Source organism: Notechis scutatus, chromosome 1 (assembly GCF_049901735.1).
Source record: "Notechis scutatus isolate UNSWTSFEM ecotype Mainland chromosome 1, rNotScu1.2, whole genome shotgun sequence".
Lineage (NCBI taxonomy): Eukaryota > Metazoa > Chordata > Lepidosauria > Squamata > Elapidae > Notechis > Notechis scutatus.
Genome location: NC_142009.1, coordinates 247,277,383 through 247,421,561, shown reverse-complemented (window position 1 = coordinate 247,421,561; position 144,179 = coordinate 247,277,383). Strand labels below are relative to the sequence as shown.

Sequence of the window (144,179 nt, the reverse complement as noted above, 5' to 3'; positions counted from 1 at the left end):
TCCACATTCTCAAATCACCTCTAGAAGGTTAGATGAATAGATTCCTTGCAGAGATACATAAGCTCTTCCTTATCAGCATCTGGGAATCTTATTTCTGATAAATATATATTACGCCTTAGATTTAAATATGGAGGCTTTTCCTCCCACATTTTCAAATGCCTGGCCATATGCTTGCTTGTTTCTCTGGCTTCAAGGTCTGCCATCAGTCTTTCCTACCTTACAAACTTTCTCTGCCATTAAAAAAAACCAAAATCAAATTCCAGCCTCACCAGTTCTCATCCTTTCACTCAGTCTAAGCTTAAAATGGTTGCATGAAATCACTGCATGCCTTTTGATCCCATTTATTACAATGTAATCCAGGTCAAGTATATCACCAGTAGCTAACAAGCAATTTCCCTATTGCAATCAATGCTGAGGACACTAACCAGAGTCATGCATTCAGCAGCATTCCTGGACTGACCTCTTACTCATCAGCTCTCAGTCATGGCCTCTGTGAAACTCACTTTCCCAGTGAATCTTTAATTCCTTCATTCCCAATAGGACAAAACATAGCAGCTGCCCAGAATCTTTAACCCAGCCTGCACTAGCATGAGACACAACTTCCAGAAACTCTAACAATCAGGGTCCTCACATTTGTAGGTTACACCCCAGATTTCTGTCAATTTTCTCTGTGATCTATTCAAAATAATATTGAAAAGAATATTCAGTATTCTCAACACAAGCTGAAGGAGTAAGAATAAAGTTTGATCTATATACATACAGTCTATTAGGATTTTGCAAATTCATTAAAAGCCACTCATTAACGGTTCAGGGGTGGGGAGAAAATGATTTCCACAAAAATTACATACAATTTCTTTCCCTTCAAAGTACGGAGAGGGAGGGAAGGAGGGAGGGAGGGAGGGAGAAAGAGAGAGAATTATCTCTCTCTGTGTGTGTTTATGGTTTTAATTGCTGCAATATTTTTGCCACCCAGAATCAATTGGCTTAAGATGGACAGCTATAGTAATTGAGCAAATAAATAAAAAAAGATCATTTTTTGTGCTTCTTGGAATGAGGCATGTGATTGCATGCTGAAAGACTTAGGAAGATGTCAGTAATTAGCTTCAGCTTTTCTTCCGTGGCGTACAGTTGGACTGACGTTGGGCTCATATTTTATTTTATTTATTTATTTATTTTTGTCAATTGCTTACCAGATAATAGGTATAAGTAAAAACATAGTTATGAATACATGGATATATATAAGAAAAGAAAAGAAAAGAAAAGAAAAGAAAAGAAAAGAAACAATAGGACAGGGACGGTAGTCACGATTGGTGCGCATATGCACGCCCCCTACAGACCTCTTAGGAAAGGGGTGAGGTCAATAGTAGACAGTTTAAGGTTAAGGTTTTTGGGGTTTGGGGAAGAAACCACAGAGTCAGGTAGAGTATTCCAGATATTAACCACCCTGTTGCTGAAGTCGTATTTCCTGCAATCAAGTTTGGTGCGGTTTACCTTGAGTTTGTATCTATTGTTTGCTCTTATGTTGTTATGGTTGAAGCTGAAGTATTCATTGACAGGTAGGACATTGCAATGTATGATTTTATATACTATACTTAGATCGGACCAAAGGCTCTAGGTTTTCTAGGTCTAGAATTTCGAGTCTGGTGGGATAAGGTATTCTGCAACGAGTAGAGGAGTGGAGAACTCTTCTTGTGAAATATTTCTGGACTTTCTCAACTGTGTTAATATCAGATACGTAATGTGGGTTCCAGACTGATGACCTGTATTCGAGTATTGGTCTTGCAAATATTCTGTATGCTCTTATTATTAGTGTAATATCACCAGAGAAAAAGCTACGTAAGATTAGGTTAACAACTCTTAATGCCTTTTTGGCTATGTTGTTACAGTAGGCTCTAGCCCCCCCCCCCCCCCCCCCCCCCCCCCCCCCCCCCCCCCCCCCCCCCCCCCCCCCCCCCCCCCCCCCCCCCCCCCCCCCCCCCCCCCCCCCCCCCCACTTAGATCATTAGAGATGAGTACTCCAAGATCCTTGAAAGAGTTTGGATCATCAACAAGGTCTTGACTATTCAGCTTGTATTTTATTTTCTGATTTTTTTGGCCAATATGTAGGACAGAACATTTATTTATTGAGATTTGAATTTGCTATTTGTTTGACCATTCTGATACATAGTCAAGGTCTTTTTGAAGGGTAGCAGTATTGTCTGTGGTGTTGAATAGCTTTACATCACCAGCGAAGAGAATTCAGTTGCTCTTGATATGATCACAGAGGTCATTTATGTAGAGTATAAAAAGAGTTGGTCTTAGAACACTGCCTTGGGGGACACCACTGTTGACAGGTACAGAATTTGATAGGACGCTCCCAATTTTGACCATTTGTTGTCTGTTTGACAGGAATGCTTCTATCCAGTTATGCAGGTGTCCAGAGATACCATAACATGTTAGTTTTAGGAGTAGTTTGTCGTATACCACTGAATGAAAAGCTTTACAGAAGTCTATGTAGATTGCATCTATTGCTTTGCCCTGATCGAATTGTGTAGTCCATATGTTTTTGCAGTGTAAGAGTTGCAGATTACATGGTAGTTTTTTCCTGAAACCAAATTGTTTATTAGAGAGTAGGTCGTTTGTTTCTAAGTGGAGGATGATGGATTGGTTAATAATTGATTCCATGACTTTAAAGGTAATGCAGCATAAAGAGATTGGTCTGTAATTTTCAACTAGGCTGGGGTCTCCCTTTTTGAAGATGGGATGACCGTGGCTTGTGACCATAGTTTTGGCAAGGAGCTGGTCCTGAAAGATTTTTCAAAGATTATGCTTCGAGGTTTGGCTATGGCAGTGGATAGCTTTTTTAAGAAGTAGGCACATATTCCGTCCACTCCAATAGATAGAGATGGTTTTAGATTGCGTAGTGCTTTTTCAACATTGTCTTCTGTAAAATCGATATGTATTAGATCACTGTAGTTGTCTGTGGTTCGACTAGGAAATACTGGGCATGATCTATTGCTGTTTACAAATACTGTGCCAAAGAATGTGTTAAAGAGGTTGGCTTTAATGGTGTCATCATTGCAGTCTTTACCATTAGGTCCTTTCAGAGGTGGGATGGACCTTGAGTCTTTTAGTTTGTTGTTTACAAAATTGTACAAAGCACGGGTGGAATTGGTGCATAGAAGGTTTTCTTCTTGTTTAATGTGATAATTGGCGCATTCAGTTTTTATCTGGTGGCATAAATTTTTGTATCGGCTTTTGAAGTTGGCAACGTGACCAGATTTGTTTTTCCACCAAAGTGATTTCTTTTTGGATTGAAGCTTCCTTATTGTTATGGGTAATTTGTTTTTTCTGGTTTGGGGAGTTGTTAATGGTATATATAGTTTGATGACTCTTTTGACTTCAAGTAAAAATATGTTGTAATGGTCTTCTACAGTATTGCATCCAGTGAATAGAAATTGCCAATCAAGGGATGAGAGATCATTGTTTATAAGATCATAGTTGCCTTTTTTGAAGTTATAATTAGGGATTCCGTCATTGTGATGATTCTTGTGCGGACGTATGTTGATACAAAAGTCAATCATGTTGTGGTCACTGTTGGAAAAGGGTTCTTTAATTTGTATTCTGTAAATTGAATTCAAACTATTGCAGAAGATGAGATTGAGGCAGTTGTTAAGTCTAGTGTTGTTGGTTACTAGTAGTTCTAGTCCCAGATTTGTTACTGCATTGTAGAAGGTTGCATGTGTGGATTCAGTTGTACATTCGTTAAGGGTCCAGTTAATATGAGGTAGATTGAAGTCACTAAGAAAGATAAAAGCGTGTGGGCAGGATGCTGCCCATGTTAGTAGTGTATTTAGCTTGTTTGCATGTTCAATGTCATAATCAGGGGCTCTGTAACATAGTAAGAACTGAAATGTGGTATTTAAGGACAGTTCACAGACAATGGTCTCAGGACCATCCTGGGTAACTTGGATGTTTTTTAGATGTAGGGACTTTTTATAGAAGATAGCAACACCACCTTCTCTACGGATTTCACGATCTGATCGGTAAACATGATAGTCTATTACTGTGGTAATGGAGTCAGGGAGATGCGTTGAGCCATGTTTCACAGACAAATGTAATGTTGAATTTAGCCGTATTTAGTAAGAGGAGAAATTCAGGTATTTTATTTACAAGGCTTCTTGCATTGAGTAGCTCGCATTTAAGGCCAGTCGTGGTTGGAATAGAGGTAGTTAGGGGCGTGCGTGCCAAGTTTTGAGTGATGTTGGATTGGATGGGGTGGAGTTGGATATATGCATTCAGAGGCAAAATTTCCCTCAGATTGAGCTCAAATCTGCACAAGAAGTTGGTTGCTTTGGGATCTAACCATGTTTGGATGGAGATATATATATATGTATTTATGTGTGTATGTATGTGTATGTATGTATATGTATATGTATGTGTATGTGTATGTGTATGTGTGTGTGTGTGTGTATGTATGTATATATATATATATATATATATATATGTGTGTGTGTGTGTGTGTGTGTGTGTGTGTGTGTATGTATGTATGTATGTATGTATATATATGGATCTTTGGTTATTCGGGTTTTCTCCCGCGTAAGATTGGAAGTATCTAGGCAACGTTTCGATGAAGTCTCATTCATCATCTTCAGGCTTCTGCACAAACAGAAAAATATCCACCATCCTAAGAAACCCTAAAGACAAAATCGAGTTAGAAAACCAAGGAGTATACGAAATCCCTTGCACCGCCTGCCCCACCACATACATTGGACAAACTAACAGAAGAATAAGTGCACGCGTTGAAGAACATAAGAACTCAATCAAAAAAGAAGAACCGACCTCTTCCCTGGTCCAACACCTCAAAGCCACAGGACATGAGATTGACGTTAAAAATACCAGAACTATCGCCAAAACCGAACACTTCAACAACAGAATAATCAGAGAAGCCATAGAGATAGAAAAACGCCCACACAGCATGAATAAAAGAGATGACACCTCCTGCTTACCAGCCATTTGGAAACCCGCCCTCATGAACAGACGAGTACCTAACATGATGAATGACACCAGACCCACACCCACGAGGGCCACACAAGAGGCCACCACCACACTTCCACGTAAAAATCAGACTCACACCCACACAGAAGATGAGACACGACCACAGACCAGAAGCCGCACTGCAGCTGCATCACTACCCACTTCAAACCCCTCTGAGCCATACATGAAGCGAACTGACCCCCACCATGAAGATGCAGCACGACCACGAACTTGAAGCCAAACAGCAAGATCACAGCTCACCAGCTCAAATCCCCCAGTAACTAAGACCAACCTGAGCACAACCAAGCCCCCACCTGAACAGAACACACCTCCAGCCAATCAGAACATGGCCAACCCCCAACCAATCAGAACACAACCAAACCCCCAACCAATGAGAACACACCCCCACCCAATCAGAACACAGCCAAGCCCCCACCCAATCAAGTCACACCCCCGCTAGCAGTTAAAAGGAAGAAGCAGCTGCAAGCTCACATCACTCTGAGAAGCACAGAGCTGAAGACAGAAGCCTGAAGATGATGAATGAGACTTCATCGAAACGTTGCCTAGATACTTCCAATCTTACGCGGGAGAAAACCCGAATAACCAAAGATCCACATACAAATACCCACGAGAACCTCAGAAAACATATATATATATATATCTCCAAACATGGTTAGATTTTTCAGGAATGGCGAGGTGGGATACTTACCATGTTCTTTGCTGTAACTCAGTAGAATGTCATTGTCCCAACTCCACTCCCATTCTAATTCCTCATGCTTTAAAAGCAGGCTGAACTATAGGCATTACATTTCTAATCTAAACTAATCAAGGAGAGAAGCAACTTAGAACTAAGGAGAAATTTCCTAACAGTTAGAACAATTATTCAGTGGAACAACTTGCCTCCAGAAGTTGTGAATTCTCCAACACTGGAAGTTTTTAAGAAGAGATTGGATGACCATTTGTCTGAAGTGGTGTAGGGTTTCCTGCCTAGGCAGGGGGTTGGACTAGAAGACCTTCAACGTCTCTTCCAACTCTGTTATTCTGTTCTGTTCTATTCCTACTATATTTGTAGAATGAAAATGTTTGCCTTCTGGAATTTGGCCATTTTTATATAAACTTTATTAAATTTCTACACATCAAATAAAAATGTAATACATAAATATAAACCTACAAATACAAAATTAAACATCTAATTTAAAAAACATATAGTCCTTTCCTTCACTTTTCTTATAGAACCATTAACCTTATCTTATACCAGGTTTGTCAAACTTGTGGCTCACAGGACTGATATGTCACAAGCTGGCCACGCCCATGCTTGGATTAGCAAAGGGGAAAAAAGTCCCGATACGTCACATGACACCAAAGTGTCATTATACAGTTGCAATCACTATTTAAATTTTCTGTTATCTCTCCTTATCTATAGAATCCTTTATCATCAAACCTTTCTCCTCTACTTTAACATCAAGGTTTTTCCCCTCTATGTTTGTAATGAAGATTCCAGTCTTTAATAAATCCTCTGCAGATTCCCTCATTAGACATGTTATGGTTTTTTTATTTCTGCCAAGATCATAAATTTAAATATCCAATCTTCAATATATTTTTTCCATTTCTGCATATATAGTAATCTTTCCACAGTGATTACAACGATAATACACCACGTACATATACAACAATAATACACCATGGTTTTTATTCAGTTTATTCCCCTAAACACTAATGAGTTCAGTTCTGATTTCATCTGAAAAGGAATTCCTTTTATTTTCACCCAACACTTCACAAGCCCACCACATATGATAATAGGTTCCAATCTTTTTTGCACATTTAAGTGTCAAAGGCCATCTACATATCATCTAATTTTTTTAAAAAAATCTCTTAAATTATCGCACAGGATAAGTTTAACATTTCCAGTTCACATTTTCCCCAAATACCCAAGCCAATCCCATTGTCAAAATTTAGCATTCATCTAATATGAATAACTTGCTCAGGTTCTGTTTCACATTTTAACAGCAATTTATAAATTCCTGCAATTACATGTTTGTCATCTTTGCATAATTCTATTTCAAATTCATTCTTACTTACTTCTTTACTTCCTTGTTGTACAACCTTTTTAAATCGTGCTTTTATTTGTATATAGGCAAACCAAGTCAAATTTATACCTTCTGTATTTCACTGCACTCCCATCTTAAGTGTAAGTTTGCAACCTATAAATATCAGCAAATACTTATAATGTAACCTTTTTTACTTGGCTTGCTGCTGTTTCTCCGGTGAAAACTTGAATTGAAGTGTATCCTGACAATCTCGGGGGCAACCTTGTCTTAAAGGGCATCTCTGACATAGTGATTTCAACATTTACTTCAACCTTATCATATTGGAGACATGTAGACCATATCTGAGGTTGTGCACTTTCAAATTTAAAAATTAGGCACTGCCAACTTTCCTCTTTAGCATCCATTTTAACTTGTTTTTTTTTTTTGCCCTGAATTTACTGAGATATTTTTGCTATGGTATCAAGGGTACATCATTTTTCAAGAATTTGGCCTATTTCTCAACGTCGGAGACAAATGTTTCTTTGTACCCAGCAGGAGAGCTAGAGACAGAAAGTTCTTGATGGAGTAGCTGTAGAGGAATCATTGTGCTGCTTTTTAAGGTCAAGACAAGAAAACATCTAGAGCAGGCATATGCAACCTGCAGCCCACGGGCCACATGAACAGTTAGTAATGTTGTCCCATAAGATTGTAAACTTTTAACATTATTTTGTGATTTGTATACATTAACAGTACTATATATTTTATATGCAGCCCTAGACAATTCCTGTTCAGTAAGTGAGGGTCAGGTAAGCCAAAAGGTTGGAAAGGTTATGACCTATAGCAGGGGTTTCCAAACATGGCAACTTTAAGACTTGTGGACTTTGACTTCCAGAATTACTGAGCCAGCCATGCTAGCTGGGAAATTCTGGGAGTTGGAGCCAACAAGTCTTAAAGTTGCCAAGGTTGGTTACCCCCGATCTAGAGGATGGCAGCTTAAACTCTTTTCAAACCCTTGACCAGCAGTAACCATAGAAGCCATATGAATATTCTTCCGGATAATGAAGTACTGTAATATATGACCATTTTCATTCTAGGAATTCATCAGGGTATTGCATCTGTGTGTATCTTTTAGTCTTTTTTCTTTGTGTTATTTTTGAATGCTTTGTATCTACATATATGCTGGGGGATTTGAGTGGGGGAAAAAAAACATAGCCTGTCAATTCGCTGCCTAAAGTGCCTCTCCTACAGGGAACTACTGCAGAATCTTTTTTCCCCAGATAATTTTCCCCCTGAGCTCTTTGCTGAATTCTTCCATTTTACTTGTTCTTCCTTTTATCAACTTTTCCAGCCAATTGAATTGATTCCTGTTCTTTTCAGTTTTAAAAGAGGTATACTGCTAGCAGACAGAGTTTGAAGCCCATCTTTAAATAATTTATTTTTCCTATTTTGCTGGGCTGGAAAGAAGGTAAAGAAGGAAGGTGATACTGACAAGCCCTTTACAACATTTTTGTTCTTAAAATTAGTAGGAAAATTGTGCATTCACTGACAAAACAGGAGTGCCAACCACATGAAAACATTTATTTACGTTCAAGTGAACTCAATGAAAAGCTCCCTTTGAACTTTGACTAGATGAGGACAGTATCTTGGATGTTGAACACTTCATATAAACAATTGGAGAGCCTGCATGATGTCTAACTAATTAAGGGCATTTTTTGCTACCTTGTGTACACTGGCTACCTTATGTAAACTTGGACACTGCTTTAGATAGCTTTAAAGTCAGTTTAAACAAATTCATGGCAGATAAAGCATATTTTCCCAAGGTCAGGCAGCAGTAGCATAAACAGCTGTGCGAGGTCAGGGAAAGAAGCAATTGCTTTAAGGTGTAGCCAACATGTTCTATGCACGCCTGCACATGCTCCAAATCCACACATACCCTTTGAAGTGATTCTATGCATACTTGCTAAAGAGCTACAGGGGTAATAACCAATATTTTTGCTATTGTGCTTCCCATAGGCATCAAGTCAAATATTCTACCTAATAGGCACTGGATTTTTACCTAAACTCTTCATGTGTTGTTTTAAAAGATTACTAGAGTTCCATATAGATTCAGCATAATGCTGTGCTTCTGCAATTTTCATTTGATGGAAAAATAATTAAGTTACACAGTACATAAACACTTACACATTTGGGGGAAAACTTCATAGGTTGGGTGTGAGGTTATATCCTTTATCTTAGTTACAAGGTGATGGCCTGTCTGCGTGTCACTATGTGTTGAAGGAATAGAGAATGGCCTTAAAGGACAGGAAGAAGAGCTGCTAGCAGGGCAACCATCAAACAAACACAGCTTGAGTCAGTGGTGGGATTCAAACATTTTTACTACCGGTTCTGAGGGCGTGGCTTGGTGGGCCTGGTGTGGCTTGGTGGGCGTGGCTTGGTGGACATGGCAGGGAAAGGATACTGCAAAATCTCTATTCTCTCCCCACTCCATTAACCTGCTTTCCAGCTCCGTTCTCCTGTGCAGGGCAACAAAAGAAGACCCAGCCAATCAGCTGGGACTCAGGAGGAAGAGAATAGATGGGGGCGGGACCAGTCAGAGGTGATATTTGCCGATTCTCCAAACTACTCAAAATTTCCGTTACTGGTTCTCCAGAACTGGTCAAAACCTGCTGAATACCACCTCTGGTTGAAGTCCATTCTAACAAACTAGTTTGAAAAACATAGGCTGCTCCCTAATTCTCACTAAGATAAAATGAAGGAGGGGTGGAAGAACACATTCAGACTAGCAAGTAACTCCTGTTATTGTAGCTGTTATAATTTTATTTATTTGTATCCCATCTTTATTATTTTTACAAAGAACTCAAGATGGCGAACATATACTAATATAAATTTCTCCTCCTAATTTTCCTACAACGCCAATCCTGTGAGGTGGGTTGGGCTGAGGGAGAGTGACTGGCCTAAAGTCACCCTGCTGGATTTCATGACTAATGTGGAGCTTGAACTCATGATCTCCCGCTTTCTAAATATAATAGAAGCGGTCCTAAGCTTTATGGCATTGGTTTCTTAGTCTGGTCTGCCTTATAGAACTGACACTGTGCATGCATCTCTCTAGCCATTTGCGGCCTCCCAGGCTTCTCCCACTTCAATTAAATTCCAGGAACTCCCTTCGTGGACTTTGGGATAAACAGGGAGGCTTCAAAATAGCAGAGATGTATGAAAAGCAGCAGCAGCAGCAGCAGCAGACCCTGCTACCTGAAAGCATGAAAGCAACAACTCCAAACCACCCCAAAGTTAATTTAAAGCACTCTGGGAATGACCTAGAAAATCAAAAGTCACTTTCAAAGCAGGAACCAGATGAGAAATTTCAAAACTGATGAGTTCATAATGCTATTTGGTACATGACAGTAGCTAAGACTTAACGCCAGTACATTCCCGCCCCCCAAGACATACTCTGTGTGTGCTTTTTAAGGCCATTTCATCACTAGTGATTAATAGCACTTTATGGCACCACATAGCTATCTTTGTGAGGTATCAGCTGAACAAGGGTTTGGTTGATGTTGTAAGACTCTTTAAATCACTACTGTAAATCTGTGCTCTAGGATGGGATAAAAGCAGAGTTTCAAGATCAGGACTCAGTGATGAAATTCTCTCACTCCACAAAAGCCCTTCATTAATCTTTTCTGAGCATATCCTTAAAGGCAAGAGTAACAGAACGCAGGCTACAGACAAGACATACACATTCACTGAAAACTGTAAGGTTACCAGATCTGAGCTGTGAAAATTCAGGAGATCTTTCCAAGGCAGCAAAGTTATACAGACTCTGAGTTGCTGCTAACTAGTGGCCACCTGGACATTTGTAGCTTAGGATATCTGTAATCCTAAAGGCTTATTTCTATGAGATATTAAATCTGGAAATTCTGGAAGCATCTTTTAAGACCAATTTTATTATAAGGAATATTTCATACCCTGTAGCCTTGTATTAAAAATGGTTAGCCTTAAAATGTGCTTCTAGATTCTTTTGATTTCCGGCTACATGGATTAATATGGCTCTCCTCCTACAATACAAATACGGAAGGAAATTTAAAAAGTACAAATTGTGCAGTCCTTTATAGTCTGAGCTTGGTTGTTTGCTTACAGATGTTCCATTACCCAAGTAGAAAACATCATTTGTGCTGGTAAGTGTGGGTTTTGCTTTTTCAGGATTGTTGTAACTTCAAATAGTCACTAAATGCAAGGTTGTAAGTTGATTCTGCCTTAGGTTGTGGGAGAACCATAAGCCATGGTTTAGCATGTGTGAATCCGTTGACTGTGGTTATTCAATCAACAATGACCTACAAAACAATGGTTTAGTATGATCTGTAAGACTACCACAAAATCTCCTCACTGATTGCAATGAAAAATAAAATAAAATGATCTGACCTTACCACCTTCAATTATTGCCTGACTATAATTAGTTGGAGGGGTTCAGAAGTCACATTAAATCATGATATGCCACGATAATCTATCTATCATCTGTCTTCCTTCATAACCTTCAGTAATAAAATGAATTAAATCACTGATTCCTGCTGTATCGAAACCAGGAAATCATGATTGCATCCCTGCATCATAGCCTATGTTTTATTTAATCATTATAATTTGATGAATTATAATGCCCAGAGTTTCTGGGAGTCAGGAAGCGTACAAATGTAATAAATAAATTAATTTGATGAATAAAGGTTAATTAACAGAAATCACATCACAATAAACCATACTTAGCAGAAATTGCATCACACACTAGCCATAAACACAGGTATTCAATTCATAGATTGCATTCATACAACACAACGAAGCACAAAAAGAAATTTGTTTTGGTGGTATGAATCCAAACTGTGCCGTGCAAACTGTAAGCGTAAATTATAATTGGATCCTGCTTTGCAAGCTCTGCACTTCAAACCATAGTTTCCCAATCCCCTTATAAGGGTAAATTTCAGTTTGCCACATACTAGGAAGTAATTAATTTGCAATGAAACCATGAGCACTGGATTCATTTCCATAATTTCAAAAACAATTACCTTTACAGTTGTGATTACACTACATTAAGCTTTTGACTCAGAAAGCCAAAGGAAACAAGCAAGATATAATTTACATAGAAAAACCCTCGGCTTAGTACAAGGGTGAGCCTGATCATCATTTGGCTCGTCTCACACAGGTAAATGGCCAAAAGATACATGCCTGCCAATGACACTGTCTGTAGGTGATTGTACACGATTTCAGAAGTTACAGGCAGTTCAGCATAAGGCAGGGCAATAGATTCCTGGCCTACTACATGCACATGAGTGGATAGTTCTCTCATTGTTGCAAAAAATGAAAGGAAGAGGGTGGATGCCCCATCCAGTGAAGTGCAGGTAGCCCTTTACTTACAGCAATTCATTTCGTGCCCATTCAAAGTTACAACAGCACAGAGAAAAGGGACATGATCATTTTTCACATTTATGATTGTTGCAGCATCCCCATGGTCAGGTGATCAAAATTCATTCGCTTGGCAATTTGACTCATGTTTATGATGGTTGCAGTTTCCTGGGGTCATGTGATCCCCTTTTGCTACCTTTTGACAAGCAAAGTCAATGGGGGAGCCAGATTCATTTAACAACTGGTTGCTAACTTAACAACTGCAGTGATTCACTTAACCAACGTGGTTTTTGTTTTGTTTCTTTTGGCAAGCATTTCGGTAACATTCTCTTTTCCATTGCAGAAAGGCTATTAGTGCAAGAAAAGTCGCAAAATTTAAAAAACTCGATGAAAATACATATAATTCTCACTAAAGACACGAGTAAACAGCATTACATAAATGTTGGACTCAGTTGTGGTTCTAAGTTGAGGACTTTAAACCCTTACTTTTGTTATACTCACAGCAAAAATGCAAAAGTTTTGACAGTTCTTTTCTTATTTCCTTTTTTAAAAATTTTATCTTCATTCTAAATATTAGTTCTTGTTAGTTATTTTTCATTTTAACATTTTAATATAGTTTTATGTTTATTTTTTATTTAATTTGATTTGTCAATCACTTACAAGATAATAGGTATAAGAATAAACATAGTTATGAATACATGAAATGAATACATATAAGAAAAAGAAAAGAAACAATAGGACAGAGACGGTAGGCACATTGGTGTGCTTATGCACGCCCCCTATTTTAAAAAGTAATATTATCTTTCTGAAATTTAATAAAAGAGAGCCCAATAATTCAGATTGGGGTTTGTTTTTTTTTAAAAAAAACAAAAACCTTAGTTTTACAAAGTGCCTTGGGTTGGGTTTCACTATAAAAACAAAAAGTGGGAACATGGGTGTTTAAAAATATAACTAAACACAAACACAACGTGGAATAGAAAGATTTGAATAAGTGTTTGCACTAATTATACTGTAAGTAGTCATGAATGTCTTTTTTGTGAGCTTAGAAGTAGATAGAATGCCCCCCCCCCCAAACCTTTGAAATTACTTTGTTTCAGCTGTAAGGACTCATACTCTCTTAGTATGGCATATTGGCACAAAGGACCAACAAAAATTCAGGAACATATACATCACTTTCTGACTTAAAGAAGCTCAAGATTCAAACCCAGCAATAGGGGATTCGCTCCTTTTCAGCTTTGTACAAAAAAGTGTTTGTGCATTTTTGTCCTTAAATGGAAAAAAAAATATTGTAAAAATATTTGAAATATTTGAAATCAATTCTCAGATGAGTAAGGACCAAATTATGAACACATTCTGAGCCAGGCAGGGTATAAGTGGTTGTAGTAGTTATTCCAGATAAAGAAAGAATCAAGCTAGTTTCCAATAATATTATACTTAGCAGGGGTGACTACCATTAATCTTTTCCTTCCATTATGAGTAATAACAAGGTCTATTCTATTAAAAGGCACACAGAGCATCATAACAGACTAGTTGCTATTAAAAAGAAAGCATCACAAACTGAACCTCCTGCTTCCATAGTAGCATTTCTTATGAGAATTAAAGTAGTATTTACAAAGCACTAGCTAAAAACAACAGGACATTTACTTTGATTTTGCTGTAGCTATCACATGGATTCTATTCTGAAATATTATGCTGTATAAAATCAGGATATTTACTAAAATGATGCAGAAGACCAGAAAGACAAAGGCAACATGGCATGCCAAGGAAAGGGCAGGCAGAGGTGGTATTCAGCAGGTTCTGACCAGTTCTGGAGAACTGGTAGCGGAAATTTTGAGTAGTTTGGACTGGAGATTTTATAGTATCCTTCCCCCGCCATGCCCACTAAGCCAACCAATAGTAAAAAAAATTGAATCCCACCACTGAGGGCAGGGAATAATGGGCAGATATATATCTGCTATATCTACTATTTCCTGCCCTATTTAGTAAATATCCTGATATGGTTTGCAACACCCCTCCCCCAAAAATGTTTGGGTTAATGGGAAACAGGATTGGCAATGGGATTCCATGAATGCAAGAAACACAAAGAAGAATGGATGGATCATCACTCTTATCACAGTTGGCTCAATCTTCAGTTCTTACCAGTCTCAGTCATGTCCACTTTTGGTTTTATACCAACATCATTCTAGGTGTCTTTTCAGCTGCTTCATTTCTCTCTACTTCTCAATAAATCAATGAACTGGCTAGAGAGATGCAGCACTGAAGTAGTTGTATCAATTGCAGTGGCTACCTCCCCATTCCGTAGAGAAACCAGGCACAAGACAGAAGTTCCTGCTAGATTGTTGGGGGGAAACCCCAAATTCCTTCTGGAAACTATTCAGATCCATTAGGCATCTGAGGTAGATTCTTTGCAGAGCTTTCAGGGTAACCTTGATCCACAGATTGACAAAGAATATCACCTTTTATTTACACCAAGTTATAGTGTATGCCCAGCCGCATGTGTTGAGGTCGTATTTCCATAAGATAAGCCCATTGTCATCATGGAGGCCATGAATTCATAAGCTACACCAGAATCCTCCTTTAAGGTATGGAGGTTGAAATCCCCCAGCACCAACGGTCTTGAGAACTTCACCAACCCTGAGATAATGACCATTGTTGGGAAGATGGATAGAGGGTAAGTTATGAACATGGTCCAATGCCATGCAAAGCCACTCATACCCCATCACCTCTGGAGCAGTGCTCCTCACCACGGTTGGTATGTTTTTTTTTACAATCCTAATCCCTCTTCCTAGTCATAGTCCACTATGCAGCAGTACTTCATCCAAAACACAGTCATTCAAAAACAAACCGCATAATCCTCCTGCATGTTTAGCTGGGTGACAATCATTCCCAATCATGCTAATGCTATACACTAATTCCTAGACCTATTGCATCTCATAACTGCTCTCTTGTTTGGCCAGTTCTTATGATCTCCAGCCCCTACTTCCATTCCTAGGGGTTCTACATTACTAGGCACACTTCCTCCAGCCTCTGGATTCTTTCACAAGGTGCGTGGGGGAACCATTTACCATCTCTTCCCCCAACATTTACATAGAGCAATCATATTAAAAGAAAGTCCCAAATTCTTCTTTCCAGAAGTCCAATAAACTCCCTTATGCCTTCAAAATTCCCTGGCTGACTGAACTTATCCAGCCTGAACTTATCCAGCCTGGAGCAGGAACAACAGGCCACTAAGGATCTATTCAACCCTCCAAGTCCACCTTTGTCCGTAGTGTGGTCGCTCTTACTGATATCTGTTGCAACTGGATGCTTGAAGGTCTAGACGATTTTCTGCTATCTTTTCCGTGATCACCAGTTTTTCATCTGCCCATTCCTCAATAGTAGCAGTGGTGAAATATCTGGCAAATTCATGTAACAGCTGAACATCTTACTTATCACATTAAGACTTTCAAACATGAGAAGTTTCCTCTGGTGTGATCACAACCAATAAAATAGAATGGAATGGAATGGAATGGAACGGAACGGAACGGAACGGAACAGAACAGAACAGAACAGAACAGAACAGAACAGAAATAGAATAGAATAGAATAGAATAGAATAGAATAGAATAGAATAGAATAGAATAGAATAGAATAGAATAGGTTTATTGGCCAAGTGTGTTTGGACACACAAGGAATTTGTCTTGGTGCAAATGCTCTCAGTGTACATAAAAGAAAAGATACATTCATCAAGAGTCAAGAACCATAAGGTACAACACTTAATAATAGTCATAAGGTACAATAAGCAATCAAATCATACTAGGAAACAGTCAATATAAATCGTAAGGATACAAGCGACAAAGTTACAGTCCTACTATCACAAGTGGGAGGGGATGGGTGATAAGGAGTGATGAGAAGATTAATAGTAATAGTAATGCAGACTTTATAAATAGTTGAACAGTGTTGAGGGAATTATTTGTTTAGCAGAGTGATGGCTTTCGGGGGGAAAATGTTCTTGTGTCTAGTTGTTCTGGTGTGCAGTCAGCGGGATCTCCCCCTTTCGACCCGCCCCCCTGCCCGGTTCCGGCGCCCGGCGCCCCCCGGTTCGCCCGCCAGGGGCGCCGCCTCTTTTTTAAAAAATCACCCCTTCGTGACATCATTTTGAGGCGCCGGTGGCTTGGTATGGCTCACCCGAAGCTCCTGACCGCGCCGCCATCTTTGCAAATGCTTTTCCAAAGAGGCGGGGCCCACACCAGCCCCGGTAGCGCCCGTCCCCCTGCTCTACACCATCATTTTGAGGGAAGGAGTTGAAACAGTTTATGTCCAGGATGTGAGGGGTCTGTAGATGTTTTCACAGCCCTCTTTTTGACTCCTTCAGTATACAGGTCCTTGATTGGAGGCAGGTTGATAGTAATTGTTTTTTTCTGCAGTCCTAATTACTCTCTGAAATCTGTGTCTGTCCTGTTGGGCTGCAGAACCAAACCAGACAGTTATAGAGGTGCAGATGACAGACTCAATAATTCCTCTGTAGAACTGTATCAGCAGCTTCTTGGGCAGTTTGAGCAAACAGTGCTGGATTTGACCAAGTCTTTTCCCTTTACCCTCCACTCTTTGTCCAATACTTTTGTCTTCATAAATTCAGGTACCATGGTTTTACTTATACTTTCACATATCCACTTCCCTTTCTCTCTTCCCTGATTAAGCACACTTGGACCCTCTCACTTCCATTAATACTTCTCTTGCCATTTTCCTGTCTTTTAAAAACAAAGCAGACAGATGCTAAACCCCAAAGCCAAGCCTGCTTTAATATTCCAATATCCCAGCAGCTAAATCACTAACCATAACCATTACGCCCCTCACTCAAAGAAATCTCACAAGAAATATCCTGAGATAGGGATATAGACAAATCCAGGGTAATAGTGATAATACACACAAAAAAGCCCAGAAATAAGATGATAATTACCTTCTTAACAGTGATAATTACAAAATGGGTGACATATTTTTTAACTGGTGAACTGATGAAAATATATCTCTATTCAATTAATGGGAAATAGCACAGAGCCTCTCTATGCATTCTTGCTGAGCTGTTTTTTGAATTAAGCTGGCCTTTGTCGTTTTCCTATGCTTAGATTTAACATCTTGCAAATAAGCATGTGGGCGTCATTTGGAATGCTTGTAATTTAGGCCAAGTTGTCTCCAGTAGCGCACAAGGCATTAATCCTAGCACTGGGTTGCACTGCACCAGATAGCAAGCAGAGACTCGGCTACTGGGTATTCCTCAGTACATCTGTCCCCCATCTTTCTTTGTAGAGGAGAATGGTTAGGTGAAGCATGAACCTGGCAGAACTGCTGGCCCTGATATCTCTGGAATACCTCTTAGAGAATTATGAATTTAGAGCTTCAATTAGAATGGACATGGTTCTCCAGAATGGTTCACTGACTCTGGTTCTTCACAGGGAAGATTCAGAGGGGGGCAACAGGGCAACCCAGTGACAGCATTCCACTCAACTTCAATTTCTCGATAGGCCCATCTCAAGATGTTCCTTGTGTCTATGCTGATTTATATTGTGACAGGAGCCAGATAATCAGCTTCATTGCTATTCAGAATAGAAAAGCAAGATACTTTGGAAGCTCTTGTAAGAAGCAAGGCTTCTTGCTCTGTAAAAATATAGTCCTGTGGAAATATTTGCTGACCCATTAGGTCTGATGAGAATTTAAAACCAATTAGATATAAATAGGTTGAATCTCCATGCAACTTCTCTGAAATGTTAAGCACAAAACGTACTCACAGCTAGTCTAGTTTTCTTTATTTTTAAAAAGCTAGTTTTGACTGTGGGTTACATATTTAAGTATGTGATCCTACTTAATATGTACACATATTTTATACAATGACATACAAGTGTTGTGGTAGCAAGTAATAGAGTTATTCTACGAACTGTAACATAATACCTAATAGTGTTATATTCAAAATAAAGGGAGAAATTGCTGTATTTCTTTATGCCAAAGCAACACTTTAAAATTAGTTACGTTATTTAAATTGTGCACTTAAAATTTCTAACAATATAAATTTAACATCCATCTACTATCTTTTCTGGTGAATATAAACTGTAGTTATAATCCTACATCCCACAAATTCTCTCAGCATCCAAGAAAGACACAACACTACTGTTGCATAAGAACTTTAAGCTCTTTTTATAGGTTGGAGCACTGTGTAGCTTGTAAAACTTAGATTGTGAAATGCAAACTATTTCACAGCACCATGTGCCTGCTATCAGAAAATTGCTTCAACAGCAAATGCACCGCTTATAAACATGCTTTGCTTTTCGCTCTCTAGATTAATTTCACTGTGTGACCCAAGCAAATTCTGTAGCTTTTTAGAGTGGAGTTGATAGATTGTATGGGTACATGTGGCCTCATTCATCCCAAGTGCAAACTCTGCATGATATGGCAACAGACGGATACATAATAGGGTTTTCCCCCCAAAGCAAATATGTAAAATAAGTTTGAATTCTGCGTAAGAGAGACAATATGGTTTATTTATAAGGTATGTAACAGCAGCTGCAGATTCAGTGACAAGAAAATTACCGTGTACTCTTTTGATTGACAATTTATGGAGCACTTAACTTTAAATTTATTTTCTACATATTTTTCATGTGAAATTTTGCATGGTACCTTGTACAGTATTGGATTTTTTTCATGTTTTTTCTCCCTATTTTAGTTAATACTAAAGTTGAAGATTCATAGTTGAAAAGAAATAGGGTAGAAAGTTTTAAAAACTAGCTAAGTAAACTTGTTCTTGTCCTAGTCTTATCAGTTGAAAGATGAGTGATCTTTACATTCTTTGCTGAAAGTTTATAGCAATGAGACTTTGCCCCAGTTGCCTAACACATCAAGCAAGCTGGTCAATGAGAATGCTCATAACACAACTAGACACCCCTATTATGATATGAGCTTTATCACCTGTTGCTCAAATTACAATGGTTCATTTAGTGACAATTCAGAGTTACAATAGCACTGAAAAATGAGACCTCTGACCATTTTTCATAGTTACAACCTTTGCAGCATCCCCATAATCATGTGATCAACTTTCAGATATTTGGCAACAGGTTCATATTTATGACCTCTGCCATGTCTCAGAGTTCAGGGTCATGTGATAACTTTTTGGGACCTTCTGACAAGCAAAGTCAATGGGGAAGCCAGATTCACTTAACAACCATGTTACTAACTTAACAACTACAGTGATTCACTTAACAAGTGTGGCAAGAAAGGTTGTAAAATGTGGTAAAATTCACTTAACAAATGTCTCACTTAGCAACATAAGTTTTGGGCTCAATTGTGATCATAAGTACAACCTGTACTTTTCTTGGAGACAACAAAATAGAAGTCATTCTCAGATTTTATCAACAAGACTTCTGAGATTTTTGCATTTAGGCTCATGTAAGTCCCATCCTGTAATATTGTTTCCATGTGGCTCTACAATGTGTGAACCAAATGCTTGTGCTTTTGTGCATATATATGAGCATAAGAGAGAGAGGACAACTTGGCATATTTTTATCTAATCTATTTTGAGTTGCTTGATACTCAGAAGCTGTGCTATTTTCAGTGATCTGAACCATCAGCTTCTCTTGCCTGATGTGTTGGGTTAAAGCTCGACTCATGTTTTTAACAAACTTGAGTGTAAATAACACTTAAACAGAACAGCAATGGATTTGATCTAAATGATAAATGGCTGATATGTGGCACTTCTACAAATGTAGTGAAGATAAAACTCAAAGCTTGATTCAAAATAAAGCCTATCTTAAAAACTAGCAAACAGCTTGTTATGAACAGGATGACGCTGCTGCTACCTAGCTATGGTTAAAGAAAAGGCAGATTTAAAGATTGTTCATTAAATACAATGATTTCTAACAAAAACATCACAGAGTGAATAAACCGAATTGTAATGGGAAATAAACTTAGCAAAAAGACTGCAAACTAGAATGAGAATGAATTTGAAGAATCACTTAGGCTGGATGTACACATTGTTGTTGTTGTTGTTAGTCGCTAAGTCATGTCTGACCCATTATGACCCCAAGAAAAACATTCCGGCAGGCCTTTCTGTCCTCTACCATCCCCCGGAGTCCATTTAAGTTCATGCTGACTGCTTCAGTGACTCCATCCATCCACCTCATTCTCTGTCATCCCCTTCTTTTTTTGCCCTCAATCGTTCCCACCATTAGGCTCTTCTCCAGCGAGTTCTTCCTTCTCATTAGGTGGCCAAAGTATTTGAGTTTCATCTTCAGGATCTGGCCTTCTAAAGAGCAGTCAGGGTTGATCTACTCTAGGACTGACCGGTTTGATCTCCTTGCAGTCCAAGGGATTCTCAGGAGTCTTCTCCAGCACCATAGTTCAAAGGCCTCAATTCTTTATGGTCCAACCTTCACAGTCCTACATTGCAACTGGGAAAACCATAGCCTTGACTATGTTCACTTTTGTTGGCAGGGTGATGTCTTTGCTTTTTAGTATGCTGTCTAGATTTGCAGCATACTGCAAATTAAGACCAATCTGTTTACACTAAAAACAGCTAGATTCTCATACTGCAGGACTGAGCAAAGCACATTTTCCTTTCGTATCACATATGAACCAAATGATGTCAAGCTCAGATGACAAGTCAGTTGGTCAGTTGCTGCTGCAAGCAACAGGTAGCCCCAAAGGTGCTTTTTCAGGAGACTTTCTAGTTTTTCTTTGAAGCTTCTTATCCAAAAAGATTCTTCAGCTCTGAAGAAGCTGAAGAAGCTTCTTGTATGAGAAGCAAAATGTCTTTAAAGAAAAACCAGAAACTCCAGTTGCTCTTGAAAAAGCACCTTTGGGACAAACATGACCTGGATGACTGAGAATCTCCATAGACATTAACCAACATTTTTCTGATTGATCCAAAAAAGTGGACCCTGCACCTCTGGGGGAAAAAACCCTAGTGCCCATCAAAGCTGTTCAAATAGTTCTACTTAAGTGAAACTGTTAACAAAAAACAATAAATAGCAAAGCATCAAATAATCAACTTCTAAAGCATTTATGACAAGACAGCTGCTGGTAAAATTTTTCCTGTGAGTGGAAGACAGACTTCAGTTATTCAACCTTTTTCCCCTCCCTCCCTCCCCCACTTTCTCTCTCAAAAAATAAGTGAAAATGAAATACTTTGGAGATAATTTCTGAATCTCTTGGAAGTATTCAAGAGAGTTTTGGAAGGGACCAGATTCAATTCTACTTTCAAGAGAATCCCACTTCATTTTGAAAAACACAAATTACCTTTAAAGTGAGAGATTCAACTGCATCCCTGCCCATCCCTACCTAAGAAGAAAGTTGGGCAAGAAAGAGGTGTAGGAAAATTCTCATCCCTCATTTTTAAAAAGATGTACTGCCAAATGATGGAAATAGTATACAACACCATTGTTGTTCTTTGCTAGTAATTACATGTTTTTTTATTCATGCTAATGTCAAGCAATAATGTGAGGTCAAATTAGGATAAGATTATACAACAGCACGGAAAAGGAACTTCATCAAGTAAACGTTCCTCATTTCCACCGAATGAGAGTAAAACATATGCAATCAACACACACATTATTGATGAAACATGTTTTGGCAGCTCCACCTTCTGCGTTAGCTTTGTTTTTGAAGAACTATCTATCATCACTGATACTACTACTCAGAGGTTCTTGGTGTGAATAATCTTGGGGTTAAGGCACTCATACTTTCCATTCCATCTTTGAATGTTTTATTTTTTATTTATTTATTTGATTTGCCAATTGTTTACAAGATAATAAGTATAAGTGTATACATAGTTGTGAATACATGAAATGGGTACATATAAGAAAAATAAAAGAAGAATAAGAGAAACAATAGGACAGGGACGGTAGGCACGTTGGTGCGCTTATGCACGCCCCCTACAGACCTCTTAGGAAAGGGGTGAGGTCAATAGTAGACAGTCTAAGGTTAAAGTTTTTGGGGTTTGGGGAAGAAACTACAGAGTCGGGTAGAGTATTCCAGACATTGACCACTCTATTGCTGAAGTCGTATTTCCTGCAATCAAGTTTGGTGCGGTTAACTTTGAGTTTGTATCTATTGTGTGCTCTTGTGTTGTTATGGTTGAAGCTGAAGTATTCATTGACAGGTAGGACATTGCAATGTATGATTTTATATACTATGCTTAAATCAGACCGAAGACGCGTAATTCAAGGTTTTCTAGTTCTAGAATTTCAAGTCTGGTGGCATAAGGTATTCTACAACGAGGTAGAGGAGTGGAGAACTCTTCTTGTGAAATATTTCTGGACTTTCTCAATTGTGCTAATATCAGATACGTAATGTGGGTTCCAGACTGATGAACTGTATTTGAGTATTGGTCTAGCAAATGTTTTGTATGCTCTGGTTAGTAGTGTGATATTACCAGAGAAAAAGCTACGTAGGATTAGGTTAACAACTCTTAATGCCTTTTTGGCTATGTAGTTGCAGTGGGCTCTAGCACTTAGATCATTAGAGGTGAGTATTCCAAGGTCCTTTACAGAGCTTGGGTCATCAACAAGATCTTGACTATTCAGCTTGTATGTAGATAGATCTGAGACCAAGTCACAAGAATCTTAAGATGCCCCAGTAGGAAAGCAACATAGGGACAGAGGCATCATGTCTTTCTCCCCTTTCTGTTAACATCTATACCTACTGGGATATCCCAGACTTTTAACTTGGTAGGAATGTCCCAAAGGTTAAAGAAAAAAAATGGAAGATTGATCTTTGTTTATTTTTTATCACCCTGCAACTTTCCATTTTAAATATCAGCTAAATTCAGGTAACCCACCTCATTGCCCATTGACTAATCTTCAATCATAATAAACTTAAATTTAAAATATTTATCACTTTCCTGGCAAGCATTCTAAAAAGCTCAGTTAGACATTCTAAAAAGAACAGTTTGATCTCATGTTGATCTACTAAATCTACTCATTCTCATGTGATTCTACTAACTTTTTGATTTTTATCTCATAGCTGACATGGTGCACAATTCTTGGGACTTTTTTCCTGTTTACAGTTCCACTTATACTTAATATGTGCTGATTTAGCTTGCTTAGTCAATGATGGATGTTGTGCTTAATCCAACTGAAGAAAGTGTCAGGCATCCAGTGTGGATTCGATTACATGTCAGCACGGTTCAAGTCTCAATCAAGAGAAATCACCCTTCACCCTGATGCTGCACCCTAGACTCCTGGGTTTGGTTTATTCTTTGCCTGACTGAAAACAGGTAATTTAGAAGTTCCATCTGACCTGTTTTTGTCTCAGCAAAGGCCAAGCATGGTGCAATATTCCAGGCAGTCTAATCTTATCATGGAAAACATTAAGTCAGTGGCCAGCTGCTCCCTGGGAGATGGGACTGAATGACCTTTATTAAATTATCATACCTGTGATCAGGCACCATCGGAAAGTCAGGAACGGAGCCAAGGCTGATTTCCTATAGATAGTCAGGCCTTGCCTGCTGCCAGAAAGAAGCTCACCCACTCCACATTGTCAAAAACTTTGCTGAAAGGCCGTCTTCAGAAGAAATAAAGGCTGCCTCTTTCACCTTTTATCAGCAAAGGCTAATTGAAAACAAAGAATATGTTGCATCTATTTTGTAGATGAAGATGCCTAAGAGGAATTGTACTTAGGAGTAAGGGTCATTCAACCAGTTGTGTTTACATCTGAATAAATACACGTAGGATTGCATTTTTCTAACTAAATTGATTTCCCCTATTTATGTGTAAAACGATGCTATAAATCTTCTCAATCCTACAGCAGAGGAACGCAAGATAAAACTATTCAATATTTATTTTAACACTGTTTCATATTATGTAAAATGCAAATTGTGTTGATACCTGTTGTGAATGGTAATGTAAATAATATAGCTTTACTGTATATGTGTGAAATACTGTAAATCCTGCATGATACCTGATCAGAATAAAAAAAATTAACTCAATGAACAGAATATTCTTAAAAACCTTTAAACAATACGTAATAGAAAGTTCACATCATATTGCTAAGCAAGGACAAAATAATCCAGTGGTCCATATTTTTGAAGAAACTGGGTGCAAATTCTGTAAAACTGAATGTAGAATTTCATATTTGCTTTTACACATCTTTGAAGAAGAGAAACTTTTAAGTTTTCATTCTACTATTGGGCACCACCCACTGGATCTTTGCAGAATTGTTAGGTTAGAATTTTATTCTTATAAACTTGAAATGTATTGGCAAAAAATGTTTTTGAGATTATCAGTATGCTGCTGGCCTTTGGTGTCAAAATATCAGTTATAAACAAACAGAACACTGAACAAGGTTGGAATGCTTAATCAATCATTAGGCTGAATTCTATTGCTAAATTTGAGTATCCCATGGCCTTTACTGGTATAGGATTTGTGAAGAATTCCAGAAACCATGCTTTGCAGACTTTACCAACTTTGTTTCCTTTGTATTTATGTGATGGTTCGTTCATTTTGTGTTTTTGCAGCCTTAATGAAAATGTTTTCCTTTTCAGGAGCCCCTTCTGAGTTGAAAATTGTAAGTAATCCCTTGCCATTTTAAGGTGTGTTACAAATGAAAAAGTATAGTATAGATCAAGGGTCTTCAAACGTGACAGCTTTAAGACTTGTGGACTTCAACTCCCAGAATTCCTGAGCTAACATGACTGGAGGAGGAATTTTGGGAGTTGAAATCCACAAGTCTTAAAGCTGTCACGTTTGAAGACCCCTGGTATAGACCCTAAAGCTAGGGTTGTCAGTGAAAAACAGCTTAAAAGTAAAAAATCTAATGGAAGTGCTAGCCAATTAATAAAAATAAAAAGGGACATCACTGTCTCCCTCAGCCCCAGTTTTCAAAAAATGATAGATTTGTCTTTTGCTCAGAACAATTATCCACTCCTGTGCTAAGCCATAATTTTTCATGATTAAACAAACATAATGGCCTGATCCACATGATATACTAAGCCAGGGCTATCAAATTCACGTTGTCACAGCATTGTCATGTGACATATCTGGACTTTTTCACCCTTTGCTCGCTGGGTGTGGGCATGGTCAGCACATGATGCATCCGGCCAGCGGTCTGGGAGATTCACAGCCCTATGCTAAGTGATACCCTATGATATATAAACCCTCATGTACTGCAGTCACAATTTCACTCAGGCAAAGGATGTTATGTGAGCCTAATTGTGTGGTTTGTATAATTAACCATTTGTACTAGTTGTGTTAGAGCAGGGGTCTTCAAACTTGACAGCTTTAAGACTTGTGGACTTCAACTCCCAGAATTCCTCCTCCAGTCATGTTAGCTCAGGACATCTAGGAGTTGAAGTCCACAAGTCTTAAACTTGCCAAGTTTGAAAACCCTTGTGTTAGAAGATAGCACATTGAACTTGGAGACTGAACAACCATTTATCTAGCATGTTATAGTGTTTCCTCCTTAAGCTGGAGGTTGGTCTAGAAGACCTCCAAGATCCCTTCCAACTCTGTTATTCTGTTAAGTTAACCTGAAAACCTGTGTTAATTCCACTCTTGCTTGAAAGAGTATTATTTCATCTTGCTTGAGTCATCTTGCTTGATCTCTAAATGTTTCTGCTAGGTGGTTCATTTTTGAGGTGTAGATTTACTGAAAGATAAACATGCATCTGGATTGCTTTTATACCTGGGACTGCTACAGCTACTACATGATCAATGGAAAGAAATTGTATCCCGATGATCTTATTACAGCTATCGGCAGCATTTGTGTTATGATCCTTTGATCATGAGCTGTTGGTCACAACTTCAGGCGGAACAGCTGTTTGCACAACTGCTATGGAAAGATACTCTTTACTAACAGGCAGGATGGCCTTCTCAACATAGATCAGTGGTGGTGTGTTACCCCTTACAGATGACTCTTATTTGAGCCCAGGGATTCTCCTTTGTTCCTGTTTGGTGAATAACAACAAAGGAAAATGAGATGCCGGATCACATAAATAAAAACAGCTCCTTCATTGCCTGAAACCTCCCCCATCATTAGATTTATGAGGCATCTGCCGCTTTGCTTAAAGTTAAGGAGTCATCATATTAATTCACTTGGTTAAGAATTTGCAAAATGTTCTATGCACAGAGTGTTCCAGGCAGGGATCAGGCAGCATTGAGCAGGTTTAACCCAATAGCAGTAGATGTGTTTGGTCGCTATATAGGGCCATTTATTTATTTTTAAATCAAATGTATATATTCCCCCCCTCCAACACCTCACCAGAGGCAATTCTGGATGACAAACAACAGCAAATTAAAAATAACAGATAGAAGCAAAAATATAAAATCCAGGTTTTTAGAAATATTACAAAGAAATACAAACCACAGGTGAGGGAAGATAAAAATGGCCACCTCCTCAGTGAGGAGGAGGAGCAAGTCTCTGGTTGTTTGCGAGCCCCATGACTGGGAACATAGCTGGATCTTAAAGGCTTTTTGGAATGTCAAAGGGAATGAAGCTGATCTAATTTTGGGGGCAGGGGTGTCAAACTCGTGGGCCATGGGCCGGATGCATCACTGGTCCTACCCCCTGTGCTAGCCCTGCCCCCACCCAGTTTAGTGAAGGGGGAAAGTCCTGGTACATCACATGACAATGCCGTGACAACACGAGTTTGACACCCCTGACCTAAGGTGAGTATCACAGTACAGAAGGCATGTTTTCTAGAACCTACCAAATTAAGGTCCTTAAGAGATGGTACTTGCAACATGCTAGCTCTGCTAGCTTTGATGGGGTGGGCTGGTGTAACTAGAGAGAGGCCAGATAACCTCAGATAATCCAGTTCTATGCCATATTTTATACATGGATCTGGAGCATATCTATGTCAACAGGGATATTATAGGATAGGAAGAGTAGGAGAAACAAATGGTTGGTGGCATATGGTAACAGGAAGGCAGAATGGATGCATGAAAGAAATGGGGAAACATAAGGAGGAAGAGAGGGGAATCTTACTAGTCTTGTTCCATTTTCCTCTGAAGGGTTCTTCAGATATACTTCCATCAAAACCAAGATCACCCTCAGAGATTCACCTTGAGTAGACCTGACTGAATTGTCCCATTGAATTTCTGAGATTCAGCGTGTTTGGTTTATATACAAACAAAGCCCATTTTTCATTCTGTGCATGTTCCTACTTAATATCATAATGATTTTGCATGAAACAATATCCACTTATCATACACTTTCCTATCAGGAAAGACATGAAGCTACAACATTCTTGCTTTGTTATCAGAAAGAAGAAAATACCTTCCTATATTTTATGTTGTTGTTTTTTGGGGTGGTAGGTGATTCATGCACTCAATTGGAGGAAGCATGACTCTCCAAAGTGGAGAATTTAAAAAACAAAACACCCAAAGCAGAGTGGATAATCTAAAGTAGTGCAACTGTCCCTTATGCTTTGGAGGTAAAGTGAAGCATCGTTTGTCCTGCTGAACTTGGATTCAGACAGATGGAAACTTTGCTTGTGCATCAGCACAATTTTTAGATATGTACTGGCTTTACAGTAAACTGCCGCTGATGGTATCATTCAAAGATGTGTAAAGCGCCAGCCCTCACAGTTATTTCTGGTCTGACAACAGTGTTTGTGGACATTGGAAGAAGAGACAGAGGAAGGCAGAGGCTGCATATCACAGATGCCACAGATTGACGATGAAATGCTTTGGCAGGACAAAGATTAAAAACTTGGCACCTGTCCGCTGCATATGAACCTCTCAGTTTCATACCCGCAGCTTAACATTCTAGAAGGCAATTAAACCGTTACTGATAAATTTCTCCCTCTTTCATATAACCTCAGATACAGAAGTCCATTAATGATACCTCTTTATGTAAAACTTGGTCTTTAGTCTTAGAAAATTTAAAAAAATGCCCCCAAAAGGGAAAAATCTGAAAAAAGTTCAGGAGAAACATTTCATTGTTTACAACTTTGCTTTACAAAGGAAAATTCAAGAGCAAAATCAAGAAAAACTGTAAAAAATATAATCTACTAAAAATACATGAAATCAAATAGTATTTGTAAATATATTTAAAACAGACAATTCAGTTTCTATATTTTTCACATGAATGTGAAAGACTCTGTATTAAGTGATAACATTTGTACGGTAAAAATTAAATGAACACAATAAAGGAGAGAAATGTTTTGGAAACCAAAACCCCCCCCAAACCCCCCCCCCCCCCTAACCCAATCCCAAGAGTTGCTCTTTCTTAAAGTCTCTTCGTGGATAGAGCCCCCTTTTAAAAAAAAAAAAAAAAAAAATTATTATAAAAAAAAAAAAAAAAAAATATTTTAAAAAAACTTTTTTTAATTCTAAAAAATAGATTTTGCAAATTATTGAGCTATATCATAACCCAACAAGTTATAACTTGACATAAAATTATGTGTTATTTCATGCAGTAAGATGATTTAAGCCCATGATCCTGACTCTAACAAAAGAATACTTACATTGTTATGCTAGCAAGACCCATTTAGAGTGTCAAAATGTAGGAGCATATGTATGTCTTGTGCTGCAAACAATACTGATGTAATATGGCATGTGAACAGAACTCCATATGTTCAAATGCATAGCCTTTTCCTATATGAGCTTGTGACATTTTTCTCTGGACAGATATCTGAAAAGTTGCTTTCCAATTAAACTGTATAATCATTATAATGTATAATCATTACTGCTGTAATGAGACATATATTTATGCAGGTCTATGGCTGAAGTAAAAAAAAAATGATTTGATTTGCAATTCTGTGGATACAAACTCATTAGCTACTCCATTTTGACATTTTGCAAATGGCACAAAGAGTAGTAAGGAAAAGATATTAGATGGATATAGGGGAAAATAACTAATTAGTTTACATCTCTCTGTATCTTTGTATCCTTGCAAATTATCCTTGTTTCTACTTATACATTGTTTCCTGTTCTTTAAACGTCTCGCTATAGTGAGTTGGAACTGCTGTAAATTCAGTTGGGTGTTTTTTGTAATTGCTAATCACAATCCAAATGATATGATATAAGATTAGTTGCCATTAAAGCATTTTGATTATTCTGACAATTTTGGGGATTGAGTTGGAAGGATCTAGAAATAAGAAAGGGCAATAGATATTGCTAGAGCTTCTCAGCTTGAAGACTAGCAAGCAACTAAAATTAGATAATTTCTTATGAGCAAATGCTTCGAAAGTTTGACTTTTTATAACAATTTCTCACCTCATCCAACTTCAGTCTATTCACCATTCTGTCATACATTTGTTCTGTGATTCAGTTTTCATTCAGTCTCTCAATATGACCAAACCACCTTAGTGTGCTCAATCAATTATGCATTCAGTTCAATTCATTCATTTAATGTGAGTCATATCTCTTGTTGTTTTCCTTCATATCAACTGAAGTATTCAGTGCATTTGTTTGTTTTCTCCTGACATACCCAACTCTCATTTACAAATAATAAAGACAGAGGCACATTTATATATACAGCTCCTTTTAATTTCATATAATTCAATCACGTATGGGTAAAGTTGTGATTAAATGGTATCAAAGCTTTGCACATAGAATCCCCAAGATGGCACTGTAGTTTTTAATACTTTCTTGTGATTTTTTTCTCTTTTTAAAGACTGCTTTTATGAATTGAATACCAAGAAAAAAAATAACAATGCCAAAAGTTATAAAGAAAAGAGAAAGAAAAAAAATAAAGAAACCCAAAACAGATAACAGCTAGTTTGCTGTAATGGTTAAAGGCACCATGCTAGAAACTGGGAGATTGTGAATTCTAATTTGCCATGAACATCTCAATGAATTATAGTCATATTTCATTATTATCCCAGCAGCTCATTTACATTGATAATGATTCATTCATATATATGATACATACATTCATGCATTCTTCTACGAACCCCCATATTTTCTTACGCTGAAGAGTAAGTTTTGAACTGTGAGTAGGATATTGAGAATCTGCTTTCTTTGTCCATTATTATTTCAATAATGCATTCCTGAGGAAAAAAAAAGAAAAGCATGCATGTCTCATGAGAATACTAATTTTAGTATTTATTTGTCAATCGCTTACAAGATACAGGTATAAGAATAAATATAGTATTGAATACATGAGATAGATACTTATAAGAAAAATAAAAAAACAATAGGACAGGGACGGTAGGCACGATTGGTGCGCTTATGCACACCCCCTAATTTGCAGGACGTGTGTGTGTCTGCCACATGACTGTAGTAAGAAGAAAGGTACAAGGTTTCCACTTGGAAACCACTTCTGACCTTTCTACTTGAAAAAAATAAAAATGAAAATTTGATTTTGGGTTTTGACGATTAAATAGGTTGTTGGTATATTTAATGGGTAGTACTTCACACAAATAAAAAGTTGAGATTATAATTTTGTTATGTAATTTACTTACTTATAAATTACTACTTTTTTCCTTCTTCTCCTCCTCTCTTATTTCTTTTTCCTTTTCCCCTTACCATCTTCCCCATTGTTTTTATTTTCATTTGTATTTTATATTAAGAATTTTTAAATAACAATAGCAATAGCACTTAGACTTATATACCACTTTACAGTGCTTTACAGCTCTCCCTATTCAAACTTACAGCATTGAAAAAAGGGACTTATGACCATTTTTCACACTTATAACCATTGCAGCATCCCCATAGTCAGGTGATCAAAATTCAGATACTTGGCAACTGGTTCATACTTATGATGGTCCTGGAGTCCTGTGATCACTTTTGTGCAAAGTCAATGGGGAAGCCAGATTCACTTAACAGTTGTGTTACTCACTTAACAAATTCAGTGATTCACTTAACAACTATGACAAGAAAGGTCATAAAATGGGGTAAAATTCACTTTACAAATGTCTCACTTACCCACAGAAATGTTGGGCTCAAGTGTGGTCATAAGTCAAGGACTAACTGGTATATAGTAACACTTTTTAAGAAGTACCCATATATCATTTATATACTCACCATCAACCTCCCAAATAGGTCAGACTGGAAACACGACAAGATGAATCAATTCTATTTTATTGTAAGGATACATTTAACAGAATCTTACACATCTGACAGTACAAACTTCCAGTCTTTTCTTATTGCCATCTGATAAGTCAGGACAGATTCTTTTTAGGTTTCTTTCTCTGCCTGTTGTTTTTATTTTATCTGATCCTTCCTGCCCCTTGGCTACCAGTGTTCCAAGGTCATTCTCACATTCCTTCACACTCACAGGTAAGCCAATCCACGTATAATCAGACTCTTGGATTTTAAATCAAAATACCATAAAAATGTGCCATCAAATAAGTCTATTATTAAAAATTAAAACATTACATGGTTGGCTTCTGCCTACATTATCTGTCAATGAGAGTTGGGTATATCAGGGGAAAAGAGAAATAAAGGCAGTGGGAATGGACACTTCAGTCTGCATGGAGGAAAGCAACACGATTTTTGGTCTACATTAAATGGATAGTGAACGAATAAGAGTTGAATACAAAAGTGATTGACTAGTGATTAAAACAGTACATTGAGGTCTGGCCATATAGATGGAGAGAATGAATGAAGAATGAATTACAGAACAAATGTATGGCAAAAGAATGAGCAGACTGAAAAATAATTCTGAAAAAAAAATCATATTGGAAAAATTCACACTCTCAAAGTATTGTTCATAAGAAATTATTTAATTTCAGTTGCTTCCCAATCTTAAGAACTGTCAAGCTCTAGCAACACAACACATGCATTTTTCATGGCACAAAGTGCAGCCAAAGAAAGCTTTAGCAGAGTGGAGAGGAGGGCTATGAACCCAGCAGAAACCTCTTCAAAATAATTGCTATCTATATCCTAAGAATAATGTACCATTGCAACTTCAGAGCGACAGTGGTTCCTATTGATCCTATTGATCTTCCTTTGATCCTATGGTTAATAGTGTATTAATTCTTTCAAAGTCCAAACTTGGTAACCATATTCTCCAGAACCACAAGTTATGTATGCATATAAAATAGGTCAATATTGTAATGTAAAATATGTATTCATCCAACTGTTCTATTCATTTATTTATTTCTTCAAAGTATTAACAACATTTTATGAATAATTTATCCAGGATGGTTTATCCATGATTTTGAAATCATTACTCTTGTATTGTTATTTTAACAATTAAGCCAACTCTTGTAATTTATGGTACATTGGATCTTATAAACTGCAATTGGCTACTCCACTTGATCTTTGATACATTAATTTTCAGCTCCATATCCACACTTTATCATGCAACTTAACTTTCAGTTACAAATCTGTTTTTAAAATAGATTTCATGTCTTCAACAAAAAAAATACTCTGTACACATTTTGTCCTAAATGCATTAAACCACCAAGGGGATTTCATACTTCCTTGTAATATACCCCGATCAGTTAACCATTTGCGAAGTATTGCATTTGTTCTCATATATGCTTTATTTATTTTATTTATCAAAATTATATAGCTACCCATCTCATTAATGTGATTCTGGGCAGCGTGCAATAAAAGCAGAATAAAACACAGTTTAAATAACTATAAAATTATTATGATGGCTTTACTTCCATCATAAACTTCTTCTTGCACTTATCAATTAATTCTTCAAAAGCATGCATAACATTTTATAATTCAAGCCTATTCATTTTGATGGATCAAAAGGTATCCAATAACTTTCTCACATTTATTATTGCTAAGTTCTCCTGAAGATCTAAGTTCTTCACAATCTCTGACTGGCATGAAGACACATAGTACTTTCCATCCTTTGCTCATTGTTACTTCGCATACTCAGAATTCTTCTAAATTCCCATGTTGTTTTTACAGTCACTATTTTCTGCATTGTAGAGGATCAATAATCTTATTCTTCCAATTGTCAAACAGAAATATAATCTTAAAAAGCTGCCCAGGTCTTCCATAAACATTTCTATTTTAATGCTTGTCTAGTTATATCAGTTATACTTACAGTCTTATTTCCCCCCGCCCCCCAGTGAAATGCAATTATTGAATGGTTTTAATTCAGGTCGCACAGAACTATAGAACGGGAGGTGTCCTCAGGCTACCCTACTAAGAGGATCAAGTGGGAGATACATTTCCAATTATACATGAGATATCTACGTTCTTTTTGCACTTCATGAAAACTCTGAAGGATAAAAGTATGACCAGGAAGTTTTTAATATGGAATAACCAATCACAGAAAAACTATGTCATTCTCTTAATGTAATCCAGAAGGACAGTTCCTATTAGGGTATTCCGCCATTCTCGGTTATGATACTATCTATTAATAACATTTCTACCTCTCTATTTTTAACTTCAAAGATAAGAAATGAAGTGCCTGCCATCCCTCTGCTTTCACTGGCCTTACAGTGAGAGAGACATTAACAATGACAGTGTCATCAGTGAATTTTTGCTAATCCAGAGATCTGCATCAAGCATGACACTGCCTGATCATTACTTCCTGTTTACTTTGACTGTGGCAGTTTTTGGAAATGAAGTCAGAAGTTGTGCTGCGACTCTGTGGTCATTCTTCATTTATCTGGTGCCTCGGTCATTTTAATATATTTATCTGATGATTTATAAATACCCACTTGATATTCTAAGTCAGCAATGAGCTCTTTAAATGAGTACAAAGATTCAAACCCACAATAAAGGATTACAACATCCATGTAGAACAAAAAACCTAGATCCACACCCTCACATATTGGTCACAGTTCAACAGAAGTGCAGAACCAGACGGTAGGCACCAGCGTGCCTACCATCCCTATCCTATTGTTTCTTTCTTATTCGTATCCATTTCATGTATTCGTAACCATGCTTATACCTGTTATCTAATACTTGCTTAATAAATAAATAAATAAAATAAATAAATAAAATGTTTTGGTTATTTCAGGTATTGACTGAAACAAAATTGGGCAGAACTCTGGGAGATTTGCTGGGCAAGTAGGGAAAACTAGTATGTGCTGTTTCCCCACATCTCCAGGGACACGGTGGGCCAGAGACTTAATGATGCTGCATGTGCTGGGAAATTGCCAGCACTCTTGTGGTTTGAGTCCAGCTCCATGGGACAGAGTGAGCTCCCATCTCTTGTCCCTAGCTCCAACCCACCTAGCAGTTTGAAAGCATTGTTTGCAAGTAGATAGATAAGTACCCCCATTTTGTTGGTAGGAAACTGCTGGCTCCATTCTGCATGGGGAGTTGGATCTACCTGGATGTGATCAGCGGAAGAGCATGGAAGGAAGTCCCAGATGAGCTCCCTCTCAGAATGCTGCAGCCCAACCAGTGTGAAGCTAGTTTGCCCTCTTGTGGTGCACCGGTGCAACAAAGAGATTGGACTTCTACTGCATGCATAACATTGTAGCTTCCCTAGCCTTGAATGCCATATGCTAAATAAATAAATCCCTGCCTGAATGCCAACCCCATTTCCCAACACATTCTGTTCCTTCCCTTTTCTGCTCCATTCTGACACCTAAGCCCCAATACACATTTTCCCATGAGTTGTTCCTCCTTGATCTACCTGCATCTTCTTCCCTCCCTTCCCTCAGTTGCCCAAGTCCAACTGCAGAATAACCCACCCTTTCCGAACCTTCCAAATGTCCTCTCCTTCTGCCAATTAACCAGCCTGCATACCACCCCCTTTATCAGTGGTTCCCAGCATGGCATGTCCCATCACCTCACCAGCCTCTTGAATGTCTCCTGCTTTCTCGTGTTCATCTTTCCACTGACACTATACTACACAGCAGCACAGTTGGCCTTCCCAATTTTCCCAGTGTTTTTTCCCCTGTTGTATCCACTCAGTTGCCACACTAATGCCTATATGCACAATTGCCAAAGAATACCTTTAGTCCTGATTGTTCTTTATTCTTATCTTCTCCTAAAATGTTTCTGTCCAAAACCATATTGTAGTCCAGGTCTAATCAAAACAGCCCTGCCTTGTTTCCTATATAGACCAAAGCATTGAAACCATGCAACTTTCCGTTAGAGCATAGGTTATTCTAACCTAGTTGTTTGTGCATGGGAATGTATTTTCATTCATTCATTCAATCAATTCATTCCATTTATACAGATCCCAAAGCAACGATTCTAGGCAGTAATAGGATTAAAATAAAAAACAGAATACAATATAAAATACAATAGTGTACTGTACTACTTTTGAAGTTTGAAGCTTGTTATCTTTTTTAAAAAAACCTAAAAGACTTTAAAGTTTTTATGTTTGAATGTAAACATACTATTCATGCTCTTGAAAGCATTTTAGCTTTTGATACACCGGCAGAGGTACTTTATGCCAAAAATATTTTAAGGAGTACTTCTAGCACATATGTTACAACAATCAGCTTTTAGTTTACATGATATTTCAGCACATACCTGCTACTTACAGTAGAAAGAAAGAATCTACTTATTTCTGAACCATGCCACTTGCTATGGCTCAGAATAGGGTGCAATGCTATATGCTAGAAATAAGGATTTGGGGAAAACTGCATTTTCAGTGGGATTAGCATAAGAACATGTGAGCATCAAAATATCACAGTGGGACTATAGCTTACGATATATCAAGAGAAAGGATAAAATACAGAGTTACATGGGTAGAAAATAGTACAGTATTTTCAGTATAATTTATAGATTTTTGTAGAAGTTCAGGTAAAAGTAGAACAAAAATGGGTCAACCAAACTTGTAAATACAATTCAACCAGTTCAATGAAAGCTAGTTAAAAAAAAACCACATTAATATAAGCTAATTACTAAACAGATTAAAAAAAGAGAAAAATGAAAGAGAAAATGAGTGTAATGTATAAAGTATAATAATATATAAAAACTCCATATTGCTAGAATGCAAAATTTTTAATAAGTTTTTTCTTTATTCGTGTCAGAAGCACCTTCCAATTATGAACAGTAATTGGAACATTGAATAATGAATGAATTGTTCATGAATACTGAACAAATAGATAAAAACAAAACACCACTTTTTGGTCTAGTAAGTTAATGCAAGATAATACAGATCAACTTTTAAGCAATGAATGAAATCTAGAGTATTATTCAATCTTTCTTTTCTATCAAATTTCCTTAAGAAGATTCCTTTAGAATGTTTAGAATCAGTTTAATTTTTCTGAGTGCACAGTAATTTTCTGCAATTCAGCCACAATATATCTAAGGTTCCTGACAGATAAAATCCATATCTGGAGATATAATTTAATCAATATTAAAAACTTCCTACCAAGAACATAGCTAGTCCTTGCTTAGCAGCCACTTGTTCAGCAATTGTTCAGTTATGATAGCTAACCGGTCCTTACCATTGCAGTTGTCAGTGATCACAATTCAGGTATTCGGCAACCAGCATACAATTATAAGCCACATCATCTTGCAGTCATGGGATTGCGACCGTCACAGCTGGCTTCTGATGAGCAAAGTCAATGGGGAAGCCAGCAAGAAGTTGCAAGTCGGGATCATGTTTGCACTTAAAAATTCACAATGATTTGTTTAATGACTGAAGCCATTACTGATATAAATTGTGCAGGGTCACATGATTTTTCACTTTATAACTGCATTGCAGTTATAAAGCAACAGAGTACCAGTCTAAATTATGGTCAGTAAGTGAAGACCACCTGTAATTCACCACAGATAGAGCCGAAGTGGCGCAGTGGTCAGAATGCAGTACTGCAGGTCTAACTCACTGCTCACTCCAGGAGTTCGTTCTTGAGTGGCTCAAGGTTGACTCAACCTTCCATCCTTCCGAGGTTGGTAAAATGAGAACCCATATTGTTGGAGGCAATATGCTGTAAACCACTTAGAGATGGCTAAAAAGCACTGTGAAGCGGTATATAAGTCTAAATAGCAATAGCACTTAAGGCTTATATACCACTTTATAGTGCTTTACAGCCCTCTCTAAGCAATTTACAGAGTCAGCATATTTGGGTCCTCATTTTACCCACCTCAGAAAGATGGAAGGCTGAGTCAACCTTGAGCCTGGTGAGATTTGAACTGCCAAATTGCAGCCAGCAGAAGTATCCTGCAATACTGCACTCTAACCACTGTGCCAGCTTGGCTGCTATTGCTATTGCTATAAATGCTATTGCTATAGCAATAAAGCCCAACTAATAAGGAATTAAGGAAATAGGGATGCATGCTTACATTGTGCTCATCCATCTGGTCCCCATCACTATCCAGATTGAGAAACAATGATGGCATATTCCCTACAGTATCAATTGGCATTCCCATTCAGTTTCCTCCTTTTCATCTGTGTCACTTACTCAACTGTGCATATCTGCATATATGCCCCACCTTACCTTATCATAAAAAATAAGTAGCACACTTCCAATACATTTCTAGCCTAGGTAAAGAATATATTTCCTTGAAGGAAGCAGACAGCTTTAAGTTGAATTTTGAACACTCCCCACTTCCTGGTATCCGGGTTTCCCTTCTTGCCAGTTGCAAAGATTAAATGGGAAGTGTTCTTTCTTGAAAATATTTGTACATTAGATGTAGGTATGCTACAATAGAGACATGTCTTTGAAAATCATATTCTTTATTCTTACTTCTACATAAGCACTCTTAGCTGTCCAAGCACAGTCTGTTCCAATATCAATAACTAATCATTGCAGTACGTTGACATGTATTTCTAGACATTTCCAATTCTAATGGCTCCCTCTGGACATGCATGAGTTTTGTAACTTCACTGTAAATAAAAAATATATAACAGGAAGAAAAATTAGAAAACATTCTGTGTGAAATCTGAACCAGCTATCAATTTAACAAGCCTTTGTGATTAGCAGAGATTATAGAGCTAGTCTGACCATTGTTGCCAAGTCTTGAGGCCACAAGAAAATAATTATTTCTTTTTTCCAAGAGAACATTCAAATTAGTCATCCTTGGAGCAGCAAGCTAATGTGTTTTCTCCTTTAAAAACAGAAATTCAGTGTTTTGTCTATGATAGTTGGGTGTCCTTCTTCCATTGGAAGAACAGATGAGAGTGTGAAGCAGAGGTGGTATTCAGTAGGTTCTGACCAGTTCTGGAGAACCGGTAGCGGAAATTTTGAATAGTTCTGAGAACCGGCAAATACTACCTCTCGCTGGCCCTGCTCCCATCTCTTCTCTGCTTCCTGAGTCCCAGCTGATCGGCTGGGTCTTCTTCTGTTGCCCTGCACAGGAGAACGGAGCTGGAAAGCAGATTAGTGGGGTGGGGAGGGAATGGGATTTTGAGTAACATTCCCCTGCCATGCTCACCAAGCCACATCTGCCAAACCATGCCATGCCCACCAAGCCATGCCATGCCCACCACAGAACAGGTAGTAAAAAATTTTGAATCCCACCACTGGTGGGAAGGTGTTCTAGGTCCATGCAGGTATCAAAATTTGTACATGTGTCACCAGAGAATACATTTATTTCAATTTTTCTCTAATGCCAGTGATAAAATAAAACTGATTCTGATTTTTATGATGTACACTGCTGATACTGAGGCATCTCTTTATCTTATTCCATCTCTCCTTAGCACTGGACATTACAAGTGCTTATTAATGATTTGTCCCACAGAATGAGAAGAGGAGGTTTAGTGATTAAGGCGCCAGGTAAGAAACTGGGGGACTGGGAATTTTAGTCCTGCCGTAGGCATGAAAACCAGCCAGGTGATCTTGGACCAGTCATTCTCTCTTTCAGCCCAACCCACCTCACAGGGTTGTTGCTGTAGGGAAAATAGGAGGAGGAAGGAGTATTGGCATACTTGCCACCTTGAGTTGTTTATAAATATAATAAAGGTGGGGTATAAATAAACACAAATAATTAAAGATGAGAGAATAATCTGTACTATGCAAAATAACTTGTGCTCATCAAAATGTATAACAGACATTCCTAATAGTAAAAATCAGTGTGAGTATTACAATTGGAATTTTCTCTATAAAAATTTGGATGCATAAAATGATTGCTTCTATATTTTGAATGATTTCAAACTCAGCTATCATCAAATTTCTTCCATATCTAAAAAAATCATCATGAAAAGAGTCACAATTTCCGATGTCCATACTCTAGCTGCCAGTTTTCCATGGTTTGGCAGCCAGATAATTGTTCTAAAAGAAGTTTAACATTTCTTTGCAGTACATAAGCAGCTCACAATTCTGAATTTAGACCGACCAGAGAGGAAAAAAGTGAACAAAAAATCTTCTTCAGGAATTTCACCTGATTTTGCAACTGGCTAGTGATGTAAAGCATGGAAATTAATTCTTTGGGGTCACTTGGAAGATACAGATTACAGAAAGATTGGTGCAAAACTTTCATAGTCTTACACATTAATGCTCAGCATAAAGAAAATGAACAAGATGAGTGTGAGCTCTTTAACTCAACAATCATATTTAATAGATAAAAAACAAAGACTTTGTGGGAAAACTCCCATGATTAGACTGTAATAGTGAAAAATGCAATTTTTTCAAAATACACAGAACCAATTCTTTAATTTCAGTTCCTGTTTCGTTTAATAAAATCCTAAGTATTTGAAAGCAGAACAGAGCCCCATGTCTGTTATTCACTTGATGTGTTATGCAAGAAGAGAGGTGCAAACTTTCCCTAACAAAAAATTCATTAAGTAAGGTGTGAGTTTGTGTGTGTGTGTGCGTGTGTGCCTACCTGTTATGGGCTGTGCAGCACTATTGTAAATTGCTATTAGTCCCTATTCACCTCAACCTGATGTCCTTTAAATGAGTTGGAGCAAAATTGTCATGCCCCTGGTGGAGACTGACTCTGAGGAAGAGGAGGAACAGCCAACAGGGAGTGGGAATGTGGCTCCAGAGGTGGAGGAGGAGGCTGGGGAAGGGCAGAGGCTGGCTGAGCAGTCAGAAAAGGATCCAGGCCCATCCCCTATCCATCCTACATCACGCAGGGAGGAGAGGATCAGGGAAAAGTGAGGTCTACTCAAGATCTTCTACTCTACATGATCTTCCTCATGGCTTGCAGGAGTCAATTTAGTGTTCAATTTGAAAGAGGTTATCTTTGTTGGCATTCTTCCCATGGACTTTTTTCGGTTATTTTCCTGGAGTTTATGATTAGTTATCTTGGTTTGCTTCGGAACTCTCATCAGTGCGGTTTGTTTTGGTTTTCTGTTTGCCTCATTAGTTACTTTTGTGATTTTAAACTGTGCCAAATAAAATAGTGAAGTTAAGTTGAAGGCCTTACTGGACTTTAATATATGTTTTGGGTTATGTTGAGACTACGGGTCATCACAAAAATTCTCTGCACCCCTTCTTTGCATATTTTAGCCTCCAGTGCCTTAATCCTCTTTGTTGCTCTTCTCTGCACTCTTTCTTTAATCTCAACATCTTTTTTACATCGTAGCAATAAAAACTGGATGCAGTATTCCAAGTATACTCTCATAAAGCAGTATTGCTCAAGTCTTAGGCCTTCAATGGTGGAATTCCTCTATACAGGTAGTCCTCAACATACAACAGTTCATTTAGTGACCATTTGAAGTTACAATGGCACTGAAAAAAGTGACTTATGACCATTTTTCACACTTAGGACCTTGGCAGCATCCTTATGGTCACGTGATTTACATTCAGATGCTTGACAATTGTCTCACATTTATGATGGTTGCAATGTCCCAGGGTCAAGCAGTCAACGGGGAACCAAATTCACTTAACAACCGTGTTACTAGTTTAACAACTGCAGTGATTGAAATGTGACAAGAAATATCATAAAATGAGCCAAAACCTACTTAACACATTCCTCACTTAGCAACATAAATGTTGGGTTCAATTCTGATCATAAGTTGAGGACTACTTGTATTTGCTCAATTAGGCGAGTACTTAACAAGAAGTTTCCTGCCCGAACCCTCCTTTAGGAGTGTTATTATTTAAAAAAAAAGTTAAAAATAACCAATGTCCTTAAATTATGTTTACACAGTCAGTCACATTAGCCTGTCACAAAGAAAAGAAGAAAAAAAAGCTAATAAGTGCATTCTGCCATAAGCTTCAGCAGTGCCTCGCTCTGCAAAAGACACTCTTTAAGGGTAGAACAGATCAAATGTTACTTTAAAAGTCCACATTCCTTTGAGAAAGCAGGACGACGCCTGTTCCAGAGTCGGATCGCATTCCAGCTCCTCTTGGAGAAAGACGCCGTCTCAAAAGTAAATCCAAAAGTAAAATCAGTGTTTGTCTGTTTGTTTTCGGACGAGAAAACGAGTCCTCCCCCGCCCCTCCCCGTCTTCTAATAAGCAACCCCAATTTTATACCACGGCAAGGGCACGTAGTTTTATCGCAGCGGAGATGGAACAATCTCGCAAGTCCGTCCAGCCGGCCTACAACTCATCGCAGATATTTTGGGTTGCAGCCCCACAAAGACCAACCTTCCGCTCCCGGGCAGCTAATTAAAGTGAGGAAGGGGTGGGGTGGGGTGGGGGAGAAGAGGTTGCGGAGGGGAGATGGGGGAAAGAGAGAGGTTTCGGAGGGAGGGGCTGTTTAATTAGCTCTTTCCTTCACCAGCGCCCCCTCCTAATCTCACCCACCCATTTCGTCCACTTTGCCCCGGGCAGCCGGTAGCCGCGAACGCGCGCGGGAGCTGCTGGTGCTGCTTTTTTTCTTTTTCTTTCAGGTTTGACGTGAGCTTCCCCGCAGGCTCTTTCCTCGTCCCCCCATCCCCACCCCCACCGTCCCCTCCCGAGGGCGGGTGACCCAGCCAGTCGGGGAAGAGAGGAGGAGGTGCGGAGGTGCCAACGCATCCCTCGCTCAGGCGCACCAGCGGCTGCAGACCGGCGAGGCAGGCCCAGGAGGAGCTTAGCGCGCCTTTTCCAGATCCAGGAACTGATCGGAGGGCGAAAAAAAAAAAAACACCCCCAAACCGGTTTTCTTCTAGGCTTTCTCTGGTGGGTAGGGCGATGGAAAGATGCTATTTAATTTACTCGTTTGTTACGCGTCTAAGCTATCGACCCGCGCGCTCGACGAACGTGTCCCCCGCCCCCTCAGAGTCTGCAGCGATGCCTGAGAGGAGTTAGAAGAGCGGTGTGGAGAGCTTTTGGTCTCGACTCTCCTCAGGGCTGGGATTGGGGGAAGCTTCCTCGAGGCTCAGATGGAGTGTATCTGGATTATAGTCTGCTCCTGTCTCCTTCTCGCCTTCCTCGGGAACCGGCCGGCTCGGTTCTTCGCGCGGCTTCATGCTGCTCTCGGATAGCTCCGCGCTTTGGAAGAGCCGGGAGCCTTCCGGCCGAGGGCGCGCGCCGCAAGATGCCTCTTTGCAAGATATCTGTGGAGGTTCTCAAGTCATCCGGGTCGCGGGTGTCTCAAAGGTGCTTCCCCCCCCCCACAAGAGGCGGCTGGATTCGGGTACCCCCTGCTCCCTTTGGGGAAGATGATTCGCTTTTCATGCGAGAAACTTCTTCAATTCTGACTGGATGGTGGGGGTGGAAAGATTTCGACCAGATCCCTGTAAAGGAGTACAGATGGTCCCCGACTTTCGACCGCAATTGAGGCCAGAATATATGTTGCTAAGGGAGAAATTTGTTGAAGTGAGTTTTGCCCCATTTTACGACTTTGGTGCAGTGGTTAGAGTGCAGTACTGCAGGCTACTTCTGCTGATCGCTGGCCGACTGCAATTTGGCAGTTCAAATCTCACCAGGCTCAAGGTTGACTCAGCCTTCCATCCTTCTGAGGTGGATAAAATGAGGACCCGGATTTTTTTGGGGGGGCGGCTTATGCTGACTTAGAGAGGGTTGTAAAGCACTATAAAGTGATATATAAGTCTAAGTGCCATTGCTATTTTCTTGTCACATTTGTTAAGTGACTCAGTCACTGCAGTTGTTAAACTAGTAACCCGGTTGTTAAGTGAATTTGGTTTCCCCATTGACTTTGCTTGTCAGAAGGTCACAAAAGGGGATCATGTGACCCCAGGACACTGCAACTGTCATAAATACGAACCCGTTGTCAAGCATTTGTACGTAGATCAAGTGACCATGGGGGATGCTGCAAAGGTTGTTAAATATGAAAAATGATCATAATGCACTTTTTTTCCAGTGCCGTTGTAATTTTGTACGGTCGCTAAATGAACTGTTGTAAGTCAAGGACTATCTGTACAAGTCCTTCCATTTCTCCCCCTCACCCAACCCCATCCAATCAGAACTGAAGAAGTTTTTTAGATGAGAAGAGAAATGTCTTCCTCAAAGGAAAAAACGAAGTCCAGTTGCCTTTTGAAAAAAGCACCTTTGAGACCTTTTTGTAAGAGTGGCTGGACCATTAATTTTCTGCCTGCTTGGGAGGTGTGTTGTAATGGTTAAAGAGGCCATTGTTACAACCTCAGTGCAACTGGGGCGGAGAGCTGTTCCCTGAACTTTGAGCCTTTTCGCCTTACACTTTCTATGGCTGCTCTTTTCAAAAATGATTTTATTGATGTAGTAATGAAGCGCTGACTTTAGCGCTGACTAGAATTTTAGTCCCATCTTAGGCATGAAAGCCAGGTGATGATTCTGGCCAGACCCTGAATTGCTTGTTGGTCCTTGAATCCAATCATTATCATATATTTTGGATATTCCAAAACTTTGGTACTGAGATGGAAACCAGGATTGATTCTCAGGACAAATCAAATCCTTCACTTGTGGGTCAGAATACGTTAGACTCAACTATGAATTAAATTTGCCATATATATGGAGAATGGTTGTATGGGGGAATTGTCCACAGGAAGACAATGGTTCTTGAGCTAGAAATGTGACTAACATGGATTCAAAGACAGATACATTTAGAAAATTTTGTAATTGCCCTGATTGGAAAGGTTACATTATTTCCTTTGTAGCCAATTCTACATATTGTTACTTTCATGGAAATAGAAATTGGAGAATATCCATGTATAAGAAAATCTACGGTGCATATAGGATAGGGCAGTATCTCTGCCCTTTCTGTCTTCATTTAGCAACTAAGATGCTAAACAAAATGTAAGTAGGCAGTAAAACTGTAGAGGAACATTTCTAAGCATTTATAATTAAAAAAGAACATTTGGTACATCTTAAATACTTAAATACAGTTCAGTTGTCCTTTATATTTGTGGATCAGACCCTGGAGCCTTATGCCATGGTAGCTACTCATTTCCTCAAAGAGTGAATTTGTTCTTATGTAGCCAAAAGGGCACCATTCACTCAAAGTTGGTTAGATTTTATCTCAAAAAGGTACTTCATATTGTAGAGATGATGTAGTTCTCCTGTAGTTCACATCATTTCCACCCCAAAATCCCTTTGGCAATTCTACTGGCACGTGTGCAAATATATGCTGAAACCTCTTCTAGTTAATGGAAGTCAGAAGCTTGGGGAAATCAAACAAGATGCTTTGTTGTTAGAAGAAGGGTTGCATACAGATAGTCCTCATTAATTTTTCTTACTGGCCTGTCCACCTGGGTTCCTTTTGGACAGACTCTAGTACACTAGCAATTACAGTGGAGCCTGGCAACTCAGTTGTTAAGCAAAGCAGTTGCCAAATGAAAAACTGCAAATGTGTTTATGATCTTATTATTTAGCTTTCCTTTGTTTGCGGACCTGCAAGGCAAGGACTGGTCATCAAGTTTCATTTTCATCACTTCTGAAATTCTGGAGAGTCATTAAACGAGCCAGTCACTAAACAAGGAGTACCTGCAGGTGTTGCTTCATGCAACAACTTTAAAACTCTACTACGGTATCCATGCAAAGGGATGGTATTATAATATGGCTTGGTTTGCAGAAATCATCAAAAGGATTGGGGGAGGCAAGAACCTATAGGGCAACTATCCTCCAAAATAACTTAATGTTGAATGGCAAGCCCAATGGTAGATATTATATCTATCCAGGTGTGAGAAAAGAGGGATGGGAAAGTGAAAAGAAATTTGAGTGCTTTGTCGCAGCTGGAATTCTGAAAAGAAAATTTCAGTCCTCCAGCATTTTTGAAGGTTACTGTTAATGTAATGAGTAGAAGATCCAGCTTTTGGAAGAAAATAATATTCTTAGAACTTGAATGAGTCATCTTCTTGGCTTTCAGTTTCGATCATCTAATATCAGTAATGAGGATTTGGAAGTTCATTTAAGACATTTTCTCCCTGGGAAAAAAAAAGATTGACTTTTTTTTTTTGTTTCTGGTGTTTGCCTGTAGGAGAATCATTACAGCAGTTCTGAGGATGTTTCTGCTTGGCTTGCTCTTCTTGCCGGCTCTTCTGGGCATGGTCTTTTCAGCCCCTGCTTCAGACAGTAAGAAAAAGGAGCAACCCCAGGAGATACTGCTAAGCTTTCCAAAGGATGAAACTAGCCTGAATGAAATGCTCCAGGAAGTTGAGGAGTTGATGGAGGATACTCAGTACAAGCTGACCAATGCAGTCAGAGAGGTAAGACTTTTGTCTGGAGAGTTGGAATAAGAATTTAATGTTTAAAGCTGATAGAGAAATCTCACTACAGTATGCTTTATAAGCTCAGGGTTTTAGATGAACAACAGCAAGATTAAAATATAACATATCTATGCTGCTGAAATGACTACCATTTTAATTGAATACTTGAAGAAAAGGTATGTATCTGTCTGTGTAATGAGAATAATGACGTGTAATAAAATGGTGGAGAATCTACCTGCTCAACCTAATAGGTTAATTTGGGTGACTTGCCCTAGACAATTGGCAACAGAGAGTGTGAAACATTAAGGGTGTGAATATTTTATTTAAGTATCACCAGTATCAGCAACTATTTTTATGTTTGTCAAAAGACTTAAGTGTCAAAGGCAAAGAGGGTAGGGAAAATGAGGCAGAATAAAAAGAGTATCTGTAACTGTAAAATGCATGCCAAAGAATTGATTTATCCATCATATTTATGTAGAAATTTACTTGCAAATCCCTTACAAAGAAGACATTAATTTTTGTCCCTCATTCATACAGTAGGCCTGCAATCTTGTCTTATCTATGTTTTTATTTTATATGAAAGGGAAAAAAATAACTTTCAGCTTATTTTTCATTTTTCTTCCCCTGGAATCATGCATATATTTTCAGACTGGTAACATTAAGGTGGAGTATAGGTTGATCTTGTTTCTCATCCTGATTAAGTGTTTTCATGATGTGAAAAATTGATGTTGAGTTTTCAAGCATTTTTACGTATTGAATAATGGACACATCTAATTTGGCACATGTTCCTGTTGCTGATCTTCTAATGTTAAATCAGTAACTGCGTGGAAGGAAAACCATCTGCTTCATTAAATAGTACTGGCAGGTTTGTTGCTTTACAGACTAATTATGTATACATACACATGGAATTTTGGAAATGTCTTTGAGTTTCCCCCCCTTTTACCATATAAGAAATATTTATTGTCAAATATTTTGTATCTTATATATCTCCCACCAATATTCTGAATATTTCACAAATATTCTGAATGTGCCATTTTGGGAAAAAATGATTTGTTGGGTTGTTGTTTTTTGCCAACCTACAATTGACTATGGATGGACAGGACTGGAAGCCACACATCCTGGTTTACAAAGCACAGTGGTTTGTTCATATAATCTGCATCTAAATAAACTAAACTGACATAGCACAATGTGCACATCAAGCTAGTAAGTTTCCAACCCCATTTGATTTGATTTGGAGCTGTGTACATTTCATATTAGTCAAGTTTGGAAAAATAGGCTGCATACCAAACCCTCTTAGAAGAAGTAAATCCTTCTTCTAAATAGACACTTTATACAACAGTGTATTTTCTAGTTGTTGTTTAACTGTCTGTGTCTTTTTAAATGCTTGGTTTTTCTTTTTTTACTTCTGAATCCTAGACCTCTTATTCATCAGCACTGGGGGGGGAGGGGCTTAGCTCATGGTGTCCTTAAGCTGCTCCTCTCGGGTGCTCATGCCAGCTTCTCTTAGCCAGCTAAGAAAATTCTATCTGGAGTGAGATACTTGGGCAACAGCTTGCAAGGTATTCAGTCCAAACAGCAAGGTACCACATCCTCCTACTCTTCTATACCTTGGAATTAATTATTGGAGCCTTGCTACTAAGAAAATAACAGCTGAGGTATAAACTGAAGCAACAGCTTGAAATAGGCCCAGGGCTGGCTTCAGTGTGGCTTAGATATTACTGTTTTATTAAATTCATAGCAACCTACATTACCCACAAGATTCAATTAAACTTTTTATTTTTAGTAATTTTTGTATTAATTCAACAACTTGCCAACCAATTATTCTTATGCAACAATATTTTATGTAATTGTCCCTAATAATTAAGTCATTTCCTTGATGGCATAATACATGAATCTCAAAAATATGTTACAATTACAGCAAAATAATTTCTCATGATAGAAGTCATTCCTCGATTTTCTGGATTTTCTTATTTATTTGAAACTTCTTTATACCACATTTCATTTAAAAACAAACCAATTGATGTGGTTTTGAACAAACTCCAAACAATTCAAATACATTAAAAATAACTGCAAGCATATATTAAATTATTATATTAAACCTATAAAAAAAAGACAAAGAGAAAATAATAAAACCACTAGACCGAGTAAAACTTCAACAAGGCAGTAAGGCTCTAATGAAGCAATCAAAACGTTAAAAAGTTATGATATGTATGTAATTATTTACCAAGCACATCTAAACTATATTAAAGATACCAAAATATCTTTACAATCTCCAAGGCATGTCACAACTTTAGAGCACCTCTAATGTTTGGAAGTTGAAAGCTGAAAAATTTGACATGCCCTACTTGATGCTGGGAAAGAGATGAAGAGCTGGACCAGTAACAAGATGATTGAACTCAATTACAGGGACAATGAGTGCACCATTGAGAACTTGGAAGAACAGATTAGGGGTAGATCTTTGTGGAGAGGATCTCTCTATATGGCCTCTAGATGTCAAAAGTCAAATACAATGACATATAAATTGAGGAAGTTAAAATGTCACACAGCACTAAAACATTATTCAAAAGACCAAAAAACCTATATGTTCTTTTGCTTGACACTGAAAAGACCATAAAGATAGTTCTAGGCTTAACCTGCTTGGGAATGGTATTCCTTAAAAGCAGTAGGGGTTTATAGGTTAAAACCAACACCTTGCCTTGGGATTGAAACCAGCCTGGGAAGCAGCGAAGATCACATAGAAATTGCCAGGAGCATTTATACTGGTTCCAGACAATATTGTAGCCTAAACAGAATAGCCATGGATATCATGATATCAGTATTCCAATATCTAATTGGCTGCCATAAAGAAGACTGGTTTCAACCTATTCTCTAAAGCAGGGGTATCAAACTTGATTTCATTGAGGGTCACATCAGAGTTGTGTTTGACCTTGGGGGGCTGGGGTGGGCATGGCCAGGGTGACATCATGTGTCGGGGGATGCCTGTGGTGGCCTGAGCACTTTGCCAGTGAAAACAGGCTCTTGAGCTCTGTTTTCGGCTGGGACAACCTCCTGCAACCCTCTGCCAGTGAAAACTGAGCTGGTAGAGGCACTGCAGGCCGGGTCCTTTACTATTTCCAGGGCGGCCCCGTGGGCCAGATCTAATCACCCTGCGGGCAGGATCCAGCCCCGGGGCCATGAGTTTGACACCCCTGCTCTAAAGCATCTGAAGGCAGAACAAGAAGCAATGGATGGATACTAATCAAGGGGAGCCACCAACCTAGAGCTAAGGAGAAATTTCTTGAACGTCAGAACAATTAATCAGTGGAACAATGTGCCTCCGGAACACGGGTGGGATTAAACTGCTGTTACTACTGGTTCACTACGTGTGCATGTACAGCATTTGCAAAAAAATATATATATATCAGCTGTGTCGCCCGGACAGCTGACAACGGGTGCGCAGCATTTGAAAACCCTCTTCTTTCCTGCTTTTTCAACCTCAACTATGCCACGCAAAGCAGCTGAGGTTGAAAAAGCAGGAAATAAAGGACAGCCAAGAGCCTGGGCGAACCAGTTCAGGGACCGCTACTCTTCAGAGCTACTGGTACTATAGAACTGGGCCGAACCAGTAGCATCCCACCCCTGCTCCTGAAGCTCTGGAACACTGGAGGTTTTTAAGAAGAGATTGGACAACCATTTGTCTGTAATGGTTTAGGGTTTCCTGCTTGAGCAAGGGGTTGGACTAGAAGACCTCCAAGGTCCCTTCCAATTCTGTTATTCTGTTATTTGTTTCTCTAGAAATCAGCTAGAGGTGATGTTGCTTAAATATCTGCCTTGGACATGTCAGCCCCTACTAACTTGTGTACAATTTATGATACTTGGGTAGGAAACTCATTCTTTTCTGTTCGGTTTTTGAATGTCATGATGTATGCTTCCGTCCTCTTCCCTGCTGCTTCCCTGGCTTGTTTGTTCATTCTTCATTGTGAATGATCTATCTGCCAATCAGCTTGACTGTTTATATCTGGGCTTCTAACAAGAAGTATTTGTTCTGATGATCCTGAATCTCAAAGCAGATTTGTATCTGTTATCCATTTTCTTTTTCCCTGCCCTCGCCTTGGCCACACCCTGGGGAAAAATACTTTCATGATTTTGAAAAGCATCACGTTTTAGGGAATGGAGACAAGACAAAACAAGATCCTGCTGTGTAAAATCAACTTTTTTTGAAGAATAATTTGTTCATGGATTTATTATTCTCTCTCTCCTCACATACTCATTTATTCTGACCAAAAAGGCTGCTAAGTCTGTCTTCAGTACTCCTAATATTCTTGGTGTAGCCCAGCTTTTGTTTACATAGTTGAAAGTGATTCAGCTGCTTCAAATCTGCTTTCCTGACAGGCTGAAAAAAATGTTCTTGTGTTTTCCTTTGTTCTGAGATCTAGTACTGTACTTTGTACTTTCACAGTTGAGTCTTCTGCCTAATTTTCTGTTTTCCAAGTATATGTTGTGCTTGACCTGCAATTTGCCTCTGGGTCTAGAATCAAGGCTTGGGTTTGGTGGACCGTGAGTGCTGTTGACTAAGAGCAGAGTTTCCTCGCATCTGTAAATGGAAACAGTAGCTTCATCTGGGATGAAGCAAAGACAGCTTCCTATCAGAAGACCTGTCTAGGCACGATGGTGCCAGCACTTTGTTTTAGAGATTAAGCATAGCCTGTTTATAAACATTCTTGTGTTTCTCTGGGACACAGCCAGTCTTGGTGTGATTCTGCTTCTGATTTCTGTCACCAGCACATTGTGCAACTCAGACAAATGTCACTGGAATCAATGTACTCCCTTTCCATTTGATGTGCTGAGAATTTTTAATTGCTGTAGAAAGCTAGAATTGCATTGATCTTCTCCCACCTTCCATTCTGCCTTAAGATAAGCAGCAACAGGATAGACTTATAATAAAGAGGGTCTCTGTATTGATACAGGCATTCATTCTCACTAAAACATACATTGAAACATAATGGTTTGATTTAAACTTCTGGAAATTATACTTATACTAATTAATTATTATGCTACTCCTGTTCACATGAACTGGGCTTATAGTTTTGTGTCAGTGCATAATCTCATGTTTTGATTCTTAGAGACCAATGATGGTTAACCTTTTCGTTGTCACATGCCAAAAGCGTGCATTTTGGTGTGCGTGTGCATGCGTGTGTGCTTTCACCCATAATGCAATACATGTGCGTACTCCCACCCCCCCTGCACATGCATGCATGACCCCCTGTGCTCCCCCACCCCCTGCACATGAGCACGTGTCTCCCACATGCACCCTTCCCTCCCGCACGTGTGGCAGATACCCAACAATCAGCTGGCTGGCGGGAGGTGCGCACGCATGCGCAGTGGAACTGTGCTGAGGCGACGGCTCACATGCCAGCAGAGATGGCTCTGCGTGCCACTTCCGGCATGCGTGCCATAGGTTCGCCATCACGGTTATAGACCAAGCAATGTTCAAGTATTGTAGCTGAATTAATGGTGCAAGCAAGTCCAACTTTTTATTTTGCTCACAGTTTTCAGCCTTGTGCCTAGTATTTTTGTTTGACTCTATTGTAAAATGAAAGTGAAAACTGACTGCCTAACAGCCTTAAAATGACTTGCCCGTTGCTTGTCATAAGAATGTGCTGTGGGATAAGCTCAACATTGAAAATGAACACTGCAGTTAGGGAAAGATGGGACAGTTCTCTTACTAATAGTTTGACTGGTATTTGGCAGAATGATCTATGCTGCCAATAAGACCAACTTGCCTAGAGTGTGCCATTTGTATTCAGATTGATCCCTAATTTTATGACAATCTTGTTTCCCCTTCCTAAGAATTCTATTCCTCTGTGATTGGTTAAATGGTAAATCTTTACCTGTGAGTACAGTGAGAATTAAAAATTGTGGTAATTTATTTATTTGCAAAATTTTAAAATGATTCCTGATAGATAGGTTAGTTCACAGTGAAAAAACAATTTCCCCCCAATCTCTTGAAAAGAGATATGAGCAAATAGGATATGCCAGTTCTCCTTATTGGAGATGGTCATGGACATACCTAGAAGCCAAGCCATGAAGGGCTTTATAGATGAGTGTTTGGTAATAGATTAAAGATGGATAGTAAACTCCTTGGTTGACCAATCTGGCTGTGTTCCTGCCTCAGATAACTCAAAATAAGCAGCTTTTGAAGAATCATCAGATTTTCCCCAATGAAGAGCAGTTATTCCTGAATACTTTTAAGCAGCTCTTTTTTCTTGATTGGCTTTACTGTTTATTTGCTAAAGACAAACACGATATGTACATTTGCTCTTTTGGGTTAGGACAGGTGCCAAGATTTAAGAGAAGGTGTGGACTATTTTGTCCAAGAGATCAAATATCAAAATCATTGCTAGCTGTTCCTTTTCAAATATTGAATAAGATAACAACAATGACAAGAAAATAGGCGTGTTTGTAATCATTTGCCAAAGAAACATATTCTAGACTGTTCCTGTTTCTTAATATTTTTTTCTTTACTGTCTTTCACCAATAAAGATTTTATTTAACTCCATGTCGAATGTTTTTCCTCCTGTGATGAGAAGTATAAATTGCAGTATTTTTTAATTTTACCATGGTCATTATTGAAGTAATAATATAAATATGTTTTTCATATTTTTGAGTTTACACCAAATATCTACATGAAATAATGTTTTTGTTTATAATCCAGATACATATTAATTTCTGGAATAAAGGCTGGAGAGCAACTTTTGATTGTATCTATTCATATTCATAAGGATAACATAGCTGCGTAATTATACTAAATTGGTAATGTAGCCTCAGGAAATTGAAGTTTAATCAGGTAATTACCATGGCTGCAGCATAGACACTCAAGAGTAGTAGAGGAAGAATTGCAGTATCCAGAGAAAATAATTAGGAATAGAATCTTAAGAGAAAATTGTTTCTGGTTTGAAATTTGTTATTGCTGCCAACTTGTTCTTCCTTTCCAAAAATATCACCTTTCACCTTCAAAAGGATTTTCCATATCCTCTGCCACCAAAACTGCATAACAAACCTCTCTGTACTGGAAAATAAATATTCTGCAGTTTCAGACAAGGCAGACAGTACCACAAATAGTAAAGTTTTGAATGAACTTTGTGCATGTGTATATTGCTCTATAAATTTAACAACTTTGCATGGATAATGAAGTCAGTCACTTGTTCTATGCAAAGCTGAGTCTATCTGGAAATACATATTTACTGATGTAGATGTTTACATAGTATTTGTAACTGTAATCATAATCTTTCTAGATGGAAGCAGAGGAAGGAGGCTCTAAAAAGATAATGGGAATTGAATTTCAGAAGCTTCCTGCCAATTACCATAATGAATCCTACACAGATACAAAAGTTGGAAATAAAACTATACACAGACATCAAGAAATTGATAAGGTGAAATGTTTTCATTTTATGCATTTTTATATGTGCATATTTCCTTCAGTCTTCACTGATTTTCTTCAACTTAGTGTTCACCAGATGCATTAGTAGTATAATTTTCATAATTCACCCAATTGTAGCTTTTTAGAGATACGTTTGGTTTAAGAAGTTGCAGTTTGGAGTCTTATTTTATCATATACTCTGAAGCACTTTTTTGCCTTCAAATCTAAACTATTGCATAACTAATAAATTTTTGTGGCTTGGCCCTCCAGTTTCTGTTGAGATCTCTAGAAACTATTTTAAAGCAATTGTGGGCAACATTTTTTCAACTGACTGCATGCTTCCTACTTGCTGTCATAGTTCCTAAGGCTGTAGGAGAAAGGTTTAATAATGATGGTAGTGGGGATATTGTGGGCATTTTGACAAATTCTAAGAGCAAAAGTGAAATGTTTTCTGTCAGAGGCTTAATGTACTTTATTTTTTCTAAAAACAGCATAAAGTTGCACAGCTAAATCTTGGCCATTTTTCTCTCAAAATGTAGATTAGACATGTTGCATAGATTCTGCAGGCTGTTCTAAAAAAGCCTCTTCAGTTGAATCAGGCCACCACCTATAAGGGTTGACCAGCATCAAGCAGCACATCTGGAGGGCATTATTAACCGATTTTCAACAATATTAAACAAGTAAAACAGTCTTGGATTGTCACAGATCCTTCTCTACTGTAAAATCATAGAATGGTTTTATGATAAATTAGTTCTTTCTTTTCTTTTGCAAATAGTGCTTATGTTTGTAACTTCATTAACATGTAGCTCCTTCAGATTTTTTTATATATAATATTGTGTTTAGGGAACCTGGATGGGGTTCTGTAAGATACTAAGATTAAATCTCATTCCCCTGCCCCAAACCCAAATCCCACCAATTTCATGTTATAATTCAAAATTGTTTGTTTCATAATTATAAAATGATAGTTCTGTTCACAGATTTAAACAAAAAACAAAATAAAACCCAGCACTAGAACATTATTAAATGACAAAACCATTGCTTTACTGTGTACCTGTTTTGCTCTCTTAGGTAACGGATAACAAAACTGGATCTACTAGCTATTCTGAGACTATTATTACATCAATACAAGAAGACAGAAAGAGAAATCATGTAAGTAATTCTTGTTTTGAAAAATAACATATCAATAAATGAATAAAAGTTGTCAAAACCTATATGGCATGACTAAAACATAGGATTGTTTGACAGTCCATTATAATATGCATTATTCATAATTATGGTCTACTCTGGTGACTGTAATTTGTCACTGGTTGTCATGCATACATGCCAGGCATACTGTCATGTGTTTTAAAGTAATTATCACTAAATTCTCTAAATTATTGGGAAGTTTGGTGTTGCAGACTGAAGATACTCGGAGAGAAGATTGCAATGTAATTAATATTGATTTTAGCTTGCTTGTGGCTTTGATTTGGAAATTTCCTATTGTGTGGATAAGAAATCTTAATGCAAACATGAGTATTGCTTAAAGCAATGTGGAGTTATATTAATCTAATAACTTAATACAACACACAAATGTGATCAGAAATTAGATTTGTACCCCTTGCTTCAGATTACAAAATAACCAGTAAGCTTTCCTCTATGTTCCCTGATAAGCAGAGAAAATGTTGTAGAATAACCAAAAATGCAGCCCAGCAGTTGAACAAAAAAAAAGATAAAGTAATAAAATATAGAAATATTCTTCATGTTCTATATTTCAGGGAATGTAACATTGCAAGGATCTAAAAAGTCAACTTCTTATTTTTAACCAGAAGCTAAACAATTCAGGACAATTTTTTTTTAAAAAAAAAGCCTTCATTTTCATAGCTTTCCTTTTCTGAAAGGGATAGCACACAATTGGATGACAACCACTTAACATAGTTGTGTCTCACTTATGGAACTGCTTTGAATTAAGCATAGTTGATAGGAGACCAGGTTTTTATTGGTTTCTAGATTGTGACTATCATGTTTGTTTTGTCCATCCATCCATCCTTCCAGGATCAAGCCACAGTAATTGCACTTGTAATTTGATCATTACTAGCAACTATACTGCCACAGCAAGTGGCAACTTCTACCTGAGCTCAGATGATCTTAGGAACTAATAGAAATCAGCCCTGGTTAGCAGTTGAAGGGTGCCAAGAATTTTAGTGGGTTAGCCAATCTGGGAAGTTCTAGAAATCTTTTAGAAGAAGGCTGTGGTTAATCTTTTCTGTGGATGCCATCTCGAGGAGGTAAGCTTGATATTTAGGATATTTACATTTGTTTCTTTTAGTGAACACATTTTATTTTTATCCATGTATGTAGTTCTTAATACGTTTTGCAACAGTTTTGCGCCATGACCATTTTATGCTCATTACATAATTCATAGATTTCTCCATGGAGACTTGCTGAAACCCTACCTTTCTTTAAAAGATCTTGCAGCTAAAATACTTTTGATTCTTACATGAAACACAGCATATTTCCAAATATTCAAGACGGTGCAAAAAAATAAATAAATCAGAGTCAAGCAGAATGGGTCAAGCAGAATGAGTGGAAAATTTAACAGCTAGCAGCAGGAGACTTTTGGTCAAGAAGGAGCTGTTGCAAAGAATTAAAACTGACGTGATTGCTTTTCTCCTGTCTGAAGAGAGATTGCTATTGAGACTGACAGCATGAGTGTTGGCCGTAGAATTAAGTGCATCAGGAATATAGATCAGACTTTATGGGAGGAAGGAATTTGGAAATAACTATTACTTTGTGGCTGGATGTCTAGGAAAGCCCCAGATATTCAAACATGCCTAAATAAGGCTAATACAGGAGTAGAAGTTAAAAGGAGAGCCAGAAGTCTGCACAAGGGAGCCACTGTTCAGTAGGGTAAAGTCTTGTTCTATCCAGAACTGTTGGGGAGGTCAGTTCCGATACCACCACTTTGTCACAGGGATTGTCAAATGGAAACTTATTTGCACAGCCTGACTGAGTATGTTCATAGTAAGGATGCAGGAGGTGGGTGGAGGGCGTCCACCCTTTCATTTAATAAAATCCAAGAACACCTTAGGTCTGGCAAATCTATTATTTCCTTGGTTTGTCCTGAGGGTTCAGTCATTAGTTCAGTATGTGCAACAATAAATAGCTTTGAATTAATAACACCCACTTGTCTGAAAATGGTATTGGGTTTCCTGCTTGAGCAGGGGGTTGGACTAGAAGACCTCCAAGGTCCCTCCCAGCTCTATTCTATTCTAGAAATTGTTTCACTTGCTTGGCATAATTGGGAAGTTTAATCATTAAATGTGACCTTGTATTCTTCAGTGCTAGAGAAAACTGGTTTGCCTTCAGTACAATAAGTTACTGTGAAATGTATTTGCTAAGTGCAGGTAATTCTTAACATATGACCACAGTGGAACCTGGAATTTTGGTCTAAGTTGTTGCAATAATAAGTTAAGGCACCTTCTGATTGGACTTCATTCTAGGACCAGTTTTAAGATGGTCATAAAGCAAGACTTCACAGGTGTTACATAAATCACATGGTCGTTAAATCAATTTTCTGAATGGGCATGTTTTGCATTGCAAATTATAGTTATGTAACCACACTCTAAATGTGAGTCAGTTGCTTGGTGCCCAAAATGCGTTAGCAGTCGTAACTTTAAGGATGGGTTGTAAGTAGCTTTTTTAAAGGTCTATCTGTAACTTCGACCAGTTGTTAGGCTACCTGTATTTTGTACTTGATATCTGCATTGAAAAAGGTATCACAACCTGTTAGACCCCTTTGTATTGTTAGAATGTTTGATTTTATATGATTAAATAAATTAGTCCAGTACAGGGTTAGGCAATCAGTCAGGGGGAGCCATATACACAGACCAGTTTTTCTTGTTTTGATGTTAGTTGTGTGCTTCCTATGTATTTAGTCTGTAATCTGGGGCATATAATTTGAAAAAAACTCATAAAAATGATAATCTAAAGCACTTTTGCAACATTAGGACTAGTTGGACTGATGGAACTCTGCATGTAAACACTATATATACCACTCATGCCGGCAGAGGAGAGGCATGTTGGAGGTGGTTGACTGAACAGATCTCCCCCTTCCATTCCAGTTTTTCCCATGTGTCTTTGGCTGTAAGGTTTGATTTTAACATTTTATGTTTTAACTAAAATATAATTGTAAGCTGCCCAGAGTTACCCTATTGTAAGATGGTCAGCCAATACATTTTCTAAATAAAATAAAATAAATTCATTTTGGGAAATCACGATTGTTTTATTACTGTTTTTATATAATATACAATATTGTGACACTGCTATCCTAGGTGCTTTGGGAGCAAAAATGGATCTTTGGTTGCCTGCAGTTTTACTGAATAACCACACTTTTACTGAAGACTTGTTATTCTTCTTCTCAGGAGTGCATTATAGACGAAGACTGTGAAATTGGAAAATACTGTGCATTCTCTGATTTGGCGTACCACTGTCACATTTGCAAACCGCAACACGGAGTGAGCATTTCATTTTTATCCACTTTCTTTTTCTATCTATAAGTTGATAAGTTAGGGTTAAATTGTTAAAAGATTGAATATTGAGCTATGTTTGTTGCATTATGCTTATACATAATGTCTCATCTGAAGGCTCCAGGACTTGATGATTTTGTTCACAAAGCAGTTTCTAGAGTTGGAAAAGCGTGGATGAAATGGCTTCTGAACACATGCACTTTATTACCCATTTCTGTAAAATGTAAAATATGTTAAAAAAAAAAAACACCTTCTAGATCAGCGGTTCTCAAATATTTTGGCTGCAATATTTTATTTTATATTATTAAAAAATGATTGGGGACCCCAAAGATTTATGTGGATTATGCTTAATGATACTTTTTCTATTAGAAATTAAAGCTGAGAAGTTTTAAAATATTTTATTTATTTATTTATTTGACTTTGTGGTTTTCATGAAATGGTTTCCCCAGACCACAGTTTGAGTCCTTTTTGATTTTTTAGTTGAATTGGCCTAAAATTATGATTACTTTGGAATATGAGTCATGAAAATATCTTGTTAGTCTTATTGACAGTTATAAAACGTGTATACAAAATGTTCGAGAATTTATATAAGAATGATAGTTCAAATTGCAGTGAAATAGTTTGAAAAATATCTTGGAAGATATTTAATGACAGAGTAGGTAACCTAGGATCTAGAAGGGAAAACTCAATATTTCCTGTCACAACTACTACTCTTTGTTCTTGTTTGCTTGAAATTCTTCAAAAATAACTTGCTTTCCATTTTATGAACATGTTTTGTTTTCTTTTTTCCAAAAACAAATTGTCAGATAAAGGCTTGAATATTTTGCCTCTGTATCGCTGCACTAACATTGTGTCACTGCAAATTTCATCATGTGCTGTTCTAAAACAAGAACATTACAGGCATTTTTAAAATTTCCAGACTTTGAGATTTGACATGCATTGCTGTTACATCTGTTTGCCTGTAAATTTCATTTCCTTTTTTTAGGGTGGGAGGTCAGGAGAAAAAAACCAACAGGTTATGTCATACTAGACAGTGAAAGACACAGAGCTCCATTTTTCTAAACCTCACTGTAGATCTAAGTCTTAGATCAGATCATAATGCTTGCAATAAATTGTTCCTGTGGATGTTTTCTTATTTTTTTATTTTCTTATTTTTAAGCACTGTTCTCGGGATGTGGAGTGTTGCGGAGAACAGCTCTGTGTATGGGGTGAGTGCATGCAAGCTGTCTCAAAAGGAGAAAATGGAACAATTTGTGAAAATCAACATGACTGCAATCCAGGTTTGTGCTGTGCATTTACAAAAGGTCAGTCACTTTTATATTTTTAAAAAATTGTTCCTCTTGTTTCTTCTGGATAATTAACAGAACAAGTTACAATATCTGCATATATGAGTTTGTATTTCTGTTAAGATATTAAATGTTGTTAATATTTAAATACTCTGCATAAAAGAGAAATGGTCTAATGTAATATTCTTCACAAGTAAGCATCTTGTTTCAAATGAGCATGTTTTTATATCTTCTAACATTTCATTTCAATGAAGAACAGATTCCTTACAGAGAAACTGAGTGAATAAACAAAGAGAACTAGTGCATTTGCTTGGGGAGTTCAGCAGGGGAATTTAAGGGGGATTCCATAACAATCAAGACTTTGTGCTTAACCTGAGAAAAGGACAAGAACAAACAGTATACAGCTAGTAGAAAGATTCTTAAGAAGTGAAGATGAATGGACTGAAATTCCATTTTGACCTGCATTGCTTATAGCATATTTTGCTGCCTGAAGAAAAACCTCCTGAAATATATTTGCATCAAATCGTGCTTGTTGCTTTCCTTGAAAATTGGATTGGTGAGTGACTATATTTCACTGGTAAAAATTTGAAGTGGATTTATCAGGTCAAAGAAAAGTTACACGGCAGAAATATATATCATGGAAGCATTTCTTCATTTTAAAAAAGCAGATAATCAAAGCTGCAAGTGCAATAAATGAAAGTAACAGGCAGAAGCAAGAGACATATGGTGTATTCTTCATTATTTGATGTCAGGAATGGTTTTCAGACCCTCATAGATGAAATAGGCTCTGAATGTTCAGAGGAAGAAAAAGGCAATAGAAAGAGAGGATCATAAATCTCCAAAGGATAGCTATGTCCTAAAAGAACATAAAGACAAGAGTTGTGATAGCTGGTGATTTACTATTGTAAGAAATTGTATGGCAACTGGGACCATTGGCTTGTGAAATTGGTGTCTGCCAGAGCAAGAATAAAGGCATAGATAGAATATTTTTGAGATCTTATCAAGTCTGGTGACAGTTATTTTTCCCTGCTGACAAATGTGAGGACAAGTGATACTGCAAAGAAAAAGGTACAACTACATTAGTCTAGAGTTCTTGGGAGAAAATTAGGATATTGACAGCTGCTTACCATCCTTCTAGTCCATTGAAGATGTCCAGAAAGAAACCCCAGTAAGCAGATTGTGTCAACAGCTAGTCTTTGCTTATTGATCACAATCGGGCCTGGAATTTTGGTTGAAAGTTGTTGCAGTCCTTAAGTAAGATATCCACACACCACTTCATTTAACAATCCCAGCTCCCTTGGTTGTGGTTGTTAAGCAACCACACGAATCATTAAGGAGATGGAGTGAAAGAGCTGCCTGCCAAAAGAGGTTCAGGTCTTTCTCTCCTGCACAGAAGGGAACCCCTTGCGTTGACAAGCTGAATGGGGATTGGATCTTTGGGATCAAAGTTTAGTTGGCCTAGAGCTGGCGTCCTCTCTCCATGCTCTGTGTGCAAAGAAGGACCAGGCTTTTAGCCAGGCTATTTGACAGCCTTCCAGAGTGATTTCGTCCTGTGCAGGGTGGAATCTCTCTGCTAAGCAGCTCTTTCCCTCTCAAAGAGAGCTGGCTGAAAAAGATCTGCCTGAAATCCAAGCAAAAAAAAAATCAAACTTGAGTTTTCAGGGTAGACCTTCTTCAGCCAACTCCAGGAACCAGTCAGATAGCTGTGGCTTACAACTTTGCCTACCAGAAGAAACAGACAAGGAAGATTGCAAATGGCAATCACATGATTACAGGACTCCTGGCAATCTATTGTACCTATGAAGGGTTGCCAAGCACTCAGATTGCAATCATGTGATAATGGTGTGTGTGTGTGTGTATATATATGTATGAGTGCTGCAACAATTGTAACTTTGGGCATGGATCATAAGTCTATTCAGTGCTGGTGATAATTTTTAATGGTCACTGAATAGATGGTCATTTAGCAAAGAGTTGTATTGCACGTTTGAATATCCATCCTTGCTAAGAAGTCTAAATGAATTAATTTGGCAATGTTATAAATCTGTCCAACCAAGGTGAACACATGTTGCAGATATTTCAAAGGGGAAGGAAGGAAAGAAGGAAGGAAGAAGAAACGGATTATAGTCAAACATAATCTTGGCCCTAAAAAACAACAACAAGCAGATGGAAATTCCTAAAGAAGGAAGAAAGCTTAGTGAAACTTGACAACAGAAAGAGGGTAGATCACAGAGCAAGTCACATAGGCTGGCATAGTGAAGCTGGTGTCAGTAAATGAAAACTCAGAGATTAGCAAAAGATTGTAAAAATAAAAAAAAGGCTTTGTGAGAAGACAATACTCATTGATTCCACTTATACCTCACATCATTCACATACAACTTAGCTTTAAAACCATGGGAAAGAGAATTGAACTCTGCGTAGCATGAGAACTCAGGTTGTGTTCAAGGTTGAATCCCTCTGTGGGTCTGAAGAAATTTCAAACAATAAACTGGTTGGCAATCAGCTGAGCCAATGAAAAGCAAAGGCTTTTATATTATGAGCACTTGTGGCCTTGTCAGCAGCAGTTGAGTCTGCCAAATGGGGAACAGCTGAGGCCACAGTAGACTCAGCTTACACAAGGCTCCAGTTGGGACCAATCAGAGTCACCCTTGCTGAGGGTGAGATGTTGTCCAACAACCTTCCAGTCCTGCTTAGCAACTGGGACCATCCACTGACAAGTGATAAAGAAAGGGATATTGAAGGGAAATAAAGAGCTCTAAGAAGTCCCTTGCTGTAGACCCCAAAGATTGGAAGAACCCTAGAATGTGTAGCCTTAATAATAGTAAACAGTAGCCATCTATTGTACATGCAAAGGAATAAGGCTAGAGAGAAGAAAAGAAATAAATACATAGATACTAGCATGGAGAAAGCCAACTTCTCTAAAAATCAGGTGCTTACTCCAATGGTGGCAACTGTGTAAGTACCACCCTTCAGGAAGGAAAGAGAACTCTCTTAGTCTAAAAGTTCAGGGGCAAGAACATCCTGAAGTAGGAGGCTAGTTATCTCCATCCAAATATCCAGTGGAATTAGGCAAGCTACCTGCAAGAGGTTATTCTGGTTAAGTTTCTCATCCTTCATGAATAGCAGTAAAGTTTAGCTTCTCAGTAAGAAATGTAGCCTGGGAAAACAGCCAAGAGTGAAATGGCCCAGATAGAGATGGTGCAAGTTTGGAATATTTCCCAGAAAGTTCATTCAAAGTGGAAACGGAAAGTTAAAAGCCTTCTTCGTGTCTTTATAACAACAGAGGAGAAAGAAAGTTTAACTTAGAACTGGTCTTGTGTATTGTCCGAATTTTTGTACCATCCTGAATCTCTGATAGGCTCATCTATTGTCAGAATAAAAGAAAAAGGATCGATAGATTAGCTGCTCAGCAAGAAAGGCAAAATATTAACAGGTTAACAAAGGAAAGATAGATCTAGTCAATTCTTATTTTGGTTCAGTTTTCTTCAATAAAAATTTTGTGTTCCACCAAACAATATGAAGGGCAGGAGGAAAGGAGAAAGATTAATAGAAATATGGTTAGGGAGTGCTTCTTCTGAATGAAGTCCATTCTTAGAAACCACATGAATTGCATCCTTGGTTACTGAAGGACTGACTAAGTGAAAATTCATATATTATCTTTGAGAAGGCCTGAAGAACTGATGAAAGGCCAGATAACCAAAGCAGAATATGTATGTCTATCATCAAAAAAGGGAAAAAGAATGATAAAACAAACTGCACATTGGTTAATCTGACATTGATGTCTGGGAAGAATCTAGAGGAGGTATAGAAATGGATCTATAAGCACTTTGTCAACCAGGTGGTAATTACCAGAAGTCGTCATCATGGATTTGTCAATAACATATCCTGCCAGATTAATCTTGTCACAATTTTGATATTTATTTCTGAAATAACTATCAGAAAACTGTAGGCATGTCTGGTGTTCAGCAAAGCATTTCATAGAGTCAGCTGTGGTATGCAAATTAGCAAGCTATTTAAACATGTAGTGGATGATTAAAAGGACAGTTAAGCGGATAGATGCTAACTTGAAAATTGTATAGGTAGTCCTCAGCTTATGGCCATAATGGAGCCTATTCTTTTTGGTTGCAAATTGTGATGACCATTATGACTGGATGGGAAGTAGGCCTTGTCCTATAGAATAGGGGTCCCCAATCCCTGGTCAGTGGACTGGTACTGGTCTGCAGCATGCCAGAAACAGGGCCATGCAAATAAATGATGCCCCATCTGCGGGATGCAAGCAGCATGTGAAACCACGTCCTCTCTGGTCAGTGGAAAAACCTCTCTCCATGGAACTGGTCCCTGGTGTCCAAAAGGTTGGGGGCCACTTCTATAGAATGTATCTCTTCCATATGCTGATAGTTTCTGCTGACCAACTTTAGGCTCCCATGTATGGCTTAATGGTCAGGTTGGGAGCAGGCAGGATGGCTGGGGGGAATATAGGGGCTACATCATCCCTGCAATTGAATCATAAGTGTGAATAAAGATTGGGGGCACTACAGTGGTCATAAACTTTGAAACCAGATGATAAGTATCTTTTGGGAAGTCTATTGTAACTTCAAACAGTCATTAAGCAACCAGTTGTAAGTCGAGGACTATCTGTATTCACTGAGTACTTACCACTGGATCATTATCAAACTGGACAGACATAGCAAATAAGTGCCATAAAGATCACCCTTGGATCCTTGATGCTTTGGTATGTTTATTAAGATTTAGATGAAGAGGTAATAAAAATGCTTATCCGATTTACAGATAATACTGAATTTGATGGGATAGTGAATACTATAGATGAATAAATTCAAAATGTTCCTAATAGCTTGGAGCAACATGTTATGAGGAACTGAATGAAAATTAACAGATGTAAGTCCAAAGTTCTTCCCTAATAAAACTTAAAAAGTGATTATACAGGAGGAGACCTATAAAAAAGATCTTGTATTAGTAGTTAATTGCAGATCTGAATATTAGTCAGCAGAGTAATGTAGCTGCAAATGTGACAAATGTAGCTGCAAATCCAAGTTTAGGTTGCACCAATAGAATAACTCTTCAAGTAGATGAAAGGAAAGTTATGGTCTTATTTTTACTCATTCCAGAGTGTGGGATACAGAATCTCACACTTTAAGTCACAGGGAGGCATTTTCCAATTTATTGCTAGAAAAACTTCCTAAGAGTGGGAATTTGATGAAGGAACACAGGCAGTGGTAGGTACTATTTCATTGGAATGTTCAAACAGAAGCTTAAAAGATTCCCGCACTGAGCAGGGATTGGATTTAATGGTTTAAATAGCAGCTTCCAATTCTCTGATTCAGTTAAATTTGTAACAGGAACATTATTGGTATATAAGGCTGCATGGCAGTTGTGAAGCTAAGTATGTGTATGTGTCAATGGCACATCAGGACAAGTTTTCCTTTGGGCTTCCTTGTTGTAACTACTATATTGTGTCTAGCTCAAGTAAATTCAACCCCTTTTTCTGAAATTAGTAATAGTTGGATAAAACATCTCCCATTAATTTGCGGTTATAACTTGTTATGGTGTAATTTTAAAAGTGATTTAATAAAGGAAAAAAGAAAATACCTTAACAGTACTCACACACGTAGACACACATACACACATAATCTTCCTTCATTGCAAAATGGAGGAAATTAGAAGCATACTTCTCCCAGTGCTTCAGGAGCAAGTCTTTAAGGATCATTATTATAGCTAAGAAATCCTTAAATAATGGCTTTAAATAATGATCCTTTCATAATACTGTTTTTGATGTTTAGCATTTTGGATAGAATGTTATTAGGGGAGATAACAAATACTAGTATTTGTTTTGAGTCATCTTGTAAGCCAGTTTGGAGAGACAGCTTGAGCCCTGAAGGGTGGCCCAAATTAAGTAACATGAATAATATAAATAATTCAACTTTTGCATGTAATAAAAATAAACAGACTTTTCAAATTTTCTCAACAGATCTTCTGTTCCCCATATGCAACCCCTTCCCTGGTGAGAGAGAACCTTGCCGTAATCCTTCAGATGAGCTTCTCAACCTAATTACTTGGGAGCTGCAACCAGATGGAGCTCTTGATCGGTGCCCATGTGCTCATGGGTTGATTTGTCAGAAGCAGAGGTACAATTTCAGATTAGATAGGATTAAACTCTCCTCAGAACTTCATTGGAAAATTAAGATCAGGCTAAATATTTCGGTTTCGAGGAACACACCAGTGCCTATTAAATTAGCATTACTGCACAAGTGTGTTGGAAGCTTGCAATCACGGCAAAGCAGAAATCAGACTAACTTCTTACTATCTGCAAATGTAAATATAAAACAATTTGAATGCTATAGGAAATTAATCAAGGTAAATTACTCAAAAGACAAGGTAAACGTTCATATGAAATAGTTATTTGAAATGTTTCCTTAAGGGTTTCAGTTCATAGCTCCTGACCAAAATCATTGTTTCCAACCACAAGAATTAAGGCTGCCTTAAATTTTGGAAGAATACAATGGACACACAAATGTGTAACTAGCAGTAATCAAGAGCAATTTTGTGTAGTTTGAGATAAGAGAAATTTTGTGTAGTTTGAGATAGAAGATAGAAGACATCTTGCCACTTTCTAAGGCTGCTGTGTATTTCAAGCAAAGTTTCCATTACTGTTGATTTTCAGGAGCATCATAATCATAAATACAAAATCAGGATGCATTGAAACTAAACACAAATACACTCTGGTTAAATACTAGTAGTTTCCAATGATGAGAGATGTAACCAGAGAAATAGGTTGCCTCATGTAGATTTTCAGAGGTTGGAGAGCCATCTGTACTAAAAGCTTTAGCTCAGGGATCCCCAACCTTTTTGATGCCGCGGCCCGGTACCGGTATCAGCTGGCGCCATGACCCGGTACCGGCATCAACTGGCGCCGCCATCTTTTTGACGAAAAAGTGCTTTTGGTGACCTCACGGAAGCACTTTTCGTCAAATATGCGGCGCGTTCGGTGAGCTTTTTCGGGTAGAAATGGCTTTCTACCGGAAAAGCTCACCGAAGCGTGGCGCCGCATCTTTTTGATGAAAAAGTGCTTCCAGTGAGCTTTCTACCGGAAAAGCTCACGGAAGCACTTTTACCAAAAAGATGGCGCGCCAGCAACCAGCGGCCGGTAAGACTTGTTCCGCGGACGGTGCACGGTCCGCGGACCGGCGGATTGGGGACCCTGCTTTAGCTGACTTAGCTGACTTACTTTTATGAGTCAGCAAAATGGGGAAAATAAAAGGAAAATACTCTTTTTCTATGAACATAGTCCTGAACCTGCTTAAATTGTTGTTATGTAACAGAGGTTCGCACATTTGTCACATTTGTATGGTCTGCATAATCCGATAGTGAAGGATGGTCAAAGTGGTTTAAGGGCTGCCACAATCCAATGTGATACTCAGGGTTCATTTTTTATTTTTGTGAACTAATCCATTTTTCTTGGTAAGGCTTTTCAGAATTGGTTTATCGCTGTCACCTTCTTCCTAGAACTGAGAGTGACTGACTGGCCAAGGTCACCTAGCTGGCTCCAACATGAGGCTAGAACTCACTCTCCTAGTTTCTAGTTATATGCCTTTAACGACTACACCAAACCAGCTTGCTTTGCTTAGGAACTATAAAAATATTTCATTGAAAGGTAGTCGATACCTGGTTCATCGTAGTTCAGGAATGTAGAAGCATTTTGTAACATGGGGATTAGCACTATTAGCCTGTTCCTGTAGTTACGTCTGTACTGAATACCCTTGGGGAACTGAGGGGGAGATGTACTGCATGATTTAGGCTGATAGATAGGCCTGGATTCATTTCATGATATGGCAGGCTGAAAGTAGTCCAGCAGGGAATTATTAATATTACTGAGTTACAAATCAGACTAAGGTTCATAGCCCTAAATTTTCAAACTGAGTCAAAGGTAGTGATTGCTAAGAGATGTAATTTTATTCTACTGGTATAAAATGCCTGAATATGCCATCAATCCCAGATGGAGGATCACTATTGTCACTTGCATCACTGTCCACAAAGGTCATAAAGATCAATCACATCATGTTCCTTGGAAGCATTAGTAGTGATGGGTAACCTTTTCAACACCAAGTGCTCAAAGCACGTGTGCAAACCCCCAAAATACCCTGTGTGTGCACCCCAGCCCTCTTGCATGTACCCTGCACCCCACACGTGTGTGTGTCACCTGGATGCGCCCCCCCCCACACATCCGCGGCAGAGACCCAAAGACCAGCTGGCCGATGGGAGGTGTGCACACATGTACGGCAGAGCTAAGCTGGGGCGACAGCTTGCGTACCCGCAGAGAAGGCTCTGCATGTGTGCCATAAGTTTGTCATCATGGCATTAGTATGTGACTTCCATGGCACTTTTAAATTAGTATAACTCCACTTGAAGGCCATAGCCGTTGATTGTAAAGAGGATTCCTTCTCTTAACATGGTTAATTCACTGTATTATTAGGTTTTCTATATTGCTCATTATGTTGTCTACAATGTTATTGTATCAATGTTATTTTATCAAGTTAAACTTCAAGAGTTATCTTCACATCTAATGTAGCGTGAATGAATTATTTACTGATGTAAAATAACTTCAAAACTTTCCTATGATTTAATTCCCGAGTTTGCTAGAGAACAAAACTTCCAAGAAACCAACATAATAGCCTGCATTACCTCATCCTGATGTCAACAGGTATCATGAAAATGCAGTTGAATCTCTGTTGATCCTAAGGAGTATGTAATGTGTGGGAACATGTAAAACAAGAATGTTTCAAGAAAAGAGGTGTTACAGAGACTGGAGAATTCTCCCTCCTCTCCTTCCTATGAAAAATGAGGCATGGCCTGTTATCCTGTGAGGTAAACAGATCAGTCTCTGAGTTGCTGCACTGAGATTTAATAAGGGCTATAATGAATGCTGTTTCCATTTTGGTAGCTCGTCATGCAACTCAGATTTTCAGTATGGGTTATTGTTTGCAGATATGGGTTGTCAAGGTAGGGATTGAGTGGGCCATGTAAGACTAAAAGCTGCCCAGTAAAAAAATAAAATAAAATGGAAATCCCCCAATTCGTCCTTTAGAGAGAAGCACATGGTCAGAATATTGTTAGACCCCCCACCCCTTAGTTACAAGAACCGAAGCAGAGCTTTTATTAAGTGGCTGGAAAGAATTCCAAAAGCCAAGATCTCTGTAGTGTTTTCCTTTCTGTTAAATCACAGCATAACCAGTCCAATTGTTAAGCCATGTTCAGGTTACATTGACATGTACTCATGATTAAAGGTTTGTGTCTAAACTGTAAAAAGAACATTTAAGGGACATAAAGCCAGTTTAAATGTTGTTAGAATGTTTAAATGTAGGTACATTGAAACATGTAATTTTTAACCATATACATATTTGTCCAACTAATACCAATATACAATGCTGAAACCTGGAATTTGTTTTTTCCAGTTATAGCAGCGACTCTCTTTGTGAATTATCACGGAACAAGACTCAAAGTGAGGACAAAAAACAACTACTAGCGGATGAATTATCCCTTCTGGATTTTGTAACTCAAGATATTCCTGGTGAATATGAAGAGAGACTGATGAAAGTGCAGAAAGAACTGGAAGATGGAGTGACTGATCCAGAAAACTTAGCTATGGCTAGTGACCTTTTTGGAGAGGAAATATAAGTCGAACAAGTTAATTGACCACACGTACACTATTATCGCTGTTTCAAGAGTTATTATACACACATGGTATACCTGCACCTCTTCTCTGCTGCATAGAAGTGCACTTAAGTCCACTTAAATAGATTAATGAAAATAGATTATTCTTCTAAAGCTCAAGCTAAATACTGTATAATGGGTAGAGATCTCTACCTTTTAAGTACTGTTTTGAGCTGGTTAAGAGTTAGGATTGAATTAATTTAAGTCAGGTGGTTTGAATTATGTATTTCCTGTATATATTGCTTCTTTAAAAGAGATTCCAGCTATTTTCTCCTTAAAAGCTCAATGATATTAAAGGATGCTATGTACTTTGTTACCAGAACCTATAGGAACTTGGTATATATGCATAGGATAACTGTTTTAGTTATATTGATTACACCGGATAGAAGTGGTAGCTTCACATCTTGGTTTGGAATGAACATTTCCTGAATGACAATATGGCTGAAATTGGATGGGTTGTACTGCAATAAAACTGAACACTCCTCATGGCAAGACATGTAAAACGTGTATCTACAGGTATTTATAAATAGCACTTAGACTTACATACCACTTCACAGTGCTTTACAGCCCTCTTAAGCGATTTAGTCAGCATATTGCCCCCAACAATATGGGCCCCATTAAGGATGAGTCAACCTTGAGCCCGTGAGGATTGAACCCCAGGCGCTCTCTTTCTCTCAACACGCACACATAAAAAGCTGATCATTTGAGTGTTTTAGGATGTATACCTTCTCCACAGTACAGCTCCAATCAGCCATAGCTACGTAGTTTCTTCAAATCCTCACAGTTCCATGAACAGGAAAATGCAATTATAGAGTGGTATTTTTTTGTTTTTTGTTTTGGAGTATCTGAATATTGGAAAAGTAGAGCTTTTCTTGATTTTCTTTTAAATAACCATCTTACTATGCCATAGAAATATTATTTCCAACCCTTATATTTTTAGCAGCGTTGTCTAATCCTTTAAGATATATTGGAGTCCTGGTCAAATTTTGTCTGAGTGACAGTTTCAAACATTGTAGGAATGAATACTGGTCTTATCTACAACATCTGTCTATATTCTCCAATCTTTGGTTGTTATCACAAAGGTCTCACTAGGAACTGTATTCATGTTTTCTCTGAATATGTATATGCCTCAGTTCCAGATCCCTCATGAATTAGAAAAGAAATTAAACACAAACTAGTCAGATTTTGTGCAGCACTGGCACCTGTGCAGAATAAATAGCATAGCAATAGCACTTAGACTTATATACAGCTTTATAGTGCTTTACAGCCCTCTAAATGGTTTACAGAGTCAGCATATTGCCCCCAACAATTTGGCTCCTCATTTTACCCACCTTGGAAGGCTGAGTTAACCTTGAGCCTGGTGGGATTTGAACTGCCTAATTGTAGGCAGCTGGCTGCAGAAGTAGCCTGCAGTACTGCACTCTAACCACTGCGCCACAGATGCTCTTTCATATATAAAGCTTCACATATTCAAATACCTGTGACATCTTTCCACAATTAGCTGCAAGTATTCATGGCAATTTAAGATCCACCAGCAAACAAACATTTGGAAGTCAATTCAAAAGGCTTTTCTTCTGTCTACATAAGAATTTCTTGCAAAACAATTCTGTATTTTGACTATTACAATAAAATTCAAAGTGTCATTAAAGTAACAATAGAATGAACAAATGTTTTATTTGCATGTTCATGGTTGTAAACAGCATCTGGCATGGAAAAATTTACCAAAAGCTTTGACTGATATAAATTAGATAGCATTTTCGAAAAGAAAAGAAAAAGAAACCCCTCTATGATATTGTTTGTAATTGCTCTTATGTAGCAAATTAAATCTCATATATGCTTTGCAATGAAATCATATTTTATGCATCAATCTGTACCACATTTTGAACTACTCCAAACTATATTGGGAGGTGTTAAATGAAGGGCATTCATTTAAAAAAAGCTACATGTAAAAACTATGAATCAACTCTCAAGAAAAAATGTGATTTGCAATGATGCTAGAAAAAGCAAACTCAAAAGAATCCCAGTCCAAAAATGTACAAAAATAAGTAGCTAACCAAACAAAAAGCCCTGAAACTCATTAACAAGGAAACATTACAAATCTAAGTACCCAACATTGCCCTCAAAAACAAAAGGGATACAAATTTAAATAGCCAGCTATACTCTTAAATGTACACAGTGAATATCGTTATGTGGAAAGAAATACCATAGTAAGCAGTTGAAATGTATTTCTGGTAACTCAGGAGAGCAAAACAGTATTTACACACTGAACAGAATAGTGACATTGCCATTATTCATAACCTAACTAAAAATCAGTTACAACACTTCTGCAAAATAAACACCACCTGCTGGCAATGGTAAGTTTTTACTAAAAAATACTTTTTCTCCAGGTGTCTTTGCTTCATGGAAGATGAGTCCAATGAGACTTAAGTTAAACCTGTAAGCTTTAAGGGACAAGTTTGCCAATTTCATTGTATTTCTAGTCCATTTCCACATCTTTGTTTTTATAAAAACCACTGTCACATTTACTTCAGAAATCATCTGTGAGGTAATGTGTGTATCAGTGAAAAACAAAAACAAAATCATTCATGGCCTTTGCACAGCTTTTATTAAGCTATGAATATCCTGTCTGTGGCTAGTTGACTAGCTACTGCTATGTGCACATTTATCTCCAATTTTTGCCAATTACCCTCCCCCACTATGCTTTTCTGGGTTTTTATTTGCACATCCCTTTTCTCTTTACAGTACATTTGACTATAGTGCACAACATGATTCCAAGTCAAACGGGGACTTGACTGGGCACTGAACTGGACTGCGCTGTCCTTTACCAATCAGTGCTGATGCCTCTTCTTTATACCTAATGTCCTGCCATAATGGCACTACACAGTAGTTGTGTACCTTTTTCATACTTAAGAAAAATTTCCCAGAGAAAATGCTGAAATAAATATCAGTCTTGAGTCAAATCTTTATTTGGCGCTCCATCAAGATATATTTTTAGTGCTTTTTCTTTACGAGGGGAGTAGGTCACACGATGTCCAGTTTTCTGAAGTCTACTGCTTTCTTTTTTCATGAGTTCATTTCTCTGGTCTTCAGTTAGTTCCACCATTTCTTCGGTTTTATCCCTTATATTAAAAAAAAAAAAAAAGGATTTAAATTCTACAACAAACACAAATTTGCACATTTTTAACTAGACGGTGTACATTTTTTTTGTCCTAACACATAAAACACCTTCTGGACAAGATAAAATCACCCACATTTCACTTAATTTTGGGACAGAGCCAAGACCTTACAGCTCTTAATGACAATGCTGTACTGAACAGCCAGTTCAGAGAAAAGATGGAAAATTAGAAAAGATGTTTGCTATCCAAAGATCCAAAAGGAGTAAGTTAGCAAACCGGTAACTGGTCATTTTCTAAACTACATTATTCTTGGCAATAATGTAAAGTGGTAGATTCCACAAATGCTATATAATTGCGTGTATTTGAAAAAAACAAAGCAAACTTAAAATTATTTCAGTACAGCTGGCTTATAACCTGGAGATCTTCTAGGTTTCACAGCTCCTGCTTGAACAGCATATGGAGGCCATGGCTAGTAGGACCTTTGTATAATTTTATCTAAAGTACTATTCCTGGATCAGGGAGCATTGTACACAATCACCAATGCCCCCATCACATTGTGGTTGGCCTGTTGCAGTTCATTATTCAGTAGGGCTCCTGCTGAATACTATTTGAAGGCTTCAGCTGCTACAACATATGGTACCTAGGATAATTAACACCTATATTTGCCCATGTGATACCAGTACAACAGGAGCCAGCTTGGCTGCCAATCTGTTTCTGGGTAAATTAAAAATACTGGTTATCACCTTGAAAACCTCTAAGGGTCATGTTCTGATCAAGGCTTCCTGAGACGGTAATTAAGCACACGCTTAGTCCAAACAACTCAGTCTCTCAAGATAAGCACTCACCTTTATCTCCTTTGAATTGCTGCCAACAACTAAAGTGCCAAATTAACTATAAAAAACTAATTGAAGTACAAAGTCCACACAGAGCTTCAAGGTTTAATCCGAACAGAACAAACGATGTTGCTTCATGCAAAGATTCCTGTCTCTTTACACTTCCTTTATAATCTTATGGGAGAAGCAATCACCTCAAAGCCTTACTCCCGAGTTGTCCCTTGTCTTAGCTGCTCTTGCCTTCTGGCAGCTCTACGCACATGCAAACTGGGAGCAGACTCCCCTTGTTCCTCTGCCTTGCTGCTGTCAGATTCTGGAGGCTCCAGAGCCAGCACATAACTCCCAGATGGCCCTGGCCCCATCTCTGTATTTGGACGCAGGACTCTCGTCTGAGTCCTCCCCAGACTTGCCAATGTTCTTCCCCACTGTTCGATTCTGCTGCTGTCTCTGCAAGCTACTGGCGGACCACAAGTCAGACCCTGGATACCTTTGAGACCAACTGCACTGAGCTGAGTCTTCCTGTCCAGTAAAAGCTATGAAGCTTGTTCAGAATTCCTTCTTCTCTGAGCGTATAGCATTTACCAGGACCCTTGCAGCACATACATATCTCTTGAATACTGATTAAATTTATATTAAATATTATTTCTGTATTACCTTTGCTTAGCTTCAAATCCAGTAGTAGGCATAAACTCCAAATCATTTTAGACTATGCTAGCCTACAGCTATATGTATCTTGAAAACATTGAGTAAAATGTTTTATTCTTAAAAATTTCACTCCTAAAGAGCAAAATGTTTATACTCTGTTTCCCTAAGTAAGCAGTTGAAATGCAAAATTCTGACAATAAAGAGATTCAAACTAATGCAGTCAGAAAATGAACAATATATGATTCCTTCCTGAGTAATTTCTAATTTCTGATTTATTTAAAGCACTTTTCTACAACTACTGTTTTTTCATATTGGAAATTTTTGCAGTTTTTCAATATATAGGAGGTAATGACATAAATGGATATACCTATAAAATATTACTGCTCCATCATCACAAATGTAGAGAGGCCATACATTCAGTGTGGAAACCTTCGGATTCCAGTCCAAATCTTGATGTATCTCTAGAATGGAGATCTCACATGGAAATGTCCCTCTACCCTGGAAAGGAGAAACAGAGTATCTTAGTAAAATATGTATTTATACCGATATATTTGATTTATACAGCTACCCATCTCGCTAAAGGCAACTCTGGGTGGCATATAATAATCATACCTATGTATGTTATGACCCAACACAAGTATACATACTCAAAATATAGGTGTGCTATGACCATAATCAATATTGTTTTTCATTTATGTCTCTATTTCCAAATCAATCCTTTCTCAAATTCATGACTTGATCACATTTTTCAGTTTAGTGTAATAAATCCATTCCCCAATCTCCCTCAGTCCTCCCAGGAAAAGCCAATTTGTCACTTCTCCATTCAGTCAGGCTTCTGTACTGTGAAAGAATGCAGGCTTGAACTTCAAAGAGATGTAGGTGATTAGCTAGGACTTCATTACATTTTCCAATGCTATATGAAATAAAAAATTAAATCAAATGGCCTAGCCAATTGATGGGTATTTTACCCGCTCATATATTAAAGAGACAAGCACTGATAGGAGAGAATGTCTTTTCTTCTCCCCCTGCCCAATTTCACCAATATCTCCTTCAGAGAATTCAGGTATTATAGCAGAAAAAGGGGATACCCATTAGTATTTGATCAGCATTTTCTGAACAAAGCTCAGCTGAGAGGAAATCTGAATCACATTCAGCAGCTTGAAGAAATAAATAACTTACCTTTGCAAATTCAATATTTTCTGAGACAATTCCACTTATTGCGCTAAGCTGTGAAAATATATATCAAAATGAGTTTATTTCCAAAAGATAAGATATATGAAGTTTCATATATTCTTGCTGACTGTTTCCCAATTTATGTGCTTAAAGAATAAGGAATAGATGCTTTAGCAGATTTTGAACAGAGTAGGGGCTTGGACTAGATGGCTTCCAAATCCTCACTCTGACTTACATTTCTATCAGAAATCTCTTAAAAGTAAGCAAAATTTTATTTAACTTATATAGATTATTAAAGAGTTCGATAATTTGAGATAACAGCTTTGCTATTTTTGCTTAAATTCTGGGGAAAGTTGGTTTTGCATATTGTATAACTCTTGCTACACTATGGCCCAGCATAATGTCTGAATTTGCCAGTAAACCCCAAAATATTCTTTTAATAATCACTGTGACTCTGAAGATAGTAGAGTTTTCCAAAAGAAAGTAACTATGAATTCTGTAAGAGAGGGATATTTATATAAATGAGGTTAATTTACCTTTTCTTTTAATTCATCAACACTGCTGCTCTCTAAAACTACTTCTTGAAAAGGATCCAGTTTCATCTCTGATGGCCTCCATCTTCTTGACAGAACAGCAAGTTGTGACATAGATTTCATTTTTTCTGCTTCTAAAAGTCATATGGGATGTAAAGGGATTCAGTAAAATATTTCAGGAAGCGATGTTTAAATGTTTATTTACAGCATTTTCTTTAAGAGTGCAGATTGTCATGTTTATAGTGATTGTATAAATTAAATACATCGAAAAAAATAAAAATAAGTCTTTGCAGAAAAATCAACAAGCTTGGTTAGCACAGTCTTGCCCAAAATATTATTTTTTTTTTTTAATTTTGTTTCAAATTTGAACCCTTAATCCAGTAAACCTCCATAAATTTTATTTATTAAATTTATTTGACAATAAATAACTGTGATGCTCATGATCTGGGTATTTCATTCTAAGCTGAGTGTATATTTTAAATTCAAAATAGCTAGTCTGACTGCTTCAAGCTTAGAAAAAAACAATTGAAGTTCCAGAGTGTAAATGTAGCATTTTCCATCATATGTTTTAAAATATTCCACCTGAAGTTCTGGAGTATAAATGTAGCATTTTTTAAATCATATGTTTTAAACTATTCCACCACCAACTTTTTTGACTCAGTGGTTTTTTTTTTAAAGAAAAGATAAATAGTTAAACTTCAAATGGAAGGTTGAAAAGTAAACAATGATTTACTTTTAATTATTTAATAAAATTGCAAGCATGAGATCCATATCTGCTTCCATGACTGATATAACTAGAGAGGATGAGAATGAGGGAAAGATTCAGAACTAATTTGAATAAGAAAAAAATTCTGATGCCTGTTTTTTTGTGTGTGTGTATAAATTGGGCATTTGTACTGTTGCTGAGTTTTCAGGTTACCACATAAAAAAACTGTTGCTATCTATACTAAATGGGGAGAAATCTCATCCCCAAAGTTTGAGATATTAAAGAGTTAAAGGAAAGCCAATCTGATCTGTCACGATGTAGCAGAAAGAGGTTATCCACTAAATAAGGGATCAAGATCCAACCATGAGTGAGAAAGTATGCTTTTAAACGAAGAAAAGGATAGCTTCAACTTGATCTAGTTTGCTTTTTCTCTCATGGGAGGGATGAAGCACCTTTTCTTGGGCAAGTTCCAAGACAAATAAGTAGTATCCCAATTTCCAGCAATTTGGGACTGGAAATCAGAGGTGGTATTCATCAGGTTCTGACCAGTTCTGGAGAACCGGTAGTAGAAATTTTGAGTAGTTCAGAGAACCAGCAAATACCACCTCTGACTGGAGATTTTACAGTATCCTTCCCCTGCCATGCCCACCAAGTCACGATCACAGAACCAGTAGTAAAAAAAATTGAATTCCACCACTGTTGGAGATCCATTAAAAATATAACTATCTAGGAGAAAATGGACCTAAATGCAGATTAGAAAATCTGAATTGATATTTTATAGAAATGAATGTTTAAAGTCTAGAAGTTTTCTTCACATCTTGGATAATGCTATATTTTTTACTCGATTCATATCCCTAGTTTAACACATTCTACATGCAGCCAAATGTTTTCCTAAAGCCTCTCAACTTTACATTCTGAGCTACAATAAAATTTTAGAAACACACTCTGTTGCTTCACTAAATCTAACCCTAATATTTGTCAACAGGCTTTAGCTGGATTTATTTTTCACTACATGTATATGGAATTGCACTCTATTTTTTTTAAAGTTTACTTTTAAGGTAACACGGTTAACTTTTATATAATTTAAAAACATTGTGAAGCTTAATTAAAATAATTGACTTCAAAGTATTGATACCTTCAAGTATTTCTAGGAAAACCTCCCAGTTACTTGAAATATTAATATCTTCTTCATAGACATGATAATCCAGAAATACAGTTCCTGGGTTTTTCCAAGTCTTCTTTCTTAGGCGGTATCTATTGAAGAAGAAGAAAAAGTAGTTGAAAGTATTATTATAAGTTTATAAACTAATATATAACATATAGTCATAACCACATTTAATTTAGATATAGTGCTTTCCCGAAATAGGCACAGGACATGTTTTTATCAGAAGAACCTAAGAAGCCAGAGCTAAAAGCAGCAAATTAAAATTTTCAGTCAGGTTCCTTCATTTTATAAGGAAAAAAAAAACCCCAAAGAATTTTTTTCTTAGAAAATCTATAAAGTATTGGTTTTTTAAAGATTGGTGCAAAGATTACTCCGGTGTGCTACATCTTAGAAAGTGTCAATAAATGCTGGTTCATTTCAGTTATGAAACAAAACGTAGCAAAAGACCAAAACAAAATAAATGTATGACTATTTTTTTAAGCATGATAAGGTCAACAGTTCTTATTTCAGAACCTTTTTCAATTGTCAAAATAAGAAGTTTGAGAGTCACTTTAATGATGTTTACCTGTCAACAGTCAAATTCAGCCCACATTGCTCCCTGAGCTGAGGAAGTAACTCTTCTTTTGATTGCCGCACAGTCATTCCCTTAGCAAAAACTGAATCTATAAGAAACTTGCAGGGCTGTGAAAACACATTTTAAATGGGTAACTTGTTAGAAAGCTTTCGCACTGTAAGTATCCCTACTTTCTTTTTGCACAAAATATATCAATAAAGATTTTTTGCCTGCCAGCAGCAGTGAATTTTGTGGTGTCCACGTGTACTTGAAAAGGAAAGGAGGATATACACTGCTCAAAAAAATAAAGGGAACACTTAAACAACACAATGTAACTCCAAGTCAATCACACTTCTGTGAAATCAAACTGTTCACTTAGGTAGCAACACTGATTGACGATCAATTTCACATGCTGTGGTGCAAATGGAATAGACAACAGGTGGAAAGCATAGGCAGTTAGCAAGACATCCCCAATAAAGGAGTGGTTCTGCAGGTGGTGACCACAGACCACTTCTCAGTTCCTATGCTTTCTGACTGATGGTTTGGTCACTTTTGAATGCTGGTGGTGCTTTCACTCTAATGGTAGCATGAGACGGAATCTACAACCCACACAAGTGGCTCAGGTAGTGCAGCTCATCCAGGATGGCACATCAATGCGAGCTGTGGCAAGAAGGTTTGCTGCGTCTGTCAGTGTAGTGTCCAGAGCATGGAGGCACTACCAGGAGACAGGCCAGTACATCAGGAGACATGGAGGAGGCCATAGGAGGGCAACAACCCAGCATCAGGACCGTTACCTCCGCCTCTGTGCAAGGAGGGACAGGAGGAGCACTGCCAGAGCCCTGCAAAATGACCTCCAGCGGGCCACAAATGTGCATGTGGCTGCTCAAACAGTCAGAAACAGACTCCATGAGGGTGGTATGAGGGCCCGACGTCTACAGGTGGGGGTTGTACTTACAGCCCAACACCATACAGGGCGTTTGGCATTTGCCAGAGAACACCAAGATTGGCAAATTCGCCACTGTGCTCTTCACAGATGAAAGCAGGTTCACTGAGCACATGTGACAGACGTGGATATGTCGTGGAGAACATTCTGCTGCCTGTAACATCCTCCAGCATGACTGGTTTGGCAGTGGGTCAGTAATGGTGTGGGGTGGCATTTATTTAGGGGGGCTCACAGCCCTCCATGTGCTCGCCAGAGGTAGCCTGACTGCCATTAGGTACCGAGATGGGATTCTCAGACCCCTTGTGAGACTATATGCTGGTGCGGTTGGCCCTGGGTTCCTCCTAATGCAAGACAATGCTAGACCTCATGTGACTGGAGTGTGTTAGCAGTTCCTGCAAGATGAAGGCATTGATGCTATGGACTGGCCCGCCCGTTCCCCAGACCTGAATCCAACTGAGCACATCTGGGACATGTCTCGCTCCATCCACCAATGCCACGTTGCACCAGACTGTCCAGGAGTTGGGGGATGCTTTAGTCCAGGTGTGGGAGGAGATCCCTCAGGAGACCATCCGCCACCTCATCAGGAGCATGCCCAGGCGTTGTAGGGAGGTCATACAGGCACATGGAGGCCACACACACCACTGAGCCTCATTTTGACTTGTTTGAAGGACATTACATCAAAGTTGGATCAGCCTGTAGTGTTTTTTTCCATTTTAATTTTGAGTGTAACTCCAAATCCAGACCTCCATGGGTTGATAAACTTGATTTCCATTGATATTTTTTGTGTGATTTTGTTGTCAGCACATTCAACTATGTAATGAATAAAGTATTTAATAAGAATATTTCATTCATTCAGATCTAGGATGTCTTATTTTTGTGTTCCCTTTATTTTTTTGAGCAGTGTATATACAAAGAGTATTAGGACACAAAAAAGTAGTAAGTATGGATTACTTATTTGACTTATAAATCTGCTCATTCCAGATCGCCTAGGTAAAGACAGTACAAGTACAGCACACAATATAATAAAATATAATAAAAAACCATTCAAAACTGAAGCCATAATAGTGTGGATATTTTTCTAGTTATTGCGTTTTCAAAGGCCTTCTAGAAAAAAAACTCTTGTTTTTAATTATTTCATTATTCTCTGGAAGGTGCTGAGACTGGGGAAGGCATTCTTTTCTTGTGGTAAACTGTTTCAAAAGAGGGAAGCATCTACCAAGAATGCCTACCTCTGCATTCCCTGGTATCACACTTCAAGAGGCGCTCCCTATTTATCCAGACTGAGGAACAGGATATAGTTTATATTAGCACCCTTCAAAATACCCAGGTATGGAGCCATATAAGGCTTCCAAATAATCAGAAAAGTCTTAAATCGTCCTCAAAAACAGAATGTATCAGGCTGAAGTGTTCAGGTGTTTTTCAAGGACAACCCCATGTACATCAGATCTCAGAAATACAGACATGACATGAAATAGGCAAGAATATCTATTCAGAGTGTCCTGTTCTAGCTAAGGCCACAACTGGTGCACCAGCCAAAAGGTCCTTCTGGCCACAGACCCTGGTTTGATGGTTTAGAATTTAGTAATCAAAGAAGCTTCTAATTTTAATTATGGCTTGTCTAAGGAGGAGTAAAAGGGTTGCTACAAAGACAAAAATTATGCAAAATATTTTATGTGCCAATATTATGTATAATATGTTATTAATAGTGCATCTCAACCTTCCACTAAAGGCTCAGTACTCCTGTGCATCAGACATATATGTCCACGATCCTTTAACAATGAAAAGAAACTGGATATTATTATTTTGTGTAGCTAGAAAATATTAACAGGGAGACCTGGCACCTAAACCAGATACTGAAAAAATCTGATAGCCTGGATGCTTTATGATTCAAGTAACTGCAACTTCCTTTCTTTAAAATACATTTTATTCTGATAATTTAGCTAAAAATAATTATTTTACAAACATTTTATTCTAGCAACTACCTTTAGGTTTGAATTCATGCAAACATATGAATGCAACCTTTTTTTTTACTTAAAAATGCTTTCCAATTATTGCTTTAATGAACATTTCACTTCTATTCTCGCCCATAAAATTCTTTAAATATCCCCGCAAGGAAGTGGGGAGAACTTAAAAGTCTTTAACTAGAATATCAGAATGTCCTCCTCATGAAATCAGATGAAAATGTCAGAAGTTATCTTTTGGCAACTCATACAACAGTTTTCTGCTTTTCTATAGAGTCATGTCCTATCAAAACAATATGGATACATATTGGAAAAATTGTGAATTAGAGTGTAAGAGTATATTTCCCAGAGAATCTATTTTGTTAACTGCTTCTAAAACTTGCTAGTGATATAATGCCCATATTGGAGCTGTGTAGCTTTTGTTAAATCTTACTTCTCAGCTATTGGCTACATTGGATGTAGGAGATTCACTTTTTAACAGTTATGTTGTTCAAGATGTTTTAAGAGTTTCACATCTTACTTACCTCTGGATCATTCACCAAAAGTTGGTAAACCTTGACCCTGTATTCCCCTTTCTTTAGTGCTCTTCCAAACCTGATAGTTATCTTTAAATTAAAAAAGAAAAAAGAAAAAGCTTGCAAGATATTACCTGTCTCTTATCCTTTACACAGAATGCTGGCAGTTAAACAACCATTAAATGTTTTTGTTATTGAACTTCAAAATTCAATAATCAAATTTGAGAAAACTGGATGCCTTATGGATAACCATCTCAGAAATTGTGAGCATAAGCATTTTACACTTGTTCGTATAAAAATATTGGATTACTCTTGAATGAAGGCAAAAACTTTATGGGAAAAAGAATGAGATGCAGGCAGGCATTAACTAAATTCATGCAATACTGATTACTTTTAACCATCTTCCCACCATCCCTCTATAATTTCACAAATCTCTTAAAGTTCCTTCAGTGTCAAGAGACCCAGTGGAAGGTGAATAATAGGGTGTGCATGTAGATATGGGTGAGACTGTATTTTTGTTTGACTAAAAATGAAAAAAAATGAAAAAACCCACAACCATCTCCAGATTCAAATAGTTGAACAGCATGGCTATGGAATAAATTTCAAAAGAGGCAATTCAAAATGCAGGGATTATGAAAGTAGCATTTACTGGCCTCTCATTGATGTGGGATATGAGGTTTCTTTTATTATCCATTCAACTTTCCATGATCCAACTATAATAACAAAGAACAATTTAAACTCTGCAATAAGTATTTTGTAACTGCAGTGCACTGGGAAGATTTAATAAATATACAAGTAGGTCTCACTTACCACTGGGACCTTTGCTAAGACTAACAGCAGTTCTGGCAGTCCGTTAGGTGAATCCTGCATGGTTTCAGTGTCCCATCATCACAGCTGCTATTTGTAATCTCCTGCTGGCTTCCCTATTGAATTTGTTTGTCAGAAACTGGCAGTGAAGATCACAAATGGTGATCATGGGACTGTGGGACAATGCAACTGTTGTAATTGTGAGCCAGTTATCAACTGCCCAAACCACAATCACATGACCACGGGGAAGCTGTGGGGGCTGCAACTAAAAGGATTCATCATAAGTACTCTCGTTTAGTGCCATTGTGATTTTGAAAATCACTGAATGAGTGGATGTTAAATAAGAGCTGCCTTGTATACAAAATGTTAGATATTGAGTTGTACTTGGTAAGATTTTTTAAAAAGATAAATACCACCTCACTATATTAAAACAACAAAAGATTTTCCTGAGAAATAATTGAGCCAATCATTACATTCTAAATTCTTTCCACTAGTATACAATAGCACATTTTGCTAACCTTGTTATCATCTGAGAAGGATGAAAGAGTCTCATTCAACCGGACACTCTCGAATTCCTGACTGCTGGCATAAATTCGAAAGACCTTAAACTGAGAAGATGGAACTCCAACAAATGGCTCCAAGAGTTGTTTGAAGGCAGAGAGTGTAATTCTTTTATCAACATGAATCAACAACCCTAAATCAAGAAAAAATATTAACTTGAAAAACAAGCTCAGTTCTTATGCCTCATGTATACCAATACAATTTTATTAATAGAAACACATATTCCATTTTCTTCTTTAGTTTCAAGTTATAAGACTTCAAGTGATCAGAGCCAGGTATCACATCCATTCTGTATTCTATGTAAGGAAATTGTACAACAGGTGATTGGGGCATGTGTAAGATTTTATACATGTATGTATGTTTGTATGTATGTATGTATGTATGTATGATGTGTGTATATATGTATGTATGTATGTATGTATGTATATATACAGAAGCCTGATGATGGCAGATGAGATTCTGCCGAAACGTTGCTACAACTTTAAAAGCACAACTACAATGACGTGGGAAAATACCCGAACAAAGCTGAATAACATATACATACACACACACACACACACACACACACATATAGAGGTCTGTTTAATGAAAAAATAGTATGTTTAAAACTATGCATTACAATTAAACTGCATCTTGAAATTGCCTTCTTTTTAACCTTCAGTTTATACTCAATGCGGTTATAAATTTTCAGAAAGTGTCATTTTTTGCAACTGCACATGGTGTCACAGATGCATAATGGTCTTGTTAACAATTTATAGGCAAAAATCAATCTTCTCCCAAAACAAATATTTTGCCAAACTTTGAAGAATTAACTATTCTTGCCTTAAAGTTTATTGATTTAGATACTGCATTTCATTTAGTTCCCCAAAGTAGTATGTACAGAACTGTTTCCTCCATTTTTTTATAGCTTCCTCTGCTTATTAAAAAAAAAGATCGGACTTATTCTCTGATTGTGGATCAGATGGACGCAGCAGCTTCCTTCTGGCAGTATTCCCCCAAATTTTTCTAATCAACAGAGGAAGCCATAAATTAAAGCCTCAATATCACAGCATTCTCTACTGAAAAATGATGCAGTTTCTTTTTCTTGGATTTAACTTGATTCTACTCCAATTCCTTAAATGCATGTGCATGTCTAGTAGTATAGGTAGTCTTCAACTTATGGCCATTAGTTTAACAATGGTTAAATGATGTACCAAACATATGTTACGATGGTGCTGAAAAAAGTGACTTTAATCTGTAACTTATATCCTGTCCTTGAAGTTATGACCTGAAATTCATCATCCTCGCAGTCACATGATCAAAACTTGGGTGTTTGGCGACCAGCTCACATTTACAAAGGTTGCAGCACCCTGTGGTCATGTGATCATGATCTGTGACCTTCCCAGTCAGCTTCCAGCAAGTAAACTCAATGGGAGAAGCAGTATTTGTTTACTGGCTGCATGGTTCACTTAATAAACTGATTCACTTAACAACCACATTATTTAATTAATAACTGCATCACTTAGTACCTTAAATTCCAGTCCCAGTTGTGGTGATAAATCAAGGAGTATCTACATCTAAGCATCTAGAACCACCTTTCATTTTATGCAAACAAACAGCAAGCCTGCATGTATAAACCTATTTCGTGGGAATGTATACAACATATATAGATATAAATAAATAAACAAGCAATCTATGTTTCTAGAAAAACATCTTGCACATTACCGTATTTCATACGTACATTTCTGCCCCTCTCCTGAACCTTCTTCTGCAATGTAAGGCTCTGCTTTGAAGTACATAAATTGAGCTTCTGCTCTGCTTTTCCCACTTTCATCATATTCACTGTCGGTTCCAGAGTCCTCTTCAGCCGTATCCCATGTTTCCTTTTTCCCTTCATTGGCTTTGGATCGCCTACTGCTTGTTATGCTGTGTGAATCAAGTCCATTCGCCAAGGATATAGCGGCATTATCAACATTGCATAATGTGTCACTGCTGTGGCTGGAACTAAGAATATCACTGTCCACTGAACTTGTGCTCCTGTCATTGTTCAAATCGGAATCTGACCGTTCCTCCGACTGGAAATTATCTGTATCAGAAACCTGTATTTGGTTTTCAAGTTCCTGGTTTTCTGTTGATGCTGATGAATCTGCCTCATTGGAAGGAGATTCGATATTTTCAAAGTCACTGGCCTCTGTGCTCCTGCTGCTGTCACCATTATCTCCTTCCTGCTGCTGTTGCTGTAAGGACAAGGTTTTAAGTTTTTCAGTGCTCTCTTCTAGGATAGCTTCTACAGATTTTGTATTAGATAAAAATCCTTTCCCTGCTTCACAATTTGCATCTAAATTGCCTGAATCTCCACTCGCCTTTTGAAATATTGTCCTTCTGAACAGTAATCCAGGAGACTGTTCTGGTAATGAAACATACAGTCTGATTGTATTTGCATGGCGATCTAGGAGTTTCCATAACTGCGAATCTGTAAACGGCAGCTGTCTATCTTGAGAATCTGAACTTTCAATGAATACCTAAAATGAAAAAAAAAAGTAAATCTACGAGGAAAAATCTTTAGCACATAAACTACGGATAAATATGACTTATCTGTAAATCAAGAAATTGATTGAACAAATAAATTATATTAACTCTATTGTCTCTCTGACATATAGTAAACTTATTACTGGAAATTATTTTGTAAAAATAATTATGTTTTTGCAGAAAATCTGAATTAATACAATATTTATATTTATACTTTGAAAGAAAACTAAAGAAAAAATATCTTACTTTATTGCTCCTAAAAAAGCCTTCAGCTTTAAGTGTTTTGTTAGCCACATTGAGAAGACGCAAATCATTATAGCAACGTTCCAAAACAACACGCATTGTTTCAGCAGGTAAATGTACAGCCTACAGTAACAGGAAAAGCAAGATAAAATGAGCACTTTTAATACTCTAAAGAAAAACTCAGAAAAAAAGAATAAAGTGTAAGATATTTACCTTTGAAATTAGATACTTGAATTCTGTAACTGTTTGGTTCAAATATGCACGGACACTAATTGGAGGAGCCACTGTGTCCTGTTTTAGGTCAACAACATGAACCTTTACCATGACTTCTGCCAAAATAATAAATATAAATCACGAAGAAGATATCACACATGGCAAAAAAAGTTAAAAAGAACACTTGCCTCATAAATACTCAGTTTAAAGATAATATATGTACTATAACATACATGCTATAATGTATGATTATCAAAAATAATTTTGTTTTGCATTAATAAAATCACAATTTTATAAAGTATCATTTACCACCAGGTTTGTAACATTGGAAAGACTGATCAGGTTGTCTGGTTTCCAGAAGAAGATCAAACATGTAGGTCGATTTAACACCACCAAGCAAGATTCCCATTGCAGTGTCATCTTCTCCTTCATAAGATCGTTCCAAATAATCATGGAACTCATCATATTTAACAAGACGACAGCAATTCAAAGGAACTGCCTCTTCTAAATCCATTATCTATAACCCATACAAAAGTGAAAAATATTGTTATTGAAATGCTGTTGAAGTGTTCAGTCCAAATTAAAGCAAAACATTCTAATTTCAACTGCAGACATGTCATGTTTATTAACAAATAAAAAATAAAATCTAAGAACTACATGCATGGCCACTAATCCAAAAATAATACCCACATTATCTTTACTGTCCACTAATATGTGATCTGGCAAGATTCTTTGGCACAATTGCCACAAATGTAATAATTTTGTTATATTTGTATCCTCCCTTCCCTCTAGTTCAAATACTAATCCAACACCTTTATTACAATGGGTTTGTTATGGCTTTCAATTAATAAAGAATATCAACAGCAGCTACAGTAAGATTAAATACTTAAAAAACATTTATTTAATGATTTTTATAACTTGGTTTATAACTCAAATAACCAATATCTTTCTATTAATAACAAATAACCATTCTATTATTGTCCAATGCAAACAGAAAACCAACAATAAGCAGATAAATGACATCAAAGAACCCCATGTATACAGTGGAGTTTCATGTAGTCCTTGAGAGCTTGATCAATTTAGCAATTATTCTATAAAATATTGTACCTTATAAGCCAGCTCCACAGCTTCCTTCAGAGTCTTATCTTTATGAACTTCCAGTTTATTTTCCATCATTATTTGTTTTACAGGATGCATACAGAATAATTTTATCTGTAATTGCCATTAACAGAAAAAATATCAAACTTATTTTTCAATGTACATAGTAGTTCTAATTTAATAAAAGAATTACAATGTTTTGTGCATGAACACTTTTATTAGAAAAGACATATTCAACAATTAAAAGTAAAAAGATCTGGAAAACATAATCATCTTATATGCTTTTACATTTCAAAGACTCTTTCAAATACAACAAATTGTATCTCACAGTTAATACTGTATCAATGAATAAACAATACACATGATTCTGTTCAAAAGGTGACATGAAGAAATGAAACACATTTCAACACATAGCAAAATCCCAAGAATATGTATTGTTACTTTACCTAGTATTTTCAAAATTTCAAAACTACATCAAAAAGTATAAAAGAAAAAATATTTTTAAATTTTAATCCATATCAAGTGAAATATTATATGAAATATTTGCTTACTGTGGCTTACTGTGTTATGCCAAAGCAACATATAATCATAAACTGAACCATTGCTGAAAGTCAGAAACTTAATATTCTCCATCAAGCTTAAAATAAATCTTGTTTAATAAGCAGTTTTCTCCATCTATCAATATGTATAAAATCATCTGCTCATTTTGCTCTAAGCAAATGTTTTTTGAGGTAGAATGTGCCAAAACATACCTTGCAAGTATTACGTTCTATTTCACGCTGCCTCTTTTCTTGTTCTTCCAGTTCCTTTTCTTTTTCTACTAATTGTTTAATATGCTCTGGATATTCATTGACTTCTAAGAACTCTACCAATGCAATAATGCAATAAGAATGAGAGGTTTTTTTAAAAAAAAATACTTGGTTTTGAAGTATTTTGTTATTTTGTAACTTAATCTTACTTTAAATTACGCATAAGGGCCACGACCTACTGGGCCACGACCTGTTGGGAAATGATCTGTCAAAGCAGTGGGTGACCTTAATTTGTGAATGTGCAGCATTTAGGTTGCATGAATGAAACCATTCCCCTTCGCCACAGCAGCAGCCTCCACCAGTCCACAGAACCAAAATTTTGGGGACCCCTGCCTTATGGAATGTTGTCTAGGAGTATTTGTGAAATTGATCCACTGCTAAAATGGACCCACTTATTCCCTTTTACTTATACACATACACACACACTTTATGAATAGTCTACATAATATGCATTTTCATGTACATTAACTACTTACTTGTAAAAATATGCCCCTCACATATCAAACAATAAAATTTTTAGTTCAGTGCATCAGATTTAGTAAACAAAACACTGCTTTACTCTTTCTTCAAAAACAGCTAATCTGAACCAATACCTTTCCAACAGTCATTTTACCAGCATTCCAAATCCATGTTCAAAAAACTATTTCGTGCAGCATGCCATCAAATTCAGAGAAAAAAAAACCTATATATGTCTCCCATTAATTTGATTAACTTTTCTCCTCTCAAGAAAAGAAAAGCAATCTAGCTAGATTTTATAGAAATGAGGTGATTCAATCACATCAGAAATATCATTAAAACCATAATCAACCTGTAAATAATGGAATGCGTACTTACTTGCATTTCTAGTTGTATCCTTTAGTCTATATATAAGCATATATGCATTTGTCGAGCTATTGGAGTGATATAAAAAAAACAAAAAACAGTATTTATATCTTGCATGTTAAAATACATACAAATCCAGAAGTATTTCTATAAACCTCAAAGAATAAGTCTTAAAGGTACAAGAGTCCTCTGCTTCAAATGAGTTACATTGCATTTGTCAAGGCAGAAGATCTGGAGCCTCACTTTTCACAGTATGATAAAAGCACAGTTGCCATTTCAAAAGTGCCAAATAATCAAGGATAATGTTAGATAATGAAAACAGAAGCGCATTTATAGGTGCTACACCAGGCTACTTATAAATGCAGCTGGACTAGTTTTGGCTACAATATATCTGCTCCTTAAGGCTAACTTCCTGAGGCAGAACCGATCACTCTTGGTTTGGTACAGCTGGAGCTCTTCCAACTGCCATTCTGATCAGAGTTGCCAGGATGATACCTGCTTTTCTCAAAGCCTGTCAATCTGCTGTGGGTCTTCAAAAATGAAGGCACCCCCAACCCTGTGCTATGGATTGAATACTGCTTTCAACATGTGAGATACTTTCTATTCCTTGTTTTGAACAAATGTCAAGGTATTTATGGATTTTATGCTTCTAGTTTTAAAATAACTGTATATAGGGTTTTAAAAATTTATATATTTGCATTGTGTTGAGGTAATTCCCCGTTAGGAGAATGAGCGCATACAGGGAGACGTATTTGAGAGTAGTGTTTGAATAATACACACAAACAGCACACAGATACACTGTACAGTAAATGTAGGTTTTTACTTCCAGAAACATTAAGCAAAGTCCAAAATAGGCAATCCAAAGTCATTCACAGGTAAATCAGTCAGTTTTCAAACCAGGGATAATCCAGTAACAAAGTCCAGTGTCAAAAACAGTTCAGTATCAGACTTACATTAAATCCATGAATATCAGTCAATTAGGAAAAATGGAGGAACGCCAATACTTTCCGATAGAAGGAAACAGAGACTTACTCACACTCTCTTCTGAGACTAAGACTAAACAACCCAAGTTTCTGTCTCCATCTTATGGCCGTTTGAGAAACCACACCCAATTGCAGTTTTTAGCATGCTCTTAAAGATACAGTATTAAAATGTTTATCCTGGTTTATATATTTCTAACCCAAATATCTGTTAGGTGACTTATATTCCTAACACATTGTAAATCAACCAGAATCATTTATGAATGTGCAATATATATAGCCACTAATTATTCACTAAAAAATAATTGTATTAATTCATTAAAAGGGCAAAATTAATCAGCTACAGAAGTACAATCGACTACCTTGCAAAAGCACTGGAGTAGTAGCCACGGCTTCCAGAAGATCCACCATAAGTTTTCTTAATGTCTTCATGAGTTATCTAATTGGAAAATTAAGGTAATACACATTAATTTAAGTGAATTGCATATTATATAATATTCCAGGAAACATAAGCAAGATCTACATGGAAATCATATTTCTCTGTGAACTAAGCAGAGTAAAAGAAAACAGAATATTGCAATGTTGAACAATGGGTAGCCTCCCACAAAAAGGCAAAATCTCATGAAATTCTTTACATGAATTTGACCTTTAAAGAGTTTTAAGTTTTATTATTTAATTTAAAGTCATGCCATCTGCATTACAGCAGCATTACCTTCTTCCATTTCCTGAGTGATAGAAGAGTAATATGGAGTCCTTTAGAAGTATGTATAGTTATTAAATAAAACAGCAATATACTATGTAGGTTAGGACAAAGTGGAAGCTTTATATAAAATAAGCAAGACATTATATGTGCAACCATTATAATATATACCAATCAGCAAAGTTTCCTTTCTGAAGAATATTCCATTTCCCCCTTCCTTTCCTTCAACAGTTAATTAACATGTTTTGTTCTCAATCTGCCTGCTTATTTTTTTCTCCCTTCCTTTAGCCATGCTAAAGCCAGAGAGATGAGCCTGGAAAACCATGCAGTGACTGTTACAAAAATATGTCTTTACCCCCCACCCCACCAAAATAAAGAAAACATTAGGAAGAAATACAAACTGACTTTAAGCTCCCTGGAGTATAAGCGAGAGGAAAAGGAACATCTAGTTAGGTTTTCAAGAATCTGTTATTAGAGCCTATTTCAATAAAAGCTGATTTTCAGCCATTATCAAGAAATCTGTTTCCTGACCTGGCCACTGTTGGACATGTTGATGCCGTTTTTAAAATCTGCATGCAGCTTAGATTTAAATCTATATGCTGTTTTATTTCATTACAGGCATTCAAGATCCTTGTTGGGATCACTATAACTACATACCTTGCTAACGTGTTGATCATTGAAACTGTACCACTGATCATCACTAAAGGATTTTATGCATGCATAATAGTGACCGCCAGCTGCACTTCCCGAATGAACCATAACAGAAAATAATTCATATAGTAATGAATTCTGTACAATAGAGAAAATAGAAAATACAGATTGGTCAGAAAATATTTCTATCATTCAAATTAATATTTTTTTTAATTCTTACTAAGTATTTTTCATACTATTCATATCTCATACCTTTTGTTTTGTACCTAAACCCGCAAATGTTAATACTAACATTTAAAAGGATATCTTGTTCCTTGTCCTATTTATATCAGAGCATATTCACTGCATTCACATTTTGTGAAATAACTAGCTCCCAACAAGAAGCAAAACAAACAGAACAAATCTGAACATTTATAAGAATATGTAACAACTTTTATAAAAATTAAATATTAAATTATCCCCACAAATCACTCTAATTCTAATATTTCCTGCTCATTTATTATTTATATTATTACTTCTAATAATATCTGTTCATTTTTATTTCTTGACATCTCTTTTGTATTTTAAGCAGCATCTTGCTATGGTACTATCACCAATAGCAATTGGCCACAGAATGTATTTCAGCAAGTTGGATATGGCTATGAAAACCAACGTTCCATATTACATTTGTTTTTTCCCTTGCTGGGAATTGTTAGCTGACACTATTTTCCTTTTCCTGCAATTAGGCAAAATAACTGCTGCTATATTAGAAAATTTTCCTACCGATGAGAACAGCTATTGACATTCATTATTTTAAAATCATGTAATTCATGTTCTCATTATGGTACTGGTAAAATGTCTCTTGTAAGATAGCTAGTTGTCTGTCAGACAGACAGACAGACAGACAATTGACATAAAGCTATCTCTACTACAGGTAGTTCTTCAGTCACGACCACAATTGAGCCCAAAATTTATGTTGCTAAATGACACATTTCTTAAGTGAGTTTGCCCCATTTAACGACTTTTCTTGCCAGAGTTAAGTGAATACTTGCATTTGTTTAATAATGCGATTGTGATGTGAATTTGGCTTCCCCATTGACTTTGTTTGTCAGAAGGTCACAAAAGATGATCACATGACTCTGGGACACTGCAACCGTCATAAATATGAACCAATTGCCAAGCATTTGAATTTTGATTATGTGACCATAGGGAAGTTCTAACAGTCGTAAGTGTGAAAAATAGATAAGATAGAATACTTTTATTGGCTAAGTGTGATTGGACACACAAGGAATTTGTCTTGGTGTAAATACTCTCAATATACATAAAAGAAAAAATACATTTATCAAGAGTCGAGAATCATAAGGTACGACACTTAATGATAGTCATAGGGTACAATAAGCAATCAAATCATACTAGAAAACAGTCAATATAAATCATAAGTATACAAGCGACAAAGTTACAGTCATACAGTCACAAGTGGGAGGGGATGGGTGATAAGGAGTGACGACAAGATTAACAGTAATAGTAGTGCAGACTCTGTAATAGTTGAACAGGGTTGAGGGAATTATTTGTTTACCAGAGTGATGGCTTTCAGGAAAAAACTGTGCTGTTGTAACTTTGAATGGTCACTAAATGAACTGTTGTAAGTCGATAATTACTTGTATGTGGCCATGGGGTTGTTTTTTTAGCTTTAATAGCCTCCCCTCAGATTATTTTGCAATTAACTGGAAAAATCAGTTAACGTTGCACTATCAATTTACTGACAAGTTTTGGTAAGGCAAACAATATTTTGTGTTACTTTGTACAATACATAGTAATAATCTTAACAATGTAACAATGCAATAATGTTACCTTTAAAAGGCATATTGAAATAGCATAAAATTATATAAGGTACCTTTTCACTGACAACTTTTGAAATTCTTTCAGCAGCACTATTGTTTTCAAGACATATTCCTTCATCAATGCCATCGTCATTAGAAAAGTCATTACTCATCTGATCACTGTGACAACTGCCTTCATTCTCTGCTCCACTATCAGTGCAACTCTCTGTTTGAGGAGACTTCTTAAAACAAGTCATAAGTATTAGTTTATAAACAAGGATTTATACACAATAATTATCTAATTAAAGACAAAATTGTCTCACAAAATAACTGAAATTGTAAAGCAGAGTCAACACTGCATATCTGTATACAACATGATAATTAAATTCCTTTGTAAAAGTATGCTACAGACTTATTTAGTTCATCTATGAATGGATTCATATGTTCTCTCTTACTACACACTAATACTTAGAGATGAGCATATTTTACAAATACACAGCAAGAATACACACCACTTCAGGAAATATAAAGGCCTGCGTTTTCTCCTTATTGCTTGGTACCTTGCACTATTGCATGTGTGTCTGTCTGTATGCGTAGCAGTCACAAACAAAGTCTAGGTTTTACATTTAAGAAGTTTGAAAGGGGAAAGAAAAGGCAATACCACAACAGTTGATCCTATTCTATGAATAAATTTCAAATTAATCTGATATGAAATAAGTTTATAATTTAGAAACAATTAAGGTATTTCTTAAAACATAATTCAAGTAAATACTGATTATTACCTCATCTTCAATATCAATGAATGAGCCCATATCTAGCTCTTCAGGAAATGTCATACGGTCATTAAGTTTTATCCTATGCATAGTGGTATAATCAAAATCAAATCTTTTTAACTGCAAGGTCAGCAAATAAGGAAAATGCAAGAATCGCAAACCCTGCAAGATACAAAGGGAAACCAATTGTCAATGATTAATTGCGTTTCATATATGTTAATACACCCACCTTATTATTTAGGTTAAAATGTGTTTACCTTTCTCGCATCACATTTCTTCTTGCATCGTTCACAGAAATATTGATTGGCACCATCAAGGATCTCAGGCTGAATAAAAGCATGTAAAGCTTCCTCCTAATCAGAAATTTTTAAAAGACCAGCTTTACACACTATACAATATTTAATCACTCGACATCAAACATTCTTGAATTTTATAACACAAGACAGTGAAGAAAAGTATCTAACAAGTGTCAAGTTATTTTATATTTTCCCTTCAGTAAGCAGCCAAATCGTGATCCATAAAATATTATTTATTAAATAATTGATGGTTCCGATGTTTAGATATTGTAATATAAATGATTGAAAGCAAAATATGTTATCTTGCACATCACATTAAATCGCAGTGGCATAGGCAGTAATCTATCCATCAGTTCCATATCCTCAGCCACTTGATTTAAAGCTGGCTTATTTTAATGGGAACAAGTTCTTTATGATATTTAGTAATTTTTAGTTACTAAAATTCTATCTGCTCTAGAAAATATTTCCACATTAATCTGAAAACTTAACCTTTAAGTTCTGAATGTATTTCTCTGTACAAGTTTCATTAAGTACAACTGATTTCCCTATAAAATATGACTTGAGAATATATCTTGCTCTTACCAAAAGAACTTGACTCATTTCTTATGCTTTACTAAACTCAATTCAAGGTCTTAGTACTTTTCTATAAAACCCTACCTGGCTTGAAACTCAGCTACATGTAGAGGTCTGTTTAGCATGTCATTTTCTCCTAATGTCACCTTTAGAACATCCATACTATCTGTGATGAGGCAGGGAAAGAAATATTCTATCAACTCCCCATTATACTATCTTCAGAAAATCAAAGGGCTAATATAGAACAAGTCAAGATTATGGTTTCAGTTGATGTCACAGAACATTTTACATCCACAGACACAGAACTAGTGATAAAAATCCATGGCAGCAGCACTACACAACACACCCAACCTAAGCAAATACATTAAGTTTGAAATAGCCAGGATCATGGACTTCATCAACCTCTGTTTCACCACCTATTTTCAATTTTATGGACAAGCATAGACAACAAATCAGAAAAACACCAATAGAATTACCACTCACAGGACCCATAATAGAAACTTCAGCATCTAGAAACTATAGTATTTCCAACAAAAATATGAATCCAGTATGTACTATACATTGCACTTTTTCATAATAAAAAAGAATGAAGAGACACATGAAACAATCAACAGAATCTTAAAAGAAATAAAACTCACAAGGGAAGAAGAAAACAATAACTACTTTTCTTGGATATCCTTATCAGCAGAGGATATAATGGCAGATTAGAAACAGAAGTCTATCAAAAAAATCATCCACACTATCAAAGTGCTCAAATACCAAAGTAACAACCCAACCTTCCACAAGAGGAGCTGTGGGACAAGCACAAATGCACTGTAGCAACCTAGAACACTAGAAAAGGAAAAAGAGTGCCTATGCAACATCTTTCAAGAAAATGGACACCCATGAAACTTTATCAAGTAGAGCGTGACCACTCAAACCACAACAACAGTCAATGCAAGCTATAAAAAGGATTAACATTGCCAAACATCAAAAACAACTCAGAAACAACCAACAGACTATTTATAGACTATTTACAACCACATTGCATCCTAACATGCGAGCCAACTAAAGCCCTCCAAAACATTTTAAGTAAATCAAAAGAGTGCCATTATGTTGGACAGACAGGTAGAAGACTAGCAGGGTACATCCAGGAACACTAGCAATCAGACATCATGATGAAATCATAACACATGGCCAATTTAAGCATAGTTGCAGTTGAGCATCCTAGACAAAGCTAAATCCAAAAACACTGGGGAATTCTGGGAAGCCTGGTATTCAGACAAATCAGCTATGAATAAGCACATAGAGATAAACAAGATAAACAAGTGATGCATACCATACAAGGGAGGCAAAAGCTAAAAAGGAAACAAAAAGATCATAACACCTCCTTACCAGCAATCAAACCCCAGATAAACAGGAATTAACACCAGGATTAATACCAAACAAGCAGTAAACAACAGTCTAATCAAGGAGAAAATAACATCCCGACCAACATTGAGAAGTCAAGGGTATATAGATAGATAGCAAACCTCACTCCTTTTTAGCACTGCTCAGGGAGTACCAAGGATTGTGTGTGTGTGTGTGTGTGTGTGTGTGTGTGTGTGAGAGAGAGAGAGAGAGAGAGAGAGAGAGAGAGAGAGAGAGATATCAAGAAAGAAATATTTCCAGAAGCTTCTCTATAGAAAAGCTTACCTTTTTACACCAAAGTATTCCTTTTGGTATTAGGCCAATACTGCTTATCCTTATCAGGTTTGTAAAATATATGTTTGGAAGATTCATGGCTTTTTTTTAGCATTTTTGTATTTTTTAAAATCATTTTATCAGTAAAAATGCCTGAAAAACGGATGCTTAAAGGATATTAAAATATTTGAAAAATCCTTTAAATATGTAATTTACTATCTTGCAAAGCTTAAAAGTGACTGGAATATTTTGAATATTTTGCAAAAAGCACTTAACAAAATGTCCATCTAGATTTCAATGCAATAACCCATTTTTTTCATAACAAATCTTTTTAATAATGAAAATAAATTCGAATAGTAATCAGTTATATCAAAGATACTAATGAATATGGTGAAGAAAATTTAGTGTTGGTCTAAATTAAACTCAGATATTCAAAACTATTAAGACACTGAACCAGATAAATGTGAAAGTTGAGAGGAAACCAGGTTCACAACCTACATAAGAACCTTTGCCCACAAAGGTTAAAACAGACACAGCAATAGCCTGTTATCACTGTGTAAATTTCAAGGCAAATGTTATTTTTAAAAAATAAAATAAAATCCTGTAACTCAATTTGTCTCATCAACAGTTGTTCTCTGGAGTCTAAATAAATAAAAGGGGGCTTAGCTGGGCAGAAGACTCACCAATTGCAAAATGACTGGTGCACAGCTTATAAGACTACTATCTAAAGCATGTTGTTTGATGGATCCCACTTTGGGAGGAGATCAAGGATAGGGGAAGGTCTTCAAAAAGCCTCCAATTCACCCCTTTTCCCTCCATTTCTGAGAGCTCAGAGAAGCACTAAGAACAAACAAAACAAAACATTTACAGCCCTCACTTTATCACATGGGTAAGAATTCTGTCACTGCTGAAACAGAAGATACTTTTTAAAAAAGCTCCTAACTCCAATGGTGGAGCAGAGGTGGGATGGTGGTCATGAGGCTGAAGAAAAAAGTAACATGCTGCTATAATTTGCTATGATTGCTCTTTAAAACAAAAAAAATCTAGAAAATGCATACTTTATCTAAAAACCATGGAATGGGAAAAAAAACTTTTTTGCAAAATATTTTTTTTATCAAAAGGGGTTGCTACTGAAAATTCTAAAGTGCATGTCAATTTGAAGTTTGGCCTCCACATTACACATACTGAAATCTAAAGACAACATTCACATTTCTTACACATACTGTAGAAATTTTGATTATAAGTATGACTTACATATTTTAGAGGAAATGTGCTAATTACAATTCTGAAGTTATGCATACCATAACATTTTCTTTTTTTTCTAGAAATATTGGGATAAACAAAGCAAAACCTATATATTTTTAATTAAGTAAATGACGTGAATGACTGAAAAAATAGGCATGTGAAATTTATGTAAGCTCTGTGTGATGTGCAAGTCAACAAGGAACCATACTGTGCTATATTATATATAGAAAAAAAGAAGTGATGCTCCTAAAGATATTCTAAAACTAGATAAAAATCCATGAATGGTAATGGCTTTATTGCTTACCAAGGAGAAAATTAAACCAAGTATTTTAATCTTTTTACAGATCACATTTAAAAACATATTTACATAGTTCTTAATAATCTTTTCATTCTGGTATTTTTTATTTCTAGAAGCTTTGTAATTTTATAATTACAAAATATATAGTTTAATTCTTTTAGTTTTATATTCTTAATAGTCCATGAAATAATCTCTATAAATATACAGTCAGGATCAAGTATTTATATACTCAAATCAAGCGCAACCAGTCAGATCCAACTTGCTGTATTGCTCTCACCTGCAGATCATATTAATTGAAATTAGTCCCATTGGAAAATCAGTGGAATTAGTGGCAGACGTATTGGTAGAGAAGACATCCCCACAAAAAAAAAAACTTAATGGGAAACAGTATTCAACTAACAGCGATAATGATTTAATTACAAGAGCAAAATGCAACATTAACACAGTCTTTATTGTCTTATAAATTTACACAAACTATTGTAATGCAACAGATCATCTTAGAAATTGTTGATAGAAACAAGGAGTTTTTTTAAAAAAAAATTGTTATAGTATCTGTATTCTCTGAAAAGTCAGTGCGTGTCAGCCCTAGAGCAGAGTAAGAAACAGACACCATGAAGACCTAAACCTATTGCTCTTAGGATAGTTATACTGTAGTTAGAGAACCTTACAAGTCTGAATGTGCTTCTCTTCCTCCCTCTTTTATCTCCACAGTCTTGGCCTGGACTTATGTCTTATTTATCTGATCAATGTCAATTATTTGATCTTTCCTCTGCCCTCCTTTATACTCACGACAGCTATTGCTGCTTCAAAAAAAATTCTTTCTCTCCCCCCCCAATTCCCTCATGCATGTAGATAAAATAGCTGAGATGACAGAAAAGTAAAGTGGCTTTGGAGGATTTTAAAACTTTCAGGACAGGTCTTTCTGAACATCCTTTTGAAATGCTTTAAAACTGCCATACCGTTAAAGTATAAAGCAAGCATTGTGAAGAAAGCAATCATCGTGCGTTCAACAAGCTAAAGTTTAGAAATTTTGGCTTAACACTGTTATAAATCTTATCTTGTTAGATAAGATTTACTACTTCTGGCTATTTGTAATTTCATCTTAGTTCTACCATTTTTCTGATATTCAAAATGGCACTTTGAAAGTCTAGTAGGTCTCCTTTTAGATTAGATCTAAATATGCTTAACAATGTGTTCTTAGGGCAATTACAAATAGTTCTTGACTTAGGACCAGACTGTTCAAAATTATGATGGTGCTGCAAAAAGTGAGTTACGACTAATTCTTCCACTTACAACCTCCACAGCATCCTTCAAATCATGTGATCAAAATTCAAGTGCTTGGCAACTGGCACATTTTTTACGACAGTTGCAGTTTCCCAAAATCACATGATCATCATTTGTGATCCTCACAGAGGGTTTTCAACAAGCAAAGTCAATGGGGGAAGCCAGATTTACTTCACAATCATGTAGTTCTTTTAGAAACCACAGCAAAAAAAAGTTGTAAAGCTGAGCACAATTGTATTAACTACAGCATTGCTTAGTGAAAGATGTTCAGGTGCCAATTGTGGTCATAAGTCAAGGACTATAACATTTTAAATTATTTACACAAATATATTTCCAAAGCTGGAAAGTTTTTTGTAACCTTTGTTCTAGATAATTTTTTAGGCGATTAGATTGTTTAGTATCTGTCAGATTAAATTCGTATACAAGGCTAACCTTATTGTATCATAGATCAATAACTCCTGTTGCTTATTCTGAAGCTGATTAATTCTTATGATTTGGGCTGATTATTTTATGTAGCATGAAAACAAGAAGTACTAAAATGATGATATACCTTGGTTTGTACTTTGGTTTAACCTGAATATTATCAACATGATTAAAGGACTTGTGTGGACTTTTACTCTTCTAAATTATACTCTTCTGTGAAGCTGACTTTTTATGGCTTCTACTAATCTAAAAAGGGTACTTTAAACTCCTATTGATCAGAATAATTAAATATTATTAAATATTAAATAAAGGGTCCTATCTTTTCTAAGATGACATTTAAATGCAAATGACAAATAAATGTATTTCAATCCTACATTTAAGATTAAATGTACATTTAAGATTAAAGCAACCTAGAGCAAGTTAACTTTATAAACATCTGGAAGATTATTTTTTCAAGTTCAAGGATAAAATATTCAAGTTAAATATGTAGGTAAGAATATTTAATGCAGCAGAGCAATATTTTAAAATATAAAAGGTCTACTGTGTTTCTTCTGCAGCTAAGGTATTCAAGGCAAAATAATGATGAGTTGCTGGATGACTGCCGGATATATTTTTACAAGGGTTCTAGCTCATTAAAGATGGCTTAGTGTATATTATTTTGCAATTCCTCATGTTTAATGCAATTTGCAGTCTGTCATGGGGAAAACATGAGGTTTGAGCTTGAATCTGTGTGGGGTTTAATTCCCACCCCAATTCAACTTTGTTGAACCATTTTCAAACAACCTAGAACTAAAAGAAAAATCATGGTAATATAGGTTCTTTCTTGAGCTGTTTTCATTGGCATTTCATATAGCAGAATGTATTTTCAGACATCACATTTGGAATTTGGGGCAAAACTCCAAAATAATTCAAGTGTGGTTTCTAATGATCTCAGGGGGACCAAGGATGAGTTTTGTGGTTTATGTCATTGATTACATTTTTTTAACTACAAAGCAGCAATTCAGAGTCTGCAAAGAGCCTTGAGTCTAGGTTTTTTTTAATTATCTTGTCAGCAGTCTTAAAAACAAGTATCAAAATATTCCATTTTATGAGTACATGGGCCCTTGGGCATCATAGTTAAAAAAACACCTCAAGATCTATTTTGAAGAGTCAGCAGGAAATAACTAAATATATCTACCGTTTGCGGCGTATAAGACGACCCGCGTGATAAGACGACCCCCACCACCACCGGAAACGCCTCCAGAAATCCCGGCTGCAGCGGCAGGGCGGAGTGCCAGGGGCCATGGGAAGAGCAGGAAGGCTGCAGCCTCGGGCAGAGCGAGGCGAGCGGGATGAAGCGGAAGCGGCGCAGGGGATCCGGGAAGCCAGAGGCGCCTTCGCTGCGTCCAACAAGCATCCGAAAGCCGGCAGTGGATATACCGGGCGTAAGACGACCCCCCACTTGGAGGCATGTTTTTCGGGGGCAAAAAGTCGTCTTATACGCTCGCCGGCAATACGGTAAATGAAATTCATTATAAAAAATTTCCTTTAAACTACTACTAGAAATTGTAAATATTTGTGGTGACAATCAGAAACAATGACCAGATTGACTTTTGGGTAGGAGCAACAAAGATTAGTAACATTCTTTATATTTAAAAAAAATAGAAAAGCACTTACCTCTAACTAGAATTCTTTCAAGGTAGTATCCTCCATAGATTCTCTAGTTTGGATTGTGATGTCTGTGGCAAGTCCCCTCAGAAACACACTAGCAAGATCAAAAGAGCTTTATATTCCCTTCCACAAGCCCTATTAGCGCATGTATTGATCCCATTATGATTATTTCGTTCTGAGTCAAATTCTTATTTACCCTTTTTAATGGAGGATCAATGGAGGATACCACCTTCAGAGAATTCCATTTAGAAACAGGTGACTTTTCTCCAAAAGAAAGTATCCTCCATAGTTCCCAAATACTGAAAACTATAACTAAAATATTTTTCTAATTAGAGGATCAGATGAATAGATTATTAATACAGTAGATAAGTCAGCACATAATACTGAGTCTCATGTTTGGATAATCGTAAGGAAAACAGACAATACTGTCCGAACTAAACAAGAACTGAACAGAAATAATACAGGTACTGCTCAACTCATAACCCCAATTGGGAGTGGCATTTCTGTCGCTAAGCAATACTGTCATAAAGTGCGATGTCATGTGACCACACTGCTTAGTAACAGAAATCCCACTATTCCTGGCTGCCATCATTAACTGAGAATTGTGGGTCATTAAGTGAGTACCCACCCCAATCGAAATTATTTTGCTCTTGGTTCTTCCCAGTCCTGAGCCTTGGTTAAGTGCCTCCTCTTCAAATCCTGCCACCTGCCTATCTCTCACATCTCTGTTCCTTTGTCTACCCTACTCCCTGTCTTGTGGGGCAGCAAGTAGAAAAGCCCAAGCTGATCTTAGCCATCTTCTTGCTCCCGATTCTGACAAGGTATGGCCAGCCTGGCTCTTCGTGAGGCAACTGTTGACCACATGAGGCTATCTTCCCCAGGTCTTATGAGAAAATAGCCATGCACAACCTTGTGCAGTCAGCAGCTGCCTTACAAAGGGCCAAGTCAGACATTTTTGGTCAGCAAAGGCAGCAAGAAGATGGTGAAGGCTGACCAGGGCAGCAGACTTTAAGCAACCAAAAGGTGGGGAGAAAATAGATGGCCCCATGACTGTAACTGCCAAGTGCCCAAATTTTGATCTCCCGCAGAGTGCTGCAGTGGCCATAACTTCAGGGACCTACTTTAAGGCCTTTCATTTATCATCACAAAAACTTCAAATGGTCATAAGTCAAGGACTATCTGAAAGGTATTTGATATCAGGCGATTTCCCCTTAGTTAGAATATTGTGTGTGTGTGTGGGATCCTATGTTATTTATATACAAAACTGCTTCTTTGTCAAGGTAGCAGCCCTTAATATTTTACCAATAGAAAGACAACACTGACACAGCATTTTATCCAACTAGCTCCCATTACTCAAGAGTATTTTCCATTTAAAAACAAGAAACTGATCAGAATATGAAGGCCCTACATATTCTACTTATAAGGAACATTTTATAGTGATGTTATATACATAAAAATATACTATCTGCTATTCTGCTAAGTTGCATAGCATATCAAACTTAATAAAGCATAAAGGTTTCTACAAACTGTTCATTTAAAATCAAAAAGATTATCATACTCCACTTGCTATCTAGCAACTGATTAGTTAGTAAAGATTATTTCAAGGTGACCTTGGCTTCTGGTGTTATCATGTCAGTGTCATTTTCTTGGCAACAGTACAAAAATGATTTTCTTTGTCTTCTTCAAGGATATTTTTTCAACTTCCTGTCTAGTTACAAATTCGCTATCTCTTGGTGGTCTGGCATGGAATGTGCCTATGTGAATCTCCCAGGGTATATCTATTAGGGTAGAATAGTTTAGGTTTAGCCTGACAAGATTCTGTCTAAATGGCATGTGCAAATAAAGAACTGAACTTTGGCTGGATTGTTTTACATCATTTTTTGGCTAGGCCTAACAATCTTTTTAAAACAGTAATTTTATTTTAAAATACCTCTAACTCTCTCTAAATATTCAAGATGAGCAAAAGTGAGGAGCAGAAGCCTAATTGGGCAAGAAAATACCAAATTTGCTTGGATTGAAATTATTGGGGGGAAAATCTGGGCAACACAAACCTACTAGAACACTTTATTAGGTATCTATATATCTATCTTGTATCTTAACTGAGATTATAAAATATACATTCTTGGTTTGTTTGTTTTTTAAAAAAAGCAACTGGAAGACCAGACAACCAAAGAAATTCTGGGTTTATTTGTTCAATAGGCTACATCACTGTAATCAGTGTAATTTTTTAAAAAAATAATAATTCCCTTGTTTTTAAAGTTGTCTATAAAACCTTGTTTTGAAACTAGAACCATACAAACGCTATTGGTAAAACAAAATCAAATAAATTTTAAGTTATACACTGTAAAAAGCATCAATTTAGGAATATCATTTAAAAAAATTACAATTCAGAAATGCAGATTGCAAAGCATGCCAGCTCTCTTGGAGACAAAGCCAGCTAATAATTGCCAGCTAATAATAAAGTGATTGGGCCAATCAATCTTTCCCAGATCTAGGAAAAATGGAATGGCAAACTTCTGAAAATATTGACAGAAAACTGTATGAATGTGGCCATGTTTTCGACAGGAATCAGGGTTGATTCAGAGAACCATGATATTTTTTTAAAAATCCATCCTTTGTTGCTTACATAGTACCATGATGGGAAGGGAGTTAGGAAAACTGATCAGCATATCTATTTTCAATTCAGAGTTATCCTTCCTGTCCCACTTACATTAGTCAATGTAATCAACCCTTATAAACAGATGATCAATGGTTATCCTACTCTAAGCATCCTAAATAAAGCAAAACTGCTAATATGAGAGGCTGGAGGCTCAATTACTGATTTGGCAATATGGATCCAGTCAGAGATACAAGTACCGCAGAAGTTGGTATCAAACTGCATGCACAATAGTTTATTGGAACTTTAGGGAATATTCCGGAAGCATCTTAATACTGTCAACTTAAAGTTCTCCTTCCCCAATCCAACCAAAAGCCTATCTGGAATTCCAAATAGGAATTCCTTTCCTATTTGGGAATTGTAATTAATTATTAATTTCATTAATTATTGGAATTAATTATTTTGAAACTATTGGTAAATATTACAGCAATATGAATTCCTTTCCTATTTGCTGTAATATTTACCAAGTTTCAGAATTAATTCACCTAAAGCCCATATTATGTTTCAAAAGTATGTTTTTCTATAAGAAAGGCAGAACATGTGTTGTTTTATTGCATCTGTAATGTTAAGACTTCACATGTTAACTTGACTGCTTTTTCTTTTCCCAAACATGCACTAGTAGGACTCATTGAAGGGTCTTCTAAAGCTTGCTAGCTGGTCTACTACACAAAGACGGACAACCCAAGATAGAGTTTCCAGGATGATGCTTACCTTTAAAGAAGTGACAGTACTGTAGCATTATTATACAGAGACACAGTAGCATTCAGTTTAACATACACACCACACTAGCAAACGCCTGATTGGCGCCATAAGGTCGAATAACCAATGGAATATCCAGGTAAGTATCAATTCTCCAGCTCTCATAGCCACATTCCAGGCATCTTACATAGTCCTTCAGCTTGCCTTGGTAGAGCTGATTTATGAGATCAGCCTGCATTTGAGGAAAAAATATTTCAATATTCCAAAAACAAATTTGTTTACCTTTATGAAGGATTATTTCCTGAAGAATTGGCTTACATATTCTAAACTGCAAAAGAATACATTACAATATATATTCTAAATTCTGCCTTTCATCCTTAAGGTAATTAATAGCATTTTTTAAGATAGATAGATAGATAGATAGATAGATAGATAGATAGAATATATTTAAACTTCATTGCTATTGCTCTGGCTATTCATTATGTCAGCCTGTTTTCAGTTACTTTTAAAAGTGAAAATAGAATTGAATCTAAATTCATGGCAGATATTTATCCAATTTGTCTTAGTCAGGTTTAATGACAATTCTGCTTATTTCTATTCCAATTAAAGTATATATGCCTAATTCTACTGAAAGCCCATATCAATTTCATATATATTTATAAATGCATATGGTTTTCACATTTTAAGTCTTTTTTTACAGCCATATTTATATATAAAATGATTTTAATGTTCTTTTTCTTATGCAGATATATTTAATCAAATATATAGATTTCAAAATATTTTTGGTACATTCTTGAACTGGACAAGAAACAGTGGACAATTAGTACAGTAATGAATATACTGTATACAAGAAAGGGAAAAGCAGGAGTCATGTGGTAGATTCAATGCTGAATTGCCACAAGGAATCTAGGCCCATCTCCAGTCACTTTTTTTAGTACTGTGGTAGCTTTGAATGATAACTAAACAAATGGTTGTATGTCAAGGACTACCCATATACAGATTTAAAGAATATAAAGGACTCACAAGTAACAGCTTTTTAAGAAACTTGTGGGTAATAGCCAAATATCCGTCTACTGACTGGTTCAGACACCCTTAGATAAAGAGCAAAGACGTCTTTGTGCAAGGGCTCCGTATTATGATTAAGATGAGGTAGAAAATATATTTATATTTATATATATATTTATATTTATATATTTATATTATATATTTATATATATATTTATATTTATATATTTATATATTATATATATATATATATATATATATATATATATATATATATATATATATATATATATATATATATATATATATATATATATATATATATATATATATTTACAAGATAGACTGAATTTTAAAGGTTGTGAGGGGAAAAAAAGATAAGCTCAAAAGAATTAGGATGGCTCCTGAGCAAAGGGGATTTTACCAGGAGACTCCAACTTGAAATGAAGTAAGATACAAATTCTAGAAGGATCACATAACTCTTGCTTGATGGAAAGAGACTACAATCCACTTAAAGATGCTTCCCAGAGTATTATATTGCAAAATAATGACATTTCATATAAAATGCAAACAGAATGAATTCCTCAAATTCAACGGTTCTGTATAAACAATGCACAATTTTTCCATTTCATCCCAATGTTTAAAACTAGCCTTTAAATCTAGGATAAGTATAATATTGTTTTATTAACTGTTATAATTATTTGTTATTTCTTGTTATCTCGTTACCACAAGAACCACCCCAAAAATATTATACCTGCTCCGTTTGTTTCCATTTTTGTTCCAAAGCATCAAACATAACTCTACAGAGTTCCTGCACATCATGCTGCTGCCATGCTATTATAAAACAAAAGTGATCTTATTTAATTAAAACAGGCATACATCCCATCACAGCAATTCGTTAGCCCAGTTACAAAAGCACATTACATTAAATTTATTTTACTGCCAGTTTTAGAACTGAACGTTCTCTACCTTTCTCATTTTGCCCATCCTCACAATTATTTCCAAACATTTAAAAAAAAAATACAGGGATTCATAACTGTAGTATAACATCTTTTTCATGATATATTGAACTTTAAGTAAACTAAATAATAGAACCAATAAATTAGGCCATCAGTTCTGCTTAGTGCAGGAAAACACATTAAACCACCTTCAAAGAAATGTCTTCCAAACTGCTTGGAGAAAATAAAAGTCCACCATCGTAATAGACAAATTGGTTTATTCTTAGACAATTCTTACTATCAAGTAATTTTTTTCTAATATTGAACTGTAAATTATCTTCCTATACTTTTATTGTTCTGTTATCATGAACTGTGAATTTTGGTTAATGCTTTGTAATAAGAATAGATTATCAAACTTTATTAAATTAGTAAATTCTCAACAGCTATGTAAATAAGTATAAATGCAGAAGCCAATTTTAGCCTACTGATATCCTTACCTACTGATATCCTTACTTTTTGAATGCCATTAATTGAAAAAAGCCATTAAAGAAAAAAGCCAGTTACGACATGCTGTCATATGACAGCATGTCGTAACTGTGGCTTTTTTCTTTCTCCAGTTATACAGGAATGCTAAGGGATTGTTCAATATATGACCAAGTAAAAGTCATTCATATCCTGATCAAGTACATAACTGATATTCAGGACACAGACAATATCAGACAATATATGTCCTAATATAATTATAATTTAACCAAATATTTAATTATCATTACCTTCACTACTATCCCATCCAAAGCTTCGTGTAACATCTGTAGTTTCAATTGCTCTCTTTTTGCTGGTCTGCAATAAAACAAACAATCTTTGAAGTTGGTAAGGGATGCTTGTCACTGGATCTTCTTCAGAGTCTTCAAATTCCCATCTATTAAAAAACAAACAAACAAACATTAGTACCAACAGACAAAATAAATTATTTTAGAGCACCCTGTTGAAAATGAAATGTTCCTAACATTCATTTGTAGTAAAAAAGCGATATCTGAAAGGAAAGTTGATATGGAAATATTTCTTCAAGATACAATTTGGAAAAAAAAAGCTAAATATGATCTTTACAGCTTGATATTAAAACTTTTTAGAAGAGATAACTCCCATGCTTGAATATTCAAGTATTCCATAACCAGAACATTTTCTAGTATAAATACTATGACAATACTATTCATCAAATCATACTGAACTCTTAAGAGATAATCTTGCAAAAGCTAATAATATCTACATTCCCAAAGGTGCTTTTTCAAAAACAATTTTGGAAAAACAGTAGCCTTTTGAAAAAGTACCTTTAGGACAGCCATGGCCTGGATGACAGAGAAACTCCATAGACATACCCCCATACTTATATTCCAAAATATAATTACACAACCATATAGTGGATAACAAGTAAGAACCTATCCCAATTTTAATTGTACTTAGAGGAAATATTTACAATAGGACTGTAGATAGTCCTTTAAAATCCTTTTATAACAACCAAGATTTTAGTTTTTATAATTATTTGTTATGAACCATTTTTACTATTTCTCTGAATTCTAAACTCTATGAATCCACATTTAAGCTTAAGGGGGAAAAAAGACTGCAGAGGAAGTCTATCAATCACTGCATCTGTTTGACAACTAATGACATATCAAATACTTTTACAAGTATGTTCCAGGAAATCCTTGCCTTTAAATGATGATTATGTCATACCTTGCTTTAGAGAGTATTGATTAAGTTCAGAAGTATATCTATGAAGCTATTCTCAACAACAATAGTCAACATTAGAACACTGATTGATTGTAAACAATTATGTAATTAGGTGAAATAATTTGTTAATTGCAGCCGTTTCTCAAGTGTTTAACAAGATTTTCATCACCCAAGAAAAGGCAATAGCAAAATTAATGAAATCTACTTACCTATATAATGCATTTCTAAATTCAGGAGTCATATAAAGTGTTTGTAGAAGACTGTTCAAATAACAGGTCATTGCCTGATTTACTAGACCCACATATCCTAAAAAATAGTATAACATTAGTAATAATGCTCATCTTAAAAAAATAAGACTAAGATTTCAGAATTAATATTACGTCATTGAACATATTTATTATAATTTTATTGCAGATTTTCAAAATCAAAATTTTTGCTAATAATATCTACTCAGAACAACAGTACTTTAAAGTTTTATTGGATAGTCAAAAATACGTTTCTTCAGAATTCTGAAATATCATATTTTTCAGTATATAAGAAGCACTTTTCCCCGCCCCCAACAGTGGGTGGAAATGTCTGTGTGTCTTATACAGCAAATGTTGCCAAAGCCCACCCGATGGCCCCCACCCTTCGGCCTCTGCCTCCCAGCAATTTGCCTCCTTGCAACAAACAGCAAACAGCTTGGTCAGCTTCAGCACGGCCTGATTTAGCACAAACAGCTGGTTGTAGGTTGGATCTGCCTCCCAACTATCAGCTGTTTCAGGCTGCAGGGATCGCCATCGCCTATTGCCACCTCCACGCACCCCATTTTCAGCCTGTTCTGATCCCCGCTGCCTGGAACAGGACAAAAATGGGACGCGTGGAGGTGGCAATAGGCGATCCCTGCAGCCTGAAACAGCTGATCGTCAGGAGGTAGATCCAACCAACAATCAGCTGCTTGTGCTAAATCAGGCTGTACTGAAGCTGATCAGGCTGTTTGCTTTTTGCTGCAAGGAGGCAAATTGCTGGGAGGCAGAGACAGATTTTTTTTCTTGTTTTCCTCCCCCAAAGCTAGGGCCCTCTTATACTTCACTGTGTTATAGTCCGAAAAATACGGTACATATCAGGAGTAAAAACATGGCTTAAACAGAACTTCTGAATCAACTACAATATTCGGTTAGCATAACATATTAAACACCTTGTAATTTAGCAGTGCGACGTATCACTTCAATGCTATTTAATTACTTATCTTTATTTGCCCTGCAAACAACAATTTAGAAAAAATACTACATACTAGCAAATTTCATTTCCTTCTAGTATGATTGCATTTTAGAGGATTAGTTATTAGAATCTAATTATTAGATTTTCACCACAGTAAAGGTGAACTGCATAGGGGAGTATGAAAATGGATTGCTTCTAAGTAAGAATGATTACTCTATTAGTTAAATATTGAAAAATAATTTTGTGCTCAATTGTTCTTATCAGAAATAAACATCTGTATTTCATTAAATGGAACAAAATGAAAGCTTTTCCTATGACTAAGAGTGAGGCAGTGGTGGTATTCAGCAGGTTCTGACCAGTTCTGGAGAACCAGTAGCAGAAATTTTGAGTAGTTCGGAAAACCAGCAAATACCACTTCTGACTGGAGATTTTACAGTATCCTTCCCCTGCCACGCCCACCAAGCCACGCCCACAGAACCAGTAGTAAAAAAAATTGAATCCCACTACTGGAATGAGGGTTTTTTCCTCTTTAATAATAAAAAATTCCTAGTAGTTACAATAAGGATTAGATTTTTAGAGGTAAAAGTCAGTGATCAAATCACAAGGTTGTTAAGCAAATCCAATCAGCAAATAATGCTGGAAACTGGAAAATTGCAAATCATGGTCATATGACTTTTGAGCACAGCAATTAGTTGTTGGTTGTTCAGCACCCAAATGCAATTATGTAATTATGGGGTGGTGATTATGCAGTGGCGAGTAGATATTAACTTTTTAAAAGCCTATCATAGCTTTAAATGGTCATTAAATCAAAGATTACCTGTAACAATCTATAGGTGGAAAAAATAAACCACATCTCTGCCTAGGACTTGTTCTGTCACTTGTCCTTATGCATCTGCATAAGGAGTACTGCTCCTTCAGGCTCCCCCCACTTATGGCAACTCAAAAACAAGCATAGGAATGCTTTACGAGTTGAAACTTGACAGCAACTATAGTACCAGCAGTTCTGCAACCCTTATTCCTCATTCAAAATATTACACGAAGAGTGGGATTTACAACCTGTTCTCCTATACTTAAATTGTTCTAACACAATATTATAAGTTGTTTTAAGATAGTATTATAGTATTGCTATATCCAGTGGAAAAGGACAAAAGACATCTCCATACCTGTTTCTGATTTGCTCAAAATTGATGAATAAGAGTAATTCTGACTGACGTAATCACTGGAACAGCCAACTGAACCTTCTCTTGGTAGAGGACCTATAAATCTATCAGGATTGTGGTCATCTGATCCACCAGACTCCTCCTAAAACATTGGGTACATCTATTAATGTATCTTTCAAGTTTATAATTAACTAATGAAAAAAAGCCTATTAAAGAAAGTCCATGTTCTCACAAGACATTTCACATTAGGAATCCTATCCTTGGCATTACAGATAGTTTCAAACAAAGACACAAACAAAAAAAGGAAATGAGTTACAGAAGCAGATGGGGAACTGAGCGTAGAGTTAATCTAAGTAAGGATTGCAAGAAGTGCCTACGCTACTTTTCCTATCTGTAGAACTCCTAACACATGAGATAAAATATTTTGGTATTTTTTAAATAGAATGATTAGGCTTAATATTTCAAGAGCCAAAATAGATACCATGAGAGTACCAACAGAATTGCACATTCTTGATCTAGCTCTTTAGGTTCTACCTAAAATGCAGTACATAGCCAAAGTGTGCAAAACATTGCAGTTCTTGAATAACTCAACCCTGGGAACTTCTGTTTCAAGATCAGAACAAGCAGCTCCTATTTAATGAGTTCAATCTGAAATCACGTTATGCTGTTCCAACTGTATTAGAAATGTGTGCTCTGCAGTGCATGTTTGAAAATCAGACTGGTTTTGTTTCTTAGAAAAGATTCACTTAGTGACTATGAAAATCAAAGATAAGCATTAGAACACTCAGAACAAAAAATCTTCATGTGATAAAACACAGAAGCAGCAAATTAATATGTCGTTACCAATACCACTTGAGGTTGTTCTCCATCTTTATCTGTCAAATGCAGAAAATTCTTTTTCCCAGGCTCAAAACCAGCATCAACAACAGATTTATCACTCAAATAATCCAGTGGTGTCTACAGTAAATCAAATAAAAATGTTTATTTAATAGAATTGTTATTATACATTTTCCAAATTCAGGCGTAAGAAGAATAGCTGCATATTTCCTTTAACCCTATAGGAGTAATATAAATATACTAAAATATCACTGTCAATTAACACATTTTATGTTAAGCATAAATGAGACAGATAAAAAGAAAATTCATATTTCTCAAGATTCTGCCAAAATTTAATAACAACTTAAACATTTATTACAATATATGCTTGCCTGCCATTTAATTTATAATGATTATTTAATAAATCTCCTAATGACCTAAGTGCTAACATACTGAAATTTAAATACTAAAAATAAATTTCACAGGTATTACCGTAAAAAGTGAAGGATATCTAAGACCTTTAATGAGAAGGTAAAAGAATAAAACTACAGGCCAGAGCATTTAACTCATCAATTTCTAATTATTGTATGCTTTAACTATGTACATTGATATATCTAAGTATATCTAAGACCTTTAATGAGAAGGTAAAAGAATAAAACTACAGGCCAGAGCATTTAACTCATCAATTTCTAATTATTGTATGCTTTAACTATGTACATTGATTTTATTTTATTAAAAACAGAAAGATAAAAATGAATTAATGAATAAATAAATCTTTATTTTTTTTAAAGTTCATAAAAGATGTTGCAGGCTTTATATTATAGATAGATTTAACTCAGGGTATGCAACAGCTGAATTTAAGAAGATAATTGGCAGAAACTCATTTTAAAAGACAGATGTTTTCAATAGTTTGACTATTTTTAATGTCTTGATTTAAAAAAAAAAATCTAACGAACAGCACCGTTTGTTTCTTCACCTAAACTACTACAGGATTATTAAACGTTAGTTGTGTTTATAATCACATTAATGCTATTAATGTTATTTTTTATATATTACTTTATGAAAAACTTTCCACATCACATCCAAGCAGAGAAAATAAAAGAAGACAATCTTGAACAAAAAAAAGGATTATTAAGGGAAAACAAGTGCTAATATGAGAAATACCACAATAACGAACAAAAATATTGTACATCAGCCATTTAAAAGTATTCTATTAAAATGCCTAAAACTAGTAGGTATTTGTTTTTACCGTATTAGCAACATTGACTCCATTTCCCCAAATTAAATCAAATGTTCCATTAACATAGCCCACTTTGGAGGCTATATCTTCAAATAGCTTTTTTACTGGTGTGGAAGCTGGCAAATTCAATGTGATGCGCTCATTCACTGTCTTAGCATTGGTAGTATCTTGTATTATACAAAGCACTCGAAGTTCATCAGCAGCATTTTCAATCTGAAATGAAAGGAACAAAAAGATTACAAAAGTATGTTCTATTTTAGAAAGTCATGCAATTTCAGTTTTTAACACAGATGGAACACTAAAATGTAAGAAATTTAAACAAAATATATGAACATTTTTCAAAAACAGAAGAACATCAACAGATTCCCTTGAATACAGCTATTTGCTCCTAGTTGTTCTTGTTAAAATTATATCATCCAAACTCTAGAGCTTCAATTAGAATATGTTAACCAATTTTATACTATAAATTCCTATAAAACCTAATTTTTTATTTGATTATATTCAAAGACAGGAAATGTTGACTGGAACAGTATGCAGCTGCATAAATGCTTATTAAACGTAAACGTTATTTCATAGAATCTGCATAGCTAACTATCAAAACATACCTAGATGCAAATGAAAATGTAAATGAATTCTTTTAAGCAGTTTTTTCCACACACAGAATTAGTATAGGGGAAGCATATAAAATATATATTAAGAAGACACAAGCCAGAAATCAATACTGAACAAAATACAGAGTCATGCCTGCTGGCACAAAGATCCAAGCATAAACTGAGTTCATGACTATGACATGTTCAAATTAGCACAGACATTCTATATTAAAACACCATGCTGGATTAAGCTTCTAATTCAAAGAAAGATATTGCATAAGTTCCAAAACCATAGTAGTTGTGACAGTGGAAAATATTTTGTAATTGCTATGCCCGTGTTCTAAAAAACTGTTTTGTTGCTTTGTTAAACCAATTTAATTATTTAAATTAATTGCTTACAAAGCAATGATTTTTTTTGATTTTTTTTGTTAATTTAGCAACTGCATTTATGACTTGTAACAGTTTAAAAAATACAACCATTCTGACCAATTTTTTAGCATAACCACATTCTGAAATAGTGTAAATGAACTTGAGATAGTCGTATTTATTTCATTTATATGCCATTCATATTGTTGTCTAAGCAACTCTAAGCAATATCAAAACTTACCAGTATCACAAATCTTTTAAAATAAACTAGGCCTGCAGTTTAAACCAATCGAAACACAGCTAGATTTGCTATCTAATTACAGTCCATTAATATTAATATTTTCTATCTAATTACAGTCCAATAATATTTTTATTATTGCCTGATAATTCTATGCCAATAGAATTTCCGGTTCTGCAGCCTATCTGAAACTGACAGTATTACAGACTGTGGATCAAAACTTTACAGGCCTTACTTTACTTCTTAATATTTTGTTAGTCCAAAAACTGCTTGAGGTGGCTTGGATATCCCAAGACTCATACGCCCTAGAGATAAAAATCAACAAATATTTTTCTCTCCTTACTTCTAAACTTTTAATTTTGTGAATATTTCTTGTAGCTATTATTAATTATTCCACAACAAAGAGAAAAGAAAAAAATGACAAAAGATAGATCTAATTTGTATCCCTTGTTAAATATATTTTATATGAATTCAAAGAAGTAATGTTATTGATGGTTAATAGATTAGGTCCATAAGTTTTTAATTTACAAAAATGATAAGAAATGACATCTAAATTAACCAATTTACCAATTAGTTGAATAAAAATTTAAAACCTTTGAAAGAGAAGTAAAAATTTGTTGCAAAATTTTATAGGGGTTAGGAATTACAATAATCTTTGTTTCCAATTCAGGAGGTAAAAAAAAAAAATCATTCATCACATGATTATATACTCTCTATATTAATAGTATTGTACTAACAATGTATTAGAGTTTATCTAAGAGGCCTCCATTCCATCTATCTCCCAATGAGTGGGGACAGGACATGCAGCCTGCCCTTTCTGCTGTCTGTATTAGGCAGGCACATTCTATATGGATACATGTCTCAAAAATACCCAAGATTCAAATCATATATAGTTTTATAGATAATATCCAGTATCTTGAGTTGTATCTGCCAACAAAGTGGCAGCCATAAAATTGCTACAATAATATAATCCGGTTGAAATGGGTCTCACCTTCAAGCAGGCAGATGCATTTTGTGCCACATGAAGTTTTAAAGGTATCTTCAAAGGCAGTTCATGTACAAGGAACTGCAAAAATGCAACCAACAGGTAACAAGAGCCTAAATGAACATACCTAATTCATCTCATTCCAAGAGTAATGCATCTCTTGGCCACAACTTCCACCTGCCACTGTAGCAGGAGCTACAGGACAAGAAAGGGAGGAGAGGCCTTAGGTTGCAATGGAAATGATTTCCCTCTCGTGCAGAAGCTGATTTGCAATATGGGTGAACTGTGCTGGGATGAGAAAGTGTCTCCACCAACTGCCATTCCATCTCACCGGAATGAGGTTTTTCCACATCTAGTCCTTGAAGCCTCTAAACCAGTGGTCCCCAACCTTTTTTGTACCAGGGACCAGTTTCAAGCACAAACACTTTCTCAAGGACCGGGGGGGGGGGGAATCCGAGTTTGGTGGTTTGCTGGCAGACGTTTCATTACCTGACTAGGTAACATCTGATGTTGTTACCTAGTCGGGTAATAAAACGTCTGCCAGCAAACCACCAAGTTCAGGGAGCGCCTCAGCCCTGCCTCCCTCAGCCCCATCCCTCAGGTGTCTCCCTCCCTCCCTCAGGTGTCTGCCTCGTTCCTCTCTCAGTCGCTCTCTCGCTGCTCCACCAGCCCAGGAAGAAACTGATTCAAAGAAGCGGGGGGTGGCTTTTCCTGTCACCGCAGCTCCTCCGAAGCGCCCGTTTACCCCCCCCCGCCGCCCGCGGTTCAATCCACAGTGCTCCGTTCTTCCTGCCTGCCTGCCTTCTTCGTTTCGGAGCAGCTTCGCCTGAAAAAAAGGCGAAGCTGCTCCCAAACAACCAAACAGGCAGGCAGGCAGAACGGGGCACTGAATTGAACCGCGCGCGGGCAGGCGGGGTGGGGGTGAACGGGCGCTTTGGAGGCGCTGCGGCGACAGGAAAAGCCACCCCCCCGGCTTCTTTGAAGCAGTTTCTTCCTGTGCTGGTGGAGCAGCGAGAGAGCGACTGAGAGAGGAATGAGGCGGAGGAAACCGAAGCCGCTGAGCCAGAGCAGGACAGGCTTCGGTTGCTTCCTCCTCCCCTTCTCTCATTTGTGTCCTTGATCCCCGATCCCAGCAGCATTCACCGAAGCGAAGAAAGCCGCCATTTTTTTAAAAAAATTTCTTTGCGGCCCGGTACAGAGTGCTCCACGGACCGGTACCGGTCCGCGGCCCGGTGGTTGAGGACCCCTGCTCTAAACCACCCAGTCAACATTTTTTACCCAGGGAGATATAGGAGATAATCTACATTTTAATACCTTACATATGCCAATGGATGGCTTCTTCCATAAGCTTCATACAGATATCAATATAAGGGAGGGGGTGGAACTAGGAGCTCACCACAATGATTTTATCTCTCGTTCCATCTTACCTTCTGCAAAACTGCTCAGTGACCAAGGTGTAGAACCCTGCAGAAAAGTACTTCTAACCCCTAACCAATGCTGATATCTCAAGAACCTACCAATTTCCCACCCATGCTCAAATACTAAATCTTGAGTGAATATAAGTATTTTGCATCTATGTCATTCTGAAGAAAGATCACTTTCTTTTAATACCTTTTCTAAAAAGGAAAGATAAGGTAGAAGTTGTTTAAAGATGACTGGATGGAGTGGGAGCCTCTTAAGAAAGGAGTATACCACTGCCTCTTTGAAAATGTTCCATTTGAGAGACATTCACCATCTCTTGAATCCATCTTCTTGTGTCTTCTCTGGTTGAGCTAACGCGGGCAAGTATCCAACTCACTCAATGTAAGGTATCCCACTGTGAACCCTATTTCATCAAAACACAGATTGTTTTGAATAAAGCTGCTGGGCAGTAGCCTGCAGATGTAATAAGGATTGAGTAATAACAATGTTCTTCTGCCCTAACCACCATTTGTAGGCACAAATCTGGATTTATTTCATATTCATTTGCGTTTGTTCTTTTTCTCTGGTAGCATCATTCTAGGCATTTATTTTGTTGTTTCATATCTAGGAGCTACTCATTTTATCAAGGAGTAAGCCAAGATCAATGAATGCAGAGACCATTTGGAGGCAATGTTATTCAGAGGTTGACCAGGTACATAATCAAACTGTTCACTAAATCACTGGGAAATTCCCCAAACCTTCTTGGAGATTCCAAAGAATTTATAAGGAGAACCACTTTAAAAGTGCCTTTTTCCTTGCAGAGATGAATGGTGCTTACAATAAAAATGTTATCTGTCAATAACTGAAAACAGCATGAGAAACTAATTATTAAAAATCAGAACAGAAAACTAGACAGTGAGAAACCAAAAGACAAGGTTTTTAGATCCTACAGAACTAAGCAAGTGTACTTCTAAGTAAGTCAAATAATGTATCTTCACTGGGCTTAGAAACAAAAAAAATTAACTAAGACTTAACATTCCTATGCTCTTTCAAAAAAAAAAAGTAACACATCATCTAGAAAAAAGCCATTTTTGCCTGAAATTCCATGTTGTTTTATAATGATCAAGTAAGAGGATTCAAGGTTCTCTCTGAGAGTCTAATAACGCTATTCATGTAATTAGAAGATTATCAAAATGTTTAGTTTGAAATCAAAGATACATACAGAGACTTGCTGAAAAAAAAGGTACTCTCTCCTAGGCCCCTTTCTATTTTGTTCTTTCTGCTTAGGAAAGGCCACATTGCAACTAGAATGAAACTGAATTACACAAAAGACAAGAGGGAATTAAAAATTAAAACATGTATTTATTAAAAATTGATCACAGGATTACCTTTCAGAATGGGCAATTTCAGAATTATGTTCATTGTCATACTTCGTTTTTTTCTAATTTGAAATACTATGCTATGACACATTAAAGCTATTACTCTTCAGTAACAACATCTCATTACGAGTAGTCTTTGTTTAGTGACTGTTCAGTTATGAAAGTGATGAAATAGTAACTTTACAACCATTCCTCACATTTACAAACTCTACAAAGCAAAGTTGAAATGAGATCATAAGCACAGTCGCAATTTCACTTAGCAACCACTTTGCTTAACGAAAGAGTTGCTACTCCCAATTGTGATTGTTAAGTGAGAACTATCCTTAAAATATTTCAACCATAAAAAAATAGCACAGAAGAAGTTGAAAAAACTAATAAGTAAGAGAACTGCTCTTTTACTTTTACATATATATACCATGTCTATTCTACTGGTAGAAAAGTCCCGCATCCAATGGAAAGAGCAGAAGTATTTGTGTACCAAAATGTAAGTGTGAGCACTGTAACTTTTGGGAAAAGTTGAAATAAAATACACAAGATACTTTCATCAACTATTTCATATTTCACATTCATCAGTTAACTGAAACACAACTTAATATAAAAAAATAAAGCAAGCTGTTTTAACTAGAATTCCAAAAATGGTATTAGAGTAGTACCTTTGCTAAATTAATTGAAAACGGTGGAAATTTTTAAATTATCCAGAATACCTTAAGTTAGTATAGGTTTTGAAACTATAAGTTTCAAAGTTGAAGTCATGCAAATTATCATTCATTAGAATTTTCAAAACCATGCTTTTGATTTTTGTAGTCATTAAAATTAAGGCTTAGAGTTTCATATAAGATACCAAATCATCTTGCACTCTTAGAAATATATTAAAAATCAGTACTCTAGTGCATTTATAAACCATTTTATTTACTTGTGCACAGCACTAATTTCATGCTATCAAAACTGAACTCTTTTAAACATTCACTTTAACTAACTACCTGTGAAAATTTCTTCTTCATTTCATCAAATATATTCTGTCTGCATCTCCAAAGCATCTCCTAAGATATATAAACACAAAATAGTATGATTATGCTATCAAATGTTAACTTAAAAATTCAGCTTTTAAAGAAGCTAACCTTTAGTCAATGAAAGTATTTGTTTTCTCACACAAATGAATATTTAATATATATAAAAGAAGAAAAATTGTTATATAATAGGGTAGGTTACATAAGTATTTTATGTGTCTCCCCAAATGGGTCAGGAAAATCCCAAAATGTACTATCAAGCCTAGTATTTTATACATTTGAAAGAGTTTGGATAGCTTTCTGAACAATACAGAAGTAGTAATTAATTTGTCACCACCATCATAACTGAATGATCACTAAACAAGTCAACTGCTTCAGCAGACCTTCTGGAATAACCTTCAGTTCCCTCTGGAATCCAACCAGGTCCACTAATTGTCTGGAGTGGACTAATACAATAACTCCAGCCTCCCTGTAGGGAGGGGTGGGCAACACTGAGAACTGCAAATTCAGAACTGTGATATGACAATGATAGGGGAGAAATCAGTATCTCCCTCAAATCCTCAACACCTTGCTACTATTCAGACATAAATAAAAGGTCACATGTATGACCACTATTATACATTGGCCATGGCTGACTTGCTACAGGCCATGGCTGTCCCAGTGGCCATGACCTTCCAAGTCCACACCTATAGATGGCAAGGTGAAGTCCCTTAAGACCGTAAGTCTGAGGAACTCCACCACTAACCTGGAGTCAAGGAGATCATAAAGGAAGATTGCCACACAGCAAGGAAACTGGGAGAATAGCAATAATCCCAACTAAATCCTAGAGCTCAACCTAATAAATAGGGTCTCACACACAGTAATCTATTGGATAGTGTCCCTGGATGTCTCTCAAGTATTTTGGATGAGGACTGCCACTGCATCACCCCTATCCTGGGGTCTCAGCTGATTCCACATCCCAAACCTAACAGGGCATATCTCAGAAAAGGGAACCTCTCATTTTGGTCCTATCCTGATTTCAGTGATACACACAAGGTCAGTGCGCTTGAAGCAAAAATAGCACTACTCAAGCCATGGTTTGATGACTGTGTTAATACCAAAAAAGCTCTTGCTAACATTATAGGTTTATTTATCCAATATTATGTTGACAATTGCAGTGGACCTCCTCCAGAAGAAAAGATACTTACAAGCAACTTCTGGCATACAACAAAAAAGAAGCAATAAAAAATAATAGGACCCAACTCATTCGAGCAGTCAAATCCAATAGCTCATCCTCAATTTGGCATATCACATCAAGCTTCCAAAGAAAGTCATTCTCTGTGGTGGCTCCCTCTCTCTAGAACATCATTCCCACAGAGATTAGAACGGCCTCCATTCTAATATTCTTCCAGAAGGCACTGAAGACCTGGTTCTGCCAGTGGGCCTGGGGTACCCAGAGCGGCATGGAGACCATTAAATAGCTCGTGTGATCTACTGTCGCCTGGGCAGAGGGTGGGAAGTGGGGGATGATTTTGTTACATTGTACTATATTAATTTATTTGATTCTTTTTGTGAGTTTTTATTGTTTTAAATGTGGTTTTATATTCTGTAAGCCACCTTGAGTCGCCATGGGCGAATAAGGCAGCAATATAAATTAAATAAATAAATAAATATTATAAATGGACCTGCCCCCTCAACACAATCAACTTAAGTCTATGCAAGACACTTACAATGGAAATTCCAGGACTGGCTGGGAAAGGAAAATATAGTTACAGAAGAGTAAGCCTGCTTTAGGGAAGGCCAATCCACCATTTATTACTGCCTAGTACTCCTACATCTGCTTGATATCCTCCTGCAATATGTCTCTTTATCTTGCCTTCACAGTTTAAAGTAGCTTTTGATTTTGTATTCTGAACTATGGGAAAAACTGGGGAAACCTTCAATGTCAGATGCTTTTATATCTAATGCATATGCTACATAGTAATATATATGTATGTATGTATGTATGTATGTATGTATGTATGTATGTATATGTATGTTTTCTTAAGTTTTCGCGGGTACTTACATGTATGGTATTCAGCTTTGTTCGGGTATTTTCCCACATCATTATAGTTGTGCTTTTAAAGTTGTAGCAACGTTTCGGCAGAATCTCATCTGCCATCATCAGGCTTCTGACGAACACACATCTCTGTTCTACTCTACGCAGATGATGCAGTAATACATTTAATCTGCCATCCTTAAAATTCCTTAAGACATATACCTGTGACACTCATATTATTTCAAGCCAAGCCAACTACATAACTTCTTTATGGCCTCTTCTTCAACTTTGCACTATTTGTTCAATCCAAATGTCTAAGACTGGTTCTTCAAGCCCAAAAAGGTAAATAATGCCTCTCATATACTAGAGATAGACCTCATGAAAGTGGAAGCTACTGTGTGGGTGTACTCTTATCTGATAACCCAGGTGTTCTATTCAGCATGGGATGATTGGGAAGTGATTGGATCAAAGCACTCATTAAACAACTCACAATAGCAATTAAATATAGACACGTTCCAACCTTTATTGCCAGTGAATCCAACAGATACTTTGCCTCCCCATGACATACTTAACTCAAAATATTTAACCACTGGAGGGCCTTTACCCTGACGTGATGTCATGTTCTCCCTTCAGCTGTCCATGATATAGGAAGATTCCCTACCCAGAGAGATAATGTTCCTATGACTGGACACACAGAAACAACAAATAATGTGCTTCTCCAAGGTCTATTTTACAGACATTCATACTAGTCTCATCTCACCTTATCTTATGCATAAATGCATAAGGCACACAGGACAATTCTATTCCTCCCTGTGCTTTCATATATGAACCCCACTACAACATATGATTGATACTTGTTATATCAAGGTCTTTCTTTTTTTAATATATAGTGGTATTTCTTCTCAGAATTTGTTAAGCTTCAAAAAGAAATCAGTAATTTGCTTTCATTCACGTTGTGGAACAAGCATTCAAAGTTTAATACATGGGCTCTGAATGAATGCTTAGGAATTAATTACGTATGAATGTATTAAATAAAAGCATTCTTGGTTGTTATAATGTTTTTTACCATGTTTCTTAAGCAGTCATTAAAGGGAAAAAGGTATCATGCTCCATGTTTTTCTTGTCATCATTAAACAAATATGGAATAGTATTTTTCTTTCTTTTTTTCTATTTTCCAATATATAAATACTTTTAACACTAGGTTGTATTCATAAACACACATACTTGAAAAATAAACTCTGCTGAATTTAAAAATGTTTTTATAATTTGGCAATGAATTCATAAATTCAGATGTTATTTCTCAATAAACAAACATGATATTAATTTGAAAGCAAGATTACCTCAAATTAAGAAAACCAGAAAGATAAAATTATGTTAACACTATAAACTATTTCTTTATATTATTTATAGATAGATATAAGTAACTGATTTCTTCAAAATATATGATTTGGGAAAATTATTATTTCCTGTTTTCCCCAGAATCCTTTTCACAAAAAGAGAAAGCATTTTAAATCCTCATGGCTCATGCTGTTTAAATTGCTAGTCTAAATACTATCTTTTATAACTAGAAGTACAATGATAACAGCCAGACTGCCATTAATCATTCCAGCCTGGGCTAGTTATCTATAATTACTGCCAAACACTCCCTTTGCTTCTTGGACACCAAGTAATGCTGAACTATTATTCTTTTCACTCTCATTCAATAAATATCTGTGATCTATGTATGTCTAGATAACCATTACATATTATTAGGGTTCAAAACTTTATAGGCAGAGCTGTCCATTACTTTTAAAAATAAAACTGCTGCCAAAATAATGTCCTTGCTATCATTTAGTACACCATTGCCCAAGTTGGACATTTTCCAGGTGGGTGGACTTCAATTCTCTGAAGTCCCCAGCTAGCATAGTCACTGCTGAAAATTCTAGAAACTGAAGTGTATACACCTGGAATGAATCAAACGTCGGAAAAGATTGATTTAATACCAATGCATTGAATTAAGGTTTAAAGTAGAAAAATGCTGAATAATGCTGGCTAGGATTTAAGAAACAAACAATACTGCAACATCAAGATAAACAAGATGTAGCAATATTATGGTGGATAGGGTGGAATAACAGGAACATACTATTTACAGAAACAGCAATTTATGTGCTTTTTATGAAGTTAAGTATTTACATTAATGCCATAAAACAGATGTATTATACTGCATATGTTAGTAAATTTAGAATTAGGATTCCAGTACAGCAATTAATTGTGATTATATGCTGTGTCACTACCCAAATATTAAAGTCCCCTCCCCATTTCTCTCTGGTATAAAATAATTAAACATGACACTATTTTTACAGTAAAATTCACTTATTAAGCTGCCACACATCTGTATCAAAACCCAACGTAAGCATTTTGCATATTTGACACAATATACTACCGTGCAAGGGTATTGACAGTGTAAACTTAACTTATATCTTCTTTTGATGGTAACATATTTAGTCTAATGTACGAGTGATATCTACAGATGATTTAAAACTTTAAACTGCACAATTTTCTTTATTAACACATCTACCAATCTGAAATTTGCTTAGGGGAACTAGAATTTATGAATAACAAGATTTATTTATCAAATTTCTACTCCACACATCTCACCTAAGTGAATCTGGGCAGTTTACAAATAAAAAGATTAAATCAGGATAAATCAGCTTTCCTGAGAATTATATTTGTCTATACTGTCTATATGATAAAGTTGGAGAGGGAAAGTAAGCTGAGAGTCAGTTTGATGTAGTGGTTAAGCTGAGCTATAGGCCTCCCTTTGGTATAGAAACCTTCTGGGTAACTTTGGGTCAATCATTCTCTCTTCAGTTCAACACACTTTACAGGGTTATGTGTAGAAAATAGGCAAGGAATTTAGGTCCGTTTGTCACTTTGAGATTATCTAATATATTATATATCAAAAAGATAAAAATCTAATAATAAATGTTATTCAAAAATCTAATAATAAATGTACATCAATAAATGTAATTCAAATGTTATTCAAGTCATGTCCCACTCTTTGCAACTTCATGGATCATAGCATGTGATAGCATAGCATACAACCTCCCTTGTCCTCCACTGTCTTCCAGAGTTTACCCAAATTCATGTCGTCTCGATGACACTATCTAACCATCTGATTATAATATTACATATCAAATACAAAATGATAAAGTCTCAGAGCATAACGCGGTAAATTTAATTGTGGTTGAAAAGAAAGTGTGGATAATACCAGATGATGTAGAATAGCAGAGAGAGAATTGGAGAAGATCACAAAGTATCAAGATCTGAAAATCAAATTGGTAATTACAGTGGTTATTAGCAACAGTGCCATATCAAAAAATCTTGGATAGCACTTAGAAAATCTGTACACTGAAAAAATTTCCATAATTCAATTACCAAAGGTCACATGGCTTGGAACTGCATATATATTAGGTCAGTACATTATGACATTTTAGGTTCCTGGGAAGAATTCAATGTGAATGTAAAGCCAACACTGGCTAAAGAACTGGCAGCTGTGATTTCACATTGTTGCGTACAATAATAATAAATATCAGTTGTCTTCTCAAATGAACTTTCAAATCACAAGGGACAAGTATGAGAACCACTAAGCCTAAGCATATATTCTATAGGCCACAGAAGAAATCACAGTATCTTTTACTGTGCATAGTGATTCTATGGCAAACAAGTTGAATAGATAAGATTCCTTCCAAAGATAAAATTTGACAGCTACAGTTCTACCTGGAATGCTGCTGCGGTTGCCCGCTGCTTCTACTACTACAGTTCTGTTATGGTCTATCAAGTCTGATTCCCAGTGACTGCAGGAATAAGTCCATGCAGTTTTTTTCTGGCAACATTATCAGAAATAGCTTGCCAGTATCTTCTTCCTAGGGCTCAAAGATTATCTAGCTGGCTTCCGTGCCTAAAGCAGGAGGAAAACTCAAGGCTTCCCTGGTCTCTGAACTTCTAAGCCACCACCTTAACCACTACTACACCAATCTGACTCCAATCCTATTACTATACTACATCATCCAATTGTCAATAAAACTATCCATGATATAAAATCAATAACCTTAGCAGATAATAAACACTCACAAAATAAGTGCAATTTATAAGTCAATTAAAATAGCTTAAAGCTCATTTCAAGGACCCTGCCATAGCGTGGGAATGCTAGCAAGAAAACTCATTTTAATAGACGTGGTAGCAATCCCAAGATTATAACCCTACATTTAAAAAAATTATAAAAAATCCTATCGGCTCTAATTCACAAAACTCAGTTTTGAAAACTAACCGAAAAGAAGTTCCTCTTTCCAGCAGTCCTTCAACTTTTATCCACCCCTGCAAACCACCTGCGTGCAAAGAGAGCAGGCTTTACTTATTTTTATATTTTCCCCCCGGAGTTCTTAGTAAACATCATGGACCTTCCTTCTCAAGGATGCTTTCGATCTCTTTGGGGGCCGAAGCCAAAACCTGCAAAAAGATTTTGCGTCTAATAACTGCTCTCTCCCTATCAAAGCTGCGCCTTGAGGAGAAAAAAAAATTGGGGGGATTTCCCAAAGGTCTTCCTTGCCCCTCGCCCCAACTTAGCCTGAATGACAACCCTTCAAATCTCTGCTTACCCCCAGGCTTCCCGCGATTGACAACTCTTCTCCCATCACCCGCCACCCTGATCCTAAAACCCTCCGGCCCGCCGCCGCCGCTTGCCGAGACCTTCTTAAATCGTCCTTTCCCAGCGCCTCTGCCGCAGGGCCTTTCCAAAGCGGTTAGGCCGTTCCCTAAAGACGTCGCTCGCTGGAAACTACCCGCTTCTCTCTCCGCCCGACCTGCCGGGCTTTGCACCAAGACCGCCTCAACCACGGCCAGCTCGCTTGCAGCGAGGGATTCGCCTCCGCCTGGCGCTCCCTTTCTCCTAACCCGCACCCACCCCCAAAGGAGGCCTTCGCCGTCCGCCTCTTCGCGCTCCCGCCGGCTTCTCCAGCACAGGCAGGCAGAGGCGTCGCTTGGCCTCTCCTCTTTCGCCGCCCGCAGGCGCTTTGGCCCTGTCCGAAGAAGCGTGCGCGAAAGGAGCGCTCACCTCTTTAGGGACCAGCTGGTTGTCTTCGCTGGGCACCATGGCCAGTGGCGCAGCCAGCTTGGGGCCGGCGGGGGGCGGGGGAGGACTCGTGCGGGGAGTCGTCGTCAGCAAGAAGAACCTCCGGAGGAGGAGGAGGAGGAGGAAGACGTGGTGGAGGGAGAAGGCGGCGAGGGGTGTCGCGGGAGAGACATCCTCATGTTCCTCCCTCCGCTTTTCTCTTCTAACCGTCCTTTCCCTCTATCGCCCGTCCCCTACCCTTCCACTCAGCCAAGGCGCCCTCCCCGCCTCACGCCGTCTGCGCCAATCAATGGCAAAATGGCCGACGACAAGTTTCTCGCGAGAAGTCCGCCGGAGTCGTTTCTCACGGCTGCTCCGGTTCTGCCTCTCGCGACCGACCTCCCCCCCCTTCCTCCCCGTGCCTCAGCAGCTTCGCTGAAGCGTTCCGGCCTCTTCGGAGTAGGGCTAGCTCCGCTGCCGTGTAGGCGGCGGGAGGCGCTCTCTCTGGAAAAACAGAACAACACGGGCGAGTCGGCCTCGTTTGCTGATTAAATAAACGCGACGACATCTATCCCTCGAAAAAGCGCACAGTCTTTTTTTGAGGGGGGTGGGGGGTGGAGTTTCCTCCCTGTCCCTTTGACGCGCACGTTAGGATACCTACCAAAACTTCCATGTTGCACTGCACTCCAAGGAAAGCGCTGTGCGTGCTTTCAATGTGTTGCTCGGGATTAGTTTGCACTAATAATTAGAGGGTTAAATTATATGTACACATTTTTGAAGTGCAAGTAATCCGCTTTATTTAGCATTGACTGTTTAAATGGTACTATTACATGTTAACTTTTCGTACAGTAAAGGCTGGTCCTTTTAAAAACGTAATTGAGATAATGTTGTGGTTTTGCAAGCTCTAGCAGACCTATGTTTGTTTAATCACATGCATTGTAATTTCACCTTTAGTTCTGACCTGCCAAAAAGGTAAGGGAATCTGCTCCCAGGCATTATTATTATCTTTATTGTCAAGAGTACAATATGTGTACAATGAGATTGGCTGAGCGTCCTTCATGCACCCCCCCCCCCCAATACAACTCAGTGAGGATAGAAGTCCCTAACCCAGTCCAAATCTTATTACACAATGTGACCTTGTTGCACAACATATCGGCCCCGCAAGTCTATCATACTATGTTGACATGAAGTGATTTTCCGTTCGGAAGCCTGACAGCCCATGGGTAGCTGTTCTGTCTCCCCTTCCCTTTCCCCCCCAAAAGGTAAGGGATTATACACACACACAAACACAGACAGGCAAGCTGGCTTGAACTTCGCAGAGCAAATCCTCTGTAACTGATAACATTCTTGGCATCCCACTACGTTCTGCCTGCCAAGTCCAAACTGGCAGCAATTGTAAATCAAAGTCTTACTCACACAGAGGGAAATGGGTCTTTTATTTCACAAAGCACAAGACAGTCCACAAAACAATCGTTCTTCCAACATAGTCACAAAGTCTAAAGTAAGGTTAAACTTTGTCCTGTACAAAGTTTAAGGAGAAAGCACACCCACTTTTATCCCCTGTGGGTGACTCAGCCCACTCTCTGACCCTCCCACGCCTCCTACGTTGCTGCTCGTGTTTCTCCCTATGATGCTGCTTGGGGTCGAGCCAAGACTCCTCTTCACTCCCTGTGAGGGGCTGTTCTGACATGCCTTCCTTCTGATTCATCTCAGGCTGTTCCTCTCGGTTGTCTGATGAAACCTGAGGCATTACCAGAGAGGAAGGCATTGGCAGGGAGGAAGGTCCTAGGGAGGAAGACATTGCCAGGGAGGAAGGTCCTGGGGAGGAAGGCATTGCCAGTTCCTCCCCCTCACCTTCCAGATCCTCTTCCTCTGACAGCATAGGCTCGGGAGTTGGGGCCACAACAGGTAGCCCTCTTTCTTTCTTTCTTTCTTTCTTTCTTTCTTTCTTTCTTTCTTTCTTTCTTTCTTTCTTTCTTTCTTTCTTTCTTTCTTTCTTTCTTTTATAAACTGGGTTGTCCCAAAGGTGCTTTTTCAAGAGGCAATTGGACTTTCTTGTTTTTCTCTGAAGACGTTTCACTTCTCATCCAAGAAGCTGCTTCAGCTCTGACTGGATGGTGGGGTCAGAGCTGAAGAAGCTTCTTGGATGAGAAGTGAAATGTCTTCAAAGAAAAACAAGAAAAAGCACCTTTGGGACAACCATGACTTGGATGACTGAGAATGTCCATAGACATATAAACTGCGCTTATATAACAAGCTAATTCATAATAATTTTGTCCAGTCTTAATTGTATAATCTCAACCATTATGACTTGAGAAGCATTGTTTATAGTTTCAAATATTGTGCAAATATTTTTGCAATTTTGAATCCTTTGGGGTATTCTGTAATTGAGTTTCTAATTCCTTAATTTTTTGTTGTAATTTGTTTTGCTGGGTGTATTTTTCCTTATTCCTCTTGTCGTTATAAGAGATTGTTATACCTCTTATTACTGCCTTCATTGTATCCCAAATATTTTGTTTCATAGTTGCTCCATTATCATTTTCCTTTAAAAAATAGTTTAGTTCCTCCTGAGGTTTGTTGGTATATTCTTTTTCTCTTATTAACTGAGTATTTAACGTCCATCTTTTCTTGGGTTTTTCCCTACCCTTCCATATTATCTGAATTGTATTGTGATCTGCCCATTCATTGGGTAGAATTTCAATCCCTTTTATCTCATTTGCTATTTCCCCATTCATCCATGCCATATCAATTCGTGTCCATATTTGATGAGGATTTGAATAGAATGTAAATTGTTTTTCTTCAGGATGTAATCTTCTCCATATGTCAATCAAATTTAACTCCTTCATCATTTCCATGCATATTTTGGGAAGCTCTCTTTTTTCCCCTTTGTTCCTTCCCGTTACTGTGGTCTTTTTGATAATCAGCAATAGAATTAAAGTCCCCTATAATACAAATATTTCTTTTTTCCAATCCTACTATTTTTCCATAAAGATGCTTAAAAAACTCTGTTTGATCTCTATTCGGGGCGTAGATTACCACTAAGAGAATTGGGATGGCATTAATCCAGATCTGCAAAACCAGAGTTCTTCCCTCAGAATCCGACCATATTAAATCTGCTTTCAAATCCTCTTTAAGATATACTGCAATCCTTTTCTTTTTCCCCGTATCTGCTGGTGCGGTGAATAGCTTCCCTAATTTCGGACATTCTAAGTATTTTTCATCTGATTTCTTTATATGAGTTTCTTGTAGACATACTATATCAGCATTTTGTTTGATTAGTTTGGCTATTATCCTTTTTCTTTTTATTGTCGAGTTTAAACCATTTATATTAATTGATAGTAGTTTCTTTTCTTCTTCCATTTAATTAATTCTGTTTCGCTCTTTGTGTTGTAATGGCTCCGGTCTCTCCTTGTGCCTGAAGATGTGTCCTACTTTCTTCTCTCTCCTGATGTAGATGAGTATTTCCTTGATTTCCTAAAGTTCCATCTCTGTTCTTATGATAGCCTTGATCTTCCTGGGAGTTTGTTTCCAGTTCCTCCTTACTGCTCTTGGTCTTCCGGACCTACCAATCGCTCATAAAATTCCTGGGCCTTTTCCATGGAGTCTATTTTAATATTCCTTTCGTTCCAAAAAACTAACATCCCCTCTGGGATTAGCCATTTAAATACGATTCTTTTCTGATTTAGGTAAGCTGCTAAGAACTTGTAGTCTCATCTTTGTTCTCTTATTCTTCTTGGTATTTTTTTGAGAATCAAGACTTCTTTACCTTTATACGTGATTGTTTCATCTCTTGACATCCTATATATGATATCCTGGACACTCCTCGCAAATTGTATATGGACTTCTCTTGGGCATTTGTGGCATCTTGCATAATTAGTACTAATCCTGTAAACTTCATCAAACTCCCTTAAGATATCATCTTTATCCTTTTCCAATAGTCCAGCCAGTATTCCCGCCCTTAGTTGTTCCAGGTCTTCTTCTTTGGATTCCACTATATTTTGGAATCTCAAGTATGTAGCAGCCTTGTCCATCTCTAGGTAGACCAGTGAGTCCTCCATTTCTTTACTCACATTCTTTAATTCTTCATCTACCCTTTCTATTTTCCTTTCAGTTCGTTCTGTCCTTTTCTCTACCTCTTTTATTGTTGCTTCATTTTTCTCCAAGGCCTGTTGTAATAATCCAACTTTGTCCTCTACTTTGGAGATATCCGCTTTCATTTCTGCTTTTAATTTCCCCATCTCTTTTAGTTCATTGATATCTGCTCTTGTCTCATTATGGTTTTTCCTCATTGTTTCTTGCAGTTTCATCATCGATTCCTGTAAAGTCAGCAGAATTGATTGGATGTTAGCATTCGAGATGTTAGCTTGTTTCTCCACTGGTAATGTTTCTTCTATGGTTTTTTGTGCCATGGGCGAAGCTGTTGCTGATGTAGTTGTTAATGTCGGGGTGACCTTTCTTCCAGTTTTCAGAGCTGTAGTTGTTGTGGAAGTCATTTCTTTTAAGATTTGTTTTTGTTGTTGTAATATATTAATTATATTATCCCAAATTAACATTCAGTAATAGAATCTCTATATTAGGATTGACCGGTATCTAATTACTTAATCTATCTATCTGCTGGATAGCTGTACTCTTAGCTAATTACTGGAGTATATGTTCTTATAGATAAAAATATTATCACTGTATTATTTTAAATCCAAATTCCAAATCACATGTATAATTTTGTAAGGTCTCAATGCTCAGCCTCTATACATAACTTCACGTAATAATATATATATATAAATATTATATCCAAATCCAACTATATTTACATATTATAAATAAATATATGTATTATTTAACCTTATTTTAAATATTCTTAAACACAAACAGTATTACATTCGTCCCCAAGTGGATTAATTGTGATTGCACAATGAATTATAATATTAATATATAAAATCCTATAGTTATTAATTAAATAATACTTAATGTTCTTACTATTTTCCCTATATACCTAATCAAAGTATAACTATCACTATTATTAATAAATCAATTAAATCAGTTAATTCAATTATTTAACAATCAATTACAACAATCAATTTTCCTTTCCCCAGTGTACATATTATAAAGAGAGATTGAAGAAGGAGAGATAGTTCATCATAGCACTGGATGGTGGGGGAATAAAGAAAAAATGAGCAAATGTATACAGGAAAAAGGGAGTAAAGAAGGGGAAAAAGGAATTTTAAAGTAAGTTTTTAGCTTTCCGTCTCTAAGTTTAAGAGCTTACACTCCAAACGCACCGGAAGTGGGGAGGTAAGAAATGCTGAGTAGTGACTGTAATTACACAGTATCTCCACACATTCGGAAGCTTCCACTTTTACTTTTCGTCTTAGCGTTCCTAAGTTCAATTTTCCTGATTTTCTTCAGATGGAACCACCTCCTCAGTTAGATCAGTATACTCCCTGAAGGGCAGTTAAGTGGTTTATATCAGTTATATTGTTATGATAACTTCAGGGTTTCTAACTATTGCCTGTGGCGCCGCATTGTCTCTGTTCCGTCAGCTCCGATCTTCTTCACGTCTCCGATTTAATAAAGTCTTTCAGCATAAAAATTGAATGAACTTGTCCAAATCCTCCACACCTTCCAGTCACCTTCCAGCCGCTAGATTCCCTTCTATTATTATCGGTGTGGTATATCTCCCGACCTTGTAAACTTCCCTTTTTATTCATTATTGTCCTCTATCTTTCTTCTGTCTGCCAAGCCCCTTCACTTTCACTTGCCTCACATCCGCTTTTTGGCCGCTTCCTTTTAGGGCTCCGGACAGACACTTGTAACAGCCTTATAAAAGTCTATAGCATTCCAGTCATCCTCTCCGCTGCTAATTTTCTCTACCACACTCTTCACCAATGATCCCACAAACTGTCACTCACTCGCTTCTTTACATCGGTGGCAGTCCGGACTTCGGAGCTGCCATTGATAGGCGGCTGTTTCTTGCTTGTTGGGCTCTGGAGGGCTCCTCTTCACTGCAGGGGGGTTGCCTTCCCCACACTGCAACCCGAGTCTCCCCCATGCTGGCACGAATCTCTCCGGGACTCATGCACCCTCAAAGGATCGCATCAACTGCAAAAAGAGATTAACTGAAACCACGGACGGGCTTCTGCACCTCTGTTCATCCTTGCCTTACCACTGGAAGTCTATACCTGTTCAGCAGAACCTGAAATTAAATCAATAGATTTTAAACTGATCCTATGGCTCCAAAAAGCAATTTAGGATTTGGCAATTGTAAGCAATGCAAAAAAGCAGACAATGATTGTGTTTGAATATTTTAAGTTAAAAATGAGTAAGGACACAATAAAACTTTACAAAACAATTTATGATACCAAGAAAACTAACAATGTGGTTCTGCAATGTGGCTGAAAATAGGGAAAATCAGGTCAAACAGAAGTACTTTAAAACAACAAAATCATTCATGCTGGATTAGACATTCCATTTGGTTTAATCTAGAGCGAGTATCTGTGCATCTTGAAAGAAAATAATCATTTGTTTCTACATAAAAATACAACTTATATTCTTTAAATAATTTATTCTGCTTCTCAACTGAAAACAGTACTACACTAGTGCTTATCCACAAGAGAGGCATATTTTTGAAGGAAATTATATCTTCTCTTGGAGGATTTGAATTTACCAAGCAATCTTGTCGTGGAAGTCAATCAATAATTGATTCTGTATAATGCATCCAACAAGGTATAAATTTCTTTCTTTGTAACTGAATGATGCATAGCAAAGTGTGAAGTTTCTTAGTACCTTTCATGAACAATAAAGGTCCTTGTTTTCCAAGTCTAATAAGAGAAAGCTCAACTAATTGGAGAAGGGTGAACATAATCCCTCAGACAAGAGTACATACAACAAATGGAGAAGATTAAGTTGTTTTTGATCCATAGAGTGGAATATTTCCCTTGAGGCAGAGTTGTTGGAGCCAAATTCTTTTGTAGTCCTTTAGTCAGAATAAAAATCTAGAGTCCTGCAAACAAAAGAGTTAGTGATGAGTAGCAAAGCTGATGCAAATGTTTTGAGGTTATCCAGACCTGTATAATTCCTATAATTCAACCCGTGAGTTTAGAAAGTCTCACACTATCCCTCGTATTCACAAACACATGCATATACGTCCCCTTGGAAATGTTCTGGCCATGGCCATGGAGTGGGTCTTTGCAAGACCAACGGAGCTGTTACAGCAGAATGGGAATGAGTTATAAAACTAATTCTGATCTATATGTTCAACTCTTTCCCCAATGCTTCAACTCATTAAATTTCTTTGTGACCCCCCAAGTAGGCCATGACCAACAGTTTAAAAAGCCCCACACCTCCTAAATTTTGTGCCAAGGTAATTCCCTTCCCCAAAAGGCAATTATAAGACTTGTGTCTGTTCATTAGGCCATATCCCCTGGCATGACAGTTTGACATTTGACCACCTTCTTCTCGCCCCCACCCCCATATTTAGATGCTGAGATGTGAGAAGGGCAGCATAAGAAGCCTCAATGGCGCAGTGGTTAGAGTGCAGTAATATAGGCATTTCTGCTGACAGTTAGTTCCCTGCAATTTGTCAGTTCGAATCTCACCAGGCTCAAAATTGACTCAGCCTTCCATCCTTCCGAGGTGGGTAAAATGAGGACTCAAATTGTTGGGGAAAATATGCTGACTCTGTAAACCACTTAGAGAGGGCTGCAAAAGCACTATAAAGCAGTATATGTATAAGTGCTATTGCTATCTCCAATGACTATATAGGACAGTGGCCCCCAACCTTTTTTGTGCCGTGGCCCGGTACCGGCATCACAAAATCATCCGCGGCCCGGTACCGGCATCACAAAATCATCCGCGGCCCGGTACCAGCATCAACACGCATGGCAAGGCGAGCCGAGCGACCGGCCAGCCAGCCGTCCCCCGCTTCTCCCCGCCACCTTCAACTCCTCCTTTGTACCTGTGTCGATGGGCTTCGCGATGGCTTCGGGACGGTCGCTTGGCTCGCCTTGCCATGCGTGCTGAAAAAATCCTCACGCCTTAGTTTTGTTCGAAGCCGCCCCCCCCTCGATGAAACTAAGGCGCGAGGATTCTTTCAGCACCCAAACGCCGCTTTCTACCCGGAAAAGCTCACCGGAAGCACTTTTTCATCAAAACAAGATGGCGGCGCCCAGCAAACCGGCGGCCCAGTAGAAATTGTTCCACGGACCGGTACCGGTCCGGGGACCGGTGGTTGGGGACCCCTGATATAGGACATCCCACTCAATACTATCGTACTGTTACAGCAGAACTTATTTGAATATAATTTGCTCAAAACTTCTAGACTGCCAAAAAAAGATACCCATACATGGAGCAAATTGCTCAGTGATGATGAAAATAGTACAGTGAAGGATTATTATATTAATTTAATATGCCTCTATTTGAAAAAGCTCAATGACTTTAAAAAAAGATGTTGAGACTCTATAACAGGAATGTCAAACTGGTGGCCCACAGGCCAGATGCGTTACATGCAGGCCATGCCCACCCCAGCTCGGCAAAGGAAAAAACCATCACAATACATCACATGATGGCAACATGACGTGCCAAGTTTGACATCCATGATCCATAAAGAATGCAGAGAAGGGCCACAAGTCATTAGGGAACCGGAGGCTTAACCATATGAAGAACAGTTGCTGTAATTGAGTATGTCTCCTTTAATGAAAAGAAGGACTAGGGGTGACATGATAGCAATGTTCCAATATCTCAGGGGCTACCACAAAGAAGAGAGAGTCAAGCTATTTTCCAAAGCACTTGAGAGAAGGACAAGAAGCAATGGATGGAAACAAATCAAGGAGAGAAGCAATCTAGAACTAAGGAAAGATTTCATGACAGAACAATTATTCAGTGGAACAACTTGCCACCAGAAGTTGTGAATGCTCCAACACTAGAAGCTTTTAAGAAGAAATTCTGGGATATATTAGACCCTATTTTGCTTCATAGTATGATTAATTCAAACAATGGAACAGGTTTCAAATGATCAAATACTTTCTCATTTAAAACATTGAACTACATTCTGGAATTTTAAAGGGGATATTGACAATGTTCAACACTTAACAACATTTAGCATTTATTTAAGATACTCCGTGCAACATCTTGAAAGAAAACCAGATCCAGAAGATTCCCAAAATCTGTAAGAATGCTGAAAATTAGCAAGATTTAGATGTTTTGTCCCAATGCATTCTGAGCGTCAGGATTCCGGCAGTTATTCCAATTAACTGAGATTTGTCAACTTCCTGAGATCTGGACATTTTTTTTAAAAAAAAATAATGTTTTATTTTAAGATTAAATAAATGACAAGCCTATACACATCCCTCTGGCACTTCCCAGGACTCACTCCCCATTTTTTGAAAGGCACTTTTAATTAAAAATAATAATCATGGAAGTTGTAATGATGCAAAGAAAATTGCCAGCCTCTAGCATCATTTTATCTACAAAAATGTGTCTAGGTATCCACAGACTTCAAAACACAGTCTCACAGTTTGCTACTAAGAACTTTTAGCTTTGGGAAATGAAGTTGATTGTAAGAAGCCTTCCTGAAAAAAGAGCTAAAGTAGTAATCTCTTTTGTTTGCCTGTTAAATGTATGCTTTGTCATTGACCTGACTCAGTAAAGCCCAGTGATAGGAGCTATTTTGTAAGAATACCTACAGTAAGTTTTAAAAATTCCAAATATGCTCAGCAGCTGAAAAATGTTGTTATGTCAGCCTAAGGTTTGACAGACCGATTTCCACATGTTAAAATTCATAAAATGTTATCTTAGATTGGGGATGAAGAGAGTAAAATAGCAAAACATATGATGTGAGAATTTGTTAAATCATTCTCATGAGGACAATCAGAAGGTTACAACAAGCTCTGTTTATGCACACTTGGAACCATTTTCTGCTGAACAGGAGAAAATTGGCTGGCTTTCCAGAAGCCAGAGAGCAAGAATGGTTGTGCTGTGACAGATTGTCATAACTGAAATGTTGGCATAGGTGTCAATTGAATAAAACCTAAATTATCCAAAGCCATAAAACTCATTGACTGGATTCACATATCCTACAAGTCACACTTTGATTAATAAAAAAAATAGCGGTTGCATTCATACAGCATGTGAGCAACATGGTCAAGTCAAAACTAAATATACTAAATATACTGTCTTGTGCATGTTCAGTATGGCCACTTGTAGACTCTTCTGCAGGATCACAATGCCTCTTTTGTATGTGTGTGATGTCACAATACACAGAAAAAAATAGCTGGGCTTCTTCCAAGAGAGTGATCCTACATTCATCATTCTGCCTCACCTAGTTCCTTTGCCTTTTGGATGCTGCTGCTGCTGATTACTATGTGTCAACGAGTTCCTCACAATCCATCCAAGAAGTGTTCAAATACTCTTCACAGAATAAGCTGGATTGCAGTACTCCACCCCACAGCCAGCATGCAGAGGTGGTATTCAGCCGGTTCTGACCAGTTATGGAGATCCGGTAGGGAAAATTTTGAGTAGTTCGGAGAACCAGCAAATACCACCTCTGACTGGCCCTGCTCCCATCTATTCTCTGCCTCCTGAGTCCCAACTGATTGGCTGGGTCTTCATTGGTTGCCCTGCACAGGAGAACAGAGCTGGAAAGCAGGTTAGTGGGGTGGGAGGGAATGGACATTTTACAGTATCCTGCCCTTGGAGTGGGGTGGGAATGGAGATTTTACAGTATCCTTCCCCTGCCACATCCATCAAGCTACATCCACCAAGCCACATCACGCCCACCAAGCCATACCCACAGAACTGGTAGTAAAAAAATTGGAATCCCACCACTGCCACCGTGCCTTGGTCAAACTGTTATTATTGAAGGGGTGCACTGACAAACACATCTGAAAGGTGGCTAATTAGGGCTGTGTGCCTTGGAGGAATTCCCAGATTTTATTTATTTATTTTATTTTATTTATTTGATTTGCCAATTGTTTACAAGATAATAAGTATAAGTGTATACATAGTTATGAATACATGAAATGGGTACATATAAGAAAAATAAAAGAATAAGAGAAACAATAGGACAGGGACGGTAGGCACGTTGGTGCGCTTATGCACGCCCCCTACAGACCTCTTAGGAAAGGGGTGAGGTCAATAGTAGACAGTCTAAGGTTAAAGTTTTTGGGGTTTGGGGAAGAAACTACAGAGTCGGGTAGAGTATTCCAGACATTGACCACTCTATTGCTGAAGTCGTATTTCCTGGTGCGGTTTACTTTGAGTTTGTATCTATTGTGTGCTCTTGTGTTGTTATGGTTGAAGCTGAAGTATTCACTGACAGGTAGGACATTGCAATGTATGATTTTATATACTATGCTTAAGTCAGACCGAAGACGGCGTAATTCAAGGTTTTCTAGTTCTAGAATTTCAAGTCTGGTGGCATAAGGTATTCTACAACGAGTAGAGGAGTGGAGAACTCTTCTTGTGAAATATTTCTGGACTTTCTCAATTGTGCTAATATCAGATACGTAATGTGGGTTCCAGACTGATGAACTGTATTCGAGTATTGGTCTAGCAAATGTTTTGTATGCTCTGGTTAGTAGTGTGATATTACCAGAGAAAAAGCTACGTAGGATTAGGTTAACAACTCTTAATGCCTTTTTGGCTATGTAGTTGCAGTGGGCTCTAGCACTTAGATCATTAGAGGTGAGTATTCCAAGGTCCTTTATATATGGAACATCTTCCAAGGTTATAAATGCCTTCTGCAGGCGCGAGACATCACATGCAGACACAACAAGAGTTGCATGGACAGTTTTCAAACTTAGCAGCTGCAACAGCAACACCTTGTTCCTGAAAAGCTGAGTTTCAGGTGAACATCATGAATTGTCCCAGCAAGTTGAGAGCTCTGTGCTAAGTATTAAGAGTATTGTTCTTATTGGACACTTGTCTGCCAAAGTGGCTGCCCTAATAAACGTGTTTGTTTTTTTCAGAGGTTTGGAGGACTTCATTAGAATTATTTTGAAACAAGGAACAAAACGCAAACCCAATGCTATACCTTAAGACTAAAAAGAAAATCTTTACATAAAACATGCATAGTTTTGCTTAAAAAAAAGTAACAAAATAGCTTTAAACTAAAACAACAAGTTGATCATACTTATTACCATACCCAGGAAGAAACTTTTATCCTGTATTTCTTCTCTGAGTTTCATTGTTTTCAGGCTGGTTCTTTATTTTACTAACCTGTGAGTTTTAGGGTTGCTTTCTGAGTGAATCCATATGTATCACAATATTTTTTATAATACCATTAGAAAATGGCATTTTCCCTTTTATGATCATGTTATATACGGCCATTTAATCCGGGCTGCAAAAATCTACATGACTTCCATCTAAAAGTAATCCAAGTAGAACCTGATTGCTTACTATGGTCTTCATTTATTTAATATTTATTTGTGATATTTATATTCTTCCCAAAGAACAAGGACTGGGCAGAGTACAACCAAGTTATTAAAATGCAATATAGAAATATTTTAAAAGTAGACAATGAAAATCTCACAGATGCCCAATAGATTATATTGGATAGAGGCCATCTGTATGTTGAGGGTGAGAATGTTTCATAAAGTGGGTACCACTGAGGAGGCCTGATATTTGAGGTCCACTGCCCTAGTACCCTTTGAGGAAGGGCAGGGCTCTCAATGACTGATGGATTCAGGTCAGATAAGATGCTGCTTAATATGTCCTGCAGGACTTTAGGCTAATAAAGTTTGATTTGGAGTCAGAAATTTACTATCAAGATTGCAGTTACTTCAGGCTCAGTATGATTCTAACCTCATAGAGTTTTCTCAAAGTCTGGTTACTGTGGCAAAAGTCAGTTGTAACTTCCAGGTCAGTTCGAAAGATTGGCTATGTAAAGACACTGGAGTGGTTAAACCCTAATATAAACTTTCGTGGGTAGTGTATTATTGATCTTTTTTTGAATAGAATAGAATAGAATAGAATAGAATAGAATAGAAGAGAAGAGAAGAGAAGAGAAGAGAAGAGAATTCTTTATTGGCCAAGTGTGATTGGACACACAAGGAATTTGTCTTGTTGCAAATGCTCTCAGTGTACATAAAAGAAAAGATACATTTATCAAGAGTCAAGAATTATAAGGTACAACACTTATAATAGTCATAGGGTACAGTAAGCAATCAAATCATATTAGGAAACAGTCAATATAAATCATAAGTATACAAGCGACAAAGTTACAGTCATACAGTCACAAGTGGGAGGGGATGGATGATAAGTAGTGATGAGAAGATTAATAGTAATAGTGCAGACTTTGTAAATAGTTGGACAGTATTGAGGGAATTATTTGTTTAGCAGAGTGATGGCGTTCGGGGAAAAACTATCCTTGTGTCTAGTTGTACAGTGCTCTGTAGTGTTGTTTTGAGGGTAGGAGTTGAAACAGTTTATGTCCAGGATATTAGGAATCTTTTCTTTAAGGTGGTGAAACATAAAATTGGAATAGTTTCAGTTAATAGTATATCGAGTCTTTCCTTTTGTCAGCTTGGGCCTGGTTTTTGAGCTTTTTGGATATGATGTTAGTTTTGGGGAAAACAATCAGTATGCTTTTGGAATCCTGAACAACCAATTCAAAAATCATATCCAAACATTTTTAGCTTTCCTCAATATTAGTGAATCAAATGATAATTTTAATCTTAATTCTCAGATTTAAAAAAAAAACCATGTTCAATTTATGTACAATCATGTGCTCAGATTTGCTACATATAAAATGCAAAAGGTGAATTTATTTCAATGATGGTCAAGGACATAACCATAACTGCTAAGTGCAGTTTATATGTCTGGGCATTATCTGCATTTGTTTTGCAAACATTGATGGTATTAAATAACTACTAATATTTTTTTTCTTGTAAGATTATTTGGTATGAGCCTAAGGAGGCTGACGCTAGACTTCTGTGCCTGTATGGCAGCTATCTTGATATTTGGAAATGCCTACAAAAAATTAAAGAACATAGGCAGAAGTTGAAAGCAGCAAAAGCTCAGAAGCTGTTGCTTTGAAAAGAAAATATGCTTCAGTGTGGAACAACCATAAATGACCCATTTCTTAGTAGGTTTCTTCAGATAAGTGAAAATCATATAGAGAAATCAAACTACTTGGACCATGCAAATAAAGAGATTTGCAAGAAACCTATCTCCTCAATCATGGATTTTTTTTATTATTATTAAAAAGTAGTCACAGAACCAGTAGAAACATCGGTTGAATCCCACCCCTGGGCAGAGGTGATCAGAAAAGATTAAAGGAGAGGGCAACTTTATGGTTTTTGGCACCTTTTCTAAGAGCAAGCCTTGAGTCCACAATCTGTGACTTTGATTGTAGCTTCATAAAAGGCTTCAAACAAGTCACGCTGTCATGCAAAGACATTTCATATGGAGCTAGTGCTACTGAAGTAAACAGCTGTGCTAGCAATACAGAACAGAACCCCCTTTGTCCATGAAACTTAAACTTTGAGATGCCAAATTCCATGTAGGAGAGCAAAAGTATGACAGGCCTTCTTCTGTGGCTTCAGATCTTGAAGCAACAGATAGTAATTTTAACATTCAAGAACTGTTCATAACTGGAAAGCTGCTCTTCTCAGCAGCTACTTGCCTATTCAGCTAACCAGCAATAATGAAGAGAGCTTCCACAGCAGCAACATTGACACATCACTGAGTTCATGAGTGTCTGCAGAAAGAGAAATGTTTGAGATGTGCTTACAGCTAAGTCCATGGGTTTGTTTGTTTTTTGAGGTAAGAGTGAAGAACCTTTTCCAGGTAAGAGTGAAGAACCTTTTCCAGCTACATGAGAACGTGCAATTCAGAGAGAAAATTTCTTCAGCTCTTCAGCAGTGTCTTCCTCTTGAAGGAAAATTTCAGATTGTTGCAAGCAACCTCTGGATCTTAGTTCAGATAGGATATTGCAAGTGCAGAATTTATTCCCTGTTTTTGGGAGAAGCTGGTGATAATCCTCATTTATCCTCCAGAAGATTAGAGCTTCCGACTCTGTTACTCAGTGAGGAATGGCAGCCTGATACTGTGGTATTTGATGAGGAAGGAGAAGATTTCCTGCCTTCTTACTCTCAAAAGTTTGAAACTCATGATCTCTCCCTAGTTTATATGTAAGCAGAGTTCTGGCCTAAGCATAATGGTATTGTCTCTACCAATGTCATGTGTACTACAGTTTTAAGGGCAAATGAGTTCAGCTTTTAGTCTTATTCTCTCACTTATTCACTCTGAAATACATAAAGGAGAAGGAAAATCATGTGAATATTATCAGCTCTCCAATTCCCCCAGTTTTCTCTCCTCTTAGCATATTCAAATGTTATTTCTTAAATAGAACACTACAGGCAAATGCTATTTTGGTTAACTGCTCATTTGACTTTTTATCTTTGCCTTCAGGGTTTCATATATTATTCAATATATACGAACAAGCTAGTTGTCAATAAATATGAAGGCTTTTCCAACTCATGTACCTTATTAATTATATTTTGTTTAAAAAGATGTAATTATTTTCTTCATTCTAAATACGAGCTCTCTGAAGACACCACAAGCACAGTGCCAGATTATTTGTGGGATTGTGCCCCTTCATGGATATATGCCTTCCTCAAAAGATCAGATATGATACACAATCCAGGTCCCCTGTCATCTGATGTTGTCATCTGATGGGACCTCAGAAGCTTTCCTTCTCTGAAGCTACCCCAACTCTTTGGAATAATCCTACCTGACATTTATGGGGCTACCCCTTTTGTCTTCTGGAAGACCATGAAAACCTAGCTCTTTCTTAAATGTTCCCTACAATTAGGGAAAAAGATATGTTAGGAAAGATGAATGCGTGAATAGATAGAAACAAGAAGATACATCACAAAAATGTCCTGTTCAAAGAATGAATATGACTGGTGATTGTTTAAAGAGCATTGCTTCAGAAAAGGTCTGCAATTTTTTTTTTTTGAGTGAGTAGAAGGAATCTAAATCTAAAGTATGATTACTGTGTATGATGAGAAATTTATAGAGAATAGAGAAAAAGCAGGGATGATGTGTTTCTGAATATAATATAAATAGCATTCAATAGTATCAAGAGATGGGAAAATGGTCATAGAAGGAAAGAAATGGGGGGGGGGGGACCTAAAGTGAAAGTAGTCCTGTAATCCTAATCCTAATCCTCCTTTGATTTTCATTGCCAATGGGATTTTCCCATGCGTTTTACTGTGGTCCACAAACAAGTCCAAAGAAAGAGGTGTCCCTTTCCTTAAAGCACCTCTTAGAATCTATCCCTGACATCAGTTTTCAGTCCTGAGTTTAATTAGGCCTAACCCTAATCCTAACCTTTATTTTGTCCCTACTTTATTTTTTATTCTCAATTGGATTTTCCCATGCATTTTACTGTGGTCCATAAATAAGTCCAAACGAAAAGCTGTCACTTCCACTTTCCTTAGAAAATCACTACGAATCTATCCTTCACATCAGTATTTGGCTCTGAGTCCAAGCAGACCTAACCCTAATCCTAATCCTAACCCCACTTTAATTTTCACTGGGAATGGGATTTTCCCATGGATTTTACTTGTAGTGTACCAACAATTCCGAAGAAAAAAGTGTCACTTCCCCTTTCTTTAGAGGATTTCTTAGAATCAGTTTTCATCCCTGACTCTAAGGAGACCTATTCCTAGCCCTAATCCAGTCTGTACTTTAATTTGCATTGGCAATGGGATTTTCTCTTGTAGTTTATTCTGGTCCACAAACAAGTCTGAATGAAATGCTGTCACCTCACCTTTACTAAGAAAACCTCTAAGAATCTATCCTTGATATCAACGTTCAGCCCCAAGTCCAAGAGACCTAACCCTAACCCTAATTCAGAGGTGGTATTCAGCAGATTCTGACCAGTTCTGGAGAACCGGTAGCGGAAATTTTGAGTAGTTCGGAGAACCAGCAAATACCACATCTGACTGGAGATTTTACAGTATCCTTCCCCTGCCACGCCCACCAAGCCATGCCCACAGAACCGGTAGTAAAAAAAAATGAATTCCACCACTGCCCTAATTGTAACCCTAACTCTAATCCTACTTTAATTTTCATTGGCAATGGGAATTTCCCATTTTACTTTTGTTCACAAACAAGTCCAAATGAAAAACTAACACCTCCCCTTTTCATAGAAGATCTCTTAGAATCGATCCTGGACATTAAGCATTTAAATTAGGTAGCAACTTTGGAGGGGTTCTGGAGGCCACAACAAACACTTCCAGTGGGCCCCAAATATCTTAATTGTGAGATCCACAGTGGAGTAACTTTAGGTGGCTATCAAGTCCTTTTATTCACTGGAAGCATTGATCAACCAGTGCACAAAAAACAAAAGTTGATACAATCAATATATGCAACAAACCACACTAATAGGTACTGTATCTTCTGATTAACAATTTTAACTAAAAATAATCATAATATGACACAAAAGCAATCCCCTGCATTTGGAAATGGGCATGATTCCTTTGTAGATCAACTCTATAAACTGCCTTTGAACAAATGCAAAATTAGAAAGTGCGACCAGCTTTCAACGATCTGCAGAATGCAGATCTTATATGGCCTGCAGGGATGCTCAGATAGATTTGCTGTTAGCTGAGTGTATATTATTGCATCCTGGCTGTGTAATTTCCTTATGTTCAGACAAATAGGGTTCTATTACTGTGTTAAAGAAAAAGAATGTAAATGATCCAAACTATCTTTGAGTTACTGTATTTTCCCAAAAGGAAAAACAACTCCATCAAATAATTAAAAGCTTTACTAAATACTTTAAATGGTTTGAATGTTTTTTACTCAGAAATTCCTAATAGCTACCCTTTACTGTACTTCAGTATTTCTTAACTTTGACAACTTTAAAATATATGGACTTCAACTCCCATAACTCCCTAGTCATCAGTTGTGGGAGTTGGAGTCCACATATCTTAAAGCTGCTAAGGTTGACAAATGTTGGTATGGTTTGTTGTGGTTATAATCTCGGTAAAGATTATGCTATTTGTTTGTCAAGTTTAATTATTTCTGATTTTCAATTTGTTTTTCTAAATATTTTATTTATTTATATCCTGCCTTTTTTTATAACTAATTCAAGGCAGTAACAATAAACCTGTGAAGTGGTTTGGGCAGAGAGTGACTAGTTCAAAGTCACCCAACTGGCTTTAATGCCTAAGGTAGGACTAGAACTTGCAGACTCCTGCTTTCTAGCCTGATGCCTTAACCCAGTGCTGGTGAACCTTTTCGGCACCGAGTGCCTAAATGGGAGCATGCGCGTGTGTACAGGGGAGCACCGGAAACCAGAAGAGCAGCTCCCCTGCGCGCATGTGCACGCTGGGAAGCTGAGCTTCTGGCCACCTGGTCTTCTGGTTTCTGGTGCACATGTGCGCACAAAGACCAGCTGGCTGACATGCATGTGCACGCCAGAAACCAGACGCTCAGTTTCCCAACACGCACATGCACGCCAGAGAGCTGCTCTTCTGGTTTCCTGCGCTTCCCTGTGCAAAAACCAGCTGGCTGGCGTGCGTGCATGCGTCAGAACCCACAAGAGCAACAGGCAATGCCTGGCATGCCCGGAGAGATGGCTCTGAGTGCCAATTCTGGCACGTGTGCCATAGGTACATGGCCTTAACCACTAGACTAAATTAGCAATTTATTTTCATATTTCTTATTAGCTGGTAATTTTCAGGGGAACACAGGAGTGGGTTTCTACCGGTTCTGTCCACCTCTGTAGAACTGGTAGCTCTGAAGAGCAGCTGACATAGAACCGGTTCTATGTCTGCTGATGTTTTTGCCCACCTGCCCACCTGCGCTCTTACCTGACCTTTATTTCCTGACTTTTCAACTTCAGCTGCTGTGTGAGGCACAGCTGTAGTTAAAAAAGCAGGAAAAAAGGGCTTTTTGAAAGGCTGCTTCTCTGCACTCAGTGTGCTGATGACGATTTACAGGCGCCCTCCGGCAGCATTGCAGGGAAGCACATCGTAAATTACCGAACCTCATAAATGACCGAACTGGTAGTTAACCCTGTCGGATCCCACCCCGGGGGGAACACCAATTTGATGATTAATTATGTCTTGTGAAGATAAAGCTGTTGATAATGTAGATTTTAAAATAGTTTTTATTAAGATACACAAGTAGATGTATTCTTCATCAAACTCAAGTCTATGAAAAACTTTTTAGATGGTTTACTACTTCATGAAAACAGAAAGTCTTTAGATCAGCTTGTACAGGTTCACTAAAATATTTATTTGGACTTTATTGATTTTTCTTTCATTTTTATTCCATTGTAAGTTTATTTGCATTTTCATTCATTTTAATACTATACCGCATAGCAATTTTCATGTTTTTTTTAAATTAATTCATACAGTCTATTTTCTATCTTATTTAAATTTTGAATATCCTTTGTTTTGTTCCTTTAATATCCTTAGGTTTTTCTTTTATTTTTCATTGCTTGGTCATATTCTGCAGATAAAGGTAATTTTATTTGTTTTTGCATTTTTCTATAGGCTTATGCCTATGCAATCAAGTTATCAA

General features: G+C 37.2%; 2 protein-coding genes across 23 annotated transcripts; one reads left to right on the top strand and one right to left on the bottom strand.

Annotated features, from left to right (window-relative positions):
- Positions 1–41,435: 41,435 nt before the first annotated feature.
- On the top strand, positions 41,436–68,692 carry DKK3 (dickkopf Wnt signaling pathway inhibitor 3). Of its 3 annotated transcripts, none has more exons than XM_087950988.1 (8): positions 41,436–41,724; positions 45,450–45,678; positions 52,953–53,090; positions 54,146–54,226; positions 57,478–57,570; positions 58,742–58,886; positions 64,852–65,008; positions 68,333–68,692. In XM_087950988.1, exons 2-8 carry the CDS (start codon positions 45,475–45,477, stop codon positions 68,553–68,555), a joined length of 1,041 nt encoding a protein of 346 aa, XP_087807114.1. In that variant the 5' UTR covers positions 41,436–41,724; positions 45,450–45,474; the 3' UTR covers positions 68,556–68,692. The 3 variants fall into 3 exon arrangements, with proteins under 3 accessions (XP_087807114.1, XP_026520624.1, XP_087807113.1); XM_026664839.2 differs by having other exon boundaries at positions 41,607–42,214; XM_087950987.1 differs by lacking the exon at positions 41,436–41,724 and adding an exon at positions 42,096–42,634.
- A 1,542-nt stretch (positions 68,693–70,234) lies between these two features.
- USP47 (ubiquitin specific peptidase 47) lies at positions 70,235–125,247 on the bottom strand. 20 transcript variants are annotated; one of them, XM_087950977.1, is made up of 30 exons: positions 124,647–124,955; positions 117,511–117,570; positions 111,581–111,784; positions 110,359–110,472; positions 109,519–109,657; positions 107,365–107,461; positions 106,201–106,346; positions 105,244–105,323; positions 103,567–103,716; positions 92,956–93,051; positions 92,708–92,860; positions 92,000–92,167; positions 90,133–90,264; positions 89,138–89,214; positions 87,808–87,863; positions 86,917–87,029; positions 86,174–86,278; positions 85,376–85,583; positions 85,067–85,182; positions 84,857–84,976; positions 84,445–84,603; positions 83,823–84,318; positions 82,060–82,235; positions 80,744–80,824; positions 77,328–77,443; positions 76,733–76,851; positions 74,895–75,025; positions 74,365–74,412; positions 73,553–73,683; positions 70,235–71,710 (listed from the first exon to the last, which is right to left on the bottom strand). In XM_087950977.1, the coding sequence occupies exons 1-30, from the start codon at positions 124,683–124,685 to the stop codon at positions 71,536–71,538; spliced, it is 4,005 nt and encodes a 1,334-aa protein (XP_087807103.1). In that variant the 5' UTR covers positions 124,686–124,955; the 3' UTR covers positions 70,235–71,535. The 20 variants fall into 20 exon arrangements, with proteins under 20 accessions (XP_087807103.1, XP_087807104.1, XP_087807105.1 ...); XM_087950978.1 differs by having other exon boundaries at positions 92,000–92,164; positions 124,647–124,945; XM_087950979.1 differs by having other exon boundaries at positions 110,365–110,472; positions 124,647–124,945.
- Between the last annotated feature and the right edge of the window lie 18,932 nt (positions 125,248–144,179).

Coding starts and splice junctions, on each gene's coding strand:
- USP47 (XM_087950963.1), bottom strand. CDS start 124,685: ATGGTGCCCAGCGAAGACAACCAGCTGGTCCCTAAAGAG. Junction 105,324..106,200: donor TGGATGGGATAGTAGTGAAG/GTAATGATAATT, acceptor GTTTTATAATAG/CATGGCAGCAGCATGATGTG. Junction 75,026..76,732: donor TTTCCTAGAAATACTTGAAG/GTATCAATACTT, acceptor TATGACTTTTAG/AAGCAGAAAAAATGAAATCT.
- DKK3 (XM_087950987.1), top strand. CDS start 42,573: ATGCCTCTTTGCAAGATATCTGTGGAGGTTCTCAAGTCATCCGGGTCG. Junction 54,227..57,477: donor AAGACAGAAAGAGAAATCAT/GTAAGTAATTCT, acceptor TCTTCTTCTCAG/GAGTGCATTATAGACGAAGA. Junction 58,887..64,851: donor GTGCTGTGCATTTACAAAAG/GTCAGTCACTTT, acceptor TTTTCTCAACAG/ATCTTCTGTTCCCCATATGC.